Below are 115,221 nucleotides of genomic sequence, written 5' to 3'. Positions count from 1 at the left end.
GCCAAAAATTAAAACTTCTGTTTGGCTGGTGCCTTTAATGAAAAAATGAAAAGTCCCTTTTCATGTTTCCCTTCCCCCAACATCCCGCATCCCTATCCTTCTTTTTTTTTTTTTTTAAGATTTTTATTTATTTATTTTGTGAGAGAGACAGAGTGAGAGAGAGCATGAGAGGGGAGGTCAGAGGGAGAAGCAGATTCCCCATGGAGCTGGGAGCCCGATGTGGGACTCGATCCCAGGACTCTGGGACCATGACCTGAGCCGAAGGCAGTTGCCCAACCAACTGAGCCACCCAGGCGCCCCCATCCCTATCCTTCTTAAGAGATATGGTTAACAGTGTGTGTCTCTGTCTCTCATTTTTATTTATATTTGGCCTTTATGAATCTTCAGTGTTCCCTGAAATCAACTTCTACCCTATGTCAACTTCAATCTTCAGTCAACTGACAAATTTACCAAGAGCAAACCAGAATCATACTTCTTTAAAGAAAGTTATATCAGTGGTGACAATTCTTGAACTGGAAATTAACTACTTGATTCTTAATATGTTTTATGTTTATCATAAATTAAGCTTAAAGAGTAACCATCATTCTGTGAAAGTCAAGTCATTGGTTTCTATACCCTATGGAAATAGGGTAGGGAAAGAGAAGTGTGCTAGTACCTGTGTAATTCTGAGTTGGGCTCATTCTCGGCATATTCTCTTACTTGAGCATTGCAGTTGTCCCCAACGGTTACTTTATAGGTATTTCTCACTGTTCAGGCTATAGCTTAGCATGAGAGTGCCTTGACACAGAGTTAGCTGTACATGCCCAGAACAATAAATTTGTTCATATTTGACTTCTAATGAAAATAATTCAGAGGGGGAAATTAAGCACAACTGTACATGATTTTGTTAATTGTTTCTGGATGGTCTTTTAAAAAATTTAAAACACATTCCGCTCATCATGACTGTTTATCAGTTTCCCTCATTTATTGAGTACCTGCTCTGTACCCAGTGAACATATAGCAGGGGAACCAGCTTCCTTTGTAGTTAGAACTTGGAGATGGGGAACAGATGACCATTGCCTATAGTCAAGGGTGTAAGTTTATCTGTATATATGAGGTTGACTGAGCACATGTGTTCACATTCTGTATTTGATCAGATACATATACGTCAGTTTTTGAGGTGAGGTAATTAGAATGATAGTAGTTGGAACTGATCATGAATTTGAGGTAAAGCTGGACAGTATGATTTTTGAGTTTTGCAAATAATACATTTTCAAGCCAAATTAAAATAGAATAACTTGTTTTCTAGCTTCAGGGGGGAAAATTAAATGATCTTAAGTCCAAACTGCTTTTCCAGGTTTTGTAGTAGCAGTGAAGAAATAGATGCTTTTTGCTTATTTCGACAGCTGTTTTTTTTAAACCCAGGGAAAAAGTGCATTTAAAAAAGCAGTGGTATTATTTTCTTTGTTTTTGACAGATGTTATCTTGTCACCAGTTAATAACCCAGGACACAATCCAGTCCTTAGTCATAGTAGGCCCATTTGGAGAGTGTATCATAGTATAATTTGTATATATGTGTACGTACATTTTTTTTTTTTTAAGTAGGCTCTACATGGGCTTGAACTCAGCCCCAAGAGCACATGTCACATGCTCTACTGACTGGGCCAGCCAGGGCCCCTAATTTGTGTATTTCTAAAAATATTTTTCAAATGGGAAGTAAGTCCCTGTTTTTCTACCTGAAGTTGAAGACATAGACCAGAAGGATTAATGAATATCTGAATTTTCCGATAACCTTCCCAGTGCCCTTTAAGAATATTTTTGATATTACAGTGTATTGTTAAAATTAACTCAAATTATCAGGTCCCTTCTTGGCCCTTTTTGGGAAAAAATAGAGTGAAATCAGTTTTTAAATAACTATTTCATAAACGAGTTATCAAGAAGTAATTACATTCAGGGGGCACCTGCGTGGCTCAGTTGGTTAAGTGACTGCCTTTGGCTCAGGTCATGATTCCAGGGACCCAGGATGGAGTTCTGCATTGGGCTCCCTGCTCAGTGGGGAGCCTGTTTCTCCCTCTGACCCTCTCCTCTCTCATGGTCTCTCACACACTCTCAAATAAATAAAAGAAAAGAAGTAACATTCATCTGTATTAATTCATCTGCAGTGACTTGCAAAAGATGAATTATTTTATTCTTCCAAGTTTTTATTTATTCATTTGTCAGCACAAGCCGCAGAGGAGCGGCAGGCAGAGGGAGAAGCAGGATCCCTGCTGAGCAAGGATTCTGATGCAGGAGTCACTTCCAGGACCCCCGATCATGACCTGAACGGAAGGCAGACGCTTAACCGACTGAGCCACCCAGGTGTCCCAAAAGGTGAACAATTTTAATGACCTAGTGACAGTTCTTCAAAATGTAGAGCCCCATGAAAGAAAAACTATATAGCAAGGACAAGATACTTTGAGGACTTTTTACAAAATTATTCATCTTGTCCAAAGCTATCCAATAGTAGCTCCCCCCACCACAACTGAATCCCGTATTAGTATTTTAAAACCTGAAAAGTTTAAATGAAGAAGTGACATGGGTGGTTTCTCCCCTTCAAAGATTTTAAAGCCAACATTAGTGACATAGGGAATTTATTTAAGAAGGATGTAATTTTGGAGGAACCTTACTGAGGATGGTCAGATAGGTTACTATTAATTCACTGATTATTTATCTTTGGTGTGTCACTTTGGGGCTGATATTTGGCAGTCCTAATTCCCCAAAAATTAGTCTACTGCTTTTCCAGAACTAAGGCTGTCCTGCTACCTCTAACAATCAAACATTTAAAAGATTATTAACTGGTTATAGAATGATCTGCAAAATAATCACCATGTATAAGAAACTCTCACCTGTGGAATGTTTGACAAAGATATGATTCTAAAAAATGAGGAATTTCCTTAAATGCAGAATGAAGAGCTAAAGCTTAAGCATGGTATTGATTGAGAGCTTCATTCGATCTGGTAAGTGACTTATTTGTCTCTTTCTATTGACTGAATCATAGGGCTATGGGTGGCTTTAAGTAAAGAAAGAAAAATTGGCAACATTTGTAATTCAGAATATTAAACGCCAAGAATCCAAAAACAGCCTTTTAAAAATATATTGTCAGATCGGGGGGAGGCTCCTCGGTGGCTCAGTCGGTTAAGTATCTGCCTTCGGCTCAGGTCATGATCCCAGAGTCCTGGGATTGAGTCCCGAATTGGGCTTCTTGCTCAGTGGGGAACCTACTTCTCCCTCTGCCTGCCGCTCCCCCTACTTGTGCGCTTGCTCACTCTCGCTCGCTCTTTTGCAAGTGAATGGATAAAATCTTACAAAATAATATATATATGTAGAGAGAGAGAATGAGAGTGTCAGGGTGTCTGGGTGGCTCAGTTGAGCATCTTTTTTTTTTTTTTAAGATTTTATTTATTTATTTGACAGAGATCACAAGTAGGCAGAGGCGCAGGCAGAGAAGGGTGGGGGAGGGGGCAGGCAGAGATCATGACCGGAGCCAAAGGCAGAAGTTTTAACCCACTGAGCCACCCAGGCGCCTTGAGCATCTGACTCTTGATTTTGGCTCAGGTCATGATCTCAGGGTATGGGATCAAGGACGTGTCAGGCTCTGCACTCAGCATGGAGTCTGCTTGAGATTCTCTCCCTCTCCCTCTGCCTCTACCAACTTTCAAATAAATACATAAATCTTTTTCAAAAGACACTCTAGAAAATATATATTACCAAAGGATCACAGTATTTTTAGTGGTGCTTAAAAAGAAGAAGGAAAGGAAGTGAGGAAGGAAGGAGGGACAGAAGGAAAAAGAAAAAGAGAAGCTTTAAGCTAAGCACTGCTTTTAAAAAATGTTGTATTTAATGATTATAGAGAAATTTGGGGATATCCCTAGCCTAATAGTGACTTATACTGACATTTTAAGTGAAGGTTTTAAAACTTTATTTATTTTTAATTGAATGTACTTAACATATGACATTAGTATTTAAGGTCAGTTTTAATGTCACTAGGGAAGATTGAGATAAGTTCTACAACTTTTATTCACTAAGGTTAACTAATAGCTTGTAGCCCTCACCCTAAATTCTGCCTTTCTTTGTGATTAATAAATTACACAGAACCTTCCAGATGCTTGACATTTATATGATGAATTCTAAATTTTTCATATGCCACAATTTTTGCTAAAGCTGTTCTTGAATTCCCTTACCATCTTTGCTCTTTTTTTTTTCAATCTGACTCAGGTACTGCCTGTTATCTTCTAAAACTTGAACTAGAAAGCTTGAGCTGTTCATTTTGGGCTTAGTGTTGAAAACAATTTAAGTTACTGTCCCAAAATTCTTAATCTCTAATAGAAATTTTTAAAAAATATGTATTAAGATTTTAGCTTCAGTTTTTCAAGATGATTTTGGCTGTTTTGTTTTCTGGCTATTTTGCAATGAAAAATTACATGTGTCAGTTATTTATTAATTCACTATACTGAATGGGATATTCAAAGTAAATCATTACACTTACCATATTAACTCACGTGAATTTTTATGCCATCTTTAGTTACATACTCACTAAGAAATGCTAAAAGGAGCCTCTGCATGTCCTTAATGGGGCACCCCAGGTGAGAACTAAGCAGTAAATGGACAGGAAAAGAGAGAAAATGTAAAATAACCTTGAGTCGTGATCTCAGGTTGTTACACTGATTGGCCTTGTAGGTAGACATTTATTTATCTGAATAATAAATAATTGAACTAATTGCACTTATTTTAGTATTGTGGTCAGGATTCACGTGCTGGTGTTACAAAGTCATTGGTTAGATCTTTAACCTCTGCCTTTGATGGTCTTTGATGGTAGTCTTAAAAACTAGCACATTTGAAAATTTATGCCTGAAAATTGGGGTGCGGCAAATACAGTCAACAAAAGATTCAAGGGGATACGAGGTCCAATATAAGGTAAGAGGAAGATTTAGTTACTAGAGAAAGAACCTCATCATGATGTTTGAGAAAAGCTTTAGAGTTAGGCTGAGGGAGAGTGTCTCATAGCCCTGTGAGGAAAATCTACAAATATTTATCCATTTTTCTAGGTAGTTTTAAGAGCTGCTATTTACATGTACTTTCCTGAATTTTCATCTTAATTCACTGTATCACACAGTTGTTTTCTGTATCTTATAAAAGTTTAATTTAGAACTTTGAATTTTTACCACACTTGAAAATGGCCTGGGGAAGAAACATTTGCTTTATCAAGTGGAATTTCTGTTCTTTTTCTTTTCGTTTTTTAAGATTTTATTTGTTTATTAGAGAGCAGTGTGAGGAGCAGAGAGAGAGGGACAAGCAGACTCCACGCTGAGGTCGGAGCCTAGTGCAGGGCTCAATCTCACGACACTGAGGTCATAACCTAAGCCAAAATCAAAAGTCAGATGTTTAACCAACTGAGCCACCCAGGAGCCTCAGGAACTTCTGATGTAGTATTTTTAAGATGCACACGTGACTGATTTACCCTTTCTATGTAAGTAACTAGTATAGTTTAGAAATATTTTAACATAAGATTCCTAGCTATAAAGTAAGAAGACTAATTTTCTCTGTTTGTTTGTTTGTTTGTTTGTTTTTCTTTGTTTCTTTTTTAGATTATTCAAGAGAGAGACAGACAGGGACCACAGGGAGGAGCAAAGGGAGATGGATAAACAGGCTCTGTGCTGAGTGCAAAGCCCAACGCAGGGCTTGATTCCAGGACCCCGAGATGATGACCTGACCCTAAGCCAAGAGCCAGCTGCTTTACTGACTGAGCCACCCAGGCACCGGAAGACTGATTTTCTTGTATAGTGTATAGAATAAAATCTTCTGTTTCATGAGTTTGCTTTTAAGCTTTAATGTCCATGCTACCCCTCCTCACATTTCACCTAATATATGTAGTTTTTTAAAAGAAGATTTTATTTATTTATTAATTTGAGACAGAGTAGGAGTAGGGGGAAGGACCAGGAAGGAGGGAGAGGAAGAGGGAGAGAATCTCAAGCAAACTCCCACTGAGCATGGAGCCCATGCAGGGCTCGATCCCACCACCCTGAGACGATCTGAGTGGAAACCAAGTGTGGGATGCTTAACCAACTGAGCCGCCCAAGGGCCCCTAATATATGTAGTTTTTAAGTGAAATTATGCATGGCTTTAGGAAAACTGCTGTAGACAATGTATAAATTTTACCAATAATGTTAAAGCAAAACTGAGATTAAACATTTTAGATTTTGCCTGCAATTTCATACCTAAATCCAAGAAAAAAAAAACTTGTAGCTAAAAGGCTTACTTTGTTGCAAAACACTTCAAAAGTTTTTCAGTTTTGGGTTCATTTGGGAGTGGGGACCTGACAAAAGGATATGAATAAATAAGCAGAGTCAGAATTTAGCAGGTACTATGTGTTTCTGTTTTCCTACTGGTCTGTGAAAGATAAACAAAATGTACTACTATAACTCATGTCCTCAAGGAACTTAAAAACCTGGGGGAGAATTAACTAACAAATGGGAGAGAACTTAAGAGACATTAGAGATGGAAGAAGTAAAATTAGTACTTGTAGAAGATAGTGCAAAGCTTAAGAGTCAACCGAAAGTATCTTAAAATTAATAAAGTCACAGGGTATAAAATTAGTCATACAAATCAAAAGCTTTTATTTATATAAACAATAGCCAATTAGAAGATACAGTGGAAGACAAATCTCCTTTTAAAGCAAGAACAAAGTGGATGCCTGGGTGGCTCAGTTGGTAAGAGTCTGCTTTTGGCTCAGGTCATGATCCCAGAATTCTGGGATCGAGCCCCATATGGAGCTCCTTGCTCAGTGGGGAGTCTGCTTCTCCCTCTGCTGCTCTCCCTGCTTGTGCTCTTTCTCTCTCTCTGACAAATAAACAAATAAAATCCTTTTTTTTTTTTTTTTAAGTACAGGAAGAACAAAGCGGGGGCACCTGGGCAGCTCAGGTGGTTAAGTGGTTTCACCTCAGGTTGATGATCTCAGGGTCATGGGATCAAGTCCAGCATGGGACTCCATACTCCGTACAGAGTCTTTTGAGATTCTCTCTCCCTCTGCCCCTCCCCCTGCTTGCGCTCTCTCCTTTCTCTCTCTCAAATAAAATAAATAAATAAGATCTTTAAAAAAAAACTAAAGAGCAAAAGAGAAGAGAATATCTAGGGATAGGCAGTATGCAAGATCACCAAAAAAACTTTGTTTCTCCGGAAAAGAAAGCACAAACACATAGAGAGGCACATCATATTATTGGATAGGAAGACTTACCAATATCTACATGCCAGTTCTTTGTAAGTTAATCTATAAATTTAATGCAATATCAATAAAAATACCAGGATTTTCTAAAACTAGAAAGCTGATTGCGAAGTTCCTATGAAAAAGAAAGAAGACTAGCTAGGAAAGCTCTGAAAAAAGCAGTGAGGACAGACTAGTCTTATAAAATACTAAAAATAGAAAACCACAGTAATTAAAACAGTTTGGTACTGGCATATGACTAGAGATACCATTAGAATAAAGTAGGTCTAAAACAGACTCAGATATGGGAATTTAGCACAATAAAGAGGACATTTAATTCAGTGAGGAAAATATGGCTTGTTCATTAAAAGATGTTAGGACACCTGGGTAGCTATTTGCAGGAAAAAATAAAAGTTGGATTCTACCTCATACCAAAATAAAATCCAGTTTTTAAAAAAATATTTATTTATTTATTTATTTGTCAGAGAGAGGGAGAGCGAGCGAGCGAGCACAGGCAGACAGAGTGGCAGGCAGAGGCAGAGGGAGAAGCAGGATCCCGGCCAAGCAAGGACTCGGTCCAGGCCGCTGGGATGATGACCCAAGCTGAAGGCAGCCGCCCAAACAACTGAGCCACCCAGGCGTCCTTAAAATCCAGTTTTAAATGTGAAAACTGAAATGTTTAAAGTACTTGAAGAAATCATAGGAGAATCTTAAAAGATCTTAGTGTGGTGAAGACTTTTCTAAATTTGTTATAAAATCCAGAAACAATAAAAAAGTTATTTAGTATAAATTTATAATTATGATATATATAATGATGATAATAATATAATTATATATGTATGTATATATGTGTATATATAATAAATTCTTCATCTCAAAAACCACCATAAGGAAAGAGAAATTACAGATTTGGAAAAAAATTTGCAAATCATATCATGCATTGCTTAATATCTAAAGAAGTCCTAGAATTTAATAAGAAAAAAAATTCAACAATCCAAAAGGAAAAAGATCCTAAACTATAAACAGTTTTCACAGAAAAGCATATAAATGACACAAATTGAAAATAAAATTCAATTTCACTGTTAAGTACAAAATAAGAACTATCCTGAGATACAAGTTTTTAACCTATTTCATCAGGAAGGATTTTTTTTTAATTTTATAAAACATTGTGTTACATCTTAGATATTATTGATAAGAATTGGGGAGCAAGTATTTTTGCTTGTAGAGGGGTAAATTAGAACAAGCACTGAAAATGGTATGCTATCTATTCTAGATTTATTCTTTCACCTACCAGTTTTCCTTCCTAGTCAGAGAGGTTGGAAAATACATACATTTCCCAGATTTGTTTGTACAGCTACTGTTCTGGAAGCTAATTAGATTTTCCCAATTATTTGTTCCCCGCATGATCTGAAAACAGAAATGAGGCAGAGGCCATCTTTTTGGGCTTCTTGAATGTTGCAAGATTTTGAGAAACATGTTCCCATGCAGCAGTGACCAGAGGTCTATCCTCCAACTTCCTGTATATGGAGAAGTAGTGATGGTGGCAGCAGCTCCTAAAATATTTCAATCCCTGGATTGTGGTATCAGATCTTCCTTCTCTAGTTTCCCAGGAGTGGGGAGAAGGTGATGGTAGTCTCTGGCTTCCAGCATGGTTTCACAACCACTCCAGAGGTAGTAGACCCCAGTAAGTCAGTTCTGTATCATGTTGGGATTCATTCTGGGAGGTTCAGCCTATATTCCTAAACCTTGCTCTTTCAGCCCTTTCAATGACCTTTTAAGTACCAAAGTCCTTATGTCAAGTGCTTTCCTGTTCAAAATCTCTAGAATGGCTTCTGTTTCCTGCATTGAAAACTGACTGATCCATTCAGCAATGGCAATCAGAACTGTAAATGTATTTGCTTTTGACCTCACAGTTTTACTTATAAGAATATATTCTACAGATATGCTTGTATCTGAAAGTAAAGAAGGTTTTTCAATGGATTGTAAACTGACATCAGTAGGGGAATCATAAAATGGATTATAGTACATGTATATAATAGAATCCTAAGTAGGTAAAAAAAGAATGAGAAAGCTTTGTATATTTAAAAGAAACGATAAACAAGGCATATCAAGTTAAAAAAAAAAAAAAGAAAAAGGCCAGGGAGCAGAACTGTGTATACTGCTTTAAAATAAATTAATTAGCTTTGTTGAAGTATAATAGACATAAAATAAAGCACATATTTAAAGTGTGCAGTTTGACAAATTTGACCCATGAAACTATCATCACAGTCAAAATAGTGAATATATTCTTCACCCCAAAAAGTCTTCTCTTGCTTCTTTGTAATCCCTTCCTCCCATTCCCTCTTTCCTTTACAGTAGTTTTAATTATCTATAATTTTATATAAATGGACTCAGTGTATATATTTTTGAGTCTGGCTTCTTTCATTCTACATAATTATGTTAAGAATTTTAGAACTGTCTATGCGCAATCCTTAGCCTTGACTGACCCTTCTGGGAATGGGGCACAGGTATCAGTATGGAAATTCCCCCAGTGATCTGAATGTGCACTTAGAGCTCTATGTCCTCTGTTCTTTCTTTGTACTTCCTTTCTTCCTCTATTTGTTGTTGTTGTTTTTAGAGAGAGAGAGAGTGCAGGGATAGGGGCAGAGAGAGAAAACCTTAAGCAGGTTCCATGGCCAGCATGAAGCCCAATGTAGGGCTCCATCTTATGACCCTGAGATCATTACTGAGGCAGAAATCACGAGTTGGAAGCCCAACCGACTGAGCCACCCAGGTGCCCCTCCTTCCTCTGTCTTTGGTTTAAACTTATCATTTTCAAACTTATTTTAGCAGGAGAACTATTTTTTTATTAAGCTTTTATTTTAATTCCAGTGTAGTTAATATACAATGTTATATTAGTTTCAGGTATATAAGATAGTGATTCAACAGTTCCATATAATACTCAGTGCTCAGATAGTAAGTGCACTCTTAATGCCTTTACCTATTTCACCCATTCCTCCCACCAACCTCTCCTCTGGTTACCATCTATTTGTTCTCCATACTGTATGGTTTTTCATTTGTCTCATCCAGATTGTGAGCCTTCTCAGTTTCTATAATCACATAAGCCAATTCGTCTTAATACTTAATTCTTCCATGTTGTGTTTATTAATAGCTCACTCCTTCTTATTACTATCCCTTTGTATGGATATACTTCTTTTTGTTTATTCATTCAATTGTTGGTGGACATTTGGGTTGTTTTCCATTTGTGGCTATTACAAATAAAGCTTCTGTAGAGGTGCTGGCTGACTCAGTAGGTGGAGAGTGTGACTCTTGATCTTGGGGTTGTGAGTTTGAGCCTCACATTGGGTGTGGAGATTACTTAAAAATAAAATCTTTAAAAACCTCATCAAGATCAAAAGCTTCTGCACAGCAAAGGAAACAGTCAACAAAACAAAGAAGCAACCTACGGAATGGGAGAAGATATTTGCAAGTGACAGTACAGACAAAAGGTTGATATCCAGGATCTAGAAAGAACTCCTCAAACTCAACACACACAAAACAGACAATCATATTAAAAAATGGGCAGAAGATATGAACAGACACTTCTCCAATGAAGACATACAAATGGCTATCAGACACATGAAAAAATGTTCATCATCACTAGCCATTAGGGAGATTCAAATTAAAACCACATCGAGATACCACCTTACACCAGTTAGAATGGCCAAAATTAGCAAGACAGGAAACAACGTGTGTTGGAGAGGATGTGGAGAAAGGGGAACCCTCTTACACTGTTGGTGGGAATGCAAGTTGGTGCAACCCCTTTGGAGAACAGTGTGGAGATTCCTCAAGAAATTAAAAATAGAGCTTCCCTATGACCCTGCAATTGCACTACTGGGTATTTACCCCAAAGATACAGATGTAGTGAAAAGAAGGGCCATCTGTACCCCAATGTTTATAGCAGCAGGCCACAGTTGCCAAACTGTGGAAAGAACCAAGACGCCCTTCAATTGACGAATGAATAAAGAAGATAGGTCCCTATATACTATGGAGTATTATGCCTCCATCAGAAGAGATGAATACCCAACTTTTGTATCTGCTTCTGTTGCTCCCCCTGCTTCTGCTTTCTTTCTCTCTGTCTCTCTCTGTCATATAAATAAAGAAAAAAGGATCAACCATACACATATTTGTCTCCATAGGCCTTGAATATCTCAAAAAAGATATGTAAGAAACTGATAATACTGTTGCCTTTGAAGAGAGAAATAGGGTTGGATTGGGAAAGGGACAAGAAGCATACTTGTTGTTGTTGTTGTTGTTGTTGTTGTTGTTGTTGTTGTTAAGAGCAGGGAGCAGGGACCCTGATGCGTGGCTCCATCCCTGGACCCTGGGATCATGACCTCACCATTCTGAGGTGCTTGACTGACTGAGTCACCCAGGCACCCCTGAGAGCATACTTCTCATTGGATACCTTTTGGTATATTTTTTTTTAAAGTAGGAGTCATGCAAATATATTGCCTATTCCAGAAAATAAATAAAGGTTAAGAAAGAAAAATTAAGTGTATAAACAGAGAATTTGCTAAAAAAATGACTTTTTTGCAAAGAAACATCTTAATGTGACACAAGGGATCATAAAGTTAAAAATTAACAAATGTAGATTTAATCATTTACGAATACTGGAGAGTAGATAAATAATATTTGCAGTAGACTTTGAAAGAGAGACATGAACAGAGGGTGAAGTAGATAGTTTCAGAGGAAGATATATGCAATGGCATGAAAATGGGAAGTGGCAAATTTTAGCAAACACATTGACTTGGCTGGGGGTGGGGAGGGCACGGGGCCTGGTAGAAGAAATAGGAAGGAAAAGGTAAGTGCTTTGCAGAAGAATTAAGACTAACATAAATGGTAATTTTGTAACATTCAACCCAATACCAACCTAACCAAGGCACATATTTAACTTCATTATCTTAATTCAGCTAACAGAAATTTTAATAAGTGCCTGCTATTATTCACTGGGTCCAGAGCTAGGTGTTGCATAGACATGATCCCTGTTCTGATAGAGCTTAGTCTAGTGGGCACCTCTGGGCTTCAACAGAGTAAGCAACCTCCATGGTCCCCAAAATTCTGGCTATGTATTTAGTCTAACATTCTCTGAACACCCCTAACCCTTTGTCCATCCTTAGACATCTCCATCTCTGTAACAATTTAAGTCATTACTCCAATTGCTTGACCCTCTCTCCTCCTTTCTTTCCATACTTATCAGTATAGGATAAGGATTGAGACTGAAGACTGAGGCCAGATGCCTGGATTTGAAATTTTATGTTGCATTTCCTGGTGAGACTTGGGCAATATACTTAACTTTCTTTGCCCAGCTTCTTCATTTATAAAATAGAGATAATAATAGTATGTACCTCATACGGATGCTGAGAATGTTAAATGAGTCATTACATATAAAGTGTTTAAAACACCCTCATGATGGTAAATTATTAATAAATATTAGCAGTTATTACTATTAACAAAAGGTTTTGCTTGTGTCATTTCACCCAAGTGTGTCATTTCACTAATACTTCCCACCAGCTCTTTCCCACCTCCTCCCACCTGGTGATCTTTTAATAGATGATCTCATTTTTCCCACAGCATATTGAACAACATTCTCTCTACTCGCCATTCTTCTAGAATTATAAACATGATCAAGAACCTCCCACTTAAAATCTATCCTTAATTGTGAGCATCTCTTTTTCTTTTTTATTTTACAATCAAATTTATTAAAAGTCCACACTGGAACCTCCATGTTCTTCAATTTTCCCTTCATTCCTCAAACTACCACAGTCTTCTTAACTTGACCCTAACATGTCACAAAATTGCTTTTACCAATTTCAACTATTTTCAAAATGCCTCTCCTATGTTTTTCCATTGTATCCTAAGTTCTCCTGACTACCTTAAAATTATAACTTTTTCAATACTTCGTATCCCCTCTAACACAGTATAATTTTTACTTCTTTATTTGGTTTATATCTGTTTTCCTTGGTTAGAATGTAAAATCAGGGAGAACATGAATTTTGTCTCCTTTGTTTATTGCTGTATCCGCAACACCTAAAATAATGCTGGAACATCATAGGCACTCACTAAATACAAATTGAATGAATGAACACTAAATCGTGATTATTTTTTTTCTGTCTTCTACTTTAGGTCAGGAGCTACTTTGAAGACTGGAACTGTTCCTCCTATCTCTTTACCGGCTGTTAGCTCAGAGCCTGACCCAAATCAGACTGTGAATATGATGGGTTCATGGGGAGTCACTATGGTTCCAGTATTTTTGGCAAATGCTTCTAGAGGATACTCCAAGGCCTGAGAAAGTGTTTTTAAAATTCCGTTCTGCAATCCTCAGCTCCAATGAGCTAGTATGAAGATTTTGCAAATAATGGAGATTTAAGTTGCCTAAAGTAACTGTATTAGTCAGTGGTCTCCAGAAAGACAGGACCAATAGGAGATTATCTATCTATCTATCTATCTATCTATCTATCATCTATCTATCTATCATCTATCAGTGGTCTCCAGAAAGACAGGACCAATAGGAGATTATCTATCTATCTATCTATCTATCTATCTATCTATCATCTATCATCTGTCTAGAGATTTATTAAGACGAATTGGCTTATGTGATTATAGAAACTGAGAAGGCTCACAATCTGGATGAGACAAATGAAAAACCATACAGTATGGAGAACAAATAGATGGTAACCAGAGGAGAGGTTGGTGGGAGGAATGGGTGAAATAGGTAAAGGCATTAAGAGTGCACTTACTATCTGAGCACTGAGTATTATATGGAACTGTTGAATCACTATCTTATATACCTGAAACTAATATAACATTGTATATTAACTACACTGGAATTAAAATAAAAGCTTAATAAAAAAATAGTTCTCCTGCTAAAATAAGTTTGAAAATGATAAGTTTAAACCAAAGACAGAGGAAGGAGGGGCACCTGGGTGGCTCAGTCGGTTGGGCTTCCAACTCGTGATTTCTGCCTCAGTAATGATCTCAGGGTCATAAGATGGAGCCCTACATTGGGCTTCATGCTGGCCATGGAACCTGCTTAAGGTTTTCTCTCTCTGCCCCTATCCCTGCACTCTCTCTCTCTCTAAAAACAACAACAACAACAAATAGAGGAAGAAAGGAAGTACAAAGAAAGAACAGAGGACATAGAGCTCTAAGTGCACATTCAGATCACTGGGGGAATTTCCATACTGATACCTGTGCCCCATTCCCAGAAGGGTCGGTCAAGGCTAAGGATTGCGCATAGACAGTTCTAAAATTCTTCAGGTGATTCTAATTATCAGTCAGGGTTGAGAACCACTGGAATAGGTCATCCTTGAAAAATGGAACAAGGCTACAAGGGAAGATGAAGGTTAGTCTGTTGAGAGAGACAAAATGTCCCCAGTGGTTGTTTAAAGTCCTCTTTAGTAATACTGAGCCATAGACAGTTCTGTTACTGGCATTTTATAGGGATCACTAGTAATTGGATCCAGACACTCGAAGGGACATAAGAGCAAAACTAAGTAAGTACTTAATGGTTACTTTATGGGACACTAATAAGAGCTAAAAAATCAAAAAAGCCATCCTTCTTCCTTGAAGCTTTCTAAAAGGTTAATTATCAACCAGTTCTTTCAACCCTTAAATTACTTTCTGAAAGTGAATTAGAGAGAGGAGCCTGAATTCTATTAGGAGATTGTGGTACTACCATAGATTAATTCTTCTTATTAAATGGTACTCTGTTGTTCATTTGTCACCAGGAAGACGCTAACTTAATCCTTGTTTTGAGCTTGCATATTGAACAATTCTGGATAATTGCATGTAGAATGATAACCTTTATAACAGGCACAATCCAATACAGAGGAAAATTCATTCTTGGAATGCAATTTCAAATTCATAAAATGAAATTTAACATCTTAGAAAGAGGTATATGAGTTTTATGTTGTAGTATTATTATTCCCAAGGGAAATTTCCAATATTCTGTGATTCAGTATAGACTCAGGATAAACATATGCTACTCACACTGCCTGAGGCATTCTAACAACCACATTTGATTTATTAGCAGATAAGTATTATTAATCAAAGTTTACACAATGTTGATCATAGGTGCCTTGTTTTTGTTATTATCCTCTTTATGAAATACATTTCAATAATAGAAGAACTCTCCATATAAAGAAGGACATATTATAATCCAGTTCTTTGTAAGGAATATTTTCATAAAATATATTGGACTTTTTTTCCTTTCAAATTAACAGGTTCTTGTGAGCAAATCTGATGAAATGGTTTACCATGGGAATTGCCTTTTAAATTCCAAAACAAAAGCATTAAACAAGTTGACTTTAACAGAAATGGATATTGCATTTTTTCTTCCACAAGTGCCAGTACTTTTTATTCTGCAATGATTTATGTTCCCTGATATGCTTTATCTCATGCTTGACTGATTACAAGTGTGAAGGAGGGTTAAATGTATTTGCTATTGGCAATTTAGCATTAATTGTAATACGCTGTAATCCAAATTACAATCTGTCATTTCCAGTCAACTTGTGAAGCACTGTAATTGTATTTTAGAGTTCCACTACCATTGATTATAGCTACCTCATTTGTGTTTTAATATACCATGACGAATTTGCAAATGGAAATACAATCTTGTAACAAGCCAGGAAACAAGTATTGTTCTTCCTATTATAACAGCTAGAAAATTATTTCTTTCTTTTTTTTTTTTTAAAGATTTTATTTATTTACTGGACAGAGAGAGATCACAGTAGACAGAGAGGCAGGCAGGGAGAGAGGGAAGCAGGCTCCCTGCTGAGCAGAGAGCCCAATGTGGGACTCGATCCCAGGACCCTGAGATCATGACCCGAGCCGAAGGCAGTGGCCTAACCCACTGAGCCACCCAGGTGCCCTAGAAAATTATTTCTTAACAAATGAAAAGAGAAGGAGATGGTAAGACAGTAAAGGGAATTCATTTAAGGATGAAAAAGACACAAAACTACTTCAGTTTTCTAGCAGTGCAAAAAAATAAGTGAGCCACAGATTTTTTGAAAAAAAAATTTTTAACAAAACATTACAAAAATATTTAAAAATTTTTTGAAATCTACCCATACTAATACAGATTGCTCGAGTTTATTGATTTGAATTGGTGTATAGTATTCCACAGCTTATACAATATTCTTTCCTTGGTGATCATTCACATTGTTTTTACTATTACAAATAATGTTGCAGTGAGCATTCTTATATATGACTCCTCATAACATGGGGAAGATTCACTAGGGAATATACTTAGTAGTGGGATCTCTGGGTTGCAGAGTATGCCTATCTTCTATTTCACTTAAAAAAAAATTCTGGTAAGGGGCCCCTGGGTCATTCAGTCAGTTAAGTGTCCAACTCTAGATTTCAGCAAAGGTCATAATTGCAGGGTTGTGAGATCAAGCCCCTTGTCAGACTCCATCTCAGCAGGGAGTCAGCTTGAGATCCTCTCTCTCCCCTTCCCTCTCTCTCCCCTTCCCCTCCCCTGCCCCTTTCCCTAGTCACTCTCTCTCTTTAATGTAAGTAAGTAAGTAAGTAAGTAAGTAAATAAATAAATAAATAAAATCTTGAAAAAATTCTGATAAGAACACTTAACAAGAGAGCTACTCTCTTGACAATTAAAAAAAAGATTATTATTTGAGAGAGAGTATTTTGGGGAGAGGTTGAGGAGGGGGGAGAGAGAATATTTTTTCCCTTCTCTCTCTAAAATAGTTTTTTATTTAAATTCAATTTACTTAACATGTAGTGTATTATCAGTTTCAGGGGTAGAATTTAATGATTCATCAGTTGCATATAATACCCAGTAGAAGGAGAGAGAATCTTAAGCACACTTTGCACTAAACGAAGAGCCTGACTTGGGGCTTGATGTTACAACCCTGAGATCACTGCCCTCAAACCAAGAGTCAGGTGCTTACCTGGCTGTGCCAACCAGGTACTCCAAATTTTTAAGTACACATTATTGTTGACTAGAAGTATAATTGTACAACCAGATCTCTAGAGCTCATTCATCCTGTTTAGATGAAACTCTATGTATGTTGATTAGCAACATACATAGAGTTGATTAGCAACTCCCCATTTACCCTTCCTCCCATTCCCTGGTAACCACTGTTTCACTCTTTGGTTCTGTGAGTTTGAGTGTTTTAGATAGCTCATGTAAGTAGAACCATGTAATATTTGTTTTTCCGTGACTGGCTTATTTCACTTGGCTTCACTTCACTTATTTTTCTGTTCTTAAAGGTTCACCCATGTTGTCACATATTTCAGATTTCCTTCTTTTTTTTAAGGCTGAATAGTATTCTTATAGGTATATGCCACATTCTTTATCCATTTATCTAAATGTATATTTAGCTTGTTTCCACATCTTGGTTATTGTGACTAATGCTGCAATGAACATAACAGTGCGAATATCTACTTAAGATACTGATTGCATTTCTTTGGATAAATACCCAGAGTAGGATTGTTGGATCATATGATAGTTCTATTTTTTAATATTTTGAGGAATCTCCATATAGTTTCCCATGCATTGTTTTGCATTCCCACCAACACTGTGTTAAGAATTCAGTTTCTCCACATCCTCACCAACATTTATTGCATTTTGTCTTTTTGATAATAGCCATCCTGACAGGTATGAGGTGATAACTCATTGTAGTTTTGATTTGCATTTCCCTGATGATGTGTAAAAATGAGCATTTTTTCATATGCCGGTTGGCATTTTGTATGTTTTCTTTGGAGAAATGTCTATTCAAGTTCTTATCCCATTGTTTTTTGGGGGGAGGGTGGCTTTTTAAGTTTTTATTTTATTTATTTATTTTTAAGATTTTATTTATCTGTCAGAGAGAGAGAGAGAGAGAGAGCACGCACAAGCAGGCAGAGGTGGAGAGAGAAGCAGGCTCCCCGCTGAGCAAGGAGCCTGATGAGGGACTCGATCCCAGAACCCTGGGACCATGACCTGAGCTGAAGACAGCGGCCTAACCAACTGAGCCACCCAGGTGTTCTTAAGTTTTTATTTTTATTCCAATTAATTAACATACAGTGTTATATTAGTTAAGTGTACATTATAGTGATTCAACAATTCTATACACCACTCTTCATGACAAGTGCACTCCTTAATCCCTATCACTTATTTAACCCATTACTCCACCCACCTCCCCTCTAGTAACCATCAGTTTGTTCTCTATGATAGGGACCATTTCTGGATTTCTCACTTTCTCTCTTTTCCCTCTGCTCTTTTGATTTGTTTCTTAAATTCCATATATGAGTGAAATCATACAGTATTTGTCTTTCTCTGACTGACTTATTTCACTTAGCATTATCCTCTCTAGCTCCATCCATGTTGTTGCAAATGGCAAGATTTCATTCTTTTTAATGGCTGAATAATATTTCATTGCATATGAACAACACATCTTCTTTATTCATCATTCAATGGATACTTGGGCTGCTTATATCTTGGCTATTGTAAATAATGCTGCTATAAACATTGGGATGCATGTATCCCTTTGAATTAGTGTTTTTGTATTCTTTGGGTAAATACCTAGCAGTGTGATTGTTAGATCATAGGATAGATCTTTTTAACTTTTTAAGGAACCTCCACAGTGTTTTCTACAGTGGCTGCACCAGTTTGCACTCCCACCAACAGTAAATTAGGATTCCTTTTTCTCCACATCACCCCAAACTCTTGTTTTTTCTTGAGTTGTTGATTTTATCCATTCTGACAGGTGTGAGGTGATATCTCATTGTAGTTTTGATATGCATTTCCCTGATGGTCTAAGTGATGATGAGCATTTTTTATGTGTCTGTTGGCCATCTGTCTTTTTTTTTTTTTTAAGATTTTATTTATTTATTTGACAGAGATCACAAGTAGGCAGAGAGGCAGGCAGAGAGAGTGGGGGAAGCAGGCTCCCCACTGGGCAGAGAGCCCCATGTGGGGCTCAGTCCCAGGACCCTGGATCATGACCTGAGCTGAAAGCAGAGGCTTAACTGAGCCACCCAGGCGCCCCGGTCTGTCTTCTTTGGAGAAATGTCTGTTCACATCTTTTGTCCATTTTTTAATTGGTTTATTATTATTTTTTTTGGTATTGAGTTGCATAAGTTCTTTTATATTTTGAATTATTAATCCTTTATCAAATATGTCATTTGGGGGGTATAGCTCAGTGGTAGAGCATTTGACTGCAAATATGTCATTTGCAGATATCTTCTCCCATTCCATAGGTTGCCTTTTAGTTTTGTTGATTATTTCCTTTGCTTTGCAGAAGCTTTTTATTTTGATGTAGTCTCAATAGTTTGTTTTTGTTTTCCTTGCCTCAAGGGACAGATCTAAAAAAAGCTGCTATCGCTGATGTCAAAGAAGTTACTGCCTGTGTTCTCCTCTAAGATTTTTGTGGTTTTAGGTCTCATATTTAGGTCTTTAATCCATTTTGAATTTATTTTTGTGTATGGTATAAGAAAGTGGTCTAGTTTCATTCTTTTGCTGTCCAGTTTTCCCAACACCATATGTTGAAGAGATTATCTTTTTCCCATTGGATATTCTTTCCTGCTTTGTCTAAGACTAATTGACCATAGAGTTGTGGTCAAGTTCTTACCCCATTTTCAATTAATAATTAATAGTTCTTCTACTGTTGTGTTCTAGTACTTCCTTGGAGATTTTGGAGATGAGCCCCATTTCAGATATATGATTTGCAAATATTTTCTTCTCTTTCATAGATTGCCTTTTCACTCTGTTGTTGCTATTGCTGTTCAGAAGCTCTTAGTTTGATGAAGTCCCACTTATTTATTTTTGTTTATATTGCCTGTTCTTTTGATGTCATATTCATAAAAGCCATTGCCAAGACCAATGCCATGAAGATCTTCCCCTATGTGTTCTTCTAGAAATTTTAGTTTAGGGTCTTACATCCAAAGTCTTTAATTCATTTTGAGTTGATTTTTGTGTATGGTGTAACATAAGAGTCCAAAATGTCATTCTTTTGCATGTGGATATCCAGTTTTCCATACCATCTGTTTAAGAAACTACACTTTCTCAATTGTGTATTCTTGAGGACCTTGTTGAAGATGAGTTGACCTTATATGTGGTGATTTGTTTCCAAACTCTCTATTCTGTTCCATTGGTCTATATGACTGCCTTTATGTTAGGATCATACTGTTTTGATTACTGTAGCTTTGCAATACATTTTGAAATCAGAGAGTGTAAAGCCTCCCATTTAAAAAAAAATTATTTATTTGAGAGACTGACTGAGAGAGAGAGAAAGTATGAATGGGGGGCAAGGGGCAGAGAGCGCCCATGGGGCTCGAACCCAGGACCCTGGTATCATGACCTGAGCCAAAGGCAGATGCTTAACTGGCTGAACCACCCAGGTGCTCCAAGCCTCCAGTTTTGTTGTTCTTTCTCAAGACTGATTTGATTATATGTGATATGGTCTTTTGTGCTTCCATGTTAATTTTAGAATTTTCTTCTATTCCTGTAAAAAAAAATGCCAATGAGGCTTTGATAGATATCTTTGGGCTGCATGGATGTTTAAAAAATATTACATGTTTTAATCCATGAACACAAGATTTTTTTCCATTTGTTTGTGTCTTGTTTAATTTCTTTCATCAGTGTTTTGTAGTTGTCAGTGTACAAGTTTTTCAGCTCCTTAGTTAAATTTATTGCTAGGTATTTTACTCATTTTGATGCTATTATAAATGAGATTTTCCCCAAATTACCTTTCTAGAAAGTTTGTTGTTTGCGTATTGAAATGCAACTGATGTTTTAAAAAATTATTTAAGTAATCTCTGCACCCAATGTGGGGCTCAAACTCATGACCCCAAGATCAAGAGTCACATGCTCTTCTGAGCCAGCGAGGCACCCTAAAATGCAACTGATTTTTGTGTGTTCAATTTGTATCTCATTATCTTAATGAATTTATTTAATCATTCTAAGTTTTTTACGTAGTGTTCAGGGTTTTCTATATATAAGATCATATTGTCTGCAAACAGGGATAATTTTCTTTCTTTCTTTCTTTCCAGTGTGGGTGTTTTTTATTTCTTTTCTTACCTAATTGCTCTGGCTAGGAGATCTAGTACTATGTTGAATAAAAGTGAGCAGCCTTGCCTTGTTCCTGATCTTAGAGGAAAAGCTTTCATTTTTTGTTTTGTTTTGTTTTGTTTTGTTTACCACTGAACATGATATTTAGTTGTGGCTTTTCATATATGGTCTTTAGTGTGTTGAGGTAATTTCCTTCTATTCCTAGTTTGTTGAGAGTTTTTGTTATGAAAGGGTATTGAATTTTGTTCAATTTTTTTTCTACATCTACTGGGACAATCATGTGCTTTTATTCTTTATTCTGTTTATTATGGTGTATCACATTAATTGATTTTCTTATGTTGAACCATCCTTACACACAAGGGATAAATCCCACTTGATCATGGTATATGATTCTTTTAATGTGCTGTTAGTTTCTGTTGGATAATATTTCATTGAGGATTTTTTCATGTATTTTCATCAGGGATATTGGCCTGTAGTTTTCTTTTCTTGTGGTACTTTGTCTGGCTTTGGTATCAAGGTAATTGTGCCTTATAAAATGAGTTTGGAAATGCTTCTTCATCTTCTACTTTTTGGAATTTTTTGAGATAGCTTGGCATTAATTCTTCTTTAAATATTATTAGAATATACCAGTGAAGCCATGTGGTCCTGGGCTTTTCTTTCTCAAAAGGTCCTTGATTACTGATTCAATCTTCTTACTAATAATAGGTCTGTTCAGACTTTCTATTTCTTCATGATTAAATTATGGTATGTTGTATGTTTCTAGGAATTTTTGATTACTTATTCAATCCTCTTACTAATTGCAGGTCTGTTTAGACTTTCTATTTCTTCATGATTTAAATGGTATGTTGTATGTTTCTAGGAATTTATCCATTTTCCTAGCTTATCCAATTTGTTGGCATGTAATTGTTCATAATCATCTCTGGTGATCATTTTTATTTCTATGCCATCAGTTATAATGTCTTTTACTTTTTATTTTGAGTCTTCTTTCTTTTTTTCTTAGTCTAGCTAAGAGTTTGTGGGTCTTTCCAAAAACTAACTCCCGGTTTTGTTGATTTTTTTTCTATTTTCTATTTCATATATTTCTGTTCTGATTTACTTCCTTCCTTCTGCTAACTTTGAGCTTAGTTTGCTCTTCTCTAAGATTTCAATGAAAGAAATTGAACAAGACACAAATAAATAGAAAGATATACTATATTTATAGATAAGAATTAATATTGTTAGACTGTCCATACTATTCAAAGCTACCTATAGACTCAATTCAACCCTACCAAAATTTCAATGGCATTTTTTACAGAAATAGAAAAAAGAAACCTTAAAATTTATATGGAACCAAAGAAGACCTTGATTAGCTAAAGTAATCCTGAGAAAGAACAAAGCTAGAAGCACACTTTCTGATTTCAAACTATACTACAAAGCTGTAGTAATCAAAATATGATACTGGCATAAAAACTGATACATAAGTTAATGGAACAGAATTGAGAGTCCGGAAATAAACCCATGCATAATACAGTCAACTACTATTTGAAAGGGAGTCAAGAGTACTCAATGGGAGAAAAGATAGTCTATTTATTGATTTTTTTTAAAGATTTTGCTTATTTTTTTTAAGTTTTATTTATTTATTTGTCAGAGAAAGAGAGAGAGAGAGAGCGCGCACACACAGCAGGCAGTGTGGTAGGCAGAGGCAGAGAGAGAAGCAGGCTCCCCACCGAGCAAGGGGCCCAATGTGGGACTCGATCCCAGGACCCCAGGATCATGACCTGAGCCCAAGGCAGATGCTTAACTGACTGAGCCACCCAGATGCCCCAAGACAGTCTATTTAATAAATGATGTTGAGAAAATTGAATAATCATATGCAGAATGACATTGAACCCCTATCTTATACCACTCACAAAAACTTGAAATGGATTAAAGACTTATATGTAAGATCTGAAACTGTAAAACTCCTAGAAGAAAACATAGGAAAAAATTTTCTTTGTGTAGGTCTCAGTAAGGATTTTAGGATATGGTAGCAAAAGAAACTAAATAAAGGAATTTATCAAACTAAAAATCTTCTGCACAGCAAAAGAAATAATCAACAAGATGCCCAACCTATGGAATGGGAGAAAAAATCTGCAAATCATATATCTGATAAGGGGTTAATATACAAAAGAGAGAGAAACTTATACAATTGTATGGGGGGTGCTCAATCTGATTAAAAGTTTTGGAGGGGTGGGGGTGGGGGTTGGGAGGACCTGGTGGTGGGTACTTTTTTTTAAGATTTTATTTATTCATTTGACAGAGAGAGATCATAAGTAGTCAGAAAGGCTGGCAGAGAGAGGGGGGGAAGCAGGCTCCCCACTGAGAGTAGAGAGTCCAATGCAGGGCTTGATCCTGGGACCCTGATATCATGACCTGAGCCGAAGGCAGAGGTTTAACCTACTGAGCCACCCAGGTGGCTTAATACCCACCACCAGGTGGTCCCTTGGTGGTGGGTATTAAGGAGGGTACATATTGCATGGAGCAGTGGGTGTGGTGCATAAACAATGAATCTTGGAACGCTGAAAAAAAAGATGGGCTGAGGAACTGAATAAACATTTTTCCAAAGAAGACATATAGATTGCCAACAGGTACATGAAAAGATATACAACATCACTGATGAAAGATGCTCAACATCACTAATCATTAGGGAAATGCAAATCAAAAGCACAATGTGACATTACCTCACACCTGTTAGAATGGCTATCATCAAAATGATAAGACATACCAAGTGTTGGTCAGGATGTGGAGAAAAGGCAACTCTTCTGCACTGCTGGTAGAATATAAATATGTCCAGTTACTATGGAAAATAGTATGGAGGTTACTCAAAAATTAAACATAGGTCTATCATATGATCCAACAATCTCACTTCTGCATATATACCCAAAGGAAAGGAAATCAATACCTTGAAGAGTTACATGCTCTCCCATTGGAGCATTATACACAAAATATGAAATCAACCCATATGTCCATCTACAGATTAGTGGATAAATAAAATGTAGCATATGTATATATTTATATATGTAACACACACAATATAAAATTGTTCAGCCATGATGAAGAAGGAAACGTTGCCATTTATGATAACATGGTTGGAACTTGAGGACATTATGCTAAGTGAAATAAGCGAAACAGAGAAAGACACATACTGTATGATATCACTTACACGTGGAATCTAAAATAGCTAAACTCTTAGAGACATTAGAATGGTGGTTGCCAGGGCCTGGATATTGGGGGAAATGAGATGTTGGTCAAAGGGTACAAACTTCCAATTATAACTTATAATGAATAAGTTCTGTGAATCTAATGTATAAGATGGTAGTTATAGTTAATAATACAATGTTACATACTTAAAGGTTGCTAAGAGGATAGATCTTGAATGTTCTCACTACAAACAGAAATGGTAATTATGTGAGTTGATGGAGGTGTTATCTAATGCTACTGTGGTAATCATTTTTTTAAAAGATTTTTATTTATTTATTTGACAGACAGATCACAAGTAGTCAGAGAGGCAGGCAGAGAGAGAGGAGGAAGCAGGCTCTCCGCTGAGCAGAGAGCCCGATGTGGGCCTCAATTCCAGGAACCTGAGACCATGAACTGAGCCGAAGGCAGAGGCTTTAACCCACTGAGCCACCCATGCACCCCTGTGGTAATCATTTTGAATATATATTGTACCAAATCAATATGTTGTACATCTTAAACTTACACAATGTTGTATGCCAATTATATGTTACTAATACTAGAAGGAAGTAAAAATAAAAACAAATAACCCCCCAAGAATATAAAACATTTAAAAACACATATAAAATCGCTTATGGGTCAAAGAAGAAATCATATAGAAAACTAAAAAATACTTGGAATTGAATGATAAGTGAAAATGCGAAAATGCTACCTACTGTGGGATGCAGAAGTGGTCCTCTTGGTATTTTATAGATTTAAAGTTTGTGTTAGAGAAGAAGTAAGGCTGAATAATAAGATAAAAAGTTAACTTAAGAAATTAGAAAAGGGGGCGCCTGGATGGCTCAGTCGTCAAGCAGCTGCCTTTGGCTCAGGTCATGATCCCAGGGTCCTGGGATAGAGCCCACATCAGGCTCCCTGCTCAGGGGGAAGCCTGCTTCTCCCTCTCCAGCTTCCCGGTGCTTATGTTCCCTCTCTTGCTATCTCTCTCTGACAAATAAATAAAATCTTTTAATAAAAATTAGAAAAAGAACAAAAGAATAAAATCCAAAGGAAACAGAAGGCAGAAGGAAGGAAATAATAAGAGCAGAATTCAATGAGAGAGAAAGCTGAAATATAATAAAGAGAAAAAATAAGTTCAGAAATTGGTTCTATGAAAATCTTAAAATACAAAACCTTTGGAAAATTTTTCAAGGAAGAGGAAAGCACACCTAAGCAATGTCATGAATGAGAAAGAAAACATAACTATAGTTACATTAGAAATGTAAAAGATAACAAGAAAAATTTATCAATAATTTTATGCCCATAAAGTCGAAATGCACTAAAAATTGAGAGTATGTGTGACAATATGACTTAAGTAAGACTGTGGACCACCCAGGTCAACTTGACTTAGCTGGTTGTTCAAGGAAACTTTGCCTGGAATAGATGTTACTATAAACAGTAATTAGTTTTACTTCTTAAGAAAATTCCCACAGATCAATTTATCTGAGATAGTAGACTATTCACTTCCACAATTAGCTTGCAGGCATCCACAACAATTTATACTTGCAACAAGTGACAACAAAAGTCACTTCAGGATCCTCTCTCTCTGTCACCAAATTTTAAATAATTATACCACATATTTGCCTGATCCCAATCATTTCCTTGCCTTGAAAGACCCATCTTAAACCAGTTGAACTCAGAACCCAAAACTCAGTAAGTATTCCATTTCTGATTTCTCCTTTCTGATACATTGCTAAGATCTGCCAAGTTGTGTTCTCTCTTACTGAAATAATTTCTAATTAATGGCTTTGCTTTAATAGCAGGTCTAGTGATGTTTTGGGGAGTTGAAAAGAATTAATTCCTTTTTTAAAAAAGTCTCTCTCTATATATTAAAAAATTCTGGTGCTCTTCATTCTTTGCCAAAGCCACATCACGGGGATAGCTCAGGTCCACCAGGTAAGGAAATACATTTCACCTTTTGATTTAAGGAAATATAAAGTCACCTTGAAAAGAGGTGGGCATATGGAAGGGATGATAAGTGTGGCTGTTTTTGTAATCTACCACAATGATGGAGAAATCATTTACCTCCATCCCTGCATTTTACTGAAATCTCTAATTTAGAGATTGGTTGATTTGTCAACGGTTAAACAACAGTTAAGTGGTAGCACCTTTTTTGAGTCCATTCCTAGATATTCCTCTTCAGGGCTTCTCCTATGTGTTCTTGATTCCCATAGTTCTTAGCACAGTGTACTGACACAGTAAGTACTCCAAGTACTAACTCAGTACTGACACAGTAAGCACACAGTAAGCACTCAGAAAACACGTGGGCTTCTCCCACGTGTTCTTGATTGTTCTTGATAGTTCTTAGCACAGTGTACTGACACAGTAAGCACTCAGAAAATGTAGAATTAGTGAGGGGCGCCTGGGTGGCTCAGTTGGTTAAGCATCTACCTTTGGCTCAGGTCATAATCCTGGAGTCCAGCATTGGGCTCCCTGCTCAGCAGGAAGTCTGATTCTCCGTCTTCCTCTTCCTCTCCTCTTCCCCTGCTCATGCTCTCTCTCTTTTGCTCATTCTGTCTCTGAAATAAAAATAAAATCCTGGGGAAAAAACAACAACATAGAATTAGTGAATATCTACATTTTTAAAAAGATTTAATTTATTTATTTTTCAGAGAGAGAGAGTAAAAGATGAGAGCACAAGCAGGGGGAGGGTCAGGCCAAGGGAGAGAGAGAATCAGGTTCCCCACTGAGCAGAGAGCCCCATGTGTGACTCGATCCCAGGACCCTGGGATCATGACCTGAGCCAAAGGCAGACACTTAACTGACTGAGCCATCCAGGTATCCTGAATATTTACATTTTAAAGGAAGAGAACAAACTCAATTTAGAAATTCTTACTGATATCCCACCCTTCAAATAAAACATTTATATTTATTTGTACAGAATAAATGGAGGGAAGGTTTGTGGCTTGAATTCCTTGGTTTTCCTCATAAAAGAATAGATATAATTATCAGGCATATCTTCAAAATATTCTTTTTTTTTTTTCAGTGTAACAGTATTCATTGTTTTTTCACCACACCCAGTGCTCCATGCAATCTGTGCCCTCCCTAATACCCACCACCTGGCTCCCCCAACCTCCCACCCGCCTGCCCCTTCAAAACCCTCAGGTTGTTTTTCAGAGTCCATAGTCTCTCCTGGCTCACCTCCCCTTACCATTTCCCTCAACTCCCTTCTCCTCTCCATCTACCCTTGTCCTCCATATTATTTGTTATGCTCCACAAATAAGTGAAACCATATGATACTTGACTCTCTCTGCTTGACTTATTTCACTCAGCATAATCTCTTCCAGTCCCATCCATGTTGCTACAAAAGTTGGGTATTCGTCCTTTCTGATGGAGGCATAATACTCCATAGTGTATATGGACCACATCTTCCTTATCCATTCATCCGTTGAAGGGCATCTTGGTTCTTTCCACAGTTTGGCGACCGTGGCCATTGCTGCTATAAACATTGGGGTACAGATGGCCCTTCTTTTCACTACATCTGTATCTTTGGGGTAAATACCCAGTAGTGCAATTGCAGGGTCATAGGGAAGCTCTATTTTTAACTTCTTGAGGAATCTCCACACTGTTCTCCAAAGGGGTTGCACCAACTTGCATTCCCACCAACAGTGTAAGAGGGTTCCCCTTTCTCCACATCCTCTCCAACACACGTTGTTTCCTGTCTTGCTAATTTTGGCCATTCTAACTGGTGTAAGGTGGTATCTCAATGTGGTTTTGATTTAAATATCCCTGATGGCTAGTGATGATGAACATTTTTTCATGTGTCTGATAGCCATTTGTATGTCTTCATTGGAGAAGTGTCTGTTCATATCTTCTGCCCATTTTTTAATATGATTATCTGTTTTGTGTGTGTTGAGTTTGAGGAGTTCTTTATAGATCCTGGATATCAAACTTTTGTCTGTACGACAAGGATGCCCACTCTCACCACTCTTGTTCAACATAGTATTAGAAGTCCTAGCAACAGCAATCAGACAACAAAGAGAAATAAAAGGTATCCAAATTGGCAAGGAAGAAGTCAAACTCTCTCTCTTCACAGATGACATGATTCTTTATATGAAAAATCTGAAAGACTCCACCCCCAAACTTCTAGAACTCATACAGCAATTCAGTAATGTGGCAGGATACAAAGTCAATGTCCAGAAATCAGTGGCTTTCTTATAGACTAACAATGAAAATACAGAAAGGCAAATTAGAGAATTGATTCCATTTACTATAGCACCAAGAACCATAAGATACTTCGGAATAAACCTAACCAAAGAGGTCAAGGATCTGTACTCGAGGAACTACAGAACACTCATAAAAGAAATTGAAGAAGACACAAAAAGATGGAAGACCATTCCATGCTCTTGGATCGGAAGAATAAACATTGTTAAAATGTCTATACTGCCCAGAGCAATCTATACTTTTAATGCCATTCCGGTCAAAATTCCACCGGTATTTTTCAAAGAGCTGGAGCAAATAATCCTAAAATTTGTATGGAATCAGAAGAGACCCCGAATTGCTAAGGAAATGTTGAAAAACAAAAATAAAACTGGTGGCATCACGTTACCTGATTTCAAGCTTTACTACAAAGCTGTGATCACCAAGACAGCATGGTACTAGCATAGAAACAGACACATGGACCAGTGGAACAGAGTAGAGAGCCCAGATATGGACCCTCAACTCTATGGTCAAATAATCTTCGACAAAACAGGAAAAAATATCCAGTGGAAAAAAGACAATCTCTTCAATAAATGGTGCTGGGAAAACTGGACAGCTATATGTAGAAGAATGAAACTCGACCATTCTCTTACACTGTACACAAAGATAAACTCGAAATGGATAAAAGACCTCAACGTGAGACAGGAATCCATCAGAATCCTCGAGGAGAACATAGGCAGTAACCTCTTTGATATCAGCCACAGCAACTTCTTTCAAGATATGTCTCCAAAGGCGAAGGAAACAAAAGCGAAAATGAACTTTTGGGACTTCATCAAGATCAAAAGCTTCTGCACAGCAAAATATTCTTTTAAAAAAGATTTTATTTATTTGAGAGAGAGAGAGAGAGAGAGAGAACACTAGCAGGGAGAGGGGCAGGAGTAGTGGGGGAGAGGGAGAAGCAGACTCCCATCTGAGCAGGGAGCCCAAAGCAGGCTCCATCCCAGGATGCTGGCTGGGGTCATGACCTGAGCCAAAGGCAGATGCTTAACCAACTGAGCCACCCTGGTACCCTCTTTAAAATATTCTGATTATATATATATATACATATATATATATATATTCTGATTATTTGATGATTTTGAAAGTAATATAGAGCCAGTGTTATGGATAGGGGGTGCTTTCTCTGGGTTCTTCCCACCCTCCAACATTATGAGAATCTGGCAGGGTTTCCAGAGGGAAAATTCAGTGGGAAGGTGGGAACACCCCCTACACCCTGGCCCCAGGGCTATAACCCCAGGAACTTCATATCTGGAGTTGGTCTATGCCTGGCCTCCAGCAATTCATACAGATTTCTAGTATGAACTTCCTGCTGGTTTGTGTGGTGTTTGGTGGCTTTCCCAGTTAAGTTGCCAAAGCTTCTGACGCAAAAGAACACAAGTTCAGAACTTGCATGCCATAACATTTAAAGATTAAACCACTGATGGGTTGAGGAGATAAATTTCAGAAGATTAAACCACGTGCCCCATTGTATTGTGGGTAAGGATTCATCCAAAACTGTCTCCAGATACCATATTCTCTACCACCCTCTACTGCCAAAAGGGAATCCAATTTCAGTATAAGAACTTTCTGGCAAGAGGGAAGAAAACCAATATAAAATTTCAGACAATAAAACCTGCCCAAAGTAAAGAATGGAATCCTTCATACAGTCCTAGCACTTTGGCATTTGGTGTAGAATCTATACTGTAGATCCTTAGGGCTTTTTGTTTTTTCTCTTGTATTCTTTATGCCCTTAACAAATAAGGAAATCAAATAGTTCACTTAAGACATTCACTCTAAAATATTCTTAAATTTTAATAACAGGATTAGAAGATACGATTCTTGAGTCTATTGGCTAACTGAATTAGGTCCCATGTATACCATATGTCTTAATGTTTAATATTGACTCAAGGTTGGGGGCATGAAGTAAGGGAAAGTACACTTACTATGCATGCATATGTTGTTAGGTAGGAAATGTTCATATATGATGCTTAAATAGCTTTTACACAAAAACATACCTCTCAAATTTTGGATGGAGTAGTTAGATGGCAACAATTGTTACTTTCAAGTGTTCAGTTTATGCAGATATTTGAATTTGCTAGTTTTGCTTTCCATTAGCTTCATCAGAGTATGAAAGAGAAATGTTGTAGATTCATGCTAATATAATTTTAAATGATTGTTACATTGATAATCACTTTTCTTCCTAAGTAGCTTATAAATTTCCTGTTTTTCTTTCTTCATTTTATAAACAGTAAAAAAAAAAAAGCATTTAACATAAAGTTTCATGACATATTAAAGGGGAGAAAAATGTGACTGGGTAAGCAATGAAGCTGAGAAGGAAATACATGATAGTGGGTAATATGTGCCTTGATAGAAGGAAACAAGAATACCTCCTCAGGCTTCAACAATAACTACATTTCTCAATAGTTAGCTCTGTTAAGATTCAGAGATAAATGGAAACATTTTATGAATGATATGCAGTTTGGGAAGGTATTTGTTATTATTTGCCTGCAGATCTTTTATTTCCGAAGCATCATAGTGCCAGAGAAGAAATATGATATACACAGGCTGTCACTGAGTCAATTGTCACAAACAATTGATGATTATTCAGAAACTCTCTTCATATAGGCGTGCCTCAGATTCAGAGTTTTTCTTGGTGTTTCAGTAGCTCTTTGCTTTTCCAGTTCACTCCTTCAATTCTATACATACAGACTCCTGACTATCACTGCTATCATGAAGAATTGTGGAGAGGACTTCCAGAGATTTGATGTCCAGGCTGATTCTTCAAAGGATGAGGAGCCATTTCCTATTTGAAATGGGGAAAGCAAGGGCATGCCAGGCTAAAAGGGCAAAGGGAGAAATAGCAAAGGAAGCAAAGGAAGCAAAAGCAAAGGAAGAAATAGCATAGGAGTTCAGAGAATCATAAATAGTTTGGGGTCATGAATGGTAGAAAATAGGCTGAGGAGTTAAGAAGTCAAGGAAGGGGCCTGGCTTTCACCTCATCAGATGTGGATGAAAAATTAGCAAATGATTTTAACAGGCTAATGACATTGTTATTTGAAAAAGAAAAAGATATTATCACTGTGTTTTATTGTAAAGAAAGGATTATAAGAGAGCAATACTTTAGGCAGGGAGTACAAGGAAGTTGGTATAGTCATTATGGGTGAGATGATAGTGGCCTTAGATATAAGGATAACTAAAGCTATTACTTTTCTTTTTTACTTTTTTTAAAGATGTTTATTTATTTATTTGACAGAGAGATCGATCACAAGTGGGCAGAGAGGCAGGCAGAGAGAGAGAGGGAAGCAGGCTCCATGCTCAGCAGAGAGCCCAATGCGGGGCTTGATCCCAGGACCCTGAGATCATGACCTGAGCTGAAGGCAGAGGCTTAACCCACTGAGCCACCCAGGCGCCCCAAGCTATTACTTTTCAATTGCATTAAGGTTGAAGCAAACTTTTCAATTCCACCCCATTTTCCACCATTCTACAATGGTGTTGCAGACATAGAGGCTGTTGACCCAATAAGCATATTTCCCTTCTCTGTTAACTGCTCTCTGATATTGAGCAAATATACTTCAGGGCGGGGCACCTGGGTGGCTCAGTGGGTTAAAGCCTCTGCCTTCGGCTCGGGTCATGATCCCAGGGTCCTGGGATCGAGTCCCACATCAGGCTCTCTGCTCCGTGGGGAGCCTGCTTCCTCCTCTCTCTCTGCCTGCCTCTCTGCCTACTTGTGATGTCTGTCAAATAGATAAATAAAATAATTAAAAAATATATATATATACTTCAGAGCCCTAGTATATTCCCAGAGCCATACTAATCTATGAATGAGAATGAGAGGCAATTCTGGCCAGTAAGATTTGAGAAAAAGAATCTTAAGGACTTTTCATTAGTCTTACCAAAAGAACCCACAAAAGCAAATACCTCTCTTCTGGCCTTTGCATGTTTTTGTAGAAGGATGTGATTGAGGGGGCTGCTGTAGCCATCCTGAGACCGAGTGAACAATTTTAAGACAAAAGACAACATTCTGCAAGTGAAAGAGCCGAAATACGGCAAGAAGTTTGATCTTTGATGGCTATGTTGAAGTGGTGAATTCATCAGTCCTGAAACTACCCTATCTCTTGAATTTTTATGTAAGACAAATATCTACTAATTACAATTTTATTTGGATGTTCTGCTTCTTGCAGCCAAAGGCAGCCAAACTGACATGTATGTAAAAATATGTAACTGAATTAAGAAATACCCCAAATACAAACTTGGAAATTTGCAAAAGAAGTATGGGTATGTCCATATACCTTTCACCCACTTTTCCCTAAAGGTAATGTCTTACACCAGGAAATTGATATTGGTACAATCCATAGAGTCTACTCAGATCTCACATTTTATATGCACCTATTTATAACTGAATGTGTATGGTGTGTATAGTGTGCAACTTTATCACGTGTGGATTCATGTTGCCATCACTATGATCAAGATATAAAACTGTTTCATCACTATCAGCACCTTCACACTCACCCCTTTTCCTTCCTCCCCAATCCCAAACTCCTGGAACCACTAATCTTTTCTCTGTATCTACAATTTTGCTATCTTGAGAATGTTATGTAAATGGAATCACACAGCATGTAACCATTTGACATTGTTTTCACTCAGCATCAGCATCTTGAGATCCATCCAAGTTGTTGCATGTATCAATAGTTAATTCCTTTTTATTGCTATGTAGTATTCCATGGTATGGATGTACCACAGTGTTAAAGGACATTTGGTTTGTTTCCAGCTTTGGCTATTAAAAATAATGCTTCTATGAATATTACTGTAAAGGTTTCTGTGTGTACATAGTTTTCATTTCTCTGGGTAAATGCTCAAGTGTTCAATTAATTGCTTGGTCATATGCTGAGTACATGTTTAGTTTTGAGAAACTGCCGAACTGTTTTCCATCGTGGCTCTACAATTTTATATTCCCACCAGCAATGTATTAATGATTCCATTTCTCTACATCCTTACAAGGATTTGGTGTTACCACTATTTTTATTTTAGCCACTCTAATAAGTATGTTTTGGTATCTCATTGTAGATTTAATGTGCATTTTCCTAATGACTAATGAAGTTGAACATCTTTTTTTTTTTTAAAGACTTTTTATTTATTTATTTGGCAGACAGAGATCACAAGTAGGCAGAGAGGCAGGCAGAGAGAGAGGAAGGGAAGAAGGCTCCCCGCCAAGCGAGAGCCCGACGCAGGGCTTGATCCCAGGACCCCGGGATCATGACCTGAGCCGAAGGCAGAGGCTTTAACCCACTGGGCCACCCAGGTGCCCCAAACATCTTTTTTTTTTTTTAAGAGATTTTATTTATTTATTCGACAGAGAGAGAGTTTGCATAAGCAGCAAAGGGAGAGGAAGGAGCAGACTCCCCACTGAGCAGGGAGCCCAATGTGGGGCTTGATCCCTGGACCCCAGGACCATGACCTGAGTTGAAGGCAGATGCTTAATCAACTCAGTCACCCAGGCGCCCTGATGTTGAACATCTTTTATGTGCTTATTTGCCAACTTTATGTCCTCTTTAATGAAATATCTGTTTATGTCTGTGATAGGCAAAATAACGGCCTACCAAAGATACCATGCCATAATCCCCAGAACCTCAGAATATTTATCTCATACAGCTAAGATACTTTGCTGATGTGATTAAGGGTACAGACCTCGAGATGAGGAGACTGTTGTGAATTATTCAAGTGGGACCAATCTAATCCCCTGAGTCTTTAAGTGGAAAAACTTTCAGGGAGAGATGTGACTAAGAAATAAAGATCAGAGGCAGAGATTGCAGAGAGATGGAATATTGCTAGCTTTGAGGAAAGTAGGTGACCTCTAGAAACTCAAATGTCAAGAAAATTGTTTTGTGCTGGTCTCAGCCTATCAATGATCAATGTCGTAGTTGGACTGACCCTGTGGTTCTTATTATGATTGCAAGATGCCCCTTAGCAATAACCATCAGGAAACTTTGAAAAAATAAAGGTTTATTACTTACAAGATCTAGATATTACATAGCACACCCAGGGCCACACAGCATGGATGAAAGGAGAGAGGGAGGAGAGAGTGCATGTCACATGCTAGCAAGAGAGAGTACATGAGTCCCAGGGGTTCACCCCTAGTATCAAGGATGAGAGTCAAGGGTTTTCCAGGCTCACTCTTTAGTAGTAAATTTAAAACATAACAGTAGGAATTTAAAGTGCAGGAAGAGAAAAAAACAAGTGGCCCAAATTGTCAGTTATTAAATCAACCAAGATCTCTAAAACAAAGGAACCTCAGTGCGGGGAGGTAACTGGCTCTTTACCTAGTCCTGTGGCTGGCCATGTATTTATTTGAAATAGCCATCACTGAAGAGGAGGTCTCTTTGCAGTGGATGCCTCTGCAGTCAAAGCTTAAGTCAGGCACCTGCATTACAAAAAGAAGAAAGAGAAAAGAAAAAACAACTCAGCTGTCAGGGTTTATGCCAAGAAATAGAATGTCCTTGAAAGCCTCTAGAAAGAACTACTGTCCTGTTGACACCCTGATCTTAGGCCAGTAAGACCTGTGGTTGACATCTGATGTGTTTTTTTCCAGCAACTAAATTTCTGGTAATTTTTTAGAGCAGCAATGGAAAATTAATGCACTTTCTTTTACCCATTTTCTAATTGGATTTTTTTTAAATGCTGAGTTTTGAGAGTTCCTTATAAAGGTTAGGTATTAGTCCTTTGTTGGGTTTGTGGTTTGCAAATGTTTTACCCTAGTCTATAGCTTTTTAAAAAAATTCTTTTCAGGGCACCTGGGTGGCTGAGTGGGTTAAGCCTCTGCCTTCGGCTCAGGTCATGATCTCAGGGTCCTGGGATCGAGCCCCGCATCCGGCTCTCTGCTCAGCGAGGAGCCTGCTTCCCCCCCCCCCTCTGCCTGCCTCTCTGCCTACGTGTGATCTCTCTGTGTCAAATAAATAAATAAAATATTTAAAAAAATTCTTTTCAATCTGAAGAGCAGAAGTTTTTAATTTTGATGAAGTCTAATCTTATTCACTATTCCTTTATAGATCAGGATTTTGATGTCAAGTCTCAGAATTCTGCTTAACCCTATGTTCTGAGTATTTTCCTCTATGTTTTCCAATTATTTAAAAATTGCGGTAAAATATACATAAAATTTACCATTTCAGACACTTTTTAAGTGTACAATTCAGTGGTATTTATTTATTAAGATTTTATTTATTTGACAGAGAGCACAAGCAGGGGGATAGTGTCAGGCAGAGGGAGAAGCAGGCTCCCTACTGAGCAGCGGGAGCCCTATGTGGGACTTGATCTCAGGACCCCTGGATCATGACCTGAGCCGAAGGCAGTTGCTTAACCAACTGAGCCACCCAGGCACCCTTCAGTGGTATTTATTGTAATTAAAATGTTTCCTTCTGTTCTTTGTACTGTTTGTATCAAATTGGTTTTTGTTTTGGTTTTTTTGGTTGTTGTTGTTCATTTTGGTCTCTTGTCTTTCAACTTAAAGATTTTCTTCAAATAAGGACTGATCCATGGTTGTCTGTCCATATTTGAGGAACTAAAACCAAAAGCTGATTGGAAGTTTTAGGTATACAGGTGGGGTTTGTTGATTTTTGGTCTTCACTGTAGGATGATATGGTTGGTTATTTCAATGGAGATCACTGACTATCAGTACCTATCTGATTTCTTCAGCTGCTCAATTTACCCACTCAATTTATCCTACAGTCATCTGACCGTCAGTTCTCTTCATGGTACTACTTTGTATAGTTAAGCACAAAACCAAAGTTTTTAGTTTGACTGTTCTTTTTAAAAAATTTTTTCAAAAGATTTTATTTATTTATTTGAGAGAGAGTGAAAGCGAGAGAGATCACAGAGCTCTGCAGAGGGAGAAGCAGACTTGCTGCTGAGCCGAGAGCGGGATGTGAGGCTTGATCCCAGGACCCTGGGACCAAGCCACCCAGGATGAGTCACCCGTTAGTCTGACTTAAGAATTCAGAAAAGGTAGAGGTCAATGACGAGTGGTAGACTTGGGAAGTCTTAACAGATGATGTGTGACATGGGATGAGCCCTGAAAGACAAATAGTTTGGTTAGAAACTGAGGTAAGAGGGGCTCAAACTGAATGGGTAATTAAGGTTGCAGTTTACAAGGGGAGTAATCACTTTCAGCTGATAGTGTGGCACAGCTGACTAAGATATGTATCAGTAACTGCAATAAAGCAGCTTGTGACTTTGGCAAATCATTTATCTCTTAAGAGTCTCAATTTCTTCAAATGAAAACCATGGGGAGACAAATGCTAAAGTTCTGCCTAGGTCTAGAGTTGTAAGTTCCTGGTTTAGGATACTTATTAAGATTCTTTCACATCAGATGACTTTTTGAGTGATAAGTTATAATTAGTGAATGACTATACAGTTCATGCGAGTGAACTCAGGAACTATAGAATTACTCTTATAAAAACAGTAATTATTTTAAGTGATAGGGAGCCCCATAACTTTATTTACATTAAATTTACATGATGCTGCTTTTAAAAACCTGTCCACTTATTTCGTGTAAGTGTACTATGATTTTTTCTTCCAATATAGTAAAAAACTAAAACATGAAACAAACTACACTGAAATCCTGACCTTGTTTCTTCCCTTTACATATAGAGGATATCACTATAAATGGAACATGGTTTCTTTCTTCTTGAATGTAAAGCATAATTGTGCCATTTGTAGAGAACTGACTTAATTTGTTAAACAAACCTTTATTTAGTATCTGCTGTGGGTCAGGCATTTGTGCCAGGAGTGATGATTCATAGCAATTAAAAGTATAGTTCCTACCTCCCATTAGTTCACAGCCTAGCAGGGAAAGGAAGGCAGGTGAGTAAGCCAGGTATTTTACAGTGTGATACCATGGGAGTGCAGGATGGATCCTCTGTAATTAATGTCTCCTTTGGCCTGCCCAGAAACCACTCCTTCTTTCTAGAATGGTTCCTGAATTTTTCACTTGGAATTACCCCTCCTATCATTCTCTGTACTTTGACTGGGGCTGTAGGCATATGAGTCAAATCTGGCCAATTATAATATCTATATACTTTGGGTCACAGTGATTAGTTTAGGGATGGTCCCATGACCCAAGCCAATCTTCTACAGTTACAAGGAATCTTGGGACATGGCATGGTATATTCAGGGAAGAAGAGATATTTAGCTATGGTGGGCTACTTGGGTCTGAGTGTGTAAAGTTGGGAGATAAAGTTAAAATAGGCAAGAACAGTTCATGAAAGGCCTTGTATGTTATGCTGGGGAATTTGGACTTTTTCCTTGAAGAGATAGAAAGCCATTAAAGGATTTTAAGCAGGGAGTTCACCTGATCAGATTTAGGCTCTCATAAGACAAATCTGGTGGGGTTATGAATTATTAGGGGGAAGATGAAGCAGAAAGGAGGGGAATGAATTAAGATGCCACAGTAGTTGTCCAAACCAGGCATAACCAGAGACCTCAATGTAGGAGTGGTAGTGGGGATAGGAAGGAGAGACACAGTGGGGATGTTTGCCATTTCTCCAGAAGACTCATGCCATGAGTTACCCAGAACTGAGTAACATGATAGCAACACTTTGGGGAAATTGTGCTCTGTCTATATCTCTAATTCAGAAAATAGTAGTCAATTTCAGAGAACGAAAGCAAAATTTAAGACTGCTTCTCAAAGTTTAACATGCACAAAAATCACGTGGAGATCTTGTTAAAGTGCAGCTTTTGATTCAGTAGTTCTGGGACTTGAGATTCTGCATCTTTTTTTTCTCTTTTAAAAAAATTATTTTAAAAAATTTAATTCAATTAATTAACATACAATGTATTATTTATTTCATGGGTACAGGTCTGTGATTCATTAGTCTTATAGAATACCCACTGCTCCTTACAACACATACCCTCCCCAGTGTGAGATTCTGCATTTATAACAAGCTTCCAGATGCTACTGGTGTGCAGACTACATTTTGAGGAGCAAAGATTTAGGATTTTTTGAGGTGTGATGGGTCATTCAAGTAAAAAGGTCCAGCAGACAACAGGTGTAGGCCCTATAATTTAGGAAAGAGAAGCTTGGGCTGGAGATATTTCAGTCATTAGTACATGTAGGTAGTGATGTCAGAATATATAATGTCTAGGAATGTGCTTGGAAAAAAGTAAAAGAAACCCAAGAATAGCCCATGGGTAGTTAGTGCCAGCATTTAAGCGGCATCTGGAAGATGAGACTTTAAAACAAGGAACCAACAGACGAAACTAGGATGCCAAGTTTTCAGTGAGAAACCTTTAATTCCCAAACTTTGTATTATATAAATAATAGCTGCCATTTACTGAGCATTTTATTCCAGACCCTGTACTAAGGGCTTCAACTTTTCTCCAAACCACAGGGTGTAAGAAATGTCTGTTAAAAATCCCTTTAACCAGGGGCACCTGGGTGGCTCAGTGGGTTAAAGCCTCTGCCTTTGGCTCAGGTCATGATCCCAGAGTCCTGGGATCCAGCCCCGCATCAGGCTCTCTGCTCCAAGCGGAGCCTGCTTCCTCCTCTCTCTCTGCCTGCCTCTCTGCCTACTTGTGATCTGTCAAATAAATAAATAAAACCTTTTTAAAAAATTCCTCTAACCACACCCAATTACTTTGAGCTGGTGGAGTGTTTAATGTGGGTCACTATTAAGGATCTACACACCACATCTAGGATTGTATGAAGGTTCTAGGGGGTCTTACTCAAACCAGTACTTTTGGGAAAGGTCTCAAGTCTTCACTCAATGCTGGTTACTATATGCTCACTTCTCCAGCTCATTTATCCTTTCAGGGTGACCTGCTTTGCTGATTCAGTGCCAAACTTGGACATGGGGTCTTGGCAGTGATTGGAATCTCTGATGCCTCGTGCGCAGCCTCCCTTACGGATACTACAAATCTATTCCCTTGGAAGGTCTTGCCTCTTCCCTTACCCATTAGGTTCCTGATATTCACAGAACTCTCAACCTTCCTTTTCTGTTACTCCCTTTGGTTGCCACTTAACCAACCTGAGAAGTCTCTAACCTCTCTCCACGAAGTACCTTAGTGGGTACTGAAGTTTTAACACAAAGGGGCCATTTATTCTGCCCTGGGGCAAGGAAAGTCCCAGCGCTATCAGGGTGGTATCCAATCATCCTCTGGCATACTGCTCCTCTCTACTCCCCCCCGCCCCGCATTCTTTCACAGCCCTGAGAACAAAACAGTATCTTGGTATCTCAACAACTTATCTTGACACACAGGCACACACCCATGAGATCTCTACAACCAGTCATTGGGTAATCTTCATTTTACATCCTTAAGCTTGGATGAATTTAGAAACTTGTTTCAAGACACGCAGCTATTAAGTAACTGTGTAGGAGCCGTGAGCTCTGCGCTTTGGATTCTGGAGCAATGAGGGCGTGGTATTATCGCAGTTCCAATCGAAATACCTTACTCCAGGTCACGTGTGAGTTGCAGTGATCAGACTCAAATTCAGAAACTTCACATACAGAAGGGGAAAGTCTCCGTGTGGATGCTCAAATAGAGGGCTGGGATTCCTTTAACCTTCTCCATAGTCTTAAACCGATTTTCAGATGAGAAACAGAGGCTGAAGGTGTGACTTACCTATAGCTACAAAGCCAGGACCACGTTTACTGGCTCCCAGTATATGTTCTTCCCATCGTACCAAACAGAAATGGCTCGTGAGCGGCTCAAAATCTCGTCCCCAGGAAAATACAACGCAGAAACACTCTAACACAGTTTCCCTCCACGGGAAAAATTGGCGCATGCGGGGTATGCACCAGAGGCTCCCTAGCTCCCTGAGTTCCACTCCACTACGCATGCGTTAGGCTATTCCTGTCACCCGCCCCTTCGCTCTGCGCAGTTCCCGCCACTCCCCGCCCCTTTTCCGCCCGGATATCAGCCTAGTTTTGGCGGATGTTGTTGTGAATCCGAGAGACACGTGAGGCGCTGCTACGTCATCAGAGGCACGCGAAGGAAACATGGCGGCGGCGGGTGCTGTGAGCGGGAAGGTAAGTAACGGCCCCGGCGAACGTACCTGCTTTTCTCTGGGATAGGGGTGCTTTTGTTGCTTGGAGGCCGGTCGGGGAGGGACGTGAAGGCCATTCGGTATCAAGAACAGCTTGTGGCGGTTGTAAGAGAAGAAGACTTGGTAGTGTCACCTGTTCTCTGGAGATTGCCGGCTTAGTCTGGGAATTAAAGACCGGCTCCTGCTCCAAGACCAGCTAGGCCTTCGGCGCTGTTCTGCTCTGCACTGCCCCGCAGTAGGGGGTCTTTATTTTTTATTGCCTTTTCTAAGAGACAGGTTGCCTAGTTCCTTTCCTTTTGTGGTTCACTTTTTCCTGTATTTGGTTCTTTAGATCTACTCTGACTCCAGCGTCTTTTTTTCTTTCCCCTTGAGGCGTTAATCTAACTTGCCTGTCTTTCTCTGCATCACTCTGGTGGAGGTATCTTTGCCCTCTTTGGAAGGAGCTGAAAACAGGTGCTGTGCAGCTGAGCACTTAGAAGAAAAGAGTGTTTTGGATTCATTTTACCAGCCTGCCGAGTTGGCTGGTGCTTGTGAGCAGCAGGGCATGTTTCCACTCAGGGAGCAGGAGATTTACACCATCCCACGCTTGTCTAGGAAGGCGTTAGTTAAGGTATTTATTTCTTAGAGGTCTTTATGATGTTCTCTTGAGGAGTATCTGTGATGCTGTCATAACTTCCTCCTAGTTCGTTAGGAACTAGGATTACATGCGGGGGAGATTTCTTTGTATATTGCCTATATACGTTCCGAGGGCACATCTTAATGCGTGTTATTTAGGACTATCATGACATGCCACAGGCAGCATTTCCTAGTGCCGGAGTGTTTCGTAAACGGTTGGGTCTGGTGATGACTCATGGAAAACTAATGACTACATATTTACTTGTCACTGATAGCGTCCTCTGTGCCCCGAATTTTGGTCATTTTCTCTATGCTGCCCTCCTTAATGCACTTTGAATTATTTGACGTTTGTGGTTTGGTGTATGGACCACTAGACTCGGCGGCAGAATAACACATATGGTCTTGGTTTTGCTATTACTTTGAAGTGTGACCTTGGGAAACTGAGCACGTATGACTTCTCTGTCCTTCATAAAATTTTTTCTCCAGAATAGTGGTGGTGCCAATTATTATTTTTTGTATTGGGGTTGTTAGGATTACATGAAATAATAAAAACATTAAGAAAGTTTTCAAACTTCTACATATTGGCTGTTTTAAATGATAGATTGGTCATAGTTTTTTGGATTATTCATGCTCTTTGATTGTCTTAGTTTTTAAGTCTTCAAAATGGATGCTGATTTTCTGTTTGACTCATTATATATTTGAAAGTTACCCTGCTTGGTTTTCTGCCTGGACGGATCCAATTTAGGTCTCTCTAAGGAGGGATCCTTTCCATTTGAGCTACGCTTCCCTCTTTCAGGTGTGGGCTGTTTTTGAGAGAATCCTTGAGATGATGAAGCCCAGTTGTGAAATGTAAGACTTTTTTCACCCTTTCCTTCCAGTCACTCTCTCTCATAATCTGACATTTAAAAAAAAAAAAAATTATTTATTTATTTATTTATTTAATTTATTTATTTTAGAGAGAGGTAGCATGCGCAGGGGGAGGGGGAGGACGAGAGGGAGAGAGAGAATCTCAGGCAGGCTCCCGGCTGTGCATAGAGCCCCACACAGGGCTTGATGCCATGACTCAGAGATCAGGACGTGAGTCAGTTATCAAGAGTTACACGCTTAGCTGAGTGAACCACCCAGGTGCCCCCATAATCTGACTTCTTAAAATTAGTCTTTTATTAGATAACTGTGCTTCATCATCTCATTTATTCCCACTCGTTGTAAATTGACACCCGTTACCATCATACCACCTAAACTATTTTCCTATGCCAACAGCTGCCCCTTTGTCAAATAATACTATCATGACCTGCAGAACTCATTTATTCTTCCCTCGGGAAGTTCAGATCTAGTTTAATGGTATCATCATTCTGTGGTTGTGTGTAAAACAAACTTGGAGACATCCATTTCAATAAAAATTTATCAACAACCAAGTCCTACCAGTTCACCTCAAAGAACTTTCTTAAATTTCTTCATACTTTTCATTCTCTATGTTTAGTACATTTAGTCTGTCATTAATCTTACATTCTTAGCTGATTTTTCTGATTTGTTGCAGTTTCTTTGCCCATAGTCCCCTCTCTCACTGCCACTGGAGGGTTTTTGTTTTTTTGGTAATAAACATATCTGATTGTCTCTTCTTTTAAAAAAACAAAATCTGAGGTGCCTGGGTAGCTTGGTCGATTAAGTATCAGATTCTTAATTTTGGCTCCAGTGGTGATCTCAGGATCATGTCGTAGAGCCCTGCGTTGGCTCTGCACTCAGCATGGAGTCTGCTTCCTATTTTTTCTCTTCCCCTGCCCTTTCTCCACTTGTGCATGCTCGCTCTCTTCTCAAAATAAATAAAATTAAGGAAAAAAATCTTTATTTTGTTACTGTCACTATTAGAATAATATTACAGGCTGCTTAACATGGCATTAAAGGCCATGTTTCCTTTCTGGCTTTATCTTACTCTTCCCTCCTTTCCAGTTTTGTTTTTTTGGGAAAGGGGAATAGGGAAAAATATATAGATGTGAGAGAGTGAGTGTGTGTATGTGTATTTCTTTGTCTCCACACCCTTCCCATCCAAAGGTTCAGCTAAGACCTGTCTAGCTTAGAAACCTAGAGTAGTGGATGTTAACCAAGGCTTACAAGAACCACATGTGGTACTTTTAAAAAATGCAGATGCTGGTGTATAGAATCAGTGTTGAGATCTAGGATGTAGAGTAATTTTTCTAACAATTCTGTTTTGCTTTTTTTGAACTTTAAGTGTAGGAAGTAATCGAGGAGTTAATCTCTGTCATATGGAGAAGCAGTGTAAGGTAACAGTTAAAAGAGTTTGGATTTTGGATCCAAACCAGTTTCAAAATTAACTTTATACTTACTGGTGACTTCAAATTACTTAATATTTCTGTGCCTTAAGTCTCATTTGTAATATGGGGATGATATAGTACCTACTTTATGAGATTGTGAAGAGAATAAGTAAATAGAACAAAGCCTGGCATGTGATAGATGCTGTGTAGGTGTTACTCGTAATCTCAGTTTCTCTGCAAGTCACTGTTACATGGTTTTAGTATGGGTATAAACTTCATTTGAAGTCAGTTTTAGCTCTAATTCTCATTGTTACTTTAGGAATTGAAAAATACCTTGTTTCAGAAATCATGTAGTTTTGATGAATGAAAAATCATCACAGCTGGGCAGTGGTTAAGGAGATGGAACTTGATGGGTTCAAATTCTGACTCCACTGCTTTATGGCTGTATACTTTGGGCACATTTCTTAACTTCCTTGTGCCCAGTTTTCTCATTTGTAAATGAGGGATAATTATATTTCCATCATGGAATTGTAAAGAGAATTTGTAAATGAGTTAACTGTAAATGTAAATTGTAAATGAGTTAATATTTGCAAAGCATTCAGAACAGTGCCTGGTGTCAACTAAGTGCCCAGTAAATGTTAGCTGCTGCTATTACTAAGGAAAATCTTTCAGACTTCTTAAACATTATAAGGTTGTTATTGGTTAGGAAGTAGTTGAATGTTTATTTTTGCTGCCATTTTCCACAGATTTAAGCTGCTCGCATATATAAAAGCGGTATAGTTATGTAAAATAAATTAGAAAAAAGGTAAAAGGAAAGTAGGGATAAAAAGGTAAATGGTACTGGAAGTACATTTATTAAATAAACTGTATGCTTTAATGGGCCACAGTTCAGCTCTAAGTTTTTTACCAGCCTAAGAGGGTAACCTGATCCATTATAAGGATTACAGGACCCACACTCAAATAAAACCCAAAAGCAAAACCCCCAGAAAACTAGTTTCTGAAGGGTAGACCAGAGAATAAAGTCTCCTGTAGGTTCTTTGTACTATATAATACAATGTACTTACGTGGCATAGTGCATCTTTTTTTCTTTTTTTTTAAGAGATTTATTTATTTGAGGAAGAGGGGAGAGTGTTTTAGGGAGGGGCAGAGGGAGAGAGAATTTCAAGCAGACGCCATGATGAATGCACAGCCTGACGTGGGACTCCATTCCATGGCCCCTGAGATGATGACCTGAGCCGAAACCAAAAGTTGGATGCTCAACCGACTGCACCACTAGGTGCCCCTGTATCCTTTTGGTAAGAAAAAGGACCCTCTGATACCTCTAGTATGCTGTTCGTTTTATGCCAGCGGGTAGTTCAGTAGTTCAGTAAATACAGGGTACCAATTTGATGCCCTCAGTTCTCTGATGATTTGACTTAATGAAGGGTAGGTTTTTGTTAGCATGAGTGGGTGAATTCAATTTTGCATAAATACTGTTCTTAGCAGAGCTTTTGAAAGTAGATTTGAGTTTGATTATAAACCCTGATTAGTTCTTAAGTTCAGCATTTTTTTTTTTAAACTGTCTGTAGAACAATGTTTTAACAGTCAACCAAACAGAGAAAGTGACATTCTGTTGTGAATACTGTGGGGAGTTATAGGTACACTGCCTGTATGGACGATCTTTTGTCTTCTATAACTGGTGGACAGATTTGAGTTGAATTACGTTAATAATTGAACAGGATGAGTTGAATTTACCTATTACAGAAAAGGCAGGGAAAGGGAGACAGCCTGAAGTAGGTTTTGGCCTTAGACCCACTGCCCGGATTGTTAGTTTACTTTCATTCATTTATTCAGCAAATATTTATTAAGCATCTGATTTGTTTCAGGCACTATAGTAGGCTTTGGGTGTATATTAGATAGCCCTTACCTTCTGAAAGACTTAGGTTCTTTAGAGGGAAAATACTCAGTAGCATCCACTTCTTTGCCTTGTCTAAATAAGAAATGCAAAATGAATTTCAAGTCCTTCAAGTAGGTGCTATTTTTCCTGACTGTATTCTGAAGACCAGTAAACTGACTTATTATGAGGGCAGGGCCTGACGTGTTTCACCTGCATCTAGCCAAAATTCTAACACATAGTATGTATTCAGTGAGTACGAATGAGCAAGAAGGTAGAGAAAATGAGTGGGGACTGGAGTGGGAGAGATGGAATCACTAAGAGTGCTCTTGTTTTGGAGTTAAAAAGTCCTATTTTAGTACCCTTGGGTTTCACTCTGTTTTTACAGTGATTGTTTTAGAATTTAGTTCTATTGAAAAAAAAAAAAAAACCCATGAAACAATTGGGAAATCAGCTGTTACTTTTTAAGAGTTTGTTGTGATGGCGTTCTTAGTAGGAATTCATTTTGTAACTTAGATTTAGTCCCTTCCAATTTCCTTTAGTTATGCTTATAGTCCTGCGAAACCCATCTGCTTAAGAAATGGAAAGAATATTCTAGTATCTAGATTTTCCTGGAGAACTTTCTTTTCCTAGACTAGATTTTATAACATGGTAGTGTATTCATGGTGTAAAATACAAAATGAGTATGTCTTCTTCTTCTTCTTCTTTTTTTTTTTTTTTAAAAGATTTTGTTTATCAGTCAGAGAGAGAGAGGACGTTCACAAATAGGGGCAGCTGCAGGCAGAGGACCAAGCGGGCTTCCTGCTGAGCAAGAAGCCTGACGCAGGAGTCTCTCGCAGGACCCTGGAATCATGACCTGAGCCAAAGGCAGATGTTTAACCCACTGAGCCACCCAGATGTCCCTTTTCTGGCATTCTTTAGCAGACATTTAAGTACCTATTGTTTGTTCTTTGGATACTGAGTGGATAAGCATAGACTTTATTTTTGACACAGTACAGTAGTTTGCAAATTTAACAAGTTTATGAATTAATAAAAACATGGCTTTTATTGGGGAAAGAATTAAAATGTTAGATCTTTGGTGGGATGTAGCTGCTGGAATTAAATGAGAAATTATGACCCAGCTTTTTTATTTTTACTTTTTGGTGGAGGGTAATCCTTATGAGATCTATTTACTGTTTCAGTGTGGAATACTAAAATGTATATGTAGTCCTTACTATAAGAGAAGTAATTCATTTAGTCCTCCTTGTACCTCCCCAGGCAGCTAAATTATTCCTGCCCTCTTGTCTGACATCGTTTGGTATACTGTTGCCCTTAAGAAGCAATAATAGTTCTGCTGCCTGCCCTTTGAGACTTGTAACATCCTTAATATTTCAATATCTCTATATCTTCGCTCTCAGAATTTCTGTGACTTGTTACTCTTAAAACCATTTATGTTCTACATTTCTTTAGTTCCGCAGTCATTACTGATTGACTTGTCCAAATAAAACTCACTGTTTAGGGGCGCCTGGGTGGCTCAGTGGGTTAAGCCTCTGCCTTCAGCTCAGGTCATGATCTCAGGGTCCTGGAATCGAGTCCCACATCAGGCTCTCTGCTCGGTGGGGAGTGTGCTTCCTCCTCTCTCTCTCTGCCCGCCTCTCTGCCTACTTGTGATCTCTATCTGTCAAATAAATAAATAAAAATCTTTAATAAAAAAAAACTCACTGTTTACTTTTTTCCTTCTGTATTCCCTGTCTCAGTGAATAACCTCATCCACTCAGTTTGTCCCTGATTTCTCTTCTCTTCCTTTCCCACGTCTAATCAGTCCTGAAGTCCTATCATTTTGACCTTCTAAATATTTTTCTGAGCCTCTGCCTTTCTTCATCCCCACTTCCACTGCCGTTCTTGCCACTGTGAATCTCTTCCTCCCTGGATTACTGCAGCTGTTCATTTTTGGCTCTGCAGCCGGTGTGTGTGCTTAGAAAAGGCAAGTCTGACCATGGCATTTCCCTGCTAGAACTTTTTAATTTTCTAGTGGCAAATTCCAAACTTAAGGACAAATTCCAGACTCCCAAATTCTTGAGCATGGTTTACAAAACTCTTTGTGATCTCATATGGTCTCTATTCTTGTCTCTAAGCTCTTTAACCTCTACTCTCTGGTCTGGATGCTAGCCATGCACTAAACTACTGCTGTCTGTGTAGAACATACACTCTTTGCCAAGAGCATCAACCCTTTTCTAGTTAAAATTGTCACTCTGCAGGTCTCAGCTTATATGTCCCTTTAGTTGAGTTTTTCTGATTTCTCATCTTCCGGAGTCCTTAGGTCTAGATTAGATATCATTTATTAGGTCCTACTGTGGTAGCCTATTCATGTTTGTATCATATATTGTAATTATTTGTTTTCTTATTCTAATCCCCTCTTAGATTGTAAGTGCTATGAAGTCAGTGACTGAATCTTACGTATTTATACTAGAAACATGCACTGCCTGGCACATTGTATGCATTCATTATAAATTTTTTGGACAAGTAACTGAAAACGATCTCTTATTCAGGAGCCTGTGCATACTTCCATCACACTCTGCTGTGACCATTTATTTACTGGTTTACATGACATGAGTAGTTTAGGCAGATACTTTTTTTTTTTGGTGTGTGTTTTTCCACCAAAATCTTTTTATTCCCAACATTTAGTTGAAGCTCAGTAAATGTGTTGAGTGTATGAGTAAAGAACTTCTAAATCAGATTAGGTGGAGTGGAAGTGGTGGGAATAGTTAGACGGGCTGTTGCTCTTTTGAAGGATTTAGAACTTACTTGCCGAGAGACTGTAATAAAGAGAACAGAGAGCAAACATAAAAAGGCACAGGCTTTGAGGGAACAGGTGACTTAAGAGTGGCCCTAGGCAGGACGTTTGTATGTATTGGGCAGTGTCAGGTGTTGATTAGCTGCAGAAAAATATAGTCAGAAGGATTTTTAGGCTCAGGCATGACATGGTCAGATGTACATTTATAAAGACTAATTTTGGCAGTGTTTACACATTATACACTTTACCAAATTATTGGAAGGTGACTAGATTGGGAGAAGAGATACCAAAATGTTATTTTAGCAACTCAGGATAGAAATAATGAGGGGTCAAGATCAGAGGTGAAGGTTTGAGGAATTTCGGAGACAGGATGGGGATGATGAAGAAAAAGTTAGGACAACTGAGTGGAGGGGATGTCAGAGCTGGGAATATCAGAAGAGCAGATTTAGGGTAAAACATACTGAGTTTAAGATGACTGGGTTATTCAAATGAAAACATCAAGGAGATGCTTAGATATTTATGTGTGGAATTCATTAGAATTTCTGGCTTCAGGGGCACCTGGGTGGCTCAGTGGATTAAAGCTTCTGCCTTTGGCTCAGGTCATGATCCCAGAGTCCTGGGATCAAGCCCCGCATCGGACTCTTTGCTCAGCGAGGAGCCTGCTTCCCCCTCTGTCTGCCTGCTGTCTGCCTACTTGTGATCTCTGTCAAGTAAATAAATAAAATCTTAAAAAAGAAAAACAAAGAAAACTTTAAAAAAAAAACTTAAAAAAAAAATTTCTGGGTTCACTCTGGTATTTTGTGGAGATACCTTCATTAACCAAAGTTTAAAATTTCAATATGCTTAATGGTTTTAAAGAAACTGAATTTTTAAAACCTTTCTTGTTAAATTTAGGTTATAAAATTCACGTAGCTACTGCAGTTCAAGAATGTATGTTAGGCATAGTAGGTGTTGGATTTACATATTTGAACAGATATTTAGGGCAAGAATTTTATCCATAAGCTTAATAGTAAATTTAAAATATCTGGGTTGAATTGTAAAATTTTGAAAATAAAGATTATGATAATCATAATACAAATAAAAATCCAATCTCATGCAAGTGTAGGAACAATATAAAAAGTTACTTGGTATGTTGTGCAGCTTGCCTTTTCAGCTTTTTTTGGTCAGAAAGTAGCATGGTCTTGAGTTGGATTGCCCCAAGTACATTTCTTTTTATCTAGAAAATTCAATTTATTTGTTTACTTGCCCCACTTTTGCTTTAACTTTTGCTAAATTAGAGGTTAGCAAGTTTATTCTAAAACATTTGTTGGGTCTAGAGTTCTTTTAATAAGTTATATCTGGCAGAGTTCCTTTGCTAAAGGAAAAAATTTGCAGTTTATTTTGCCATCAGCAGGCCATCATCACTGAGAATTTAATAAATATATTTACCTGCTTAGGCATCTTAGCGGATATTTAAGAATAGATAACAGCTGGAGGGTATGAGGCAGTTTTATTCCAAATGGACAACTTTTCCCCTTTTTTTAGTGCTTTAATACATTGTTTTTTTTTTTACCCCTCCCAAGAGGGTGGGTAGCACTTAGAATATTCTAACTCGTGTAAACATTTTATCTTTTTTATAACATTGCCAGGTACATGCAAGGAGCTTTATCTTGTTTATTTTTCTGTTCTTCATGTTGTCTGGCACATAATAAGTGCCAAAAAAAGTATCAATTTTAATCAATTTTATATAATTAGCCTAATACCACTAAGTCTTAATACCACAAGTCTTTGTTGATAGTATTTCGCTCCCTATGGACACCTAATCTGCAATGAAAACAGGTGTAATCTAAAAATTTTTTTTGAGGCAGGATCAACTTCCCTTTCTTAATTTTCTTTCTTTTTTAAGAGTATTATCTTGACTTACATATTTTCTTTTATATGGGGTTTTAGAGTTTAAAACAACAGACCTTTAATATAACTCATTTTTCATGCAGTTTTGAGGTACAATTGATAATAAGCTGTACACATACATTGTGTAATTTGATAACTTATGAGGTATGTATACACCGTGAACCCATCAACACAATCAAGATGATGATATTTCTGCCAGAGTGTCCTCTTGACTCACAGTAATCTGTCACTACCTTTACCCTGTCCATAGGCAACCACTGAGCTTCTTTTTGTCACTGTAGATTAGTTTACATTTTCTAGAAATTTATATAAATGGAATTACATAGTTTGTACTCTGTTTTTGATCTTCACTCAGCATAATTATTTTAAGATTCATTAATGTTGCATGTATCATTAGTTTATTCATTTTAATTGCCAAATAGTATCCCATTGTATGGGTATACCAAGATTTGTTCATTCATTAACCTGTTGATAGAGATTTGGATTTTTTCTGGTTTTGGTTGTTATAAATAGAGCTTCTGTGAAAATTGGTGTAGTCTTTGTATGAACAGATGCTTTCTGTTTTCTTGGGCAAATACCAAAGGGTAGAATGGCTGGTCATATAATGTTAGTTGCACACTTAGCATTTTAAGAAACTACCAAGCTGTTTTCCCAAGTAGATGTACCATTTTACATTCTCACTGTGCTGTATGAAAGTTCCAGCTGTTCCACATCTCTGTCAAAATTGGGCATGTTAGTCTTTTTAATTATAGCCATTGTAATAAATGTGTTGTATTTCATTGTTTTCTGTTTGCATTTCCCTAATAATTAATGATGTTGAGCATCTTTTCATGTGATTACATGCTGTCCTGTATCTTTCTTGGTGAAGTGTCTGTTCAAACGTTTTGCTCATTTTATTTTAAACTATGTTATTAGTTTTCTTGTTCCTGAGTTTTTTGAGAGTTCTTAATGTTCTGGATATAAGTCCTTTATTAGATATGTGATGTGATTTGCAAATGTATTTTCCTTGCCTGAGCCTTGGCTTTTATTTGCTTAATAATGTCTTTTAAAGAGCAGAAGTGTTCAGTTCTGTTGATGTCAGTGTTTTTCTTGTGTGCTTTTGGTGTCATTTCTAAAACATTCTTGCTGAACCAAGGGCCATATCTTTTTCTTTCTCAATTTTGTAGTTTTCTTTTTTTTTTTTTAAAGATTTATTTCCTTGAAAGAGAGAACACATGCGTGTAAGCACAGGGGAAGGGCGGAGGGAGAGAATCTCAAGCAGACTCCCTGCTGAGTGTGGTACACAACATAGGGTTTGATCTCACCACCCTGAGATCACAACCTGAGCCTAAACCACGAGTCATATGCTTAACTGACTGCCACCCAAGTGCCCCTGTAGATTTACTTTTACACTTAAATCTGTGATCCATTTTAGTTTAATTTGTGTATATGGTACAGTGTATGAAATTTATATTTTGCACACTGGTATGCAGTTTTTCAAGTGCTGTTTGTTGAAAAGACTATTGCTGAATTGCTTTTGTACTTCATCAAAAATAAATTTACCGTGTGTGTGTGTGTGTGTGTGTATGTTTATGTTGATTTTGGAACTCTTTATTCTGTACTGTTGGTCTGTTTATTTCTCTTTACATCAATATTACATTTTCTTGTTTACTGTAGATTTTTATTGAGTCTTATAGTGAGGTATGTCCGTGCCCCACCATTATTCTCTTTCAAGGCTGATTTGATTATTCTGGGATATTTGACTTTCCACCAAATTTAGAATCAGCTTGTTAATATCTGCAGAAGATCCTGTTGGGATTTTGATAGGCATTGCAATACATATAGGGGTCATTTTCAGGGAGAATGGACATCTTAACAGTATTTTGTATTTAATTTACGTCTTCTTTCATTTCTCTCAAATACTTTTATAATTTTCAGTTTAGAGGTCTTGCACATTTTCTTTTAAATTTATACCTGAGCAGAGTAAGACAATTATCATGTGGTCTCATTCATATGTGGAGTAGAAGAAACAGCGTAGAGGATCATAGGAGAAGGGAGGGAAAATGGAAAGAAATCAGAGAGGAAGACAAACCTTAAGAGACTCCTAACTATAGGAAACAAACAAGGTTGCTGGAGGGGAGGTGGGTGGGGGGATGGGGTAATTGGGTAATGGGCATTAAGGAGGGCATGTGATTTCATGAGCACTGGGTGTTATATGAAACTGGTAAGTTATTGAATACTACACATCTGAAACTAATGTACTATATGTTGACTAATTGCATTTACATAAAAAAAGATTTATGCCTGAGTATTTGATATTTTTGATGCTGTTGTAAATGCTGTATTTAATATTTATTCATATATAAATATAATGTATAATTGATTTTTGTATATTGATCTTGAGTCCTGGGTCCTCGTAAGTAAATTCGCTTAGTTTTAATAGCTTTTATGTAGTCTACTGGATTTTCTACAAAGACAATCATGTCATTTGCAAATAAGTTTTACTTCTTTGTTCTAGTCTAGATGCCTTTAATTTATTTTTTCTTTATTGTGATATCTAAAACCTTAAGTACAATATTGAATATAGTAGTAAGGTTGGACATCCTTATCTTGTTCTTGATCTTAGGAAAAAAGCATTCAGTCTTTATTCAGTATTTGGTATCAGCTGTAGTGTTTGATAGATGCCCTTGATCAGACTGAGAAGTGTTCCTTCTGTTCTTTATTTGCTGAGAGTTTGTCAGAGATGGATGTTGGATTTTGTTGAATGCTTTTCCTGCACTTTTCGAGATGATTGTATGGTTTTTCTTTAAATTTTTTTTTCACTATGATGATTTTACAGGGATTGATTTTTGAATATAAAACCAACATCAAGTAGGGTGTAAACCCCATTTGGTCATGAAATATTTTCCTTTTTACATATTGTTGGATTCAATTTGCTAAATTTTGTGTAGAATTTTTTGCATCTAAGTTCATGAGATACATTGGTTTATAGTTTTATATTTTTGTGATGTTTTAGTGTAATTTTGGTGTCAGGGTAATGCTGGCCTCATAGAATGAGTTGACAAGTTACTCTACCGTTTTTCTGGAAGAGTTTGTGTAGGATTGGTATTAGTTCTTAAATATTTGGCAAGACTCATCAGTAGAAGTATCTGGGCCTGGAATTTTCTTTGAAGGTTTTTAACTACAAATTCAGTTTCCTTAATTGATACTGAGCTACTCAGGTTACCTATTTCATCTTGAGTAAGCTTTGACAGCTATGTCTCTTAGGAATTTATCTGTTTTGTCTGAGTTGTCAGATATATTAGTCTGAGTTTAAGAAATTTCTTAGTATCTTTTCCTCCTTTTTTCCCTTAGTGTCTTTTTTTTGTGTGTAAATCTGTGTTTATGTTAATGCTCTAATTCTTAATATTGGTTAATTTGTGTCTTTTGTTTTTTTTCCTTATCAGTCTGGCTAGAGTTTTACCAATTTTATTCTTAACTCATTTTTGGCTTCGTTGATTTTTTCCCTTCCCCCATTTTTCTTTTTTTCTATTTTTATTGATTTCTACTCTGATTATTTCTTTCTGCTTACTTTGGGTCTAATTTACAATTCTTTTTCTAGTGTTTTAAGGTAGAAGCTGAGGTTATTAATTTGAGGCCTTTTTTTCTTTTCTAATAAAGGCATGTAGTGCTATATATTTCCCACTCACTAAGCACTACTTAGTGACACTGCATAAATTTTGATACATGCTTGCATTTTTTTTTTTAAGATTTTATTTATTTTTTTGAGGTAGGAGCCAGAGAGAGTACAAGGGGTGGGCGGCCCAGGAGGAGAGGGAGAAGCAGGCTCCCCACTGAGCAGGGAGCCTGACTTGGGGCTCCATCCCAGGAAACCAGCTGAGCCACCCATGTGCCCCTGTGTTTGCATTTTCATTCAGTTCAAGTATTTCCTAATTTTCCTTTTGAATTTTTCTTTGGTCCTTGGATTATTTAGAAGTAGGTTATTAATTTCTAGATATGTGGGAGTGTTCTGAAGATATTTTAATCACTGATTTATAGTTTAATTCTGTTATTGTCACATAATATACTTGAACTCTTAAATTTACTTAGATGGCCCAAAGTATGATCTTTCTTGGTTAAGTGTTTTGTATACAGTTGAAAAGAACGTTTATTCTGTTGTTGGGTAGAGTGTTTTGTAAGTGCCAGTCAGGTCAAGTTGTTTGATAGTGTTATTCAAGTCTTGCATTGAGACTGGTTTCTTAACTGTTTTAGGAGTTATTGAAAGAGGTGTGTTGAAATCTGACTCTTAATTGTGGAATTGTTTATTTGTGCAATTCTATCAGTTTATGTTTAAAATTTTTGAAATTCTGTTATTAGGTGCATAAACATTTAGGTTCAATCTAACAAACCTAGATGTTATTGACTACTTTATCATTGTGAAATTATCCTTGTACCTGCTAATATTTCTTTTGCTATGAAATTTACTTTTGTCTGATATTAATAAAACCATTCTAGCTTTCTTTTCATTGTGTTCATGTGATATATGTTTCTACCTTTTTTTTTTTTAAAGCCTGTTTGTCTCTATATTTAAAATACTTTTAGGTAACAGAGAGTTTGGTCTTATTTTCTATTCAGTCTGGCAACCTCTTTTTGGTTGGAGTCTTTAGATGATTTACATTTAATGAAGTTACTGATGTGGTTAGATTTAAATCTGTCATTTTGCTATTTGTTTTCTATTTGTCCCATATTTGTTTCATTTTCTATTTCTGCCTTCTTTGTGGTTAACAAAGTAGTTTTAATTATTTTGTGTTTACTTCCTTTGTTGACTTATTAGCTATATCTCTTAGTGATTGCTTTAGGGCTTATAGTATATATTTTTAACTTACTTTAACTTATCTTAACTTTTACATCTTTAACATTTATCTTTAAGAGTTCTACTACTTGGCATAAAGTATAGGAACTTAGAATAATATGCTTCCATATCTCTGCTCCTGAACTTCCCAGCTCTGTGTCCTCAGCTCCAGGAGACTGCTAGGTATCCGTTGGGTTTTCTCTCTCTTTGCCAGCTAGAAACTCTCAAGACAGTAAGCTCTGGCAGTTGTATGGCTCACCTCATTTGTTTCCTTTGAGCAGTCATTGTCTTTTATTACCTGATTAAAAAAACATTGTTTCATAGGTTTGGCTGGCTTGCTTCCTTTTTTGTTTTTGTTTTAGTTTTCTGGTGAGAGGGTAAATCCAGTCTCTTTCACTCTATCTTGGCTGCATGTATATTATAGGGTTTTTTTTTTTCCTCTTTTTTTGGTGGGATTAATTCCTACTTCTGCTGTGTATGTTTTTTTCTCAGTCTCAGGCTGAGTATTTGACTGTGTTCCAAATTTGTTTCCTTGATTGTTAGGGACTCTGAGATTATCTTTTTCTTCCAGAGGTTTTTTTGTTTTGTTTTTGTTTTGTTTTTAAAGACTCACTTATTTGAGAGGGAAAGCGCAGGAGAGCACACACATGGCCGGTGGGGAGGGGCAGAGGAAGAGGGAGAAGCAGACTCCTTTCTGAGCAGGGAGCCGGACCTGGGGCTCTATTCCAGGACCCTGAGATCATGACCTGGGTGAAGGCAGACTCTTAACTGACTGCTACCCAGGCACCCCTCTTCCAGAGTTTTTATAATAACTATTTCATTCTTGTTATTCTGTACTGGTTTTCTTTTGCTCTGTGTTTTCTGAGAGGTGATGTTGTCAACAAGACATTTAAGAATTTTATCAGGTGCTAAGTATTTAGAGAATGTCAGTAGATACTCGGGTGGTTGAAGATCATCATCACCTCTATAGAGTGGGTTATGCCAGTTTGTAATTTATATTAAAGTATATTTTTTCCCCATTTCATTGGTAGTTTGTGTATCATCTCTGTAATGATAACATTCTTTCCCCTCCTCTGCTTCCTTTTATTTTGCTGGTATGCTTAGTGATAGGTGGTGCTTTTCCCTCAAATCTGCTTAATGTATCCTTCGGTTTAGTTTCTCAGTGTATGTCCTTTCATTGTTGAATTCATGTCATGATTTCCATCTGACAGTATTCCTTCACTGCCTGTGCGATTTGGCTTAAATTGTTTCTAAAACTACACATTTTGCTTTTATTGCCAATGATTTTTAGCATTTTGGTTGTAAAACAAAAAGTATGTACAGAAAAATGGCACGTCTGTAACTTCATACAGCAAACATCCTTGTAACCACCGCTTCAGTCAAGAAATTTAAACACTGCTGTCTTGTCTTTTTTTTTTTTTTAAGATTTTATTTATTTATTTGACAGGCGGAGATCACAAGTAGGCAGAGAGGCAGGCAGAGAGAGAGAGAGGAGGAAGCAGGCTCCCCACTGAGCAGAGAACCTGATGCGGGGCTCGATCCCAGGACTCTGGGATCATGACCTGGGCCGAAAGCAGAGGCTTTAACCCACTGAGCCACCCAGGCGCCCCCCTGTCTTGTCTTTTTTTGCTTGTATTTAAATTCTTCTTTTCTGTCCCCTACTTAGTATTACTGGATACTTCTTTCAGTTCTTTTTCTCTCAGTCTTGCACCTTTTGTCTTTTATGGTATTTGATACTTATTTTTCTTTAGGTAGTTTGTTTATTCTCCTGTTTCATTTTTTTTTTTAATAAAGATTTTTATTTATTTATTTGACAGGCAGAGATCACAAGAAGGCAGAGAGACAGGCAGAGAGAGAGGAGGAAGCAGGCTCTCTGCTGCGCAGAGCCCGATGCAGGGCTCGATCCCAGGACCCTGGGATCATGACCTGAGCTGAAAGCAGAGGCTTTAACCCACTGAGCCACCCAGGCGCCCCTCTCCTGTTTCATTTTAAATTCCTCAGCAAACACAGTATTTGATTTCGAGAATTTGAACCATACAGGATTCATGGTCCTAAAACCAAAACCTCAAACCACCCAAATCCTGATTTTGACAACTATATATCCTGTTGTATACAGTTTTCATACTTCATTTTCCCTGCCAAATAAATTGGAAGATGAAGTAAAAACACCGTTTATATCTTCATTAGAGATGTATTGCCGATATATTTTTGCCATATAATTTGTTCTGTTGTAGAATATCATAAATTAGTAAGTTATTAGGCTTGGAGACTCTGATACAGACTTTTTATAGTATCTCAGATATGTGTGCTAGAGAAATAATTAGGCTGCTATATTTTTACATTCAGTGTCTGTGTCCCTAGGGTAGCAATCATGGGATGTCTTTACTGCCTGTACATTGTGTTCCTATTAGGGATGCTTGGTGTGGGTAACTGAGAGTTTCTCTTTGAAAGGAGTCTTAAACATGCTGTGCATCTCTAGTAGCACAGACTTTTGTCTCAGTCTTTTTCTTCTCCTGGCTTTCCATTTGCCAGTTTCCCGTGCTTGCTTTGGCAGTACATATACCATTTGCCAACTTCCCAACATTAGTTTTCATTGCCTTTTACTTCATTGGAATATGATTTTTTTCTTGTTTTTCTTTCTGACCTGTTTGTTTTCCTATAAAGTGTAGAAATTCTTCATCTTCTTTCAAATCTTAAGCAGTAGAAAGAGAGGCATTGCTGGTGTCCTTTTTTTACTTTCTGTAGCACAGAGGACCTACTCATGTTCACAGCATTGGAATTGCTGACTTCTTCACATTGGAGTATGAGCATATAGTATACTGGAATAATTTTGTTGATGTCTTTATATTATGTGCCTTATGTTGATTAGCTTGTTATTGTACATCCTTTGATCAAATAAAACTTGTCAGAGTGGATCTTTGGATCTCAGCCCTAGACTAGTGTAAGAACCTTGATCAAATCACTCAACTTCCCTTGCATTTTTTTCTCAGTTACAAAGTGGGGCGTGGGGATGGTAACACATACCTAATTGTGTTACAGCATCAAATGTGATAACATACAAATGCTGTGTAAAGTAATGCTTAATAGGAACATTATGTGCTGATAATAGAATTTTAACTTTTTATTTGGCATTAGAGATAACAAAACCTGAGGAAAGAAATTGGAAGCCTGTTTTACTAAATGTATTGTTTCAGATGAAATGCCTGATATCATAATTATCCCTTGTAGCAAAATAATTTTTCATATCAAACAAGCTTGGAGATAGCTTTTCAAATCCTAATTATTACTATTGATGGAGATAGGAAGCAGAATGTCCTATGGCAGAGATACTCCTCAGGAATCAATTCATTTATAGAGTCTAATGAAGAAGAAATACTGTTTTTATATTGTGTAAGATCAGAATTTTAGTTGGCCTTTTGTTTTTGTGTTTTGAGCTATTGAAGGTAGTTGATACTTGTAGCGTTGTATTTTATTAGGCACGTGTACCCAGAAGCTGGAGTGATGAGCAGATATATGCTGTAAAAAAAAAAAAGTAAAATCACTCCTGCAAAAGTAGAGTGAAGTACTAGATTAAAATGAGTGATTCAAACCAAGAAGATATAAAGGGGAGTACTAAGCTTTTTGTGTTTAATATTTAGAAGTACAGATGGGAGAAAACCTAAGATTTTTGTTTGAAGACCATATTATTAAATAGTTAGCTGCTGCATTGGTTTATAAATTAAAGACATTTAAAAATTGTTTTTAGTCCTAAGCAGCATTATTTTCTACATCTGTGTCTAATTTCAGAAACTGCTTTCCTCTAGGGAAGCCACGTGGAATTTTTTTGGTAGGTTCTTGAGGCAGTAACAGTTGAAATTTAATGGATAAAGGCATTGCAAAATCTCCACTCCTTCCTTTGGTATGCATATGGTCTTGAGTAAAGTCACTGAACAGAGCTTTGTGTCACAGTTTATTCTTCTGTAAGATAAAGATGGGGGGTGCCTGGGTGGCTCAGTGGGTTAAAGCCTCTGCCTTCGGCTCAGGTAATGATCCCAGGGTCCTGGGATCGAGTCCCACATCGGGCTCTCTGCTCGGCAGGGAGCCTGCTTCTCCCTCTCTCTCTCTGCCTGCCTCTCTGCCTACTTGTGATCTCTGTCTGTCAAATAAATAAATAAAATCTTTAAAAAAAAAAAAAAGATGGGAATAAGGTCTATTTCTGACACATTCAATTTGGCTCTGAGGATTAAATGAGATGGAAATGCTTTGAAAACAATAAATAGTTAAAACTGTTATTCAGTTGTTTCCTATTTGAAATAAATTATGTACTGATGCAACTAGTTTGGTCCCTTTAAATCTCATAAGACTTCATAAGGTTTAGGAGCTCAGGAAGGTAAGTTTATTAATTTCATTCTATTTCTGGTAGAATTAGTAATTTGTATTGGTTAACATCACACCCTTCAAGTTAGAAAGCTGAACATGACTGCTTTCTAAAGACAGTACCTAAGTCTGGGTTTGGAGTGGTGGATTTTTAGGCATGTAATTTGTGCTAAAGAGATAAGGAACACAGAACCCAGAATGAGTGCAGCTTGGATTTTTTTGTAAGATGCCTGGTACTTAAATGCTTTTAAAATATTTTCTCAGCTGAATTACTTAGGAAACTCAACTTTTTCTTAAATGAAAAAGAGAATAGGCAACACTTGACCAATATATGCATGGGAAAGAAAGTTCTTTAATGTGCTTCAGTTAGGTAAAGTGTTTTATTTGGTTCTTGAGTATTCACTAACTTTATAAAGTTCCAGAGTCTGTTTAGTATTAATAGTATCACAGAATCTTAGGTTGCATTGTTAATGCTGCCAAGCTTTTCTGGGCAAATGAGTCTCCCTCTTTCTGCTATGAGAACTTTGAAGCTCCCCCCTTTTTTTTTTTTTTTAACTTTTTTTTTTTTTTAATTTGAGAGAGTGTGTGTGTGTGTTGGGGGGAAGGGCAGAGGGAGAGAATTTCAAGCAGACTCTCCACTGAGTGGGGAGCATGATCTGGGGCTTGAACCCATGACCCATGAGATCATGATCTGAGCTGAAACCAAGAATGGAGGCTTAACCAACTGAGCCACTCAGGAGACCTGAAAACTATGAAGCTTTTAACTACTGTTTTAGCTGAGACTTAGGTGAAAGTATGCTAACCTGTGCTTTCCAGATATGTCTTTGATCTGTTTCTCTTTCAAGCTTGAGATTTTAACGGATTTCTTTCCCTTAACCTTTCCATATTTCTGTATTGTGGTCCCAGATATAATTATCTAGTTTAACCTCTTGTTTTAGAAATTGATAAAGTGAAGTCTGCAAAGGTTATAGTTTATACTGCTGGAATTTTCTTTTTTACTTATTAAAATTATTTTTTTTCAAAAATTTTAAATGATTTTATTTATTTATTTGAGAGAGAGAGAACATGAGAGGAGTGAGTTCAGCGGGAGAAGCAGACTCCCTGCCGAGCAGGGAGCCTGATGTGGGACTTGATCCCAGGACTCCAGGATCATGACCTGAGCCAAAGGCAGTCACTTAACCAACTGAGCCACCCAGGCGCCCCTAAAATTATTTTTTATTACTAAGCAATGTGTAACTGTATTTTAACTTCGAAATATTCAAGTAGGTTAGAGGCATTAACATAGACAATTATAGTTTTCTTTCAGTCTTTCAGTATCCCATTCTCTTTTACAAGTAATCTCTGTTAACATCTTAAAGTGTGTCCTTCCAGAACTTGTTCTGGGTATTTTACAGTAATTAGAGAAGCTTTAAAAAAAAAATAAAAATGTCATCATACTATATATAACTGGCAGTTTTTTCCCATGTTTGATCATTTGATCTAACATTTCCTTTATTAATTTCCAAATAGTATTCCCCGTAGAATGACTGTCCCAGGATATATTTGATCATTTCACTCTGTGTGGATTTTTAGATTCATAACTTTCCTTTTTTCCTCCCTCCCTCACCCAACCTGATGCTATAAATAATAGTATTGTGAATAGTCTTAAGCATATCTTTATGCACATTTGTGAATAAATCTGTGTACTTTAAAGGTTTTTATCTTTATGCAAACAATATAGAATTGTCTCTCACTGCTTCCCAACTCATACCGTCCCCAGTCTTTGCCTTCTGCTTAATGCTGGTCTGGTGCTTAACAACTATTTCATTGAAGGCTATCTTGGGTTTTTGAAATCAGAACTTCTCTGGTGATCTTGTTTACTAGAAGGACTCTTTTCCTGACATTTAACTTCATATCAAAAGTGATAACATAACATGGGAATAACAGTAAAAGTAATGTACTTTATAACGAAGTAGCAGAGTTCTCTGGTACGAGATTGCCTGGATTTTAACCTCCACTCATTAACAATCCCTCACTATTTGCATCGGTGATCCGAGGCAAGTCATTTAACCTCTCTTTCAGTTTTCTCATTAACACAAATGGGCTCTCCATTCTAATGATAAAGTAGGATGCAGTTATAGAGCCTGTGGTGTAGGGTTTTGGGAATTAAACTATAACCTGTGGAGTTCCTGGTGCATGAGTATTTCATAAATGTTAGTTAAAAACAGGAAGATGCATACCCATTTACATTGATAACTAAGGCATGATGGTGATGGGTTGTGATAGTGCTTGTCTTGCATGTTGGTCTCCATGGTATACTGAATAGTGATATGGTAAACATAAAATGTCCACACTACCCAAAGCAGTCTACAGATTTAATACAATCCCTGTCAAAATACCAACAGCATTTTTCATAGAACTAAAATAAATAATCCTAAAATTTGTATGGAACCACAAAAGACCCTAACTGGCCAAAGCAGTCTTGAAAAAGAACAAAATTGGAGATATCACTGTCCCAGGTTTCAAGATATACTGCAGAGCTGTTGTAATCAAAACAGTATGTTACTGGCACAAAAATAGACACACAGCTGGGTGGAACAGAACAGAAACCCCAGAAATAAACCCATGTCAATTAATCTTCAACAGGGAGGCAAGAGTATGCACTGGGGGAAAGACAGTCTCTTCAACAAGTGGTGTTGGGAAAACTGGACAGCTGTATGTAGAAGAATGAAACTGGAGCATTTTCTTATACCATACACAAAAATAAGCCCCAAATGGATTAAAGACCTAAAGATGAGTCCTGAAACCATATAAATCCTAGAAGAAAGCTTAGGTAATAATTTTTTTGACATCATTTATAACAACATTTTTCTAGATATGTCTCCTCAGGCAAGGAAAACAAAAGCAAAAATAAACTATTGGAGCTGCATCAAGATAAAAAGCTTCTGCACAGCAAAGGAAACAATCAATAAAACTTAAAGGCAGCCTATGGAATGGGAGAAGATATTTACAAATGACATATCTGATAAAGGGTTAGTACCCAACATATATAAAGAGCTTATGCAGCTCAGTACCAAAGCAACCAAATAATCCAATTAAATGGGCAGAAGACAAGAACAGACATTTCTCCTAAGAAGATATACAGATGGCCAAAAGACACGTGAAAAGATCCTCATCATCACTTATCATCAGGGAAATGCAAATCAAAACCATGATGAGATACCACCTCATGCCTGTCAGAATGACTAATCAACACAAGAAACAACTGTTGGCAAGGATGTGGAGAAAAAGAACCCTTGTGCACTGTTGGTGGGAATACAAACTTGTGCAGCCACCGTAGAAAACAGTATGGTGATTTCTCAAAACAATGGAATTACCATAAGATCCAGTAATTCCACTACTGGGTATTTACCGAAAGAATACAGAAACACTAATTCAGAGGGATACATGCATCTCTTTGTTTATAGCAGCATTATTTACAATAGCTAAAATATAGAAGCATCCCAAGCATCCATTCACAGATGAATGGATAAAGAAGATGTGATATATACCCCCCCCACAAGGCAAATATTACTCAGCTATAAAAAGATGAAGTTTTGCCATTTGCAACAACATGCATGGATCTAGAGAGTGTAATGCTAAGTGAAATAAGTCATTCAGGGAAAGACACCATATGATTTCACTTATATGTGGAATTTAACAAAACAAATGAACAAAGAAAAAGACAAAAAAACAAGGACCGTAAATATAGAGAACAAACTGCTGGCTACTGAAGAAGCAGAGGGTGGGGGATGGGTGAAATAGGTGAAGGGGATTAAGAGAGAGTATGTGTTGTAATGAGCACTGAGTATTATATAAGACTGATGAATCACAGACCTGTACCCCTGAAACAAATAAGAAATTCATGTTAATTGAATTAATTAAAAAAGAAAAAGAAGAGTACACTTATCATGATGAGCACTGAGTAATGTATAGAATTGCTGAATCACTATGTTGTATGCCTAAAACTAATATAATTGTATGTTAATTATACTGGAATTAAAGAAAAAAGAACAAGGTTAACATAAACAGAAATTTACACTCTATTCCAAACTTGTATATGTCAAAAGTACTTAGGTCTCAAAGTGATGATTTTATTTCTCTTTCTGTCATGAAAAAAAGTTAATTTTTGAAGTGGGTCCCAGGACTGGAATCTTAATTTATAATATTATGCTAATAGAAGATAAGTCTTAACTTGACATGGTTCAGTTTACTCGGGAGTTAACTTCAGTCTCCCTTATATTCTCATAGGATATTGTTCAGGACCATGTTTTAATTATATCTAACTATAGTCTTTCGCATGATTTTACATATACACGCACTCAGTAAATACTTGTGTGGATGAACTACTTTAATCATTCCTAGAAGTCCTCATCATTACTCTTTAAAACTCCCATATTATTCCCTGAGTTTCTATGCTACAGTGCTACAAAACTTACTGAAATGATCTTAGCATAAAACATGTGCTATTCTAGGAATGGTTAGAAAGCATTGATTCCTTATTGTATTTCTTCTGTTCTTATTTTTGAATATTTTCATGGCCTTTTTCAGTTTGAAACCAGTATCTTGCTTAACATTAAGAATATATTTTAAGTGGAATTCACTTGAGACATGTATTAAATTAGTGTGACATCTTTGTTTATGGAGATGATCAAGATTGTGATTCTCACTAAACCAACAAACTTCCATACAGCAGACTTCCTTCCAATTTATCTTAGTTTGAAGTGCTCTTAAGCCCGAGTGGTATTTTTAAAATAATACATTTGTATATGAAATAATCAGAATGTGGCTTTGTATGAAAACATCTAATTTTTTTTTAACAAATCTCAAAATAGTACTGATAATGGTGGGGTTTTTTTGTTGTTGTTCCAGATTATATATGAACAGGAAGGGGTCTATATTCACTCATCTTGTGGAAAAACCAATGACCAAGACAGCTTGATTTCAGGAATATTACGTGTGTTAGAAAAGGTATGTTTTTAGTAAATGATTTTATTTAATAATTGTTTATGGCAGTGGTTTATCTTTGGGGCATTATCAGTAAGTTTGAATTTCGTGTGTAAGGTAAATTATGTAATTGAACAGTGATGAAAATGAAACATGAAAATGTTAACATGGAAATGATGTTAAAAAATACTTTATTTAAAAAAAATTTTTTTAAGGTTTTATTTTTAAGTAATTTCTACAGTCAATGTGGGGCTTGAACTCACAAGCCTATTATCAAGAGTCCCATACGTCACTGACTGAGCCAGCCAGGCACCCAAGGAAAAAATTACTTCCAATAGGCCCATAAAGTGGCATGGAATATTAAAAACTTATGTTAAAGTTTCAGTATTATAAATTTTTTTGTCATGAAAAATAAGCAGAATTTAAAAATGTACATAACATTTATTGTCAAATAGTGGTTTACTTATGATATTGCATATTTAAAATGCTAATATTTAAGGGTTTAATAATTTCCTTTTGGGTTCAGGGAATTAAAAATAGGTAACAATGTAAGATGCTGCTGAATAGTAAATATAGTCCATAATTTCTTTTTCTAGGATGCTGAAGTAATAGTGGACTGGAGACCATTGGATGATGCTTTAGATTCTTCTAGTATTCTCTATGCTGGAAAGGTACTTAAAGGGAGTGGCTAAAGGAAGTACCACTTTTATTTTTATTTTTTTGTTTTTGTGTTCATTCATCATTCACATATTCATTTATTCATTCCAGTGTAAGGAATGCCACTTTTATTTTTATTTTTATTTTTTTTAAGATTTTATTTATTTATTTGACAGACAGAAATCACAAGTAGGCAGAGTAGCAGGCAGAGAGAAAGGGGGAAGCAGGCTCCTCGCTGAGCAGAGAGCCCGATGCGGGTCTCGATCCCAGGACCCTGAGACCATGACCTGAGCCGAAGGCAGAGACTCAACCCACTGAGCCACCCAGGCGCCCCAGGAATGCCATTTTTAAAATAACTTTTTTGAACTGTAATTCATATGCCATAGTATTTCTCTTTTAAAGTGTGTAAATCACTGGTGTTAATACATATAGAGTTGTGTAACCATTACCAATATCTAATTTTAGGACACTTCCATTACTCTTTAAAAAAGAAACTGTACCTTTTAGTAGTATACCCCTCATTCCCACTTAACTCCAGCCTCTTGTAACCAATAATCTACTTTTTATGTCTGAGAATTTGCCTGTTGTGGACATTTCATCTAAATGGAATCATACAATATGTGATCTTTCATGACTGGCTTCTTTCTCTTAGTCTGTTGTTTTCAGGGTTTATCCATGTTATTAAGTACCTCTCAGTTGGTTCTTTTCCTTTTTCTTTTTCTTTTTCCTTTCTTTCTGTTTCTCTTTCATTCTCCCTCTCTCTTGCTTTTTTGCCCGCCTGCCGAACAGCATTGCAATTATGGAAATACAGTAGTCTCCCCTTATCCGTGGGGGTTACATTCTGAGGACCCCCCCCCCATTGGATACCTGAGACCACAGATAGTACTGAACCCTATACATATTGTCTTTTTTCCTGTGCATACCTGTAATAAAGTTTATAAGTCAGGCAAATAACATAGGCATTGTGACGTGGTGTTAGACTACTAAATGTATGTACATACTGTCAGAAGGTGGATCATCTGCTTTTAGATGGACCTTTGCTGACCACAGGTAACTCTTTGTGGAAGAGAGAAACCATGGATATGTGGTGGGAAGTACTACTATACCACATTTTGTTCATTCATCAGTTGATGGATTTTTGGTGGTTTTTATTTTTAGTTTAATATAAAGAATGCTGACATGAACATTCACATACAAGTTTCTGTGTGGACATATATTTTTCTCTTAAAAACCTAGCAGTGGAATTGTTGGGTTATATGATAGCAGTGAGTTTGCCATTTGTATTGTATATTGACTTACTATGGAAGGTAGAGATTTCTGTTTTATCTCTAATTCACCCTGAAACTCAGGCTCAGTTCTCTGCCTATCTTCTCAAAAATATCTATTTACTTATTTTTAGAAGATTTTATTTATTTGTGAGAAAGGAAGAGAGATAGGACAAGCAGGGGGATTCCCAGGCAGAGGGAGAAGCAGCCTCCCTGCTGAGCAAGGAGTCCCATGCAGGACTCTGATCCCAGGACCCTGAGATCATGACCTGAGCCAAAGGCAGATGCTCAGCTGGCTGAGCCACCCAGATAACCCTCTTCTCAAAAATATTTCAACACGTATATGATCTTTGGATTTCATCTTTTTTTTAAGGATTTATTTATTTATTTGAGAGAGAAAGAAAGAGAGCTATTCACATGGGTGGGGGGAGAGGGTCACAGACCGAGAGGGAGGGAAAGAGAATCCCAAGCAGACTCCCTGCTGAGTATAGAGCCTGACTGGCCCAGAGATCCATGACCTGAACCGAAATCAAGAAATCAAGAGCTGGATGCTCAGCCAGCCAAGCCACCCAGGTGCCTCCAGTTTTCACCTTCTAGAGACATTTCTTCCAGAGCCGCCTTATAAGCTTGCTCTGAACTGGCTGCCCTTTTGGTTTGCTGTGTAGCAGTTGTCTTGAAGATTCTTTTTGCCTCTTCCTCATATTTTTATCCCCATTTCTTATATCCTGTGCTGTGTTTTGTTTTGTTTTGTTTTTTTTTTTTAAAGATTTTATTTATTTATTAGTCAGAGAGAGAGAGCAAGCGAGCACAGGCAGACAGAGTGGCAGGCAGAGGCAGAGGGCGAAGCAGGCTCCCTGCCGAGCAAGGAGCCCAATGCGGGACTTGATCCCAGGACGCTGGGATCATGACCTGAGCCGAAGGTAGCCGCTTAACCAGCTGAGCCATCCAGGCGTCCCCCTGTGCTGTTTTTTATTTTGGTTTACTCCTTTGTTTTCATGCAGCTCTGGTGCTTCTGAGAAAAAGGGTGTATGGGAGCAAAGAAATTACTTTCTTTAGACTTTTCTATCCTAATTCTGACTTGATAGCTTGGCTCACATAGAATTACAGTTGAAAAGAAATTTTCTCACGTATTTTTTAACATTATTGCTCTACATTTGTCTAGTTTCCTTTATTAAGTCTAATACATTCTAACTCCTGATCCATTGTATGTTTTTTTTCACTTTAGAAGCTTTCATGATTGTCTCTTTGTTTCTTGTATTCTAGATGTCCTCATAGTAGCCTTTATGGTCCTTTTTATCCATTGTTCTGGGCACTTGATGGGCTCTTTTAATATGGGAACTTGTGTTTTTTAGTTAGTAAGAAATGTTGAATTATTTCTGTGATGATTTTTTTCTTTTGCTCCATTTTCTATTTTCTTTCTTTTTTGCGCTCTTTAGACCTGGATTGGTCCTCTACTTTTTTAATCCTTTCTTTCCTGTTTTTAATTCTGTGTGTGTGTATGTGTGTGTATTTTTTCTAGGAAGTTCCTTCCATTTTTTTCTAATCATTCCTCATTTTCTTTTTTTTTTCTAACTTTTTTTTTCTATTAACATATAATGTATTTTTAGCACCAGGGGTACAGGTCTGTGAATCGTCAGGCTTACACACTTCACAGCACTCACCATAGCACATACCCTCCCAAATGTCCATAACCCAAACATCCTCTTCCTACCCCCTTCCCCCTGGCAACCCTCCAGTTTGTTTTGTGAGATTGAGAGTCTCTCATGGGGCGGGGAGGAATGTCTCTTATGGTTTGTTTCTCTCCCGATCCCATCTTGTTTCATTTTTTCCTTCCCTACCCCCCAACTCCCCACTTTGCCTCTCAAATTCCTCATATCAGGGAGAGCATATGACAGTTGTCTTTCTCTGATTGACTTATTTCGCTCAGCATAATACCCTCTAGTTCCATCCACATTGTTGGAAATGGCAAGATTTCATTTCTTTTGATTGCTGCATAGTATTCCATTTTACAAATACACACACACACACACACACACACACACATATACACATATATCTATACCCCATCTTTTTTATCCATTCATCTATTGATGGACATCTAGGTTCTTTTCATAGTTTGGCTATTGTGGACATTGCTGCTATAAACATTCGGGTGCATGTGCCCCTTTGGATCACAATGTTTGTATCTTTAGGGTAAATACCCAGTAGTGCGATTGTGGGGTCGCTCTGTTTTCAGGGTAGCTCTGTTTTCAGCTTTTGAGGAACCTCCATGCTGTGTTCCAGAATGGCTGCACCAGCTTGCATTCCCACCAACAGTGTAGGAGGATTCCCCTTTGTCCACATCCTCGCCAACATCTGTCGTTTCCTGACTTGTTAATTTTAGCCATTCTCACTGGTGTGAGGTGGTACAATTTTTTTTTTTTAAGATGTTATTTGTTTGTCAGAGAGAATATAAGCAGGGGGAGTAGCAGGTAGAGGGAGAAGCAGTCTCCCTGCTGAGCAAGGAGCCTGAAATAGGACTCAATCCCAGAAGCCTAGAATCAGGACCTGAGCCAAAGGCAGATGATTAACCAACTGAGCCACCCAAACATCCCAAGTTTCTTCAGTTTGGTTTTTTTTTTTTTTTAAGATTTTATTTATTTATCTGTGAGAGAGAGAGAGAGCACAGGCAGGGGGAGTGGCAGGCAGAGGGAGAAGTAGACTCCCGGCTGAACAGGGAGCCCGATGTGGGACTTGATCCCAGGATTCTGGGATCATGACCTGAGCTGAAGGCTCACTTAAGTTAACTTAACTCACTTAACTTAACACTTAACTGACTGAGCCACCCAGGTGTCCCTTAAGTTTCTTTAATTTTATTTTTCAGTTCTTCTGTTGCCTTTTTCATTTTTGCTATATTTTTAATTTCTAAGACATCTTATTGTAAGTGTCCCTTTTCCAGTCCTTTTTAAAAATAGCATCCTGATCTTTATGGATATATCTTTCCTTATTTCTAAAGAGTTTAAAGGTAGTTTTAAGATGTTTTTATCTCTATATAATCTATTTCTTCTAATTGACATTTTTCTCCTTGTTTCATTTGGACTTTTTTTTGTGTAGACTCTTGCCTTTGATGTTTGGTGATCTTTGTGGTGTGGTGCTTATTATTTAACAGCAGACACAAAAAAAGTGATCGACTATCCTCTGTAGGTATAGGTAGGTATGGGTAGGCTTGGTAATCCCTTGGGGGAATCCCTAATGTTAAAATTAGATCCTTTCTCTTGGGCTAGTCATTTGCCTGAGATTCCTGCAGATTCCTTCCTGGAGAGTGTATGCCTGGATGCCAATGTTCTGGGAACTGAGTGGAGAAAGAGAGCTGGAATCTCACTTATTCATTATATAGATGGACTTTTAATTAATTCTTGTTTTCAGTGTGTTATCCCTTTGCTCAGTGTGCATGGTTTCTCCTAATCCAGAGATAATCTGTTTTATTTTCTTTAACGAGTAACCCTTCAGCCTTTTGGACTTTTGTTAGTACTCTTTTTAGCTTGACCTCTATCCTAATTTCCAGAAGTACTTGATCGACCAGTTCCAAGCCTTTGTGCTGATGGGGCTCTGTAGATGCTTCTTAAGTCTCCCCATTGATTTCATTCATTCAGTTTTCCTCTCTGTTTTTTCAGTCTACTTCTTCATTTTCTTGTGCCTTTATAATATCTTTCTGTTCCTACAGATTTTCCTTTTTGAGAAATTACAGTAATAATACATGAGTACATTCTTGTAAAAATATTCAAGTAATACAAACAATAGAAATTGAAGTCCTGCTTTACTAGAATCCTGTTCTTTATCTGTTCCTGTTTAGCGTATCTTGCCAGACTTTTATCTGTACACATTTCATTATTGGTCCGTTGAGACCAATTTTTTTTTTCTGTGTCTTTACAGTGTCTTTCATATTTTTATTTTTTACTTGAATGGGACAAAAAGTTGAAATTCATCTTAACTTGCTTTTCTGTTTGTTTTTATTTTTCTTTTAAAGATTTTATTTATTTGAGAGACAAAGAGAGAGAACAAGCAGGGGAAGGGGTGGAGGCAGAAGGAGAAGCAGACTCCCTGGCAAGGAGAGAGCCTGTTGGCAGGGCTTGAGGGCTTCCATCTGAGTGGAAGGCAGAGACTTAACCAACTGAGCCATGCAGGCCTCCTAAGTTTCTTTAGGTTTTTGTTTTGTTTTGTTTTGTTTTGTTTTTTTAAGACTTTATTTATTTGTGAGAGAGTGTGCATGTGCAGGGGGAGGGGAAGAGGAGGAAGGAGAGGGACTAGGAGAGAGAGAATCTTGAGCAGATTCCACACCAAGTGTGAGCCCAATGTGGGGCTCGATCTCAGATCCTGAGATCCTGACCTGAGCTGAAACCAAGAGTCAGACACAACCAGCCAAGCCACCCAGGTGGCCCTTAACTTCTTTTTCTTCTTTTTTTGAAGATTTTATTTATTTATTTGCCAGAGAGAGAAACAGCAAAAGAGGGAACACAAGCAGGGGGGAGTGGGAGAGGGAGAAGCAGGTTCCCCGCTGAGCAGGGAGCCCAGTGTGGGGCTCCATCCCAGGACCTTGGCATCATGACCTGAGCCGAAGGCAGACGCTTAACCCGCTGAGCCACGCAGGCACTCCTTATTTTTCTTTGAATGTTTCTGAAGTTAGAGTCTTCTATATGTTTGTTCCTTCATATTTCTTCTTGACTTGCTTGTGCCTACCATTTGTTTGTTTTTCTGTTTTGATATTTGCCTATTTCTAAATAATTTGGTAGGTGTTGTTTTTGTAGTCTGGATGTTTTTCTTTCGTCTGCCATACATTTTGAAAACATTTTCACCTAGTCTTGTTTATTTTTAACTTACCTGTGCTACCTTTTATTGTATAGGAATTAAACATTTTTATTTAAATTATTAATATTGAATTTTAGACTTTCGGTTTTATTCTCTTTTAAAATGTTACGTTCTGTAGAACTATACATGTGGATATGTTATTTGTAGCTCTTAGCAAATTTTGACTGAGAAATATGCAACCAGTGGTGGCTTGAATAAAATTGCTACCTTGGTTATTTTTCTCAAATAACTACAGATCTACAGGTTTGGAGTGATTCTCCTGTTTTTTCTCTTGCAGTCATAACATGGCTGCCATATTTTTAGGCATCATAGCTACATTCAAAGTAAGGGAAAGTGGAAAAGGGATGAAGCTTTTTTATTAGGAAAGCAAAAGCATTTCCAAAAGCCCTGCAGTTGACCTCTGCTTTTATTTCATTGGCAACATTAACTGCAAGGGAATATGGGCAAGCTTTTCTTTCTTGGCGGGGGTGGGGGGGGGGATGACCACACGGTATGGGGTGGGGGAGGGGGGTGGAGAAGTGGGGGGGATGGAGTGGGTGGCAGGTGAAGATAGAAAAGGATAGGAAATAGTGGTTGGTCCTCCCACTAGTGATGTCTGTCATAATCTCCAAACTTTATGGAGAAGTTGAGAATATGTTGTTAAATGAAATTAAATTCTAGTTTTAGTCCCTAAATATTTTATATGTTATATTTTTTTTTAGGACTCCAGTTCAGTTGTAGAGTGGACGCAGGCCCCAAAGGAAAGAGGTCATCGGGGATCGGAACATCTGAACAGTTACGAAGCAGAGTGGGACATGGTCAATACAGTTCCATCTAAAAAGAAACCACATACCACTGGAGGTATGAAGTAAATCTTTTGAAATCTTAAACTGATCTGCTACAATATAATAAAAATAAAAGTGCAGAGAAAATTCTTTAATGTTTCTCTATCACAAGGATGATTTGGTGCTTTAATACATTGAACTCCTATTTTAGTTATATTCCCTCTTCATCACTTTTTGTTGATTGTAACTTTGTTAAAAAAAAAAAAAAAGTCCTTAAAAATACATATTCTGTTTTGTAGTTATTCATGGCAGAAAATAGAAACACTTTAAAAAATTGCTTTAGATTCTCTCATGCACGTTTTTCTAGCCTTAAAAAAAAATCATGTTATTTCATCCTAAAGCACCAGGGGGAGATGGAGTATACCACTAAATCATACTGTTCTAATTTCAGTGCTTACTGAAATCTTCACAGCTCATTACAGTCTCCCATTTATGTATGTCCAGTGACTGTTCTTCTTTATGTATTACATGTGTATATTTAAATCTGTGTTGCTTTGTGGTGATAATCTACATGTAAATAACAAAAAAGAGCCAAGCTAACAGCCTGGTAGAACATATATACTACACCAAATATGATTTAGGTAGCCCATTTAATGATGTAGTCACATCTATTTGTGATTCCTTTAAAAATAGTAAATACTCATACAGAGTTAAAATGTTTTTTTTCCTTATTGATTAATTTGTGTTTTATAACTAAAAGGACATTTAATCCCTTGCTGATTTTAGTCTGAGTTTATGATTTATCCACATTTCCCAATTCAGAAAACCTGGCCAAAATTGGCTAGAATATGTAATACTACATTTATACATCATTGTTACCCAGTGAATCTGATTTTCATGTATGGCCTGGGGAATTACTCTCATATATAATAGTTAAACTTTGTACTGTATCATTTCTTGGAAACAGTGGCAATTAAGAAGTTAATAGTAACTCATAAGCTTTTGGTGAATTAAAATCAGGTCTTGCCGGTGTGTTGTTTTTGGTTTTTGTTTTTTTTCGTTTTTGGCATTCTTTTTCTATTGAAAGGGAAGGTTCTTACCAGAACAATACAAAGTGTTAAGATAAGACCACAGGGTTTTAGTATATTTAGCATGTGAAGTGATTTTTAACTGCTCTAGATTAGATCTTCAGGATTAAGTTATGTGAATTGTTCTTTTTTTCTTTGTTGTTGCCTAATATTGTTGATTTCTTGAAAATGAAAATGTCAGGCAATAGGAAAGAGCCAGGGAGTGAGTTTTCAGAATTCCATGAAAGAAGCATTACGTGAATGAGAAGAGCATAATCTGACAATAAACATCTTTTTAGATTAGCAGTTTTCAGCTTTGGCTGCACATTGAAATAACCTGGGGAGGTTAATATTTTTAAAAAAGTACTAATGCCTGTGTTTCATCCCAGGGAATTAAATCAGACTCTAGGGATGGAAACTGGGCATTTGTATTTTTTAAATGCTGTCCTGTTGGTTTTAATGTGCAGAACTGAGAACCTGTGTGTAACTGTGTAGTTTAGCAAAAAACCACAGATGTAAATACTTCTTATATGGCTTGGCCATGCACTGTGACTTATAAAGAGCCTTTGTCAATTATTATAAAAGTTAAGGAGACATTTTCTTTTTTTTTCCTTGGTATTTAAAAAAATTTGAGTGTATACAGTAGTAGAAAATGGTATTGAACATAATATGGCCCAGTATGCATAGACGTGCACATATTTGGCAGGAGTTACGAAGTATAGTACATTCTATCCCATGCCATCCCTTCTTCTCCCAGACTATCTCATCCAATTATATTGCATCAAAAATTCTTCCTAAAGGGAGATACTTTCTGAGCTTGATGTGTCAGAGTTCAAATTTATGCCATTATGAAACATTTTTATATGTTTAAAAAGCATTTTTTCTAATTTTATTCATCATTGTATAGTTTCATATTTTATACTTTTTACTTTTTTGTGTGACAAAGGAAATTGGGACAAAACTTAAAAAATTGACTATTAAAGACTTACCTTTCTTTATATTTTTTAAGAGTTTCTATTACAAAGTCTTTGTTTTCATATACCAGATTAAATGTTTTAAAAATGTTTCTTCCCAGAACAATAGACTCCCATCATATTCTGTACACCCATCCAAATAAAATGTCATGTCCTTGGTGTTAATTCTATTCAAGACATATAGGGACTTACTGAACTGTTTAGTTTTACTCTTCTTCTGTTATGTTTAGTTGTCCCATGTCATTGTGTTGGGGATACTTCTTACTTGTATTTGGTAACATCATTCATCAAAATAATTCGTTTTTTTTTTAAGATTTTTATTAATTTGAGAGAGAGAGTGTGTGTGCAGGCACTTGGGAGGGAGAAGCAGACTCCCTGCTGAGCAGGGAGCCTGATGTGGGACTTGATCCCAAGACCCCAGGATCGGAAGCATGACCAAAGGCAGATGCTTAACCAACTGAACCACCCAGGTGCCACAGAACTGATTAGTTTTATTTACCTTTAAGAGAGAAAAGGAAATTTTGAGTTAACTCGAATTTGTTAGTTTTCTTTCTGTAACCCTATTTCCGGTTAGCTATTGGTGGTAGACTAAATTGCAGGTTTCTTTTATGTTGACTTGGTACTAGATTATTCATTTATTCAGTGCATCTTTGAGTACCTGCTATGTGCTAGTTACTCTTCTAGGCATTGAGAATATAATTATGAGCAAAATAAAGTTCTTATTCTCATGAAGCTTATTATGTTCAAGTAAAGGGGCTTCCAGAATTGACCTGTAATGTTCCTTTCATTGTTTATCAGAGCTTCAAGTGAGGAAATGTATAAGGCATTTTCTATTTCATATGTGATGTGTTTCTTCCATTAACATGGGAAAAATCTGTGTAAAAGTTTTACTTTTGAGTATGCACAAACTCCTGATAATTCATATAGCTTGCATGTATTTATATTTTTCGTATGATTTTCTTGCACTAATTTATAGTCTTTCTATGTAATTTAAGAACTTAATTTTAAAAATTGTCTATATCTAGTTTTTCATTGCTTTAAAAGTATTTTTAGTCTTTGTAAATAATCTAGTAGTCCTAAATACATTCACATGTAAATGATTCAGGAAGACATTGGAATTCTAGAATTGTTTTCACTTTGATATTAGCTTGTAGTGGTGTTATGAGCTCTGTTATATAAATTCCAGTGAAATATGATGTAGTCAAGTGGGCACATGGTGCTTAATCTAGTATCAGACTTAGGTGTGAGTGCATCATCTGAACTGGTGTGGAACCTAGGCAGGTCACTATAGAGATAAATGACTTTATAATCTTTCTGGACTTCTTTTAAATGATACTTAAGTGTCCATGAAATAGTGATGATGCCTGTATTTTTTGTAGGTAGAGTTTCTGTAAGCTATAGATTTCTTTGTGTCATATTAGGAGATCTGTTTGTTGGAGCTGATGGAGCTATGGTGTTCCCAACTATATAGGAAGATGACATATATGCAGGTCAACACTGATCTACCCTTTTATTAAGTTCTGTAAGCACATATCTTCTATGCAGTTTATGTTTGTGGAGCTGATAGTGTAGAGTTGAGTTAAGATCTTGAATAACAGGATAGTGTAACTGTTCTTAGGAAATAACATTAGGGAAATGGATTTTTAAAATTTTGGAGATAACGATATGCTTATGTCCAAGTTAAAATAGGTCAAAATGGCATTTTTGGATAGAAATTATAAGTAGTAGTGGGAAAGTAACATTTTCCCCCTACTTCTTTAAAGTTTTATTTATATATATTTTAAGCTGCTTGTTATCAGGTATGCTATTGTTCACAAACCTAAGATTTTTTTAAGCTTCTATAACTAGCCCTCAAACTCAGAAAATAATTTATGTTACTATAGTTTGGATTGAACTGAGATCTTACTTTAGTAGATTGAATTTGTGGAAGATTGAATATATTCATTCTTTTTTCTGAAAAATACGGAATGCTTCACAAATTCACGTGTCATCCTTGCATAGGAGCCATGCTAATCTTCTCTGTATCGTTCCAATTTTATATATGTGCTGCTGAAGCAAGCACTGTATTCATTCTCTTTGAAGCACTCACAACTTAGTTATATTTTCATCCTCAACTCCCCACTGCTCTTTGGGTTTTTGCAAATAAAATGTCTGTTGGTATATTTACTCCAGTGTTATTATTATTTTTTTAAAGATTTTATTTATTCATTTGACAGACAGAGATGAAAAGTAGGCAGAGAGGCAGGCAGAGAGAGAGGAGGAAGCAGACTCCCTGCTGAGCAGAGAGCCTGATGTGAGGCTCAATCCCAGGACCCTGGGACCATGACCTGAGCTGAAGGCAGAGGCTTTAACCCACTGAGCCACCCAGGCACCCTGCAGTGTTTTTTTTTTATACCAGTGTATTTACCTTCACTCAGTGTAGTCTAGTAAAAATAATTGTAAAAGGAAGTGAGGAAGTAAAGGGTTTTTGTTTTATTTTAAATGACTCTTCAAGAGCATCATGCCGTTTGTATTTGGCGGGGGATGGGGGGAGTGGGCAGTGGAAAAGAGTGACATTTATTGAGTATTTGCTATATAATTGGCACTATACTAATTAGTGAAAAGTATGATTTCTTTTAATTCTTAGAATAACATTGGGAGGTAAGTATAATTATCTCCAATTTTACAGATGAAGAAACCAAGGCTCAATGATTTTCACTGATTTGCCCCAGATCATTCAGTTAGTAAGATGGTGGTGCTGTAATTTGAATCCAGCCTGCATACTTCCAAAGCCATAGTCATTTTTGGACAAGCTTTTACTTGAAATAGGGATAACATTTTTTTCCACTTTGTATTGCAGTAAGATGATTATTTTCAGAACTATTCTTTTAAGAAAATGTATGTTGCTATTTCTAATACAGGTAGAAGCCATAGTAATGTGAATTCTATAGTCATTCTCTAGGTTCAACAAGTATCTGTTAGGCAGTCATGAAGAGCGCTGTTAGTACATTTTGAAAGGGTGAACAAAAATATTTTGCCCCACTTTCTTGTTTTTAAGATGCTCCAAGTCATAGAAATGGGAAAAGCAAATGGTCATTCCTGTTCAGTTTGACAGACCTGAAATCAATCAAGCAAAACAAAGAGGGTATGGGCTGGTCGTATTTGGTATTCTGTCTAAAGGATGACGTCGTTCTCCCTGCGCTGCACTTTCATCAAGGAGGTAGCAAACTACTGATTGACTCTCTTGAAAAATATGTGGTATTGTGTGAGTAAGTATCAAATTATTTTCTACTTACTGAAACTGGATTGTTGTATTGGTCCCAAGACAAACAATTTTAACTTGTCAGTGGGCATCAGTGACCTCTGTGCGGACGAGGGCAAAAGCAGCATTGTTCTTTCTTGGATATTGACTGCTTTGGATGAGTGATTGAATAAAATTTTGCCATTTTAGTACTTTGGATCTGCAACTTACCACCTTATTACTGTTCTAAAGAAAAGAGTGGTCTCATATTTTTTATACACATTTAAGTGAATGATGATGCATCAGTAACTTATGGATTATATATTTAGGCAATTAACCTTTTATTACATATTGTCTGTTAAAGATAGAATTTTATTTGTAATGTTGTGTATTTAAGTACAGCAAGTCTAAGGCCTTTATAAAATTTTTATAGGTGTGGAAGATGGGGCTTTCTCACTTTCCAAAAATCTGGAATATATTTATATATATTTTATATATATTTTGTGTGTGTGTGTGTATATATATATTTATTTATTCATTCACCTGTGTGCATTTGTACACTCATATTCTTTCTTGCTTTCACTTCCTACAAATATATTTTGAATATCAAAGTTCTAAGCACTGTGCTAGTTGCTTGATAGTTAGTAGTGAACATAACAGGCTATTCCTGGATGTCTGAGAGTTTATGGTTTTGTGAAGGATGCCAACCAGTAAATGGCAATAAAACTCAAGATGAAGTACAACGTGCTTTGGGAGATCCTAGGAACTGAAGAAGGTCCCTCATTCAGACTAGGGTTTGGGTGGGATTCAGGGAAGACTTTCTGGAGGAAGTAGTACTGTGTTAGACCTGACAAATGAGTAAATGTTAGCACGAAAGAGAAGGAAATTAATTTAGAGGAAGAGATGTTTTAGATAGAGGGAAGAATATAAAACATGATGTAATCACAGAACAGAGTAGTTGAATAACACAGGTCTGCATGCTGGGGGACAGAGGGTACTAAATTTAAAGATGAAGCTAGAGAGCTGAGTAAATGTCAGAGCGTGAGGATCTTGTAAATCATTTTAGCTGTTTGTTCCAGTCATCTAGATGAGATTATAGTGGCATGAATTAGGAGAGTGACAGGAAAGATAAAAGTATTGGAGAAAAATATTTAGGGTTTGATTTTGTGATTGAGTGGGTATGTGGACGTGAGAAGAAGGGAGAAGTTGAGATTTTTAGCTTGGGGAACTGTAGGGATGAGGGTTAACCTTATTAATAATGTCACTTTATAATAGTGTAATATATCTAAATTTAGATTATATAAATCTAGTAGTCATCCAAAAGTTGGAAAATATTGGCTGTGTTTTCTGATATGAAATTCTCCTCCTGCCATGTTGAACATCTCTGGCTGGCACTAGGCATAGATTAGTACCAGTATCTGTAACAAAGTTAGGCCTGGTTGGCAATATGTGGGTCTTGAATCTTGAAGTGGGAAGCTTTGAATAGGTTACCACCTGGGGGTGGGAGTAGGGGGTTTAAGTAGATTTCAGGAGGGGCGTGATTAGAGCAAAAGGTTTGGTTGTTGAAGAGCAGGTGTTAAAGCCTTGGGGGTTTTAGTACTATAGCAAGTTCTGTATCGGTCAGTGTTGTGATGTAACTGTCAGAAAAGAGTCCATTCAATTTGAGACCACTGATTAAAGCATAATGTTGAGGATGAAGTGGTAGTTCCTCTCTGCCATTTACTGGTGTTTACCTTGGAGAACCAGGGTTGGTGTTAAATGTGCTAGACTATACTATATAGAAAAAATGACCAGTGTGTATTGAGAGGGATCAGAGTGGTATGAAGAACATTAAAAGGATATGGAGATTTAACTTACAGAGGAGGAGTTTTGGTGCAACATTAAATAAAATCCAAACTTACTAGAGTTGATGAAGTCCTGCACTGCCTTATTAACTCTGTTTATCTCTTAAGCCTCACCTCATGCTGTTCTCTTTTATATTCTAGCCAAATAGTTTTTTTTTTCCATTCCTGAAACATACCAGACTCTTGAGTTAGGGTCCTGTATGTATGCTGTGTTTTTTTTGTTTGTTTGTTTTGTTTTTTGCCTGTACTATTTTTCTCCCTTTCTGATCCTAACATCTCAGTTTAATGTCACTTCCTCAGAGAGGCTTATCTGGATATCCACCCTCCCATGTAATGTAGGTTCCTACCCCAACTTCTTTTTCATTGTCTCATTTCCTTGTTTGCATCATAATTCTTAATAGAATAATGTTAACTCTTTACTTTTTAAATATTCTACTCTAGAATGTATGCCCACAAAAGCAGAGATTACATCTGTTTTGTTTACATTTTGGGTTCCTAGCCACAGTACCTGGCACATAATATCTGCACAATAAATTTCAGTGGAATGAATAAATGGCATAGTACTTAACCAGTTCTACAAATAATTTTGAAAGAGTTGTTATAAGAACTATATCATAGATTTGTTTTGTAGGACTCCAAAGAGCAATTAGAACAAACAGGTTGTAGCTCAGGGATTAGAGAGTTTTGTATCCTGGATGGGTTCAATGATAGATTCAGCTATCACTTAGGTGCTTTTGAGAATATGTGTACCTTGAATGTGTGTTGGTGGTGTTTTAATGAGGGTTGTAAATGAAACTTCTTTACAAATGCAGAAAAGGAAACAAAAGTAAGGAGCAAATATAGGAATCAGATGATGGTAAAAATATCATTATTGGTGAGGCTTAGATGTGCAGCATCATAATAATTCACTCCAGCGTAATTTTGAAGTCACCCAGTTATCATTTTTGAACAACTACTGGTCTTCCTATTGAGGATAGACCAATAGATGTGAATGAAAGCAGACTGGAAAGCCCCTTCTATGTTGGTAGGCAAATCCGAGAGAGAGAGAGAGAGAGAGAGAGAGAGAGAGATAGATATGTGTGTGCGCACCTGGAAAGGATAATTTATGCCAAGCATGCACCTTACTTTTTGCTGATCTCAATATCAGATATGTCTTAGTGAAAAGGAGAGTTTAATAGAAGTTCATCTTTCCATTTAAAAACAGGAAGCCATGGGAATGGTGTTCCTCCATATATATATAAATATTACATATGTACATTTAATTTTTTATTCAACAAGTTTATTTTTGAGGACCTCTTATGTTCTAGACACTTTGTGCTAACTTGCTGGAAAAAGCAATAATTAAAAAAAAAAAATACGGGCCCTGCCTTCATGAAGTTTGTACTATTGTGGGAGAAACAGACATTACTTATGCAAATAAATGTAGCATTTTAGCTGTAATAAATACTCCAAATAAGAGATGTGTAGAACTGTAACAGCAAAAAATAGGATATTTTTGAAGTTGTTTTGTGTGTCAGTAGTAATTGAAGCTCTGAGAGAGAATGAAATTAAGGGGAGGATAAAATGGGACATGATGTGCGCATCAGTGATTAATTGCAACCTTCAATGACCTGGTCAAAGAGAAGAACTAACAAAGGAGCCTGACCTCCCTCCCTATACTTGTTCTTTTGTCTTTTCCTTTTGGGCTTTGTCGTTCAATTTATGGTCAACCAGGGATATGGCCATTCTTGGTGGGGGGGGGAGGGTCGGTTGTCAGGGTGGTAGTAGAGAGAGATGGCCTAAAGTGAGTTCTTCAAAAACCACTGCTAATACGAGCCACTTTCCACTGAGTATTTTTCTTTGATACTGGGGGCTAATTTATTCTTTGCTCCCTAGATGGTCTGAAATATATAAAAATAATTTATCAGATATTTTATCTCCAAGGCCCCTCTGTACCCTAAGCTGAAAATAAACACTTCCTCTTCTCTTTCCCATCAAAAATTAGACCCAATTATATTGCATGATAGAACTCACCAGAGATTATATGTTGAGCCTAAGTGGTAGAATATGGATACTCCAAATAAATTGTCATTGACATTAAGAAAATTCCATATTTGTGTAAGCCGTCTCTATCAAATTCTAAGTTGAACTCCAAAGAAATGAAAATTCCCACGTATTCTTGGTTTTTCACTCTACTAGATGTCAGCCATGGCAGTCTCATTTCCTGTTCCCAGAGCAGTTATTTCAAGCAAAATCATGTTTCCAGAGTCACATTCCTGAGGCCAGAGATTGTTGTAGAGACTAGAAGGAAGAATAGTTCCAGAAAACCTTGGTTTCCGCAGCCTGACTAGGGTGCCAAGCAGTCTAAGTCAGGGTCACCCTTCTTCTTTTCAATTCAGAACCAACAGAGAGAGTCAGACCATATTCTCGTTTTTCTCTGGTTAACTTAGATTGCATAATGCAGTTTGCATTTGTGACCATCTTCTCTTCCTAATACTGCCCTAACGAATTAAGGGCCTTAGCACATAGGTGAACAGAAGTCATGAATGTCTTAGGGATGTGCAGCCTTATAAGAGAGAGAATGAGACTGGGCCAGCTGTGCACACATAGTTCCTTCTTTCATTCTCATCAGCTAGATTAGGGAGTGCAAAATAAGCTAGCTTCTTGAGACCTGTTATTTCTCAAATGGTTCTCTTATATCCTGGGAAAAACATGTTGTCCTTTTCATTCATGTTTGTTAGTGTTCTTTGATTTATCACCATTTAAAACATGGTACTTGGGTAAAGAATGAATCATAAGTTTATGTTACCTTTCTGGAACCAAGTTGGTTGCTAGGATATGAATGAAGGTTGTGATACGAAGGTTCCATTAAAATTATTTTATATATTGGGCTATTTTTATGTTAATATATAAATAAGCAGTAAGATACTTCCTAAAAAGCCAAATTGGTTGTAACACCATTTATAAGATTAGGTTATAAACTCTCATTTATTCCCTTTGAATTATATGGATAAAATGAGTAAGACTATATATATAGTTGTGAATATTCTGTACTTTTTAATTTTATCATCTTTCTTGATTGATATAGCCTTTGCAGTGATATTTTTATTTCTTTAGTTTTCCATATTGGTCATTCTCAATAGCGATGGAAAATAGTTACCACTACATCTCAGCACACAAAGCATTCTTCAACTGTTACCATTCCTGAATTTATTCTGAGGTCTTTGAGAGAGGCTCACTCCAGAGTCTGGGAAATACTTCTCAGTTTTCAGTAGATATACCTCTATAGTTGTGATATTAGACAGTGGTTTTCTTTAAGCTCTTTAGTAGGCTCTAATAGAATTACTGATGTTAACATCATTAAAAGTTCTGTCTTGCTGCTGCGATGAGTTTGAAAGTCTTAAATAATGTCATAAGATATCAACGTCCAGAATCCATTATATTTCCAGAATATGTATGTATAAATCCATAATTGTGATCTTTCCAAATTAAATCAATGTGATACCCTGGCAGGTGGAAACGTAACAATATTCTGGAATACCACCTCTCCTTTTGATGAGCGGTGCAATTGCCTAGCAATATACAGCTTGTCCTTTGACTCATGTGCTTTTTTTTTTTTTTTTAAAGATTTTATTTATTTATTTGACAGAGATCACAAGTAGGCAGAGAGGCAGGCAGGGAGAGAGGAAGGGAAGCAGGCTCCCTGCTGAACAGGGAGCCCGATGTGGAGCTCTATCCACAGGACCCTGAGACCATGACCTGAGCCGAAGGCAGAGGCCTAACCCACTGAGCCACCCAGGCACCCCGACTCATGTACTTTTTAAAAATGTTTTTGTTGATTTCCTTAGCTAAGGGCAACTAAGTCTTAAATTTCTTATATCTCTTTCTCCTAGAGCTTTCCCCAGCCCCTCATTACAGAGCATTGGGTATAAAAAGTGAAATACTTTCTTTTTACTAATTTTTAATTTTTTTTAAAAAATATACTTTTTATTTATTTGAGAGATAGCACGAGCAGGGGGAGGGGCAGAAGGAAAAGGAGGAGAAGGACAAGCAGATTCCCCGCTGAGTGCAGAGCCCAATGTGGGGCTTGATCCCAGGATCCCAAGATCATGACCTGAGCCGAAGTTGGACACTTAATCAGATGAGCCACCCAGGCACCCCTAAATCCTTTCTTAAAAGAGTATCTGTGAGAAGATGTGGTATATATACATATACAATGGAATACTATGCAGCCATCAAAAGAAATGAAATCTTGCCATTTGCAACAATGTGGATGGAACTAGAGGGTATTATGCTGAGCGAAATAAGTCAATCAGAGAAAGACAATTATCATAAGATCTCCCTAATATGAGGAATTTGAGAGGCAAAGTGGGGAGTTTGAAGAGTAGGGAAGGAAAAAATGAAATAAGATGGGATCGGGAGGGAATCAAACCATAAGAGACTCTTAATCTCACAAAACAAACAGGGTTGCTGGTGTGGGGGGGAGTAGGGTTGAGTTATGGGCACTGGGGAGGGTATGTGCTGTGGTGAGTGCTGTGAAGTGTGTAAGCCTGACGATTCACAGACCTGTACCCCTGGGGCTAATAATACATTATATGTTAATAAAAAAAAACAAAACTAAAAAGCAACATTATGGAATGGGAGAAGATATTTGTAAATGACAGATAAAGGGCCAGTATTCAAGATCCATAAAGAATGTAACAAACTCAACATCCAAAAAACAAATAATCCAGTCAAAAAATGGGCAGGAGACATGAACAAACATTTCTCCAGAGAAGACATACAAATGGCCAACAGACACATGAAAAAAATGCTGAACACCATTCAATATCAGGGAAATAAAAATCAAAACAGGGAGATATATGGAACTGTTGAAATACTATCTTGTGGGGGCACCTGGGTGGGTCAGTGGGTTAAAGCTTCTGCCTTCAGCTCAGGTCATGATCCCAGCATCCTGGAATCTAGCCCCACATCTGGCTCTCTGCTCAGCAGGAAGCCTGCTTCCCTTTCTCTCTCTCTCTCTGCCTGCCTCTCTGCCTGCTTGTGATCTGTCAAATAAATAAACAAAATCTTAAAAAAAAAAAAAAAAGGAAATACTATCTTGTACACCTGAAACTAATATAACACTGTTAACCAGATGGAATTTAAAACTTTTATTTAAAAAAAAAGAGTATCTGTGGTTGCTTATTGGTTGGGCAGTCATTTCTTCTTCCCATCGCTAGTTTGTTTAATGACTACAGTTTTAAATCTGGAGCGATAATAACTATCTGAGCCCAGATTGCTGAAGGTTACATATTTGTCCCCTTCCTTTTCTTTTCCTTTCCTTTCCTTTCCTTTCCTTTTCTTCTTTCTTTCTTTCTTTCTTTCTAAAGATTTTATTTATTTATTTGACAGAGAGTACAAGCAGGGGGAGTGGCAGGGAGAGAGAGAAGCAGGGCTCAATCCCAGAACCCTGGGATCATGACCTGAGCTAAAGGCAGGTGCTTAACTGACTGAGCCACCCAGGCACCCCAATTGTTCCCTTTCTCTATGCATAGCCAGTGTTTTGACTTTGATGACCAATTTTTATTTGGATTTTAAATAAATAATTTGACTTAATTTATTGTTGGAAATAAAATAATAACCATAGTGCCAGCTGTACTGTGCTAGGAAAATGTATCTTGCTATATTAGTTCCTTTTTCTGGTGCTATATTTAAAGGATTTATTAAAAAATGCCTTGTGGGGGCGCCTGGGTGGCTCAGTGGATTAAGCCTCTGCCTTCGGCTCAGGTCATGATCTCAGGGTCCTGGATTGAGCCCCGCATCTGCCTCAGCATCCCTGCTGAGCAGAGAGCCTGCTTCCCCCTCTCTCTCTGCCTGACTCTCTGCCTACTTGTGATCTCTCTCTCTGTCAAGTAAATAAATAAAATCTTAAAAAAAAAAAATGCCTTGTGGAACCATTTAAGTGTTCATATTAAGCACAACCCCAGTATTCAGTGTTCCGAAAAATGACATTTGATGAAAATTGAACATTTTAAAAGTCATTATTTTTTTCTTACCTTAAATGACTCAACCTCATCTCCTTTTAAAAAGCCAAGGGGCTTATTAAGCTACCGTTGTCTCTGAAGATCAAGCGTTGTTTCTGAATGTCTAAGAGTAAGATCCTGCTTTGGAGTTCATATCCCCTCCAGCATTGCTGTTGCATCCTGTTATGTTAGAATTGAGAAGAGATAACTGTTATTAAAGTTCTTATCTCAAACATTTATAATAAACTAGAAGTAGATAGCCACAACATAACACATTTAAGCTCTATTTTAAGCACAGAAAAGTTGTGTGAACTTACTAAGTTATAAAACTTATTGAATAGAAAAAAGACTGGATAATTCATCTGATTACTTGAAATTCAGTGTCTATTTAGAAAACATTTATTCTGCAGTTATTAAGAAATGTGAAGAAAAACTTGCTTCTAGAGCTTAATAAGCAAAATCTAAAAACATAGTTACCTTAACGGTATTTATAATTTATAACCTTGTTAAATATGTTCGTGTGTGTGTGTTTATAATTATGGTTAGCATAACTAATGATCTTTAAAAAAAGATCTATTTTATCTTGTGGTTTTAAAATATGTTATATTGCAGTACTACCAAGCTGTAGAATGAGGTTGGAAACCCTTTCAAAATAGGACATTAAAGTGTGCTTTAACTTTCTTTAATTTTTATGATAATAAAGACAGTGATTGTAAGGTTTTCCTACTATAAGTATGAACAAAAACTTGGGTTCATTACAATTTAGTCCTCTTGGCTTTACTTAGAATAAAATTACACTTCAACCCTTTTATATTTGTTAATTTAATATTTCATGTTTCATGTAGTTTTAGAGCTTCTCTAAGGTGGTTACTAAGTACTTGCTGATATTGTATTAATGGGAAACAGTTCTAGAATTGGACATTTGAGTTTTGGGATTTTCGTTCTTAAGGAAAGGTAACTAGGCATTAATAATTCTTCAGGTAGTAATTAATGCAGTGTGCTAGTATTTTCTACAGATCCCTTCTTTTATTACAGATCTCCACAGGACAAAAGAACACTTCTTGTGAATTGTCAGAGTAAAAGTCTTTCACAGTCTTTTGAAAATCTTCTTGATGAACCTGCATATGGTTTAATACAAGTATGTTTCTTAATCTGTTTTGTATTTATCTGTTAATCTGACACCGTTATTTCATACACCTCCTACCTCTCACTTTCTCAGAGATTATACAGAACAATGCGAGTGTCTCTGTGTGTAACGTTTATGGAAATATTCTCTAATTTTTATAGAAATAATATACTTCATATTATTTATAAGACTCAGGAGCTTCCTTGGTTCGTTCTTACACTTAAGGCAATTTTCCCCCTTATTGTAATACTGAAATTGGACATTAGTAGATTTTTATTATCAAAGCTTTTACTGACTAGGTGCAAGGTCACTGGGTAAGCCACTTTGAATTCATTAATGATAAACTTAGTAAAAAATGTGGTTTGAATTTTTATTTTCCAGTGTAAATAGGTTCATTTGGGGTGATGATAAACTAATTCCCCCTAAAGTATTTGAGTATATTCTTACATTTGCCTAAAAATATGCACTTAACACAGATAGAAATAAAGTTAATTTATTTTTCACTTAAATTTTTATGTAAATTAATGAAATGGTTGTTTATTTATTCACTTATTCACTCAACAATGTTTAAGTGCTTACTCTGTCCCAGGTATCATCTTCTTGCTTCTGAAGATAACAGGATAAAAAGGGAACTTTTGAGGAAGGAGGACAAGATATATAAACACTGATTAAAGTAAAAAATTAGGGAACACTTTTTGTTGTGAAAATAATCATTAAAAGACCTTTAAAAAGTAGCTTTTTTTGCTAAATATGAATAAATAGGCAGTTTGGGATTTAGAAGGAACCCTAGCAACAGAAAAATCTTTTGCCGTTTTCCAGGGCAGCACTGTCCAGAACAGATTACACTCATTGGCATGATTTATTAATCATATCATTAGATTAAAATGTCAGCTAATATTTAAATATTGTGAACTTTAAAACTTAGCTGTCGAATATTTTCTGGTGGACTAGTGTGGTTCTGCACACTTTAAGAAATATTTTTTTTGTAAAGGTAGGACTACTAGACAGAAGAAAGCTGTTGTGGGCCATTCATCAATGGAAAGTAAGCACTGCATATTTGTGATGTATGCAGATTGAATAAAGCCTGCAAATCATTTGTTCATCTGCAATTTGATCAGTAGCATTACCTTGCTGTGTAATACTCTGTTTTAATCAAATGAGAAGATTGGCTTAGAAAATATAAATTCTTCCCAGAAAAAAAAATAAAATTTTAAAATAATCCTAGAACACTCTGTTTTAGTTCTGATTTCCCCCCTTTAAAAAAAAATGTGGCCTTTTTGCCTACTGTAAGATATTTTTATTCTTCATTTGAATTAATGGTGCTAATATTTTTCTTCTTACTACATAGAAAATTAAAAAGGATCCTTATACAGCAACTATGGTAGGATTTTCCAAAGTCACAAACTACATTTTTGATAGTTTGAGAGGCAGTGATCCCTCTACACATCAACGACCGCCTTCAGAAATGGCAGATTTTCTTAGTGATGCTATTCCAGGTTTAAAGATAAATCAGCAAGAAGAACCAGGATTTGAAGTCATCACAAGAGTGAGTGAAGATTTATATTAATATAACTCTTAGATTTTAACAGGAGAAATGCTTTTTAAACATGTACTGAATGTGATAGGAATAGAAAACTCAATTTTGGTTATATCTACCTCTTGTAATCCTTATAACTTTTTTGCTAACTGATACATCTAACAACTAACACTTGTTCTGCCACCAAATTCTTGGGTTTTTCTTCAGCGATTACTGCTTATACTGTCTGTTTGTTAAGTTGGATCTCTTTTCTTTGATTACTTTTTGATAATAGTGAGCAGATTGTTTGTTTCATTGAGTGCATAGCAGTGAGTGAATAGTGAGCATTACATATTGTTCCTAGTTCTGTTCCTAATTTATGTTTTCTCAGTAGGGATCAGTAACAGATAGGACACTATTCTAGGGCTTTTATGGTCAAGTGAATCTTTTCTTTTTTTAAGTAAGATGGATCTTGGCCCTAAATTATGGCAAACCTTTATATATGCTCAACAAAACTTTTGTATTTGCTACAATTCTAGGCTGTACATAGTTAGAACATTATAAATATCTAAATTGTAATATTTAAAGGGCTTATCTTGCAAATGGCATTTTAAATTACCAACATCTGTTAATTGAGTAAAAAAAAACTATAGAAAATACCAAGTGGAGCTAATGGACCATGACTCAGTTCTGAGAGCTACAAATTTTAGTTTGGAAGAAATGCTAATCTTAGAATGTTATTAGTGGAATAATACTGTCTTTTTAAATAATACAGCATAGCATTTAATTTGAAGGGTCTCTTATGGAATTTACATGTTGAATGTTTTGTACTTAAATAATTGAAACTCAAAATAGCAAATGTATTCCGGTCTCTGAATTTATAACCCTGTTATTTGTATGTTTAGTAGGAAGGAAAATGTATTAGTATATAGTATACTAAAATACTATACTAGTATAGTATTTTAGTTATGGTTTCCATGTACCTTGATATAATCTCACTGGTTAAAACTGTACTCCTTATTGCTTATCTTCTTTTAGATTGATTTGGGAGAACGACCTGTTGTTCAAAGGAGAGAGCCAGTATCACTGGAAGAATGGTCCAAGAACATTGATTCTGAAGGAAGAATTTTAAATGTAGATAATATGAAGCAGATGATATTCAGAGGGGTAAATACCTTAATGAGGATATTTGAAACTGCTTATATTTAACTTTTCTTTTTTTATGGGAAGTGTGGAGGTAGTCAAGGAATGAACTCCCTTTTTTGGGAACAAACTCCTTTTTGATGAATGATGCCTTAAAATCCCTGTAGGACAGTGTGAGATCTTTGTGATGCCCCTTAAGGTTGGGTGGGGAGGTGGGGACAAGATACCATTAAGCCTTAGGGAACAAGAGTCTTCCTTACTTGAAGTTCTGTGGGTAATACGAAGAAGGCATGTATGTACCCCAGTGGTCATTGCCTTATCTAATAAGTATCGGATTTAGAAAGACTAATCAGTCCTGCTGCCTTCTGTATAATCTGTATACTCTGCATTGTTTAAACTTTCTGGCAGCTGCTTACATCTTCAGAGTCTAGAGGTGAAAAACAAGTTAGTATTCACTGAATTGAGCTATTTTATATGTAAAACTCTCTCTCAAATATTAGTCTCCCTGTATATTTATATGCAAGTTTTATGAACTTAAAGTATTGCATTCTTTTTTACAAATGTGCTTAATATGCATGTTTTCTTTAGGGACTTAGTCATGCATTGAGAAAGCAAGCATGGAAATTTCTTTTGGGTTATTTTCCTTGGGACAGTACCAAGGAGGAAAGAATTCAATTACAAAAACAAAAAACGTAAGTAAGATCTTTCGTGTGTTGATCAAAGAAATTCAGATAACTCACCCATACAAATTAGTATAGAGCTTCTAGATGATTATTTTAAACAGATGAGGGTATGGGAAAAGAATTTTATTTTCATCTTTTTATTTGAAAAATCATGAGCTCTGTACTTAATCTAGTCATTTCAAACACTCACTGCAGTTGTGTTGGTGAATATATAGAAAGATGGTAAAAAAAATTCCATTTCCCTTGTGAAAACATTTTGCATACTTGAAAAATAATTAGATAGGGATTTTTAAAAATCATATTCATTTTTATAATTTATTATGAAATTATAAAAATGTTCCATAAGAAGTGTGTTTACTATTTAGGTTAATTAGCTTTAAATTATTTTCCTGGTGCTCTTGTAGCATAAACTAGTCTTTCATTTTCTTTTTTGGAAGACTTTTTCTATTTTTACGTAATTTCTCAGACTTGAAAAGAAACTTGGACAAACTTCCCAGGTTTTAATTCCCAGTTCATTAGTCTAGCCTATGATTTAAAGCACACCCTGAATCATTATGTGCATATTTAAACTTTCAGGCAATCCTTTCTCTTTCAGCACATTTGCCCGTTCTTTTTTATTTTACTTATATGAGAGAAAGAGAGTGAGTGAGAGAGAGAGTACTGACCAGGGGGGAGAGGCAGAGGGAGAAGCAGACTCCCCGCTGAGCAGGGAGCTGGCCTCGATCCCAGGACGCTGGGACCGTGACCTGAGCTGAAGGCAGACGCTTAATTGACTGAGCCACCCAGTTGCCCCAATTGCCAGTTCTAAGACATTTCATATTAACAAGTTTGTGAATAAACTGGCTAGAAAATGGAAATCTTATGGCACATTAAAAAAACCCAGCAATTTGTAGATTTGTATTTGTAATTATTCAGAAACTTTAGTGGTTAAAATACTTAATAACTAGAATAATTTTAGGTATCATATTAAGGATTGAAGTAAATGTTTTCTTATAATCATATCTAAATTATTCTGGTAGTTTAAGCAAAGTTTATAGTATGTATAAGGTTATTTAATTTTTCCTTTGTTTTCACGTACATATTGTAACTTTAAACATTTCACTATCATATTTATAACCTCACAGCTCACTAGCATCATAAATGCTTTGATATATTGTTAATAGGAAAACCCAGTCAGAATTTTTAAAAATACCGTGTTCATAGCTTTTTTTGGTATAAAATTGTTTTCTGTAGTGATGAATACTTCAGGATGAAACTACAGTGGAAATCTGTCAGCGAAGAACAAGAGAAGAGAAATTCGAGGTTAAGAGATTATAGAAGTCTTATCGGTAATTTTTTCATACTTTTGGAAATGCATGAGAGGGGTCTATAATGAAGTCTTGTTAAGATTTAAGAAGTGAAGATATATGTGGAGATAGGGCTCAAAAGAGATATTGCCATTAGAGAGTGCAATAGAATGTGTGTTGGATGTTCTTGGTTGTTCATTTTCCAATAGGAATATGAAGTCAGTCAGTGTAAATGCGGATATATTTCATTTCCAGTTCCAAATGTGAATTTAAAAAAGGTTTATTTGCTTATGGAATTAATTTCATTAAAAACATTATTGTCTCCCTTATTACAATAAGTTTGTGTTTATTGATTGAAAAATTAGGAACTATAGACCAGCAAAAAGAGGAAACTTTGGATAGTAGTGGAACTTATTTTTAAAATTCTGATAATTGCTTTTGGATTTATTTATAGCTTCATAAATAAAGATGGGGGATGTTTTTACCACCATGGTCAATAACACCTTCCCATGGAAGAAGAAAAATCTCTAAATTATGGTTAGAAAGTGCAACATAACCAGTTTGGTAGCTGGTTTTTTCTGTTTTTAAGGATTTTACTTAGGGGCGCCTGGGTGGCTCAGTCATTAGGCATCTGCCTTTAGCTTAGGTCACGATCCCAGAGTCCTGCAGTCGAGCCTGTATCAGGCTCCTGCTTAATGGGGAACCTGCTTCTCCCTCTCCCCAACTTGTGCTCCCTCTTTCTTCCCTCTCTCACTGTCTCTTTCTTTGTCAAATAAAATCTTTTAAAAAAAAATAAAGATTTTATTTATTATAAAGTTGGGGGTGGGTTGGGGAGGAGGCAGAGGGAGAAGCAGACTCCCCATTGAGCAGGGAGCCCAATGATGAGCTTGGTCCCAGGACCCTGAAATGAAACAAGATGGGATCGGGAGGGAGACAAACCGTTTGAGACTCTTAATCTCACAAAACAAACTGAGGGTTGCTGGGGGAAGAGGAGGTATGGAGAGGGTGGTTAGGTTATGGACATAGGGGAGGGTATGTGATATGGTGAGTGCTGTGAAATGTGTAAGCCTGACGATTCATAGACTTGTACCCTTGGGGCACATAATACATTATATATATTAGTAAAAATAATAATAAAAAAAATTTTTTTAAAACTACTAGAGTAGTTTTTCTCAAAATTATTTTTTAGGAAAGATTACCAAAAGTTTTTTTCTGTTTGTTTTCTTTGGTATAAATTTGCTTTATTAGAAAATACACAGGTAAACTACAGATTTTGCGGTTAGTGCCAAGAAGTTGGATTTTATTTTAAGTGTAAAGAGAAACTATTGGAGCATTTTAAGTAAGACCATTTTATTTATATTTTAAAATCAATATTTCTGCTGTATGGAAAATGGGTTGAATCAAGGTAAGAGTAGGAACAAGGAGACCAATAAGTGGGAACAACAATAGGCAATAGGTGATAGTAATGGAGATGTAGAGAAATAAATGCATTCAGCTTATATTTTGGTGATAAAATTGATAAGACTTTCTGATGTATTGAATGTAGGATATGAAGAGGAAAGAGGGAATTTAGGAATGGACTATATTTCTTGACTTGAGAAATTGGCCATTTGGTGGTTCCACTAATGGAGATGAGGAGATTGGGGTATGGTGAAATTGAATTAGGTGTTACTTACATATTGCTTAAGGTGAGGCATAGAAATGTAAAGTCAAGTGGCTAGTTGAATAATCTGGAGTAATCTAGTTAGAAGATATAAATTTGGGTATTATCAGTATAAATATCCATGGGAATAGATAATGTCACCTGGGGGAGAAAAAGAGGCAGATAAGAAGGCCCGGGAATCCTGGTCTTTATCCCTAATTTCGGCTGTATGCTAGAATCACCAGGAATTTTTTGAAAATCACGTTCATTATTTTAAACACTCATAAATTCATTCAATAAATACTTACTTAGTGCCTCTTATGTGGCATTTATATGGCTCTCCCCTAAGCTCTGGGGATTTATTAGTGAACAAAACAGACAAAATACTTACCTTCGAAGAGCTTCTGTTCTCGGGAAGAACAGACAGTAAACAAGATAAGTAACATATGTGGTATGTTAGTGATAAGTGCTAAATAGAAAATGAGGCAGCCAAAATGGTTAGGAAGTTTAGGAAGTTTATGTGTGATATTGCAGTTTTAACTTGGGTGACCCGAGAATGCTTTTACTGAAAAGGTGATATTTGAGTAGAAACTTAAAGGGGGAAGGGTGAGATGCCAATATCTAAGTGAAGGGCATTCCAAGTAGAAAAGAACAACATATGCTAGAGTTAATTTTCACCCCAGGCTCTCTGCATGTTTGAAGTAAAGCAGGGAGGTAAATGTGGTTAGCAAGGTGGCATAGGATATAGAAACTAATGAGGTCAGAGAAACAATGGAGGAATAGGTACAAATCACAGAGAGCCTTGTTGTTCATTGTAAAGACTTGAGCTTTTCCTCTGAGTGTGGGGGGAAGCCACTGGAGGATTTTCGGCAGGAGAGTGATATGATCTGACTTTGAACAAATCACTCTGGCTCTTGTCTGGAGAATACCTGTGGGGGGCAAGGGAGCAGATAAAAAGATCATGTAAAGCTATTCCTGTAATTCAAGCGAGAGATGATGATGGTTGCTTGGTACAGAGGCCTAGCAGTTGAGTGAATGAGATTTGAATAGAGACTTGAAGAAACAGTATATGCCATGCAGCTATCTGGACAAAGGGCATTCTGAGCGCTGGGGGACCACGTGGTCTAGACTTGTTTCTGCCTCAGGGCCTCCATATGTTTGAAGAAGAACAAGGAGGAGACTGGTGTGGCTAGAATGAAGTGAATGGGAGGGGTGGCATGGAGTGAGTAGTTGGGAGAGTTCAGTGTTGGTTTCTATACGTATTTTGAAAGTTTAACGTGTGTGTGTGTGTGGTGTGTGTGTGTGTAAATGTTGGGCAAGAAAAGCAAAGAGTCAAGAGTGACCCCCAGAGTTTTTAAGGTGAGTAACTGGAGGAATGGAGTTTTGGGTTTTTTATTAAGACACAGAAAACTATGAGAGAAGCAAGTTTGGAAGGGCATATTTGGAACTTAGTTTTGGACATGTTTAAGTGTGAGAGTGCCTCATGGATGTTCCTATATTAATATGTACAGTAGACGGTAGATAGGGCTGAAATTCAGGGGAGAGAGAGGGACTGGAGATTGAAATTTAGAGGTCTTAAACATTTAGATGGTGGGGAACTAGATGACATTGCCAAAGGAGTGATGTATTTAGAAAAGTAGGGGTCCAAGAACTGAGCCTTGAGATACTTTAACTGATAAGTAGGAACAATTAGGAGAAATCTGCAAAAGAGACTCAGAAGAGAGCCAGAGAAAAAAGAAGAAATTCTGAGAGTTTGTCCTGGAAATTAAGTGAAGAAAGTATTTCAGGACGGAATGAGTAGAATGTCAAGTGAGCTGAAGACTTGGATTCACCGTTGTACAAGGTAGTAAGGAGATCACTAGAGATTTTGTTGGGAGGGAGTTTTGGTGGAGTGGTGGAAGTGACAACCTGATTGGAGTGAGTTCAGGAGGAAACAGGAGGAGTGGACTTGGAGACAATACAGCTCTTTTAAGAAGTTTTGCTCTAGGGGTGCCTGAGTGGCTCAGTGGGTTAAGCCTCTGCCTTCGGCTCAGGTCATGGTCTCAGGGTCCTGGGCTCAAGCCCTGCATGGGGCTCTCTGCTCAGCGGGGAGCCTGTTTCCCCCTCTCTCTGCCTGCCTCTCTGCCTAGTTGTCATCATTCTGTCAAATAAATAAATAAAATCTTTTTAAAAAAAGAAATTTTTGCTCTAAACAGATGGAGACAAACTGGGCTGCCATTAGAGGGGAAAGTGAGGTTAAGTAAGGCTTTGATGAAGATGAGAGAAATAACAGTATGGTTGAAAGCTAGGTGAGAATGGACCAAGTAGGAAGAAAAACTGAAACTAGAGAGGGAGACAAGAATTAACTAGGGCATTATCCTTGGGTAGCCACTAGAGGGTGGATTTCATGCAGTAGAGGAGGGGTTGGACTTAACCACCATCCTGGAAACTCCTTTAGAGTGATAGGAGAGGAGACTGTGAATACAAATGCAGTTATGTGGTTAAAATAGCAGGATTCTGTGGATGTTCTCTTTGGGTAACTTCCATTTTCTCAGAAATAGGAAGCAAGGGCCTCATCTGAGAGCTTGAGTTGGGAGGAGATAACATCTCGGAGACTTGAGGACAAAGGAGAAGATACGAAATAGTTATGTGAATGGGGACAAGGAATGGATGAATGAAATAAAGCATGATTGCCAGGCAGCATTAGGGGCCCACTTCAGATTAGTGATGGTGATTGTAAAATGGGGACTGTTGATATGGTGGTGTTTTCTTCAGTCTTCTGTAGCTATATCAAGTTAGATGGACAGTTGGATTTAATGAGGGCTCTTTTTTTTTTTTTTCTAAATTTAAGTACTAATTTTCTTTCTAGGAATAGTTTCTAGAAGTACTTTTTTTTTTTTTAATTTATTTATTTGTTAGAGAGAGCGAGCGAGCACAGGCAGACAGAGTGGTAGGCAGAGGCAGAGGGAGAGGGAGAAGCAGGCTCCCCGAGGAGCAAGGAGCCCGATGTGGGACTCGATCCCAGGACGCTGGGATCATGACCTGAGTCGAAGGCAGCTGCTTAACCAACTGAGCCACCCAGGCGTCCCGTAGAAGTACTTTCTTTATAAAATATTTTTATATATCATTTTGATCCCTTTTTGTTTTCTGCCTGGCATGTCACTTATAAATATACAAGAGGAAAGAAATGCAGATAGTTCATGAGGGCACAAATAATTTTTACCATGTTTAAGAACCCCTGTTAAGGCAGATATTCTGTATTGTCATGACTATGTAAATTGTGCTTGAGCTAATAAAACATAAACTTATGTACCCATTTATCAACACTGATTTGAGAGCGAAACATTTTGATGTTTTTTATTTTTTTATTTTTATTTTTTAAAGATCTTATTTGAGAGAGAGCACGAGTAGGGGGAGGGGGAGAAGCCAACTCCTCACTGAGCAGGGAGCACGATACCAGCCTCTATCCTAGGACCCTGAGATCATGACCTGAGCTAAGGCAGATGCTTAACTGACTGAGCCACCCAGGTGCTGCCATTTTGATGTTTTTAAATGAAATTTTACATTCATTATGCTTTTTTTTGGTATTGCTTTTCTTTGAAAAATGTATCCACAGTTCTATAGATATGTATTTGCTTTTATTAAAACTAATATAGTGTATTTTAATAGAAAGCTATGATATTTGTCTCAATTTTCTTTCTTTCTTTTTTTTTTTTATCTAGATTTTATTTATTCATTTTACAGAGAGAGAGATCACAAGCAGGCAGAGAGACAGGCAGAGAGAGAGGAGGAAGCAGGCTCCCTGCTGAGCAGAGAGCCCGATGTGGGGCTCGATCCCAGGACCCTGAGATCATGACCCGAACCGAAGGCAGAGGCTTTAACCCACTGAGCCACCCAGGCGCCCTGTCTCATATTTTCTTAAAATGCCCTTACAGAATCTAAACTCATGTCATCTTCTATTGTTAGATTCTACTCTGTTGTAAAATACCTCCCCGTTTCTTCACAAGTATAGATTTATCCTGCTATCCGAAAGTAGAGTGTTCCTATGAGACCTTTCATAAGTCTGAATGGTATAAACCAGAGAAATAATTACTATTAACTTATATGGAAGATATTTTAAGCATTCCCAGACCAAAAAAATAATCTCTTTTAGGCTCTTTGCTAACAGATGCACAAAATCAATCAAGATACAGCACAGATGCCCACAGACACAGTTCAGAGCTGTGGTGGCTTGACCCTGAGTTGTTGAGTGTAGGTCCTGGGGAATGAGTGTGGTGGGGCCACTCTTGCTACCCAGGGCAAGTGCTGCCTCAGTAACCAGTTTGCTGCAAAACAAACCCTGAATGTTATTTTCACTTTTCGTTGTTTTTTGTAAAAGTAAAAATCTTTGGATTTCTTTTGGTTAGTGAAAACAGGTACTAATGTAGGTCTTTTGTAAAAGTGAAGTGGTGTAATGCAAACTTCTGAAAAATAGCAGGAGTACCTATATTGAGAATGTTTTCAATTTATTCATTTTAAGGGGTTGGGGGGAGGTCAGTTTTAACTTTTAAACAGAATTGATTATAGAGTAGTTAATTAAACACTGCATTTCTGTAAATTATTTCTTCCTAGTTTACTAAGGGATTCGTTTGGGGAATACCTTTTAGTTGTAAAGCCTTCCACAATAAGCTGCATTTAATAGTTATCAGTGTTTGTGAATTGAATTGTCAGTACAACTTGGGGATACACTCATGGTGATGTTTCCAAATCTGTTTTTAATGTCGTGAAATCATTGCTAGCACAATGTGGGTTTTCATTTTCTCAAAATAAAAATAAATTGTTTATACTAATATGTAAACTGAATAATGTATATATGAGAAATAATTTGTCCTGAAGATGTTTGTGGAACATGATAAAGAAGTTGATCATGAATGAAGCAAATATGAATGAAACAAATCTCTTTGACTATAGTTGATTGCATAGTAGCTTTTTTAATTACTGTTTTCAAGTAACCCTGCCTATCACCTGCATCCATGACTGGCATTTTTATTGCTAACTAATATGAATTATTGGTGTTACTTTTAATTAATTAAAATTGTTTTCTGCTATTGAAAAATTTCTGTGTTTAGATAAGAATTGAAAAATATTTGAAAATATACCCATGAGGAAGTGGACTGATTTTTGGAAAGTATTCTAGAATCTTATTTTATTGCATGTCTGAAATGGAATTTGATGAATTTTTTCATTAAGTAAAAGGTCAGCAAGAGAGTGAAATTTATAGCAAGAAAAATAATTTTGTTCTTATAAGATAATAAGCTTTGTAAAAATCTGTTTTTTGAAAAGTTTTCAAATATATGATGATTTTCATCCTCAGAAAAAGATGTTAACAGAACAGATCGAACAAACAAGTTTTATGAAGGCCAAGATAATCCAGGGTTGATTTTGCTTCATGACATTTTGATGACCTACTGTATGTATGATTTTGATTTAGGTAAGTTCTCTTCTAATATTCTAATTTTAAAAGATTTATATATGCTTATTTTAGAATTTAAAGTTATGCCTGTTAGACGTATGCAACAGCTCTGTGTGCTAGTTTCTAAAGGGATTGTTCTATTGGACTGGAAACTTGGAAGGCCGTGATTCCCAGATTGTGCACAAAGAGCACTGAGTTGGCACAGCATACTCATGGGGCAATATGGGATATTTTAAATTTTTGAGGAAGATAGTGACATCTGTGAGGATACTGCTCTGAGTCCTTGCTGATACAGTTCAGAGTTTCAACATTTGATTTCCACATTCCTCCTAATGAAGTTATAGTTTTGCAAAGCAGGGCTTTTGGCCTTGTTGTGATAAGCAAGTATTGTGTGAAAATAGATGAAGGATAGGAAATGAGGATGGTGGTATCCAGTTGGATTCCAAGGTTTGAGAAGTATTACAGTGCCCAACAGGTGCTAAGTTCATAGGACATAAATAGTTACTAAGTTGTTTGGATCTAAGTACTTAATAAATAGAAATATTAGTTACTTCTTTGAGCCTAGGGGTGCCTTGGAAAAAATTACTAAGATATTATGGCGTCTGAACTGAGAAAGTTTGGTAAACTTTGTATGAAATGCTTTCCTCCCTTGTGAAGGAAAATACTGATGTGATGATACCTTTTTGGACAAGCCAAGCAGATAAAATTCTCTAGGCCATGTAGAACTTTACTCTCTTTTCTTGGTATGTGTGTTTCCTACGAAAATGGGTTAGCAAGATGGGCTGGTAGGGGTAGTAGCGGATTGTGAGGAAGGGTTAAGGGGGAAGAAAATATAAGGAATTAATATTTTAAGGAGTAAGAACTTGAGCTGTTTCTTTAAAAATCAACCTTTAGGTAAGTATAAGTAATGGAAAAGTCTCTGAGTTATCTACCATGTGAGTGATTCCCAAGTAGAGAATAATGGAAGTAGATGTTTTCCAGGTTTTTTTTTTTAAAGATTTTATTTATTTATTTGACACAGAGAGAGAGAGAGAGTACAAGCAGGCACAGAAGCAGGCAGAGAGAAAGGAGGGGAAGCAGGCTCCCTGATGGGCAGAGAGCCTGATATGGGGCTTGATCCCAGGATCATGACCTGAGCCGAAGGCAGAGGCTTAACCCACTGAGCCACCCAGGCGCCCCTTCCAGATTATTTTAATAGAGCTTGATATAGCTTTTGGAGAAGGTAATTGGATATTGGATATTTAGCATATTAAACCTAAATGAACCTTGAATTATGGTACATTTTCATCACCATATGTGAATTCCTCTTCTTTTATATGTTAGGGGAGGATGTAAACTCTTTTGTGGATCTTGAGGCATTAGCCTCTTTGGTGACAGTAAGTTGAAAACCACAGATTTCTCTTTAAAATGTAAAATTTAGCCAGTGCTATCTATCACACCTCATATTGGATCATTGAAAACATATTGGTAGAGTGCTTTTCAGGTTAAAGTGTTGTCATACTTGGTTTTGACTCATTACCAATAGCAGCCTTTTGAGGAAGTGGGGAAATAATCCCAATAATATGAGTCAGGCTTTATTGTTTGAGAGAGTGACTCAAGGTTGCAGAAGTAATAAATACTGGACTGGGGGTAGAGACCCAGGTCTTTATTTCAGGCTGGCATTTTTACCTCTACTCATCCACCACGCTGACCCATTGCCATTTTACTATAGGGACTAGGACTGTTGTCTTAGGGAACAGGAGGCATTGTCTTATACTCTCAGGTGATAATTTTGAAATAGGAATTCATGCATATTCTTAGGAGTTCCTGAATGCTCAGTTTTTTCAGGGTATAGTCCCAGACCAGCTAACTGGGTAGATTGCTGTCTTCATTTGTCTGTATTAATCCCTCATTCTTTCTAGTCAAATACTTAAGTTATCCGAAACATAGCCAAGGTTCCTGTTAAGAACTCTGGCTTTGTGAGGAGCCAAGGTAGTTTTCATAAAGCGGTGCACCAAATTTCTCATCTTTTACCATGGCAAAGCAACCTTGGCTGTAAATTTACTCTCGTAGGTAATTCTATCATATTGAGTTTTTTGGCCTCATAGACCAACTAAATGAGGTATAGGTGTATTTACACTGAATACAATCTCATTAATAGTGAGGAAGAAGACAGAAATTACCAAAAACAGATGGAAGAACTCAAGGAAGAATAAGTTTTAGTTAGTGCAAAGACACTACACTTAGGATGTTTCTGTGGGAGGTAATCTTTTTAAATGGTGTATGTACATAATGATGATCCTGAATAACCACTAAAACATTAAATTTTACTCAAAATAGTGTATGTAAGAAGGCAGAGTGTCTAACTAAAAAAAATGATTTCCAACTCCTAAGATTACTATTTTTTATTTGATACTCTAAGGGCTAAGCTTCAGTTAACCTGAAAATTGACCTATATGTGTGAAATTTTTCTTTTCAGTGGAAGAAAGTGTACACTAGGATGATAAGTTCATTTCTCACACCTCCCTGCTGAAACAAATTTGCTCTGAAAATAATTTTAGGGAACTCCTTGAGAAATTGTAGTAGTGCTGGTTAAGATGTGCATCAGTCAGCACTGCTGCAGGATCTTAGTGTCACCGAATGCTAATTTAAACAGCTTTAATCTTTCTTTAATTAAAAGGAATTTGTACATTAATTCCACCCCCGCAACTCATGACATACCCCAAAGAACATCATGTGTAAAATAAAATAGATTAAAAGCAACTAGAGTAGGAAGATTAATTGGACTACTTGCTTCAGCTAAGAGTTGTATAAGAAATATGGTAGTGATCCCATATGAAAGCTGAAGACTTAAATGATTAAATTAGCTTCTTAGAAATTTTTATTCATTATAACTTTATAATAAAGCACTTTTATTCCCAGATGAAAGATGCTTTGTAAATCTTTTGAATAGCACACTTTGAAATATTTTTATTATAGACTGTGTGCAGTCAGACCCAGTAAAGTAGTACTCCTTTACACTCTGTTGAATTCAGATCAAGTTTCTCTCATGCTTTAATTGGTTTAGGCTTTATATGTCTTTGCTTTCTCTGTGTCGTTGCCATGTAGAAAAGTGCTGATAACAATTTAGTCTTCCTTCCAACGTATTTATTCTTTTTTAAAGGATTTTATTTATATATTTGAGAGAGAGATCACAGAGGGAGAGGGAGAAGCAGAGAAGCCAACGTGTAGGGCTCCATCCCAGGACCCTGGGATCGTGACCTGAACCTAAGGCAGATCGCTCAACCAACTGAGCCTCTCAGGCGCCCCTATTCTTTTTTTCAAAGTGGTTTTTTTTTTTTTTTTTTTTTTTAAATTACAGTTCTTCAGGGGAACAGAACCATTAAGGTTATATATGTTTATATATTTTCATTTCTGTTTGTATATATTTATTATATATATACACAGAGAAAGTAAAAAGTTCTTTTAAGGTGTTGGCTCACACGATTTTGGAGACTGAGAAGTCTCACAATCTTGTTATCTGCAAATTGGAGACCCAGGAAAACCCAAGAGCAGGAGAGCCAGTGATGTAGATGCCAGTTTAGGTCTGTAGCATGAGAACCATGGCAGAAGATCAGTGCCCAAGCTCAGAAAGCCGGGCAGAGTGCATTCAACCTTCCTCCATCTTTTTATTCTGTTCAGGGCTTCCATGGACTGTGTGGTGCCCACCATATCTGGGAGGGCCATCTGCTTTCATCATTTCATCATTCAAATACTAATCTCGTCTAGAAACACCTTCAGGACACTCGCAGAAGTAATGCTTAATCAGGCTTCTGAGCATCCTGAGGCCTTCTCAAGTTGACAAATCTGATCATCACAAGCGTGCATGATTTTTTTAAAAGTCTGTGATAGGGATGCCTGGGTGGCTCAGTGGGTTGAAGCCTCTGCCTTCAGCTCAGGTCATGATCCCGGGGTCATGGGATCGAGCCCCACATCAGGCTCTCTGCTCGGCAGGGAGCCTGCTTCCCCCTCTCTCTCTGCCTGCCTCTCTGCCTGCCTCTCTGCCTACTTGTGATCTCTCTCTCTGTCAAATAAATAAATAAAATCTAAAAAAAAAAAGTCTGTGATAAATTTATAGAAATACTTATATTTAGCTATTGTGTCATACGCCACTTTTTTTGGCATTGTCTCCAAATGTTATTCCTGGTACTGTAATAATTGGATACCCACCATGGCAACCCAAGTGTTTTTTCATGCTAATGTGAGTAGAGCCATACTTTTTCACAGGGTGTCCTATGGACATAGGGTGATAGGAACATAGCAGTAGATGTTGGCAAGCTCAGAACAGATAGAGAGAAACTTATTTGTAGGGAGATCCTGAGGTGATCTGAATTGTCTCTGTGTTATACCTCTCATCTGAGGTTTCTCAAGAAACTGGCTGCATGCTTCCTGAGGTCGTTTGTTAAAGCTTTATGCCAAAATAGGAAGAGAGATGTAGAATTGTGTATCATTTCTTGCAGAAATGTGCTCTTCCCCTTTAAAATATATACTCTTAATGGCTTCAGTGCATATCAATTTTTGTGAATGAGAAGAATGTGAGCTTTAGACTTACACATAAAAGACTGTATTTTCCATGACTTCAAGCTGCCTTGGAATAAAAAAAAAATCTCTGTAACTTTAACACATGTATAAAAGTTACCAAAGTTGAATAATAATTTGTGTGTAAAATGGCATACTATGAACTTCTGCCCCTTTGTTGGTTCAAGAATGTTTGTCTTAAATCTGAAATCAATTGTTAAAGAGTTAAAAGAATTGAGAGTTTTATAAGGTGGAAATAAAAAATACGGGAGTGTTAAGCATCTGCCTTTGGCTCAGGTCACGATTCCAGTGGGATCACCCGCATCTGGCAGGCTCCCTGTTCAGCGGGAGGCCTCCTTCTCCCTCTCCCACTCCCCCTGCTTTTATTCCCTCTCTCACTGTCAAATAAATAAAATCTTAAAAAAATAAAGAAGAAGAAGAAGAAGAAGCTTGACATGTTCAGATGGAAAGCAAAACCAAGACTTTTTGTTTAAGTGAGGGGCCTGATTCTTTAACTTTCGAGTTTTTCTTTTTAATCATGGCCTGTAATTGTCATGACTGAGAAATTACATTAGTGTCAAGAGAAAGGTCACCTTTCTTTTGTGATGGTTTCAAGTACAGAGTATTAATCACATTAAACCCAGTTGCTAGCATTAGTTATCCATAGAGTAACAAGAAAAGAAAAACAAGAACATAGATATGAGTACTTAAAAGAAGTATGTAATTTTGTTATGACGTCTTTTGGTTTGCATTACCAATGACCTGGTGGCTAAAGCAGTTGGACCTTTTTTCATTCTTGTTTGGCTTGTTCATGGCAGTTAGTGCTGTTGGCTGCTTGGGTCCTGAAATTTTTTTTCCCCTTGACTTTTATAACACTTTCTCCCTTGACTTTTTTCCCCCTCCTCTTTACTTCTGACTACTCCTTCTCAAATGTCCTTTGAGTATATACTCTTTTACCTTTGATGTTCTTCTGGGTTTTCTCTTCACCCCTCCTCTTTATCATAATAATTTTGCATGTTGTTTTTTTAATGACATTATCCTCTCTTGATAATGATATCTACACCAAGACATATAATAGCAGCTATCTGTCTGCTTGACATCTCAGTATAAACTCATTTTTTGTAATCGTTGCTAGACTTCCGCCTTGTTTATTTTCTTTTCTTGGTAAATGCCATTATCTACCAGTTTCTGAAAGCAAAGAACAGGTGAAATTTTAAGTGAAATCATGGTGATATGTACAGAAGGATACATAAAGCTTAGGTTTTTAGAGACATGATTTTTTTTTTCTCTATTCTTAGGGTATGTTCAGGGAATGAGTGACTTACTTTCCCCTCTTTTATATGTGATGGAAAATGAAGTGGATGCCTTTTGGTGCTTTGCCTCCTATATGGACCAAATGGTAAGAATAGGGGCTCCTTACTTTAATCAAACTAATTTTGAAAATTTTAGTTGTATAATCTTATTATATAAGATTGATGTTTATATTTAGACAATTATGGTGGAACTTAAAAGAATTACTCCTTGTTATTTATTTGTTTGTTTCTTTTTTAAATAGCCTTTCCAAGGGATTTGAAAATATGGACATTGCTTTTAATACAAAAAGTAGATAGTAAGTGCCTATAGCATAGGAACAATCAGGGTTTAGTATCAGTAAATGCTTGTGTTCTGCAGAAGAGCTATGACTCATAGAATATTGATGGAATAAATGAATTCAGTGCTTGTGAACTAATTGAACTTTGATATTATCTGTTTTGGAGATAAAGCTTAGTCATGCCTAGTAATAGCCTAACTTTTTGTGAACATTTTGGGTTTTGTTATTATAGTATCTGATTTTTCTTCTAGATCTGTTTGAACTATTTGTAACAGTGACACTTTTATAGTGATTCATTGTTATTTTCTCAGAAGCATGTGATTATTAGAGTTGAACTGTGTTTATATATACATATTACTACAAAGAATATTGTATCTATTGATAATAGCTTGGAGACAGAATTCTGGGACAATAGCTCAGAGAGTATTAATAGGGAAACAAAATAGGTTCTCAAGTAATCTATTAGAAAAAACAGCAGAGAGCTAAGAGTAGATAAAGGCATATGAAATCCAAAGACCTGGCTACATAGGTCACTGTAGTGTTTCAGAGAAAAACTAATATACTTGATGCTGGACTTTGATGTTGGGTATTCAAATGGCTTGCTTGCAAGGGGATAAAGATTTTGAATATATAGTCATATACAGTGTTTCCCTGTAATATAAGGTTTAATTCTTTTTCTGGGATACAAATGTGGAGTTTAGAAGTACCCTTCTCTTTTTTCCATACTTCTGTTCTTCCCCTCTTGCTTGCCAATTTTTCTTTCCCCTTCCAGTTTCTCCCACTTTTATCTATTTCTTCAAGTCTCTTATATCCATGGTTCCATCTCATCCTCACTTCTCCTACTTCTTTTCAAATGCATATTTGATAAGATTTGATAGTTTTAAAAATACTTTTTACTCTTAATAAGTATTCAAAGTACCTAGTCATGAACATGAATTAATGTTTTGGATTATTTGGAAAGATTATTAATTGCAGTAATCTGCTAATATCATAGTTTGTCTTCCTTACCTTTTTGATTGATTGATTTTACCTGCCTTCTTAGTTCCAATTACTCCCAAGTGCTCTAGAAACCTGAGGCATTTGTTATAAAGGTCTGTACAACTGATACTAATTGTATAAAAACTGTTGTCTGCCTTTCTTGTGTTTTTGTTGTTTATCCTCTTTTCACTAGAGCTAGTATGTTCCTTGATAAAAGGGTCATGTCTTTATTTAACTAGTTTTGGTATGCTTCCAGAATTTTCCTAATGCCAACATGAGATTTTTGTAGAATAAACACATGAATATTTCCCCAGTGCTTAGTTTAGACCTTTACTTATAGTAAGTATTCCAAAAATATTAACATGAACATACTGTATTTAGATTTTTTACAGTAATAACTTTGATAAAATTGATACAGTATTGACATGTTCAAAAAATTGGTTTATGATGCCATATTTATATATACACATACATGCATGTGTATGTACATACTTGTGCATGTATCTAGGTCTCAAATGTAAAGACTTTTCTGAACATCTGTAATACATACTTTACAGTCTTTGTCATTTTTGTGTGTGAAGGTTCAAATTCTTCTTTTTCATAGTAAATGTTTTCTGTGTTTGCCTTTTCCATTGAGGATGGTCTGGGGATTTTTCTAAGTCTTTATTCTAAAAAAAACTCTTAATATATTGTCTACTAACATTTTTTTTTTCGATTTGAATAAAAGGGTAATATTTTGCAATCAAAATAATCTGCATGATTATTTTTTACTGCATTGCTATTGGTTTGGTGTCCTTAAATCCATACCACCATTTGACCCCTTCTTTTTGTTTTACAGCTTTATTTCATGTAAGTTTTTATTTCTTTTGTAATGGCTGAACCTAGTGTCCATAGATTTATTATATTTACTCATATCTACTGTAGGTGTAGGCATAGGCTATGTGTCTATTATAGAAATATTATGGAAAGATTAGCAAAATGATCTAATGAACTTTCTTATACCCACCATTCATTTTGCCGTGCAGTTTAGTTCTTTCCTTCTTCTCCTCACCTCCCTCCCCATATATATGTGTGTGTGTATATATAGACATATATATACATATATATACCCACATGTGTACATGTATGTATAGATATACAGATATATATAAAGATATATAGATATACAGATATACATACATGTGTATGTGTGTATGCACACATACATATGTATTTGTATGCACACATGTATATATTTTATAGATTCAGTTGAAGCCATTTGTATATCCATTGTTGATCTCATTTTCTCTTCTCCTAGAGTAGCTACTTTTCCGAAGTAGCTGTCATTTTGGGAGTGGTCTTTTTTTATAGCAGATTTGCCATGTTGGTACTACCAGACCAACTCTGGCCTTTGGCTGTCATAATAAAAATGATGCTGTTAATCAAAGAGTTGATTCTGTCTTTCCCTTACAGGTCCATGTGGTAAATGTGAAGAAACAATATCCCAAAGGCTTGTGTCAGTCTAGTAAACTAGTTCTTTAAGCATAAAGGAGAAATCAGTTTTTTAAGAAAGATTTATTTATTTTAGAGCGAGTGTGTGTGCAGGGGGAGGGGCAGAGGGAGAGGGAGAGCGAATCTCAAGCATATGCCCTGCTGTGCTGGGCTCAATCCCATGGCCCTGAGACCATGACCTAAACTGAAATCAAGAGTCAGGTGCTTAAATGACTAAGCCTCCTAGGTGCCCCAAAAGATCAGCTTTTTGAGAATCGGTAGCTTTAAAATTTTATTTTACTTTATCTTTACCAAGAATGATGCTTTGTCCCCAAAACTTAAATAGAACTTTGAGGGAAGAGAGGTTGTCTTTAGGCTTTTTCTAAGCATTAGGATAATAGGTCACCATAGAGGGGTTGGGACACATGGATAAAAGAGATTGGAATGATCTAAGGAGACTTCCAGTTATTTTGGTCTCCCTTCCCAGCTCCCAAACCTTGATTAAAGTTTTGGTGGGGAGTGTACTCAACTTTGCAGAGTGTTTAAAACTATATAAACCATAGCAGTTCTCATACTTCATGATCTCAGGACCCCTTCACACTCTTAGATACTATTGAGGACTCTGAGAGCATTTGTTTATGTAGGTTATATCTCTTAATGTTTACCTATATGAAAAATCAATACTGAGAACAGTTTATTTAAAAAACAATAAACCTTTTATACTTTAACATACATAATACTATTTTTGAATGAAAAGTAACTTTTCCAGAACAATTTACTGAGAAGAGGGATCGTTTTCCATTTTCTTTGATGTCTAGTTTAATGGAAGACATCTGAATTTTCATATCTGATCCTGTATTCAGTCTACTGCGATATCACTCCTCGTATAGCCTTTACCCTTGTGGGAGAATTTAAAATGCAGAATGCATGTAGGATTTTAGAACTGTCATGAAAATGGTTTTGACTTCACAGATTACCTAATGTCATCAAATTTAAGAAACAATTAAAATGATTAGTTCTTCAAAATAAGATATATGTTACAGCTAAAATTTATTTTATTTTATATGACAGTTTGAAGAAATATTTAACAATGCAAGTGATTTGATAAAAGTTTATTCCCCAGGTGTGTGTTTCTTTCACCAAGTTTCTTTCTTTCTTTTTTTTTTTTTTTTTTTTAAAGATTTTATTTATTGATTTGACCTAGAGAGAGAGCACAAGCAAGGGAAGAGGCAGAGGGAGAGGGAAAAGCAGGCTCCCTGCAGAGCAGGGGAATCCCAATATGAAACTCGATCCCAGAACTCCGGGATCATGAACTGACCTGAAGGCAGTGGCTTAACCCACTGAGCCACCCAGGCGCCCTCTTTCACCAAGTTTCTTATTTGATGTAAGAAATAGGTATATCAGTCTATAGCTCTGCATTTTTCTTTATCTAAGTGAAATGAATAGAGGAAAAGAAATAATCCTTAGTTTGAGACCAAGGAGTCTCTTTCCCTCCTTTTTAATGTTGTGTTAGTTTTTTAATTTGTTGTGATTTTTAAAGATATAACCAGTGTGGTGTAAGTCCAGCATTTGTCCTTAAACTCATGGTTTAGTTATCAGTGATTTTGTAATATATTTATTAAGTATTATTTATGTGGTGACATTTATTTCCCTTTAAAGCATCAAAATTTTGAAGAACAAATGCAAGGCATGAAGACCCAGCTAATTCAACTAAGTACCTTACTTCGATTGTTGGACAGTGGATTTTGCAGTTACTTAGGTAAGCTTAGTGAATCAAATTATATACCCAGCAAACTGTAGAGTAATATACAGAGAGGGAAAAAAGTAAAGAACTGTCTTAAAGATACTTATACCCTGTCACTGTTGCCTGAGTTCCTTTGACAAATAAAAGCGTGGGACCAAACTTTCTTTGTATATAATTATGCCTTAAAACAGTTTATTCATAAAATGAATTATTTGTTGTTATTTTATGGTTTTCTTTTAAACAAATTTGAACTGTTTCCTTGAATTAGTAGAAGGCAATTAAATTTTAGGACTTCTAATAGCTTAAGCTGCATAGAAAAATTTGAGGTTGGAATAGGTTACTATATTGTGAGATAATTAGCTTAAGAGTAAGTCATATATATGTTTTGTTTTTTTTTCTTTCTGTATAGAATCTCAGGACTCTGGATACCTTTATTTTTGCTTCAGATGGCTTTTAATCAGATTTAAAAGGGAATTTAGCTTTCTAGATATTCTTCGATTATGGGAGGTAAGTTCTTAAATAATTATACAAACGTGATACTTATTATGGAAGGAAACACTTTATTCTGTAGAGTATAAATGGATTATAATAGCATAACTGAAAGTTCTAAAGCATGTATCTTACGAAATTCTGATAGTTTTTGTGGTCTTTCTTTAATGATCTTGAATTGAATACCTGGTCTTTGGAGCATTTTTTATAAATCACAATCCTCATGAGATTTGGGGCCATTCGATTTCCTAGAAACACTATTCTAGACTGTTGGCAATTGTGTTCTTTCCTTGAAAGGCTTGACTTTATGTGAGGCTCTTCCACATTCTGGTATAGATTTGTGTAGAGTTCAGGGAAGTTTTGACAGGCAGGCAGTTGAGACTGCACTTTATAGTCTGAAGTATTGGGAGGGAGCTGATCTGTGTTTTGCTTTTTTAAAAGAACTTTAAGGTAAAGAAAAATACTAAGAATAATACAGCAAACATCTTGTGAATATACAGTCATTTACTTAGTTTCTACCTGATAGATATTTTGCTTGATTGCACCAGTAGTGTTGCACCGAACATCATATTTAACACTAGGGCACATATCTTAATATTCAAATTTTCATGTGTACCTCTGAGTATGTCCTTAGAATAAATTTCTAGATACCTCTGAATCAAAGACCTAGTCAGTTTTTAAGGCTGTTGATAGATTTTGCCAAATTACTCTCAAGAAGAGGTGAAAGATGATTATTTTTCAGAATGGGCAACCAAAGGTGGGAAAGGCCACATTTAATTACTCGCAGTCAGCTTGAACTCTGACCTAATTACCTTAGCTAATTACTCGACGTTGAGAAGGTGGGATGTAATTGTGGATTAAAAAACATCCCACCATCCATATTTAACATATGTAAACATTTTTCCATATTTACTTCTAGTTTTTCTCTTTTTCTCCAAGAAAAAGAACTAAAGATATAGCTAACATCTTCTTTAATCTCCACCCTAAGTCCCATTTCCCTGCCCCCGACTCTAGACAATATTCATGAGTGTATATTCTTTTATTCATTTTGGACCCAGGGTAACTTGAAAAATAAAATTATTATTTTCTTCTAACGTATGTTAATTATTAACAGGTCAGTATATTTTTAAAATAGAATGTTGGTGTAATGACTAATTGCTACCTTATCTTTATAAAGGCAAGGGATTACAGAAATTCTCCCAAGGAAGGGATGGGGGAAATAATCCATTGGGATAATAAATAGGTGTATATATAGTGGAACCCCTGTGTCCTCTAAGGCTTTTATAGCTGGAAATTGGTTCCTATACTTTTGGCCACCATGCTACCATTAGAGAAGGGGATGTGCTAATTGAAAGGATCATTGCTTTGTGTGGGATGACTTCTGTTTGAAATTAGAAGTAAAACTTACATGTTGTTGAGCTGGAATCGTATTTAATTTAATATAATTGATTTATTTTTGAGGGTCATTATGAAATTTAATCTCAGTGGTTTGATAATTCAGCAAAAACCCACAATAATTATTACATCCTAATTTTCCAGTAAATATGTTGCTGACAACATCATATTTTTTTTAAAGTTTATTTATAACTGGAGTATAGTTGACATATAGTATTATGATTCAACATAGTGATTCAACTTTTATATATATCATGAAATGCTCTCCATTTAAGTGTAATTACCATCTGTCACCATGCAAAGTTAATGACAATACTATTGACCATATTCCCTGTGTTGTATTTTACATCCCCATGACTTCTTTATTTTACAACTGGGATTTTGTACCTTTAATCCCTTTCAGTTTTCCTACCTTCCTGCTCCCCTTCTCCCTTGGACAACCACTAGTTTGTTCTCTGTATGGAATCACAGTTTAAAGTTACCAGTTTGGTTAAATAAGTATCTCAACTTCTTTTTTAAAGGATGACTTGAGAACATTATTACTATATAGATAGAATAATCCTCAGTCTGTTTACCAAATAAATTGAACCTTTAATGAAAATTTTGAGGTTAATTGCATTGTAAATTAAACTTCTAAAAATGGGATTTAGTCTGCAAATTATTCAGTTTGTTTTATTCTTGATGCAACAAGTAAAAACATTTTAGGTATGCTTTAGTAGTATTATTTGTGTGGTCTTTTTCACTTTCCAGATAAGATATTGTTATGTACATTAATAGGAAATTAAGGCTTTAAATTTGAGGCCGTTATCTATATTTAAGAAATACGGCTATTGATCAAATATTTTACACATTTGGGTATAAATTTTGGCTAGTTGATTCGGTTTTTGTCACAACCAGAGGTACTCTGTGTTATGTAATATAATGTAGAGCTATCTCTGGGAAGTTTTGATCCAATGCACTATTTCACTGAATTTTTTTTCTTTTATATCCACTATTTAGCTTTTTTTTTCCCTCCAGAGATTGAAGATGATTTATAAGTGAGAAACTAAAGGGTCAGAAAATTACTGAAGAGGCTTCTACCTTATACCTTAGACTTATATTCATGGATGTAGCTTCTTAATTAATATCATTTATCATATAAATTAGGCTCAGTGATATGCTTATTATACTTACCTAAAGGACCACATTTGGAATTCATCATATTCAAATAATGTTAAACCTGATGTTACTATGTAGGTGAAGGTAAGACTTCTCCACTCCTCATTTGCTAACTAGAAAAACAGTGGTCTGTCCTATCTATGCAGCTTCTGCTTTGCATAGAAGTCAGCATTGTTTCTGTGAGGAAATTATTTTAGAATTGATACAGTTTACTAAATAGTTCTATTTTTTATAGGTAATGTGGACCGAACTGCCATGTAAAAATTTCCATCTTCTTCTCTGCTGTGCTATTCTGGAATCAGAAAAGCAGCAAATAATGGAAAAACATTATGGTTTTAATGAAATACTAAAGGTAGTTATTCCTTTAATTTAGATTTTAATATTTTGGCACTTTCCTTTGTTTGGTGGTACCAGTATACAAAACATTTCCCTGGAGCCTTATTGAATCCCTTGAGTAAAACTTAAATTATATCAGTAACACTTAATATGAAACCGCTCTGAGAATGACAGTTCACTGAATACATACTGGCCAGTTATTTTTACCTGGCTAATTAGGAAGAAAAGGAAATTCAGCAAATGCTCCTTTATGTACTTTAGTTTTCTTAAAAAAAAATTGTCTTTTGCTTATAACTTTAAGATAACAGACTTGGGACAGCTGCTGGATTTAATGTTCCATAAGCTTATTAGCTATTCTTTAACTTTAAAACCGAAATATATATTGAATTTCCTGCTTCTTTGTAGTATGTGAATACTTTTATTTTAAGGATTTTTATCTGCAATGAAATATAACTGGTAATAAATTGTTTAAATAGTAGAATAAAACAGTGCTTTTAGTTTCAATTATCATTTTATTTTATGGATTCATTTTAGCATATCAATGAATTGTCCATGAAAATTGATGTGGAAGATGTACTATGCAAGGCAGAAGCAATTTCTCTACAGATGGTAAAATGCAAGGTATACAGTGTTTTCAATAATTGTAAGGTTTTTTATTTGTATGCTTTTGGTGGGCTGAAGTCAAGAAAGAATTTTTCTTTGTAGAAGTAAGATAAATGGCAGTTTTAGCAAGTTGAAGGCAGGCATCAAGCCTTAGCTAGGATTTTACCATTATGGATTTATCACACTTAATTGAAAACAGTCGATTAATTATGCTAGATAAGAAACACAGTACAACAAAATGGCAAAAATAATGAAAACATTTCTGCAACAGCTAAAGAGGCTGTAGAATTTAAGTATTGATGATGTATTATCCAGTCTGAATTCAGACTAGGGCCTTATATTAAATGTGGTATCCCCAATAAAGAGAGATGCTAATCAGAAATAATTAAATGAATAGTATTTAGTCCGTATCTTTACAACTGTATCAGTCAGGCTCTTAGTACTTTCTAAAAACAAGGCAAATTTGGTGTATTATGATCTGAATTCAAACCAAATCATTCTTCTAATGTATTTTGGCTTTTGCATTTTTATGAGCTTTCTTGTTTGGTCTTTGTGTCATTTGTTCATGGTTCCAAATACTTAATTTGGTTCACTTCTACAAACATTTATTTGATAGCTATTCTGTTCAAAATAGGTCGGTGAGACACATTTCTTTAAGGAACCTTGGGCATTAAGGGAGAAAGATGGTATAAATAAGATCTCATTTAATGGCTAAGATTCTATAGTAACAGGGAGAATGAAATAAATGCTAAATATTAGAAAACCTATGTTTGTGGGAGTGGTAGGGTGGGGTGGAGAGTGACTGACTTGGGAAAGAAGATCACAGAACAGCTTATGAAAAAAAGGGGTTAGGATTGCATTTGGAGTGGAGAAGGAAGTTGTGAGAAGATACATAACAATCATACTGTTAGAGTAAATGTTGAGACTCTGGAATCAGTGTAGTCTTAAGGAGAAGTGTTATTTTTTGATTACTTTTCCTCCGTAGTGAAGGATGGTATTGTGTTTCATTTTGCATATTCAGGAATTACCACAAGCAGTTTCTGAGATCCTGGGACTTCAGGACAGTGAAGTTACAACACCAGATTCAGACACTGGTGAAGATGAAAATGTTGGCGTGACTAGTCCTACATCTACATTTCAGAGTGACTCCTTGCCTGTACTTGCTACCAGTGGAGCCAGAGATGACAACCCAACACAGACATCGGTGTCCCCAAATGTTAGCAGATTAACACCTGCATGATCATTCTTCTTGCTTAGTTTTCGAAGAGACATTCTGTTGCAACCTTTTTCAAGTACTTGAAAGGTGGAAATTTAAAATCTTGGTATTGATCATGCTTTAAGGTTGATGGAAAGAAAGTGTACTGATGTTCTTGCATTAAAGCTTTACAAAGATTTAAACTAATTATTTTTGTAGTTACTTCTACCAAATAGCCTTTCCTTTTCAATAACATTCCTTAGTATTTTTATAGCCAAGTACATTTTATTTTCTTGCTGATGAACTGGAATTGGATAAATATTACAAGTGGATGAGTTGGAAATTATGCACTTTGAAAAACATTCACTTTGTTTACTCTAAGTTTAGTGGGTTTTGGATTTGATTAAATTAAATGTTGGGCCTTTCTAAGCATTCTAAGCTGAGATGTAGATTGTGTTACCCAAGTGATAAGATAAAAGAATTTGTTTTTCTCTATTGTTTACAACAATACTCAGCTTAAATATTTATGCTGGTTGAATGTGATTTAAATTGGATATTTTCATCAATGCAATTTAATGTGTAGATAAAAAGAGCTATTTCAACCGTAATAAGTGGATTGGCAGTATATTTTTTACATTGACGTTTTCTTCACTTGTATATAAAAACTATATAAGTACTTATTTATGAGTATAAGAAAGGATAGGCATATTTTCGTTAACTGAATAAACTTGACTATTGATTTGTATAACCTGATTTGACAAAAGTAATGCATAGCTTCAGTATGAGATCTTTTTCAAAACTATTTTCTTAACCAAACATTTATTTCATGGGACTACACTCAACCCTGTATCTGGTGTAATTTTAAAATTAATTGCTTGTACTCCTCACTTTACTAATAATGTGTTTATTATCTTTCCTAATAATGCATTAACTGATTAATCAGGTCTTTAAATTTTTATAAAATGCTCTTTGCAAAAAGCTTATGTCAGAAATTTCAGTATACTATCACGAGTCTCAAAATAATACTTTTTTGTATATGAATGAAGCTGTTTTTACCATGCAGTGTTGCATGATTTTAAGTTATGTGGAATTAACATAACTGATTCCGTTTTAATTGTAATTTGTTAACTCCTGTACATATCATTAAAATAAATTTGAAGTTGAAGTAGTGTTTTCAGTTAAATTATACTTAGAAGTAGTCTGATAGTTCTTCATTGGAAGAAAAAAATCCAAGATGGTCCCCAGCACATTTTCTATTTTTATATGGTTGAAACAATCACTGGAATGAGTTATGGACATGAGAAAGGAACACGACCCTTTTATAACCAAAAGCAAATTTTCATCACCATGGGCTTGGGCATAGTGTTGTCTTGGAGAATGTAATTGTCTGACTTGGGAAAGCAACTTCCTACAATTGATGTTAATAATACAAAATAAAAGTTACGCAGTTCTGAAATGGTCCAGGAGACAGATTTTTTTTTCCTCCAGAAAACTGGGAAACCAAATGAACTTTTTTCCTGCTTGAGTAGGAATCTGACAATCATGACAGTCGAACCATTAGATTTTAGTTTTTTAATATCATATATGTGTTATCTTTCATCAGTTAATAATGAGTAAGCCTGTTTAGACAAAAAAAGTAAACTGATCAGACACTCGGCATCTCCAGTCTTTCATTTCCTGCTGTTCAGGAAATTGCTTAGAACATCTTGATGTCCTTCTTGTTCTTCCTGGACAGGGGCTTTGGAGGAGTTTTTTCCCCACTATGTAATGTCATATCTACTTCAGAGTTTAAAAAAATCTTAACACATTAGTAACTTGAACTTTTGTCAAGTTTTATTATAAAACTACTTGTGAAAACATACTCAAGAGTCTGAATTTCTGTCTAGCTCATTTTTGATGGGGAAGTAATAATACAGCACAGTGCTAGATAAAGTCTTAATGAGAGTCTACAAAATCCAGTTAGCAAATTCTATATAAACTTGAGTTACTGAGATTGCTAAAATAGGTCAGG

At 36.6% G+C, this 115,221-nt stretch overlaps 1 protein-coding gene across 2 annotated transcripts; it reads left to right on the top strand.

Annotated features, from left to right (window-relative positions):
• Window positions 1-40,632: 40,632 nt before the first annotated feature.
• On the top strand, window positions 40,633-114,670 carry TBC1D15 (TBC1 domain family member 15). Of its 2 annotated transcripts, XM_080809930.1 has the most exons (17): window positions 40,633-40,699; window positions 64,194-64,292; window positions 64,865-64,939; window positions 71,737-71,875; window positions 76,878-77,088; window positions 85,924-86,026; window positions 87,363-87,560; window positions 88,569-88,697; window positions 89,262-89,365; window positions 90,590-90,684; window positions 97,617-97,733; window positions 103,550-103,650; window positions 107,950-108,049; window positions 108,444-108,541; window positions 111,312-111,428; window positions 111,947-112,033; window positions 113,037-114,670. In XM_080809930.1, exons 1-17 carry the CDS (start codon window positions 40,670-40,672, stop codon window positions 113,253-113,255), a joined length of 2,022 nt encoding a protein of 673 aa, XP_080666056.1. In that variant the 5' UTR covers window positions 40,633-40,669; the 3' UTR covers window positions 113,256-114,670. The 2 variants fall into 2 exon arrangements, with proteins under 2 accessions (XP_080666056.1, XP_080666055.1); XM_080809929.1 differs by lacking the exons at window positions 64,194-64,292; window positions 64,865-64,939 and having other exon boundaries at window positions 40,651-40,699.
• Window positions 114,671-115,221: the final 551 nt, after the last annotated feature.

The sequence above is a fragment of the Martes martes genome, assembly GCF_963455335.1.
Source record: "Martes martes genome assembly, chromosome: 8".
NCBI classification, from domain to species: Eukaryota; Metazoa; Chordata; class Mammalia; order Carnivora; family Mustelidae; genus Martes; species Martes martes.
Note: the sequence above shows the minus strand (reverse complement) of the source record. Positions and strands in the feature narration are given on the sequence as shown.

Bases quoted from the DNA above. Each gene is read 5' to 3' on its own strand.
- TBC1D15 (XM_080809930.1), top strand. From the start codon at position 40,670: ATGGCGGCGGCGGGTGCTGTGAGCGGGAAG. The intron at 64,293-64,864 runs GTATGTTTTTAG...TTCTTTTTCTAG, and splicing joins TATTACGTGTGTTAGAAAAG to GATGCTGAAGTAATAGTGGA. The intron at 112,034-113,036 runs GTATACAGTGTT...TTGCATATTCAG, and splicing joins TACAGATGGTAAAATGCAAG to GAATTACCACAAGCAGTTTC.